This window comes from Nicotiana tomentosiformis, chromosome 9 (assembly GCF_000390325.3).
Source record: "Nicotiana tomentosiformis chromosome 9, ASM39032v3, whole genome shotgun sequence".
NCBI lineage: Eukaryota > Viridiplantae > Streptophyta > Magnoliopsida > Solanales > Solanaceae > Nicotiana > Nicotiana tomentosiformis.
The window spans coordinates 67,033,650-67,177,828 of record NC_090820.1 but is presented as its reverse complement, the minus strand read 5'-3'; the positions used below and the strand labels follow the sequence as shown (position 1 = coordinate 67,177,828).

Here is a 144,179-nt window from a genome sequence, read left to right as displayed (position 1 = left end):
CCCATGAGAAGAACTACCATGTTCATGATTTGGAGTTGGCTGCCATCGTTCATGCATTGAAGATTTTGAGGCATTATCTCTACGGTGTGTCTTGTGGGGTATTTATGGATCAACGGAGTCTCCAACACTTGTTTAAACAAAAGGATCTAAATTTGAGGCAGCGGAGATGGTTGGACCTACTAAAGGACTATGATATCACTATTTATATCATCTCGGTAAGGCCAAGGTGGTGGCCGATGCCTTGAGTAGAAAGGTGGTGAGTATGGGTAGTCTCGCATTCATTCCTGTTGGTGAGAGACCTTTTACAGTTGATGTTCAGGCCTTGGCCAACCAGTTAGTGAGGTTAGATGTCTCGGAGCCCAGTCGGGGTCTAGCTTTTGTGGTTTCTCGGTCTTTCTTATATGATAGCATCAGAGAGCGCCAGTATGATGATCCACATTTGCTTGTCCTTAAGGACACGGTGATGCCAGAGATGTTACTATTGGGAATTATGGGGGTGTTGGGAATGTAGGGTCGGATTTGTGTGCCTAATGTAGATGGTCTACATGAGTTGATTCTTGAGGAGGCCCACAGTTCGCGTATTCCATTCATACGCGTGCCGCAAAGATGTACCAGGACTTGAGGCAACATTATTGGTGGAGAAGATAGAAGAATGATATAGTGGGATTTGTAGCTCGGTGCCTTAACTATCAGCAGGTGAAGTATGAGCATCAGAGACCGGGTGGATTGCTTCAGAGGCAAGAGATTCCAGAGTGGAAATGGGAGCGGATTACCATGGATTTTGTAATTAGGCTCCCACGGACTTCGAGGAAGTTCGATGCTATTTGGGTGATTGTGGATCGGCTAACCAAGTCTGTGCACTTTATTCCAGTTGGGACTACTTATTCTTCAGAGCGGTTGGTAGAGAATTACATCTGCGAGATTGTTCGCCTTCACGGTGTGCCGGTTTCTATCATTTCAAATCGGGGCACGCAGTTTACATCATAGTGTTGGAGAGCCGTGCACCGAGATTTGGGTACCCAGGTTGAGTAGAGCACAGCATTTCACCCTCAAATGGATGGACAGTCCGAGCGCACTATACAAATAATGGAGGACAGGTTACGCGCTTGTGTCATATTTTTTAGGGTTCTTGGGATCAGTTTATGCTGCTCCCGGAGATTGCCTACAACAACAGCTACCAGTCGAGCATTCAGATGGCTCTGTATGAGGCTTTGTATAGGAGACGGCATAGATCTCTGGTAGGTTAGTTTGAGCAGAGTGAGTCTAGGCTATTGGGTACTGACTTGGTTTAGGATGCTTTGGACAATGTTAAATTGATTCAGGATCAGCTTTGCACAGCGCAGTCTAGACAGATGATTTATGCCGATAGGGAGGTTCGTGATGTTGCTTTCATGGTTTCACCCATGAAGGGTGTTATGAGGTTCGGGAAGAAGCGCAAGTTGAGCCCTCGATATATTGGGCCTTTTGAGACACTCCAGAGGATTGGAGAGGTGGCTTACAAGCTTGCCTTGCCATCTAGTTTGTCGAGTGTGCATCCAGTATTTCATGTTTCTATACTCCAGAAGTTTGTCGGCGATCCGTCTCATGTTTTGGATTTCAGCATGGTTAAGTTGGATGGTGATTTTACTTATGATGTGGATCCGGTGGTTATTTTGGATCGGCAGGTTCGGAAGTTGAGGTCAAAGGACATCGCTTCAGTGAATGTGCAGTGGAGAGGTCAGCCAGTTGAGGAGACTACATGGGAGACCGAGCGGGAGATGCGGAGTAGATATCCACACCTATTTGAGACTCCAGGTACATTTTTAGACCTTTTCAAGTACGAACATTTATTTTTGAGAGGTTGTAGCCCCATTCCCACATTTACTACTCATTTTGTACTTTATAACTATTATGTTACTTGACGGGGTAGTCAGTTCGGGTCCGGTGAGGTTTTGGAATGAATTGAGACACTTAGTCTCAAAGTTGGGAACTTAAGTTGAAATGGTTGACCGGATGTTGACTTATGTGTAAACAACTGCGGAATGGAGTTTTGATGGTTATGTTAGCTCTGTTGGGTGATATTGGACTTAGGAGCGTGTCCGGATTGTGATTTGGAGGTCCGTAGTGGAATTAGGCTTGAAATGGCAAAAGTTGGATTTTTGAAAGTTTGACCGGGAGTGGACTTTTTGATATTGGGGTCGGATTCCGATTTCCAGAAGTTGGAGTAGGTCCATAATGTCATTTGTGAATTATGTGCAAATTTTGGGGTCAATCGGACGTGATTTGATAGGTTTCGGTGTCGTTTGTAGAAGTTGGATTTCTTTAGTTTCATTAGGCTTGAATTGGGGTGTGATTCGTGTTTTTGATGTTGTTTGATGTGATTTGAGGGCTCGACTAAGTTCGTATGAGGTTTTAGGACTTTTTGGTATATTTGGTTGAGGTCCTGGGAGCTTCGAGTTGATTCTGGATGGTTAACGGATCAATAGTTGAAATTTAAAGGTTGCTGAAGCTGGAGGCTGCTGGTGTAACCGCACCTACAGAGCTTTGATCGCAGGTGTGAGCTCGCATGTGTGGGCTGGGTTATGTAGATACGAGTTTGGAGGGGTGTGTGCAGGTGGCCGCAAGTGCGAGGGATTTTCCACACCTGCATGACCGCAGATGCGGGAGGGGGACCGCAGAAGCGCAATTAGGCAGGGGAGCTGGGTTCCGAAGAAACGGCATGGAGGCTCGCAGAAGCGAGTCTATAGGAGTGAAGTGGGGGCCAAAGGAGCAGAAGAAGACGAAGATGCAGGTGAGTGGTTGCTTCTGCGACGCCATATAAGCGGTTAAGTTTCCGCAAAAGTGGAAGTGCTGGACAGAACATTTAAATACAAGGGTTCGCAATTTTTGCTTCATTTTAAACATTTTGAGCTCGGGTTTTGGCGATTCTTGAGAGGATTTTTGAAGGGATTCTTGAGGTAAGTTCCTTGTGCTCAATTTCAATCAATAATCTTGCTTCCCCATTGATTTTCCCACCTAGTTGGTGTGTATTTAAGGTGTAAATTGAGAGTTTGAGGCTAGGGATTTGGGGAGTTTGATTTGGGGATTTGGGTGACGATTGGTATCGGATTTGATAAATTTAGTATGGTTGGACTCATGGTTGAATGGGCTTTCGATTTTTGTGACTTTCATCGAATTTTGAGATGTGGGCCCGGGGGCCGGCTTTTGACTCGATTTTTGACTTTTGATTAATAACTTAGCATTTTCTTATGGAGTTTATTTCTTTAGCCCTTACTGATTATATCGAATTGTTTATGGCTAGATTCGAAGGCCGTTTCGCGAGGCAAGGGTGTGTTGGAGTAGATAGTTGCTCTGATTGAGGTAAGTAACAGTTCTAAATTTGGTTCTGAGGGTACGAAACCCCATATTTTGTGCCATGTGTTTGGTTTTGAGGTGACGCACATGCTAGCTGACGGGCGTGTGGGCGTGCACCATAGGAAATGTGACTTGGTCAATTCCATGGAACTGTGTAGTTGAATAATTTGTTGTTATCCATACATTTCCATGTATTAGAGAAATTGAAAGTGCAAATCATGTTAGAAATCATGTTTAGACCACGTGTTGACACTGTAGGGACCCACAAAGGTCGTGTACATGTTGAATTATCCGCAAAATTGTTGTTTTGTACTCAGTCACAGTTTTACTCGCATATCGCATCTCAGTCTCTATTGTTCATTATTGATGCATTATATAATTCATACTTGGGTTACTTATCATGATTTCTTAGAGCCGAGAGACTGGAGAGGTTGATGACTGAGTGAGGCCGAGGGCCTGATTGTGAGGATATTTATGGGATCGGGCTGCACGCCGCAACATGTTTCACTGATATATGCCATGATTGGCTTGTTATAGAGCTTGGGCTGAAGGAGCCGCTCCGGAGTCTGTACACACCCCCAGTGAGCGCAGGTACCTACTAAGTGTCGAGTGCCGAGTGCTGAGCGACTGAGAGGAATAACTGACTGTGAGGAATGAGTGATTGTGAGGCTAGAGTGAATGGGAGGACTGAGTGATTACTGCTCTATGAGGATGCATTTGACTTCACTATTGTTGCATTTCAGTTGTCATATATCACTGTCTTGAAATTTCTGAGAGATATTATCTTCTGTTTCAATTGAACTTGACACAAATTAACTGTTTTGGTCTTAATTGTCGAATTCGAAAGCATGCCTACCTTCCTAAGTTGAAATTATGTTATTGAAATATAACTATGAAGCTCATCACTACTTTCAGCTCTTTATTTAGTATTGTTACTTACTGAGTTGGTTGTACTCACTTTGTGTGCAGATCCAGGTATTTCCGGACATGGTGGGTGTTGATTCCATCGCACAGTTGATCTTTTGGAGACTCCAATGTAGTTGCCCGGCGTTTCACTGACCTTGTCTCCTTCCCTATCTTTCCACTTATTGTATTTAGTTTCAGACTATCATAGACAGTATTTTCCAGACTTGTGATGTATAGATACTCATGTACTCTGTGACACCCCGATAGTTGGGAACTTCCGCGTTGAGTTTTGGGTTTTTATCCTGTTTATGAGAACTTTTATTTTCTAAACTGCTTTAATTCATTTTCTGTTAAAAGTGTTGGAGATATTTTGTAATGTCGGCTTGCCTAGTACCATGCTAGGCGCCATCACGACAGGTTAGGATTTTGGGTCGTGACAATAAGTGAGCCCATCAATAAATATCCTTACTCTCTCCCTCCTAGTAGGGAGCAAGATAATGGCATGGCGAGCTAAGTCCACAAAACGAGTCTCATGCTTGGTAACAGTCATACTACCCTGCCGAAGACGCTCAAATTGCATGCGGTAATCCTCCCTCAGAGTGACCGGAATGAACTTCTCTAGAAATAGCTGCAAAATCTGATCCCAAGTAAGTGCAGGCGACCCAGCTAGTCTGGTAAACATATAATCTCTCCACCACCTCTTGGCGGAACCAGTCATCTAAAACATAGCAAATTCAACCTCGTTGGTCTCAATTATACCCATGTTCTACATCACCTCATGGCAGCGGTCTAGATAATCCTATGGGTCCTCAGAAGATGCACCACTAAAATGGACTGGAAAAAGCTTGGTAAACTTGTCCAACCTCAACAAAGCCTCAGAATACATAACGGGCCTATCACCGGCCTATGCCGCAACAACCGGCTGAATTACCCCAACTGGCGGGGCTGCTGGAGCCTTATACTGGAGATCCATCTGCTCTGGAGTGGGAGTAGTGGGAGTCTGTGCTCCTCCCCCAGCCCGTGAGATGGCTGGTGCCACCAGAAATGTACTGTTCTGGGTCACACCCTCCATAAGGCTCACCAAACGGACTTGAGCGTCCTGAAGCACTTGAGTGGCTATGAACCTCTTCGAGACCTGGGCCGATTCAACGGGTACCGTCTGAGCTGGAACCTCCTCCTCAAAATCTAACTAAGGCTCCACTGCGGGTGCTGCTTCTCGAGCTCTAAGTTGAGCTCTACCTCTGGCTTGGCCTCTGGCATGACCTCGGTCTCGACCTCGGCCCCTAGTCATAGCTGCTACTGGGGGCTCCGGCTCATGTCCGGCTATAGATGCAGTGCGTGTTCTCTCCATCTATGAGAGAACATGAATAGAAGGGTTCAATATCAATCATCACTGATAAAATAAAAATTGCACGACAGAGAATAATATAAGTGAAATTATTCCTAAACTCCATAGCATCTAGAAGATAAGTACAGACGTCTCCGTACCGATCTTTCAGACTCTACTAAGTTTGCTCATGACTCGTGAGACCTAGGTAACCTAGTGCTTTGATATCAACCTGTCACGACCCGGAATTCCCACCCTCGGGACCGTGATGGCGCCTAACATTTCACTTGCTGGCAAGCCAATGTTAGAATAATTTTTAGCCATTTTTAATAGTTCAAATTAAATAATAATATAGCACCAATATAACCAAAATAAATCTAAAATAGAATGAGTAAACCAAAAATAACAACGATGTCTAAATACCATCCTAAAACTGGTCTCACAAGTGCACGAGCGACTAGAATTATACAAATAATGGTCTGAATGAAAATAAAACTATCTGAAATGAAATAAATAGCTAGCATAAGGCGGAAGGGGACTTCAGGGTTGCAAACGCCATACAGCTGTACCTCAAGTCTCTGAACTGGCAATCTACTGACCGCTGCTAGGACCGACTCCAAAATCTGCACAAGAAGTGCAGAGTGTAATATGAATACAACCGACCCCATGTACTCTATAAGTGTCGAGCCTAACCTCGATGAAGTAGTGACGAGGCTATGACAGGACACCTACGCAAACAACCTATGCAAGTATATACATATACGAAGTAGTAACGAACATTGTGATTAACAATGTACAAATTGGGAGGGAACATGCGAAAGGGAAAAGATACGATAATTACGGCAGGAGAAATATCATGTAGCAGACAAATAAATCATCAACAATGAAGACAGGTAGTTGATAATATAAAAATATCACGGCACCACCCTTCGTTCTTTTACTCTAATCCTTACCATGAAATGATGTCATAAGTAACATAAAATGACACGGTATCACCCTTCGTGCTTTAACTTTCTTCCTTGCCACAATATAATGAATAAATGATATAAATGGCATGGCATCACCCTTCATGCTTTAACTCTCCTCCTCACTATATAATCAATAAATGATAATAAAAAAAATAGCTCGGCATCACCCTTCGTGCTTTTACACTCTTCCTTACCGTGGAGCAAGGATAATATAAATTCAGAAAAATAATTTAAACGCGGGAATTTGTATTTATCGACCTATATGATACCAGGGTACCAACCTCAACTTCAAAAATATTCAACAATTATTAAATGAGCAATAAATACAGAAAGAATGATCAAATAAGTAATAGCCTAACCTAAGCATAGATATCGTAATTAAATTGGCAATAAATCACAAAGAAACAAGTTCCACCCGCATGATTTAATTCAACTATAACGCATAAGTACTGTCATGGGCTGCTTTCCATCATCGACCCATGACCCCTTGGACGTGCCCCGTGGCGTCCCAGCAAGCCTCCCAACGCCTAGCGCCACGGTCGGCCCCGTGGTCTCGGCAGCGCCAAGTGACAAGCGAGCATGCGCCTCTGTCGCCCCACCGATAATCAATGCCAGCGCCCAGCGGCTGGCCAATGCCATCAGTGCCGTGCGCACCGACAATGCCGCGCGCACCAATCATCAGGTTGCCTTCAGCGCCACACACCCAGACTGTGCCCCGCGCGCAGACCCAATGCCAAGCATCAGCGCCCTGCCGCTGGCAGATCCAAATAGTGCCATCGGACTTGCTTCCATAGAAGACTAAGTCCTTTTCATTGTAATTATAGAGTAGTTTTACTTCATTCATTTTCAGTGTGCTTCTACAGCTTTCTTAGGTCAACTCATGTAACTTTGCTTTATTTTTTTTAAGCATTATTAAGGGGGACCAAAGCATTCAAACATTCAAGCATTCAAACAATTCTCTGTACTGGTGTCTCCCCCCCCCCACACCGCATAGCATCTTGTAATAGCTTTCATCATCATCATCAATACAATCATCAGCTTTCATCATCAGTTGCTCATTTTCAGCTGCTCAATTGAACACGACATTGGTTTTCCCGTACGGCACTGACAATCTAGTCTAGCGTACGGCGAGGACCTCAGTTGGCGCATAGCAACCGCACTGACATCGGTTGCTTAGCCTTACGTCGCCCTTCCAAAGAACATCAGGAAGGCGCCGCGTAACAGTTGGTATCAAAGCCTAGGCTCGACATCGGACGAGGGAACTCATTGGCATCATCATCACCATTTCTGACCATGGTGAATCATGGGGATCGGCTCACGACCCTAGAAGAGACGGTTGACGCATTACGTCCCATCGTGGATACGTTGCCTGATCTAAAAACCAGCCTAGTGCAAAGGTTGGACGACCTGGACCGCAGAATGCGGCAGGCCGAAAATGACATTGCAAACATCAGTCAAGACTCTGAGGAAGACCGGGAAACGGCTGCCGTCGAGGCAACCAACATTCATGGCAAATTCGAGGACCTCCAACAGGAGCGTGCCGAGGATTTAGCCCATCGGGAACTAGAGGCAGACAGACTGACAGTCATGCAGCAAACCATAGACAACTTGACAGGCCAGCTCAATGTTGTCAATGCTGCACTACAAAGCCTGCTCAAAGGGGGCGAAAATCACATCAGGGGTGCCATGAACATTGGCCCCATTCCACAAAAGCTCAAAATTCCGGAGCCCAAGCCATACAACGGAGCCCGGGACGCTAAAGAAGTGGAAAACTTCATCTTTGACATCGAACAATACTTCGATGTCGTTGGACATTTGGAAGAATCCAAAAAGGTAGCAACTGCTACCATGTATCTTCAAGGCGATGCAAAACTCTGGTGGCGACTCAAATACGAAGCCATCAGGGCCGGTGAAGATACCCTCCAGACATGGACAGAACTGAAGGCCGCCATACGCCTGCAGTTCTTCCCCGAAAATGTGGAATACAATGCACGGAGAAAGTTGCGTGAACTCCGCCACACCAGGTCGGTGCGGGACTACGTGCGTGAATTTTCCGCACTCATGCTAAACATACGGGATATGGGGGAAAAAGACAAACTGTTCGCATTCATAGAAGGTTTGAAACCTCATACTCGTATGGAACTGCAAAGACAACGGGTAGATACCCTACCCAAGGCCATTCAAGCTGCTGAGTGCCTTGGGGATTATCAATTGGAAACTCAGAAGGATAGGACCCAGCCGCCTGTCCGAGGGGGATACAACGGGAGCCAACCTAGCAATGGTGGCCCCAACAGAAACGGAGGAGATCGAGGTGCATCCAGATCCAAGACTCCTACCTCAAGCAGTAACACTACTGCATCAGTCAACAACCATCAGGGGAGGAATCCCCCATCAGAATGTCGTCATTGCGGCGGGGAACATTGGAACAATCAATGCCCCAACATACAAGTCAATGCTCAACAAACTGTTAACGATGACGAATCAGATGCCGACGACCCAAACGGCATCGATCAAGTAGGTGCCTTCAACGTATTTGTCGGCTCCATTCATGATACCTTGGCGGGAACCAGTACTGGCAACCCCAAGAAGAAGGCATTCCCAATCGACAAGAAAGGGAAAGGAAAGGCGGACGAGAGGCCTCCCATATCACAAAAGAGGACCTTAATGTTTGTTGACATGAAAGTAAACGGCAGACCTATTCGGGCATTGATAGACACGGGTGCTAGCCACAACTACCTGGCCTCAACTCAGGTGCAACGCCTCGGTCTAGCAGTGCAAAAATGCAAGGGTCGTGTCAAGGCTATCAACTCTCCATCTCAGCAAGTGAGTGGAATAGCCAAAGAAGCGCCAATCCAGCTTGGCCCATACAAGGGAATATTCGACCTACGCATAGCTATCATCGATGACTTCGAACTGATAGTAGGATTGGAATTCCTCAGGCAGACCAACACCATCCCAGTACCATATGCCAACATGCTCCTAATGATGGGAGACAAAGGGGCCAAACCCCACACCATACCATGCATATCCAAGAAGATGGCCACTGGAAACATCACGGCCATGCAGTTTAAGGAGGGAACCAACAGACCTGAACCCACAGTTCCGGCTGCCCTCAACATCATCAAACAGGCATCACATCATCGGGGCCCAACAGCTCATGGCGCCCCTCATTGTGTGTAGACTGGCCAAGCATTCCCAAAGGCCAAGTCGGATCACCCAGCAAAAGCGGGACTCTTGGAGCCTCTACCTGTCCCACAGAGACCTTGGGAAAGCATTTCCCTGAATTTCATCACAGGATTACCCAAGGTCGGAAATCATGCAACCATCATGGTGGTAGTAGACTTGTTTTCCAAGTATACTACCTTCATCGCAGCCCCACAGAACATGTCGGCAGAAGCAACAGCTCGACTCTTCTTCACCCATGTTGTCAAACATTGGGGTATGCCCAACAACATCATCAGTGACTGCGACCCACGCTTCACTAGCAAGTTTTGGACCCAACTCTTCAATTGTCTCGGATCCAAATTGAGTTACAACTCAAACCATCATCATCATCAGCAAACACATGATCAAACAGACCGGTTCAATGACATGCTGGAGGAATATCTCCGCCAATTTGCTACCGGGTCACAAACTCATTGGGTGAAGCTTCTGGATGCTGCTCAGCTGTGTTTCAATTCCCAAAAGTGCGCCCAAAAGTGCGCCCATACAAACAAAAGCGCTTTTGAAATTGTTACCGGACAGCAACCGCTTCTCCCACATAATGTGAATGCACCAACCATGCCATCATCTCATCGAGCTGCCAGTTTCTCCACAGAATGGGAACACACTTTGAAGATAGTGCGGAGCTATCTTATCAGGGCCCAAGACAGGGCAACGAGGCATGCCGAACAAAACCTTCACTTTGCCCAACATCAAGCAGGGGACAAAGTGATGGTAAGAACCCCGAGGCGGAACTTGTTTGCAAAGAGGACCCAAGATCCTCGCCTATTGCCAAACCTCATCGGGCCTTTCTCCATTGAAAGGCGCATCGGGAAATCCTCATACCAGCTGAACACACCAGCCTGGTGGAAAATCCATCCAGTCTTCCATGTCATCCGCCTCGAGCCAGTTCAGAAATGCATGGAAGATCATTCTGAAAGACATCTCACAGCACCGAGGGGAACAGACCTCCCAGCCGTCAAGAGCCTGACCAATCATCATCATCCTGCAGGTAAGGCTCTGAGGACGTCGCCAACTCAGGTGGGGGAGAATGTCATGGGCTGTTTCCATCATCGACCCATGACCCCTTGGACGCGCCCCGTGGCGTCCCGGCAAGCCTCCCAACGCCTAGCGCCATGGTCGGCCCCGTGGTCTCGGCAGCGCCAAGTGACAAGCGAGCATGCGCCTCTGTCGCCCCACCGATAATCAATGCCAGCGAACAGCGGCTGGCCAATGCCATCAGTGTCGCGTGCACCGACAATGCCGCGCGCACCAATCATCAGGTTGCCTTCAACGCCGCACACCCAGACTGTGCCCCGCGCGCAGACCCAATGCCAAGCACCAGCGCCCCGCCGCTGGCAGATCCAAATAGTGCCGCGCGCGCCCACAGCAATGCGCGCGCAGACCCTGCTGCTCCAGACAAAGTTGCTGCCATCAGACTTGCTTCCATAGAAGACTAAGTCCTTTTCATTGTAATTATAGAGTAGTTTTACTTCATTCATTTTCAGTGTGCTTCTACAGCTTTCTTAGGTCAACTCATGTAACTTTGGTTTATTTTTTTAAGCATTATTAAGGGGGACCAAAGCATTCAAACATTCAAGCATTCAAACAATTCTCTGTACTGGTGTCTCTCCCCCGACACCGCATAGCATCTTGTAATAGCTTTCATCATCATCATCAATACAATCATCAGCTTTCATCATCAGTTGCTCATTTTCCGCTGCTCAATTGAACACGACATTGGTTTTCCCGTACGGCACTGACAATCTAGTCTAGCGTACGGCGAGGACCTCAGTTGGCGCATAGCAACCACACTGACATCGGTTGCTTAGCCTTACGTCGCCCTTCCAAAGAACATCAGGAAGGCGCCGCGTAACAATACTCGTCACCTCACATATACGTTGTACTCACACATTTAATCGCGTAGAAAATAGACAAACAATTCTTATTCCCTCAAGTCAAGGTTAACCACGACACTTACCTTGCTTCGCAACTCAAGAAATCACTCGACCATGGCCTTTTCTTTCGAACAAGCCTCCAAACCAACCAAATCTAGAAATTTATTAGCCAACAATTCAAATTAAACTTTGGAAACTACTCACAATTTGAAAGAGGTTCAATTTAAATCATTTTCGAAAAATTCAACAAAAGTCAACCCTCCGGGCCCGCAAGTCGGAATCCGATAAAATTCACAGAACCCGAACATCCATTCTGATACGAATTCAACCATACCAAAATTAACAAATTCTGATATCGAATCGCCCTTCAACTCTTCATTTTACAATATTGAAAGATTTACAATTTTCCCGATTTCTACTAATTTAACGATGAAAATAATTATGGAATCATGAAACATAATCAAATCCGGGTTAGAATCACTTACCCCAATGCTTTTCTTGAAGAACCCTTCAAAAAATCTCCACTCTCGGACTAGTTTACAAAAAATGAAGAAAAGAAGATGAAATGCATTTTTAAGCTTCAGCAGTTTTCCAAGCAGAAACTACAGTGAAAATTGCACTAGTAGTCTTTAGAAAATCGATCATAACTTTCTCTACAAATATCTAAATGATGAATGGTTCAAATTTCTGGAAGCTAGACTAAAAGGGCTACAACTTTTATTTTTGGATCATTTCCAAATTCCTTATAGCTTAAAATATATACTCTTCCGAATTTAGACTAACAAGCCTGCAGATTCGAGGTTCTGCTGCCCAAAGTGCCGAATTGCTCAAACTTATTCAAAACTCGCTCAAGCCTCTCGAGACCTCAACCAAATATACACACAGTTCCCAAAACATGATACGAACTCGCTCGTGCGATCAAAATACCAAAATAACACCTAGAATTTAGAATTGATTGCCAAAATGCATGGATTTTCAGAGAAATTTCAAGAACTTCAAAATTTTCAACCAAGCATCTGAATCCTATCAAATCAACTCCTAAAGATGCCAAGTTTTGCAGACAAGTTTCAAATAGAAAAATAGACTTGTACAAACTTTCAAAACCAAATTCCAGGCACGTTAACCACAAAGTCAAATCTATGTCTACAACAACCCGATAGGTCATTTTGAGCTCTAGCATGTCGTTCAGCGGTTTGAGAACTTGGGTAGCTTCACTTCATATATTATGACTTGTACGCATATTCAAAATTGAATTTCAGGAAGTTCGGAGCTGATTCGGATGTAAAATTCTCAATTCGGAAGCTTTAAGTTGGAAGAGTTCATCAAGGTTTGAATTTTGAGTAAACGACCTCGGAATTGGGATTTAAAGGTTCCAATAGGTTTGTATGATGAATTTAGACATGGGAATGTGTTCGGGTTAAGTATCGGGTGGTCCGGAAGTATTTCGCCGCTTATTATGGAAAGTTAGTATTTTGAAAGTTTTAGAATTTCATAAGTTTGGTTTGAAGAGTATTTTGATGTTATCGATGTTTTCTTGAGGTTCTAAGCCTTGAAATAGGTTTGTATTATGATTTTTGACTTGTACGTAAAGTTTGGCGTCATTTCGGAATGTTTAAGTATGAATCAGACACGTTCGTCGAAGTTTGAATGTTTAAAAGTTGAGGGAAGGTTTCGAACGTCGATTCATAGTTTTGATGTTGTTTGGTGTGATATGAGGCCTTGATCAGGTTCATGTCATGTTTTAGGACTGGTTGGTGTAATTGGGCGGGGTCTCGGGGGCCTCGAGTGTGTTTCGGGATGGTTTCGCACCAAGTTTGAGTGATTTGCAACTACTGATTTCTGGTGTCCTTGGAATGTTTTGCGATCGCGAAGAGGGAGACGCGATCGCGAAAGGTAAGTGGGAGTAGATGGGATTTGCTCTTCACGTTTGCGGGCTAAGGAATGCGATCGCGTAATGTCCTGGACTAGACCATCGCGTTCGCGGATGAAGTTACGCATTCGCGAAGTGTTGAAGCAGGGGCTGATGGAATTGGTCTTTGCGAACGCGAAGTTGTCCCACGTTCACGATTGTTGGACTGGTCGTGCTTCGCAATCGCGAGTCTTCAGATGCGATCGCGTAGGGAATTTTTGGTGGCAAAGGTGGGCAGAATTGTTTTAAATCACGTAGGGCATTTTTGAAGCCTCGCGATCACGAAAGGCAACGCCTGGGCAGAATTGTTTTAAATCGGGATTTTTGCTCATTTCTCTCTTGGTTTGGGCGATTTTTGGAGAGATTCAAGGGGATATTTTCATCATCTATTGCAAGGTAAGTAATTCCCTCATATTGTTAGCTAACTACATGGATTCTACAATGATTTAAACATGGAAATTAGTAGAAATTGTGAGATTTTAAAAGAAACCTAGAAATTGGTATTTTTGAATTTTTGCCACGAAATTAGATATGGAATTAGGAATAAATTATATATTTGCGTTCGGTGTTATGGGTAAAGTTTATCTTCAATAATTTTTGAAATACGGATATGTAGGCCCGAGGGTTGACTTTGTTGACTTTTCGAGCGGAGTTAAGGATCCTTATAAATTGCTAAATTCTACTTATTGGAGTATATTTTGATTGAGTTGTACATTGTTTGACTAGTTTCGGATCGTTCGGCTTTGAATTGAGGAGTTAGAGAGGCATTGGAGCCATTTATGAAACTACAAAGCGAGGTAAGTCTCTTGTCCAACCTTGTGAGGGGGAAATTACCCCCTAGGTGATGTAATTGTTATATGCTACAAGTTGTGGGTGCTACGCACGCACGAGGTGACGAGACTCCGTACGTAGCTAAAGCATGTTTATGTCCGGGTAGACTTAGGACTTTATCATGTAATATTTGAATTATTTGAACTCATTCTGCTGACTTAATTAATTAAATTTATAATTGAAATTGATTTAGAAATACATATATATATTAGGCCGAGCCTTATCACCTTGAGTTGTTGGCAAGTTATTTGAGAAATGGTAGAGGGTATATTCACTTTATGCTCATGTACTATATTTTAAGCATGTGTCTCATAACTCGATAAGTTCCTTCCTTTCTTGTGGAGAGGGTCGAACGCCTCGGCAGTATTATAGATGCATCTATGGTTCGTGTCAGACGATCCTCGGCAGTGTACACATTATTCGGGATCGGATCGTATGACCTCGGCATAATTGTACGTTATATCGCTAGCAGTCTGAATATTCACGAGCTTTTCCTTCCACTGATGCCTGGCACTTTATATGGTATTCCTTATTCATTTGATACTGGCACTTGATACATTTGAGCTGTTGAGATAGAATACGAGACTGAGAAAAATGATATCTTTAAAAGAAATTTATGGAAGATTATATAACTTACAGTTTTACCCCATTATTGATGTTGTGCTTCATACCTGCTTATGATTTATCATATTGCTTTATTGGACCTCTAGTAAGTGTCGATGTCGATCCCTCGTCACTACTTCTCCGGGGTTAGGCTAGATACTTACTTGGTACGTGTTGATTTACGTACTCATGCTACACTTCTGCACTAAATGTGCAGGAACTGACAGGTTTATTTGGTGGTCATCTGGGCGCGTAGGCACAGCTGCCGAGGAGACTTTATGGTGAGCTGCAAATTCAAGGCCACGTATCGCAACTCACAGAGTCTCTATCGTACTATATAATTTAACCTGTCTTATTTACATTCCAGACATATATGGTATTATTATTGTACTCCTTAGTAAATGCGCATGCACTTGTGACACCGAATTTTGGGGATATTCTAGTTGATGCTTACAGATTCGCATATTATTATTACCTTTTATTTTTATGCAATACTAATTATGTATGTACCCGTGATTTTAAAGGTCTAAATTTCCTTACTTAATAAACTTTATGATTTTGAAAGTAATAAAATGAACAATTAATGTGATAGTTCACCGTTGGCTTGCCTAACGGTAACGTTGGGCACCATCACGGCCTATAGTGGATATTGGGTCGTGACAGGGTAAAACTTTAGAAATTCAACCTTTATAAAATCAAAACTTTTAATTTTTCAAAAAACTAACGAAAAACATGCCTACGCACCTCGGAATAACTTCAAATTTTGCACACAAGTCATAAATATTGTTATGAAGCTGCTCAAACTCTCAGAATCCAAATCGGGACCCGACATTAACAAAATCCAATTATGGCCAAATTTAAGAATTTTTTAAACCTTTAAATTATGGTTTTCGACAAATGGCGTTAAATCAAGCTAGGGACTTCCGAATTTGATTCCGGGCATACGCTCAAATCTCAAATCACGATACGGATTGATCGGAACCGTCAAAATACTGATCCGGGTCTGCTTATATAAAACGTTGACCGAAGACAACTCAAATGAGTTTGTAAGGCACGATTTCACATTGTCATCAATTTTCTCATAAAAACCATTCAGAAAAAGATACGAACTGCGCATGCAAATCAAGGAAGGCTGAATGGAGTTACAGAAATGAAGGTTAAAATTAAAGATGACCTATCGGGCCATCACATAATTACTACTCAACAGTTTTTCATAAAGGTTACTCATTTCGAGCATACTTCTCTAAGATCTTATTAATCTCGTGAGAAATTCTTAGTCTTCTATCATCATCAGATAGATGCTCTAAGTTTAAAGGGCTAATTCTAAATCCTTTAAACTTTTCATCAAATAATTTCTCAAGATCATTAAGACTTTTAAATTTAAAGCCTTTGATCTCGGAAGGAGGTTGAATACTAGAGGTAGCAATTTGTTCTTTACCTCTAGTATCTTTATTATCTAAATTTTGTACTTCAGAAATTAATTTATCAATCCTATCATGAATAGATATAATCTGTTTACCAAGAACACTCGTATAAATATTAGTATAATTTTGTTGCTTGAGCATAGCATTCACATGTTGAGCAGTAATTAAGCCAGTATCATTTTTAAATAATTTTGAAAAGGTTGTAAATTAAACTATTTTATCATTATTTCCCATTTGGAAAGATTTTTGTGTAGGAAAGACAGACTTAGTAATTTCACCACTACTAAGCTTATAATCTCTTTCTAATATGAAAATATAACCATCAACATGTTTAGACATAAACCATATTATGGAAAATATTTTCTATGGTTTATGTCTAAACATGTTGATGGTTATATGACCGCTAATATCATTATAAAAATTATTTTGAAAGAAAGTTATTAACTTATCATCAAAATTGTCAAAAAAATAATTTCTAAATAGTTCCCATCTTGATTTATTAAACTCTTCAGAAATCATTTTCCTTTCCGGAGATCCCGGACTAAAATTTATTTGGTCTTGATCCATTATAAACCTGTTGAAAAATCCATTTCATAAAACTCGTAATGATCTTGAGAAATTACTTGATGAAAAATTTAAAGGATTCAAAATTAGCCCTTTAAAGAGTAAATTACTCCAAAAAGATCTAAAAGATCAGGAAAAAATCCATGGTCAATAAATCATTGATAACATCAAGCACAAAATTGAAGCTTATAGCAATCAGGAATTGACAAATGTCGAAGTGATCTTCTATCTGATGATGATAGAAAACTAAGAATTTCTCACGAGATTAATAAGATCTCAGAGAAGTATGCTCGAAAACAGGTCCAAAGGATATACTATTATCCTACACCAACTCCGCAAGATGTACTTCTAGAGAATAAGAAGATTTTTATTCAAATAATTATAGTGGCAAAGAAATCTATGAATGGAACATAGATAGTCTCCAAATTGGAAGATTCTAATATCTTCCAAGAATTTATCCCACTGACATTTCTCAGCCTATGAGTAGTTTTATGGTCTCACTATTATCCGACCATCTAACCATGTGAAGAAAAGCCTCCCCCTTAGTAATCCCTAAGTGATCCTTATATAATAGATCCTAACATAAACTGACAAAATCAAAAAGTAAAATGGCCAGCAACATTATTAAAACATGGTCGATAAACTAAAAGTAATAAAACAAACAACTTTTAAAAAGTTGATTCCCTCTAAATTTTAATGGAATTTATACCTTTTGAGAATTATATTATGTTACGATACACTTCACCTTGGATAATCATTTATTTCTTTCTAGAAAAAATTTAGTTGGTTTTAAACATTACCCATTCAATTAAATTATTTGTATGACAACTAAGCTTAACAATGTAGAATCTTTTTTTTAGTTCTTGTATTTTCTGATTTGAATTCCAATAGGATGAAATTCATATAAGATAATTGAGAAAATACAATTTATTTTTTAAGACCATACCAAATATAGTATTTTGTGTGATATTTGAGTCAAGCCAATATATTATTCTATTTCGTCTAAGATACTAGAGCAAATGCATAACTCAAATATCAAACTTATGATAAGATATTAAAATACCTTTGTGTAACATAATTCTTTTTCTTTATTAAGTTGGCTAAATATTGTATAGGGTAAAAATATGTTATGCTAATTAATTGCATAAGAGAGTGACACGTGGAGCCAAAGGTAGAGGATAGCTAAAACTGAAGACAATTGTTCCATTTATTACCAGAAAGAATGACGCTCATAAAGATGCAATAAATGTCGTCCACCCAGTAGCATTTAATGGAAAATATTCTACAATATTTAATATACTGCCCGTTATAAAGAATTTGTCATCTATGTTCACCGTTACACATTCTTCAATGGCCCTCATAATTGACATTAAAGAAGGGCATGATCCTAGGACTGTGTTCCCTAGGTGCAGTTATAAATAGTGAGCTCTGTTATCATTGTAAAGGGACGAATTTTCTGTCTAACTTACGCTATAATCAATTCAAGGCTCTATACAATTTTATCTTCTTACTTTTTGATTTCATTACTATTGTGCCCGGAAACTTCGCCCCCGGAATTCTGTCTAACTTACGCTATAATCAATTCAAGGCTAAGTAGTGCATATTTTTTCAATTCTTTTATTATTTTAGGATCAAATTAATTCACTTGTCTAGAAACCACGCATAAATTTAACTGTACCATTTTACGGGTAACCAGTTTGGCGCCCACCGTGGGGCATAGACAGTCGTATAATTAAGTTGGTCATTGCCTCTTTTACTAATATATTTCGATTATTTGTTCTTAGGAAAAATCACAGAAAATGGCAGATAATGGTGTTAACAACACACACAATCTTGAGGCCCAAGGAGACCAGCTTCAGCACAAGGATTCAATCAGTGACACCCACAATGAAGGAAACGATGCTACGTCAATCCACGACAGGTGGTACCCACGACATGTTCGAAAGGCGACTCCCGATGATCCTGAAGATGAGCATTTTGTTTAAGCGGTAAGGGTCCTGCAGGAGCAACAAGAGGTCATTCTAGGCCATCTCACACGGGAGGATAAGGTTATGACATAAATAAAGTAGGCATTGTCGGGTGCTTCCAATAACGCAAATGGACGAGGTCCAGTTCCTCCTGGCGCTCCCACAAATCAAACAACACAGAGGGCCGACAACAACACCCCAGGGGTGAGATCGGCTTTGATGGAGCCGGGGGGAGTGGTTTTGGTTAGCAACGATGAGAGTGATCCCTTCAAAAGCGAGATCTTATGGTTTTTTAGGAAAGTGAATGCCCGCATGGACCAAATCCCGGGTGCACCACCGGTGCTGAAAGGGCCGGACTCAAAGAAGTATACTCAGTTGTCGTATAAACCAAGCGCGGCACCAGAATTGATCCTGAAGTAGTTTAAAATGCCCAACATGCCGAAATATGATGGGACTGTGAACCCTCAGAAGCATATAACCATTTATACAACGGCGGTGAAGGGGAACGATTTAACTCCCCGCGAGATTGAATATGTTTTGCTGAAGAAATTCGGAGAGACTCTCACAAGAGGAGCCTTGACGTGGTATTCACTATTACCGGAGCATTCCATAGATTCATTTGAGATGCTCGTGGATTCTTTTATTAAGTCCCATGCCGGGGCCAGAAAGCTGCAAGCCCGAAAGGCTTACATATTCAGAATTGCACAAGAAGAGTCTGAGTTGCTACGGGAATTCGTCACCCGATTCCAAAAGGAGAGGATGTTGCTCCCGGCTATTTCGGATGAATGGGCGGCTGAAGCATTCACCAAGGGTCTGAATCTGAGAAGTTCTGATGCTTCCAAAAAATTAAAGGAAAGCTTGCTTGAGTTCCAAGCGATGACTTGGGCAGATGCTCACAACCGGTACCAGTATAAAATAAGGATTGAAGATGATCAGATTGGCCTCCCGACATAGGCAAAAGGTCGGGAGAAGAATAAAGAAAAATCAAAAGACGATTTTGACACAGATAGATAGTCTTCGAGGGGCCAATTTTTACCCAACGAACGGGCCAAAGGATGCGACAGAGGTTTCCGATCGATAGACAGGTTCGTTACCAATAGAAGAACTGATCGTAGTCGGAACAACAGATCATTGAAGGAAAAAGAAGTGTCAGGTACACGGGATCCTTCTTATCCCAGGCTATCAGAATACAGCTTCAACGTAAGTGTAGTAGAGTTGGTATCGGCTACGAGAAACATTAAAGAAGCACAGTTGTCGAAGTCGATGAGGTCCGATCCCAGCCAGAGGGATCCCAATTTATGGTGCGAGTACCACGGGATGAATGGCTACCAGATTGGGACTGCCGACATCTGCGTGAAGAGGTGGTGACACTACTGAAAAATGGCCATCTTAGGGAATTCTTAAGTGATCGGGCCAAGAACAATTACGGTCGCAACCGTGATAATGCGGAGAACTCAAAAATAGGAGAAGACCCCATACACCTGACGATCAACATGATCTTCGGGGGGAACGAGATCAATGGGGTTACCTTCTTGGAAGCAAAAAAGACGAAGGTATCAGTAACCCATAGCAAGAGACTACAGGAAGTCGCTGAAGACGACATCACTTTCATGGAGGAAGACGCAGACAAACTGTTGCTACCGCACAACGACGCATTGGTAATTTCTTTAAATGTACTAGATTTTAAAATTATACGTGTTTTGGTAGATCCAGGAAGTTCGGCCAAAATCATACAATGGAGGGTATTGGAGCAAGCCAAACTTACTGGAAGCATCATTCCGGCCATAAAACTCCTCGTCGGGTTCAACCTCGCAAGCGTAACGACCCGAGGAGAGATCCTGCTGCCCACAAATGCCAAGGGGGTTATGAAGACAACCCTTTTCGAGGTTATGGACGATAATATGGGTTATAACATTATTCTGGGAAGACCGTGGTTACACGAGATGAGAGTCGTACCATCAACATATCATCAGTTACTGAAATTCCCAACTCTCGAAGGGATCAAACAGATAAAGGGCGACCAACCAGCGGTAAGGCAGATGAATGTGATTTCGGTCTCCAGTAGCAAAGGGAAGGAGCATGCTGCATAGCAATTACACGAACCGGTGCCTGCTCCCGGATCAAGTGAAGTTAACCAGGGGGAAGAAGCGTTGGAATATTATCATGTGCCAAGATACTTCCAGGTACCAGAAGAGACAGATGCAGCAAAGTCCACAGTGGAAGAGCTCAAGCAAATTGCATTGTTTGAAAAGTTCTTGGAGAGGAAATTTCACTTGGGGACAAGACTGCACCCCGAGCTCAAGTATGGCTTTATTAAATTTCTTAAGTATAATGTTAATTGTTTTGCGTGGTCGCATGCGGATATGACAGGCATCCCAACGGAAGTGGCCGTACACAAGCTAAGCTTGGATCCCAACATCCCTCCGGTAAGATAAAAGAAACGCCCTATTGCGGAGGCTAGGAATAAGTTCGTCAAAGAAGAGGTAACTCGCCTACTTGATATCGGTTTGATTCGAGAGGTAAAGTATCCAGATTGGCTAGCTAATGTAGTAATAGTTCCTAAGAAGTATAATATATTTCGCATGTGTGTAGATTATAAGGACTTGAATAAGGCATGCCCAAAAGACTCATTCACATTGATGCAACGGTCGGGCACGAGTTAATGAGTTTCCTCATTGCTTATTCCGGGTACAACCAAATTAAGATGAACTTGGAGGATCAGGAAAAGACTTTGTTAATTATAAATTTCGGCACATATTGCTATAGTGTGATGTCCTTTGGGCTAAAGAACGCCAGAGCCACTTATCAACGGCTCGTAAATGAGATGTTTGAAAAATATATAGGGAACACCATGGAAATTTATATAGACGATATTCTTGTTAAGTCTTTGAACGTAGGTGATCATCTTAAGCATTTGCAAGAAACTTTTGACATCCTAAGGAAGCATAACATGAAGCTTAACCTCGAGAAGTGTGCATTCGGGGTCAGCTCTGGCAAGTTCCTAGCATTTCTGGTATCACAAATGGGGATTGAGGTAAACCCCGAGAAGATCAAAGCCATCGAAGATATCCCAGACCAGCTATCAAGCATGAAAGAAGTTCAAAGACTCACAGGGAAATTAGCCGCGTTGAGCAGGTTTATTTCCCGGTTATCAGAGAAATGCCACGATTTCTCTACGCTGCTCAAAAAGAAAAACAACTTCGAATGGACCCAGGAATGCTAGCAGACTTTGAAAGATTTGAAAGGGTACTTGTCAAGCCCTTCGTTACTATCAAAACCGAAGGAAGGTGAAAAATAGTTAATCTACCTAGCAGTCTCGGAGGTAAAGGTAAGCACTGTTTTAGTCCGTGAGTACGAAGGTACGCAATCCCCTATTTATTACATTAGTAGATTTTTAACGGGAACAGAAACTTGCTACCTGCATTTGGAGAAGTTGGCCTTAGCTCTCGTAATCGTCGCTCGGAAGCTGAGGCCTTACTTCCAATATCACCTGATAGTTGTGGTGACCACCTTTCCCCTACGGAATATCCTTCACAAACACGAATTCATGGGTAGATTGGCCAAATGGTCCGTCAAAATGAGTTAATTCGACAAAGAATATAAACCTAGAACTGCGATTAAATCACAAGTTTTGGCCGACTTTGTGACCGATTTCAGTCCGGGATTGCTTCCTTTAGCAACCAAAGAAGCAGTGATGGTTTCAAAATAGACATCGGGGGTTTGGACCTTATTTACGGATAGAGCTTCCAGCGTAAAAGGGCCCGGCCTTGGTATAGTATTAACCATAGCTTCGGGAAAACCTTAAGGCAAGGCCATAAGAACGGTCCCTTTAACTAACAACAAAGGATAGTATGAAGCTTTGATTACAGGACTCGAACTATCCTAGGGATTAGATTCTGAGGTCATAGAAATCAAATGCGACTCCCAGTTGGTGGTAAATCAGGTCTACGGGATCTTCGAAACCAAAGAAGAGCGCACGCAACAATACGTAGTGAATGTCCAAGCTCTGCTAGCTCGATTCCGAGAGTGGTCGATTACTCATATCCTGAGGGAAGAAAATGTAGAAGCAGATACATTAGTTAACCTCGGTTCTTCAACGCAAATGAAGGGATCGAATTCCGGGATGGTAGTACAGCTCATGCACTCATTTCTGGACGTAGATAGCTACTATGAGGTAAATACGACTAACTTGGTCTAGGACAGGAGGAATGAGATCATCGATTATCTCGAGCACGGGAAATTACCTGAAGACTCCAAGGCGTCTCTAACACTGCGTGCCAAAGCAGCATGATAAAGCTTCAAAGGAGGCCAACTGTACAAGAAATCATTCCAAGGCCCGATGACCCGATGCTTGGGAGCATGCGAAGCTAATTATGTTATGCGAGAAGTCCACGAAGGGATATGTGGAAATCATTCAGGCGCAGATTCCTTGGTACTAAAACTGGTAAGGGCAGGATATTATTGGCCGCGAATGGAACAAGATGCCAAAGCTTTCATGCAAAAATGCGATAAATGCCAATGTTACGCCCCATTAGTACATCAACCAGCAGAGCCGTTACATTTAGTTCTATCTCCATGGCCGTTCATGAAGTGGGGAATGGATATCATCGGACGACTACCTCTGGCCCCTGGTAAGGTAAGATATTTTTTAATTTTAACCCAAGTCTGAAATCATCATAAAAACCTATTGGACCCTTCAGTTGTGTGTTGTAATCGTTCTGCTAAGATGTGTTGAGTGAAAGGGGTCCTAGATGATGAAGTGTTCATTCTATTAGTGGTTCAGGAGTTATGATGGAATTCTTGTACTCTCGCGTAGCGACATGATAGGTGCAGTGAGAAGCATGGGAATTGGAAGTTGAGGATCAAGGTTGCGGTTCGGCATTGATAAGAATGTCACGAGCTCGGAGGAGCGGGGGAGGATTTCAGATATTCAGAGTATGCTGGCATTATTTTCGGACATCCTGAGGATGGTCTATTTTTTGGTATGAATGTTGGGTATTGAAATGCGGATGCTTGGCTAGTATTATAGAAATAGCATGTTCGATGGCTATTAATGTTCAGATTTTACTACCTGGTGCGGAAGGTTGTGGGAGTAGATTCCACAGGAAAATTGTATAACTGTGACATATTGGTCACTGAATTGTTAAAGATTGAAACCAAGTATGGAAATTATGGTACTATCGCTAATGTGAGAGTTGTGCCTGGAAGGTGCTCTATTCCTTTGAATGTGTACTGTGGGAGTTTGTTTCGTATTGGACGGTTACTCGTGTGTGTCATGAATAGGGACATTGTGGATCCTTGAAAGGTTGTTGGCCCAGTATGGTATGATCAGAATTGGTTTGAGGTTCGTTGGTGGGTCTAATGTAAATGTGTGCTCTACATTAGGTCGGATGTGTTCATTTGTCATAGCATTACTTACGGAGGAGTCTTCGGGCATTGGATGTTATTCCCGTCATCCGTTATTCCATGTAATACTCTATTGTGCCAGGTGGGTTGTGAGATGGCTTGATTATTCACACATGTGTTGTGATCCCGTGTAGTTTTTGGTGTTATATGAGCAAGATGGCTCTCGAGATGCAGGTCACTTATTGCACCTTAGTTGTGCTTGGGTTTTGTAGTGTATGGCGCTATCTATCTCTCCAGGGATTGTGTTGCGCACTTGGCATGCTTGTGGTCGATTTTTGAGCATTTCGTGGGTATAAGCATTCAGGCTCGGCATATATTTCCTTATAGATTGTTATGTGTGGATCGGGTGGCACGCCGCCATGGGTATGTTGTTTGGATCGGGTTGCGAGCCGCAATGGTATCATGTGTGGATCGGGTTGCACGCCGCAACAGTGAGATGTTGAGTACAGTTCCTTATATCTATTCTTGTGCATTTTGTTTCTCATTCTCTGAGAAGGGTTCATAGCGTATGTTCGACCATTTTATTCGTTACGCAGGCTGGATAGTTCTTTTCTAGAGTTCGTTCTTCCTTATGTGTCATATTCAAGTTGTAGCTTACTGGCGCATTGATAGTGTCATATGAGATTTTGGTCATGTTTGAGATGGATCATTGCCGGAGCAGCTTGTACTGGGTGAGACGAGGTTATTGGATCTGAAATCGGTGCGATCGGGTTTATGTAAGGTATATTAAAAAGGGAATGTCACTACTCAGTTCAGAATGAGGTAACGGTTCTTGCCTAATGGAGAAACTCCGTGAGTTATTGATTTGACAGGTGATTATGAGTTCATGCGCATCTCTTTCATCGTTGCAGTATGGTGAGGGTTGAGACTGGGTTTATATGTGTTATGAGGTATACTGCATGTATCGGGTCAGTGAATTTGCAGTTGTTGCGCTTGGAGGAGGTGATTATGAGCAGACGGCTTATGCGGTGTATGGTGTGATTTCAGATTAGGTGTATGATCAGGTTTTGGTACAGTGTGTAGGGATTGATGCGGTGTTCGTATGTTAGAATCGGGTCTCGTGGAGAATTCTGGTTGTTGGAATTTGGTTCTAAGGCTTGTTAGCTATGGTTATACGGTGGATCTTCCGTCTGGCTCGAACTAATAAGCTCTCATGGGTTGTGGTGGCACAGGCAGGTGCACGAGGTGTTGAATAGTGAGGTGTTGATTCGAATGGAAAATTCTAATTTCGCAAGCTTTAAGTTGGAAGAAGTGACTAAGGTTTGACTTTTCAGTAAATGACCTCGGAATCGGGATTTGAAGGGTCCAATAGGTTTGTATGATAATTTCACACTTATCAACGGCTTATAAACAAAATGTTTGAAAAACAGATAGGGAACACCATGGAAGTTTATATAGATGATATGCTTGTTAAGTCTTTGAATGCAGGTGATCATCTTAAGCATTTACGAGAAACTTTTGACATCCTAAGGAAGCATAACATGAAGCTTAACCCCGAGAAGTACTCGTTCGGGGTCAGCTCCGGTAAGTTCCTAGAATTTCTGGTATCACAAAGGGGGATTGAGGTAAACCCTGATAAGATCAAAGCCATCAAAGACATCCCGAACCAGCTATCAAGCGTGAAAGAAGTTCAAAGGCTCACAGAGAAATTGGCCGAGTTGAGCATGTTTATTTCCCAGCCATCAGAGAAATGCCACTATTTCTTCGCGCTGCTCAAAAGGAAAAACAACTTCGAATGGACCCAGGAATGCTAGCACGCTTTGAGGGATTTGAAAGGGTACTTGTCAAGCCCTTTGTTACTATCAAAACCAAAAAAAGGTAAAACAATGTTAATCTACCTAGCAGTCTCGGAGGTAGCGGTAAGCGCTATTTTAGCCCGTGAGGACGAAGGTATGCATTCTCCTATTTATTACGTTAGTAGAATTTAACGGGAGTAGAAACTTGCTACCCACATTTGGAGAAGCTGGCCTTAGCTCTCGTAGTCGCCGCTCGAAAATTGAGGCCTTACTTCTAATGTCACCCGATAGTTGTGGTGACCACCTTTCCCCTGCAAAATATCCTTCACAAACCCGAACTCTCGGGTAGATTGGCCAAATGGGCCATCGAAATGAGTGAATTCGATAAAGAATATAAACCTAGGACTGTGATTAAGTCACAAGCTTTGGCTGACTTTGTGGCCGATTTCAGTCCGGGATTGCTTCCTTTAACGACCAAAGAAGCGGTGATGGTATCAAAATTGACATCGGGGGTTTGGAACCTATTTACGGATGGAGCATCTAACGTAAAAGGGTCCGAGCTTGGTATAGTATTAACCACGCCTTCGGGAGAAACCCTAAGGCAGACCATAAGAATGGTCCCTTTAACTAACAATGTAGCAGAGTATGAAGCTTTGATTACAGGACTCGAACTGGCCCGGAGATTATATTCTGAGGTCATAGAAATCAAATACGACTCCCATCTAGTGGTAAATCAGCTCTACGGGATCTTCAAAACCAAAGAAGAGCGCATGCAACAATTCATAGTGAAGGTCCAGGCTCTGCTAGCTCGATTCTGGGACTGGTCGATTACTCATAACCCGAGGGAAGAAAATGCATTAGCTAACCTCGGTTTATCAACGGAAATGAAGGGATCAGATTTCGGACGGTAGTACAGCCTATGCACTCGGTTCTGGATGTAGATAGCTACTATGACGTAAATACGACTAACTTGGTCTAGGACTTGAGGAATGAGATCATCGATTATCTCGAGCATGGGAAGTTTCTTGAAAACTCCAAGGCATCTCGGGCGCTGCGCACCAAAGCAGCACGATATAGCTTTAAATGAGGCCAACTGTACTGTCACGACCCAAACCGATGGGCCGCAATGGGCACCCGGTACCTTACTCAACCGAGTATTAACGTAACGTATCTTTTCGTATCATACTATCATAGATAACTGAAATGGAGAGGCTTCCGTGAGATAAGTAGAAAATAACATGAAATATTAACTTATGCATAAGACATACGGGCCTATAAGACCAAAATAACTACTCGTACACTGAACATAGGACGACAAGGCCATACAATCTTTTAAGTACATGACATCTATATGCAAGCCTCTAAGAGTACATAAATGTCATAAATGTTGGGACAGGGCCCCGCCATACTAATCAATACATGTCCTAATCATATTGACCAAATAAGCAACTTCGGAGCAAATAGAGCGCACCAACACCTTCCGCTGAGCTGATAGCCTATTTGGAGGGCTCTCATCCTGTCTATCGGGACCTGCGGTCATGAAACGCAGCATCCCCAGGAAAAAGGGACGTCAGTACAAATAGTGTACCAAGTATGTAAGGAATGAAAATCAGTAAACAATAGACATGAGAGAAACATGGAGTAAAAGACTCAACATGTATATCTGAATAGCTCTATGAATCATTTAATATTATAATATCATGCATATGCGTATAAACGGCATACCATGCATGGGTATATACGTTCATAATATCATCAAGCCTCTGAGAGCATCCCATCATATCATTTCGGCCACAGTGGGCAAATCATCAACGTATACCAGCTGATCAGGTAGTGGTGCGTATATAACGCCGTAACCTTTTTCCATATCCCATATACATATAATATACATATATATGCATATATAACGCCTTCTGGTCATGGGTTAATGTACACTTATAAATTAATGCAATGCATGAGAAGTACGTCAATAAAATTTCTCGGAACGTCATAAGACTATTATACCTCTGATTAATATCATGAAATAAACTTTATCAACTTACGTATTTTCTGAGACCCATGAACAGATGATAGAATAATAAGACATATGGGAATTCAAGAAAATAGGCATCTCTAATACTTCTATGAATAGAGTAATTTATGAAAGTTGTGCATTTGCTCATTTCGTTCGTGTCATATAGATCATGCCAAAAAGAAAGAAGGGATATCCTTAACATATCTGAGTCGATTCTCTTGACAATCCCCCTAACACACGTCAACTGCGACAACACGTACGGTGGATCGAAGTAGGGAAATATTCATATGATATTCTTGAGAAAGATTGCATTGGGCTCCCTTAGAATTGCAAATCCCGTTGCTATTACATTACGTAGTCTCGTATGAATTTTATGGCTTTCATCCGATAGCTTAGCAAACATAAGCACCTCACTTTCTTACTGATATGGGAAAATCCGTATGTTGGCTCTTAAGAGCATCTCACTTCATAAGAGCTTTTTGTAATCCATTGCATTCTAAATATATCATTTCCCTTTAATGACTTGGTGTCTTTATCAAAGAGAGTGGGGCCCACTTTAGGATGACTAATATTTGGCCTTAAGGCCCCTACATGCCACATATTTTATTGACTAAGAGTAATCTTGGGCTGCCACATTTTTTTGGGGGTTAAGTCCTCCAAAATCTTTGATTATCCAAAAATTTTAATTAATCTCCCACTAAAAATCATTAATTGCCCAATTATCCACATAATTTCCTAATTAATTAGGTAATATCCCATTATCCAATAATTAAGAATTATCTCAACTTACTTAAAATACTACTCACTTTTAACATACCTTGTACACCTTCCTATCATGGCCATGTGGTACCTTGTATGGTACTAGTCCACAAATACCAGGTATTTTAGCTCGGGCCGTATTTTATCCTACACCAACAACCTTCAACAAAACTCATTTTCTTTGATTCGTTTACCCTCTCACTTTCACGAATTTACTCATCACTTGTTTGAAATAGCATAATTCTTATAATCCCAAAACAAATCTCATTCCCGAACTTACGTCGATTAACTTACGATGAAACTTTAACATACAAAAATGCGGGATGTAACATCTCCTTTCCGAGCTTTCATCAATTTATTTATGGCGTACTTTCACGTATGAAAATATGCGGTGTAACATCATTAACCCCTTTGGAACATTCGTCCTCGAATGTTGACTAGTGCACTTATCATTATCATAACCTATAGCTCTTGCGAATACTTTAGTACTCTCCTTTCCATCTAGGCAGCTGTTCTGTGAATAAATGCAAAGGCCAGGGCATTCCCCCCTTTTGGCCTCTTTCTCACACCACGACTCGTGGTCGGAATCGTTCCAATCTTGTAATTGTTGCTATCTTTTATCATGCAGCTTGTACGACTCCAACTTTGTAAGTGCGCCTATGCGACTCTTCTCTCCTTTTTCCTCCAGCTTCTAGCCAATCCCTAGGCCTTATTTTGTGAACATATACAGAGCTTAATAAGATGTCCCTCCTGGGCATCTATAAGTACAATGAGGTTCTTCGCTCGGTACTTTGCTGAACTTACGAATATTGCTATATCTTGTTTCATAGATTCGTTTTTCCATCTGTATGACTTTACTGCACCAAGGTAGGTCATACTATACCGTAACTCTTACTTCGATTTATCATTACTGAGGTATGCTACCAAACTCCAGGTTACTCTCGTTGCTCATCCTATATGTATAAATCTAAGTCCTTATAATGCTTCCTCATTATTGTTCATCTTAAGAATGATGACCTAATTTCATCTCATACTTTGTGACTTTTGTTCATCCATTGTTGATTCACCTCAATATTGATCTACAATCTACCACTGGTAACTTGAAATCTCTTACGTAATCACTAGGGCTCACGTTGCATCGTGGAACATTTGAAGTGATTTTCCTGACCCACCTGGGGGAGATACGATACTATACTTCCATAATCGTATTTCATAGCATCCTAATGTGATTTACCTAACGTGGGTATTTTAATCATGTACAATTCATGAAATCATTACTCAATCAAGGCCCAAACATCATCCTTTATCTATCACAATTACACCCTTATTCTACTACCAGGCATCATTTTATCTCTTCTAAATGTTATTAGTCTTAGATTCCTTTGAGTTCATTCAGGCTACACTGAACTTTCTATAACTTAGAGAAACCATTAGCTCTCTTGTTTACATGTGCTTAATCCCGAGGACTTATCCATTCTCGTCACCTTCCCACTCGCCCTTTCTCATTCTTATTGCTGTCATAAAACCTTGTCGTTTTACTATACTTTAGCTTGCGACCTATATGTATCTATTTATACTATTCGAAACCTTCCTTCAACTTGCTTGCACCATAGATTTCCTTATGTCATTCTGGAACATCAAGCGAGACATCACATCGTCTCCAACTCTTCTTTATTCTTTTAACTAGACCTCTTGATACATAGAAACCATAGGCAGGAAAATATACCACTGACGATGCCGTTATCATTCCTGGATACTGAGTCTCAGCGTTTTTGTCCTTCTATCTAAAGTATGGACTATTCATAACCTTTTGCATTTGAGTATCTCGTACGTTGTTCACCTTTTACTTACTTACCTTAAAATCTCACCTCACATCTTCTATCTCTTTTATGATCTCCCTTCCACATAGGTATAATTCACATCTACAACTTGAAGCTCTATTATAACACTTGCACCTCTGGTGCATACACAATCCGGTGGGAGCTTCATACTGACTTCTTATGAGGCTGGTGCTCTTCTAATTGGCTTCATCAAAGAGTCGTTATATAATATAGTTGTTGTACTATCTCTCTTGTACCTCTGATATTAAGAGTGATTCTGCTATGTTCTCAATCATGATGTCTAAAATTTTCTGGGTCCAATAATCAGACTCTTGATTTGCTTTGTTGATGTAACTCTTTAGTTTCCTCTTCTATCTAATTAGCCTTTGTATAGGCTTAAGCTATATTCCAATCTGGGGCTCCTAGTATTAGTTATTACTTTAGTCTTTCATAGACGCTATGGAATATCCGTGATACCATCATCTAACAATTCAATCCCTTGTCTATGACCTGGACTCAATTCTTTCTTTTAACTTATACCAGAGTCTTCTACAGTTGTATGATTGTCAACACATATGCTGCATGGATAATACTCCAAAATCTAAAGTGCATTCATAACGTAACTCACTCTGGATCACTGATCGAATAATTCTTTTTGTTCCTTCTCAGCTTTCTTTAAATGTAAGTTATTACTTTTCCTCGTCTTTCTGCCTCCTTGTTGCATGCTAGAGTTTTTATGCAACTCATATGATCTCGAATATTACTTTTGGTTTTACTCCCCGTTCATTATCCACAATAGGGGTCACTTTCTTATAGAGTGCTTACAATGTTGTTGTCAGACTATTGTTACAAGACCATTTCCTCTTTCGGTCGTTGTGCTTAGGTTGAAGCCTTCTTCCTTATTTCCTCAGCTAGTTTTTTATTGTAGTACTTAGGGAGGATCCTCTGATTCTTGTAAAGCTGTGAGCTTATTACATTGTATACTCGACGGACCTTTTGATGTCCTCTCCTTGCCTATAATTATCCCTAGTTACTTACCTCCACGTCCTTGTGCTTGTAGGGTTGCTTCTGAACTTGATATTTGACTGTCTTCCCAGTGGCACTCTCTTTTATTTTCGTAACACTCATATGGTACCTTTAACTACCCCAACTCTTATCTGAATATTTCTCAAGTATTACAATATCATAACTGCGAGACTGAATTTACTATATCGGGTTTTACTGTGTTCATCTTGCATGATCTACTGATCTGTCTGTAACCTCCCGTCAAGCCATAACTAGGCTCTTCTTGAATCAACTACTAACTACTCGTTGGCCCATTCTCATATCAATATTCCGCGTAATCTATCTTGGGTTATTTCCTTTGTCTTAACTTACGTCTCGCACTGGCTCCTTATCTATCAATAACATCTCGGGCAGGGACCCTTACTTCCTTTCCTTGACATCGTGTTTGCATAATATTCTGGAATCGTAGCATATCTGTAGGCTTTGAATAAGTGCAATCTCATCCCTTTTTCATTTTTTAATCGCATTCTTCCCTTACCATTCCATAATTACTAGAACTACTTAATTCTGACTTAATACCACATCACTTCATATTCCCCCCTTTAGTGGAGTACTAAAAGTTGGAGCTACGACGACCTAACTATAGATGTTTTACCTCTTCATCTTTGGCTTCCTTTCATATCATCGATGACCCTTACTCGCCTTGCGATAATCCTTCTGTACCAAGGATAACAAAATTCCTTACTCGCGAGGGTGACACTTAGTATAACTGGCACATACAGTCCCTTAAGCTTTACTTTGCTCACATTGCTTGTTTTAGGAAAGAGTCTTCCTGAATTACCTTTAAAAGTTATTCTTTTGTCGTCCATTCTATTATCGCCAGAATGCAATCTGAAATTCTCATGATGCCGGCTATTATCAGATCACTCAGTCTCTAATTCATGTTTAGTTTATCTTGTTCACTAGCCCATACTGATTTCTATTACTCTGGGGTCTAATATTTCCTTTTGGTAATCGTGTTGGAGTCACAAACTTATTTCTCGAAATGAGGATATGACTTTATGGCCTATACTCTTTTGTTGTCTCAAGTCCTGTCACCTCTCATCTTCCTTCATTTGACTATAGACTCTGTAATACTGTTAAATTTTATTTTGATCTACCGTTGTCATCCATGTCTCACATCTTACTCATATTGTTTCATTATCTCTCTTCTTATTTCCTTGCTAATATTTATGTCTATCACTTTGTTCTGAAAACTTCAACAAAATATGCTTTCGCTTTTAGCTCCCCTTGCTCCATCTAGTGGCTCTTCGGATTGCTTAACATTCTCGCTCTACTAGGGATGGAAGCCACTCTAAGGTAATATTTATCCCTTCCAAGATTTCAGTGCCTATCTTTTAAATTTTATGAACATGCTAGTATTCACATCTAATTGTAATATTCTAGAGTGCACCATTTGGGTGTCTCACAAGGAGAACTATAACCATGTTTGCTATCTTTCGAAAATGTCAGCTAACGCTAACAATCCATAGACTATTTTGGGTTACTCTAACCCCAGCTAGATCCTGATATCATGTCCTTCTCTTAAACTATATATGTTAGCCCCCATAGGGCATAAATGAGATGGGTGTGGCCTATTGTACATACCTCTGTTATTGTTGAAGGTAACTCAAAAGGCTTATATTCCTCAGCCTGAATTGTAAATACTAATAATCTTTATTAATTGGGCGTCTCGTACCCTTCTTCACCTTGCTTCTTTTACTCATTGAAACTTGTATCTATCTTCTGAATCTCTCATTGTTTTTTACCATATGGGTGAATAGATATTCTTGCCTTAAGGCTTCTTATCAAGAAGCTTACACGTCTTAGTACCCACATGTTCTAAAGGAGACCTTAAATACGCATCATAAGCATGATGTAAAATCGAGTTCCTCTTACTCAATTCTTCCATAGCCAAATTCAATCCCTTACCAAACATCTTTCTAAATGTAGGCATCGTCGTATTATGAATAAGATAGAGTTTAGGAAATTGAGTTCTTACAACTGGGCTCTCCGACACGATCTAGAGTAAGAAGAAAGAGTGACAGTCCTAAATGCCTTGTAGCCTCCTGCTTATAAGTGTGGTACACGACACACCAATAAACAAGACTCTACTAGATACAGCTTGTAGACTCCCTAGGATAGAACTGCTCTGATACCACTTTTGTCACGACCCAAACCGATGGGCCGCGACGGGCACCCGGTACCTTACTCAACTGAGTACCAACATAATGTATATTTTCGTATCATACTATCATAGATAATTGAGCCGGAGAGGCTGCCGTGAGATAAGTAGAATATAACATGAAATATCAACTTATGCATAAGACATATGGGCCTATAAGACCAAAATAACCACTCGTACACTGAACATAGGCCGACAAGACCATACAATCTTTTACGTACATGATATCTGTCTGCAAGCCCCTAAGAGTACATAAATGTTATAAAGGTAGGGACAGGGCCCCGCCATACTAATCAATACATGCCATAATCATAATGACCAAATAAGCAACTTCGGAGCAAATGGAGTGCACCAAAACCTTCTGCTGAACTGATAGCCTACTTGGAGGGCTCTCATCCTGTCTATCGGGACCTACGGGCATGAAACGCAGCGTATAAATAGTGTACCAAGTATGTAAGGAATGAAAATCAGTAAACAATAGACATGAGAGAAACATGAAGTAAAAGACTCAACATATATATCTGAATAGCTCTGTGAATCATTTAATATTATAATGTCATGCATATACGTATAAACGTCATACCATGCATGGGTATTGTTACGCGGCGCCTTCCTGAAGTTCCTTGGAAGGGCGACGTAAGGCTAGGCAACCGATGTCAGTACGGTTGCTGTCCGCCAACTGAGGTCCCCTCCGTACGCTAGACTAGATTGTCAGTGCCGTATGGGAAAACCAATGTCATGAGCAATTGAAAGAGAGCAGAAAAGAGAATTGAGAATGAAAGAAAGCTTGATTGCATTGAATGAAAGCTATTACAGAAAACAAGACGGTGTCGGGGGAGAGACACCAGTACAGAGAATTGTTTGCTTGCTTGAAAGTTTTGATTGCTTGGTCCCCCTTAATAATGCTTAAAAAAAATAAACCAAAGTTACATGACTAGACCTATGAAAGCTGGAAAATCACACTTAAAGAAAATACAGCAAAACTACTCTATATTTACAATGAAAAGGACTTAGTCTTCTACAAAGCAGCAGCAAGTCCGTTGGCAGCAACTTTGTCTTTAGCATCAGGGTCTGCGCGCGCGGCATTGTCTGCGCGCGCGGCGCTGTTGGCTTCTGCCTGTGGCTGGGCACTGGCGATGGCTATCGGTGGGGCGACAGAGGCACATGCGCGCTTGTCACTTGGAGCTGCCGAGACCACGGGGCCGACCGTGGCGACGGGCGTTGGGAGGCTGGCCAGGACGCCACGGGGCGCATCCAAGGGATCATGGGGCATGGTTGGAAAGCCGCCCATGACATTCTCCCCCACCTGAGTTGGCGACGTCCTCGGCGCCTTCCTTGCAAGGTAATCATCAATCAGGCTCTTGTAGGCTTTGAGGTTTGTTCCCCTCTCCCAAGTATTCTCCTCTGCATCACATCCCTGCCATTTTACCAAGAACTCCTGGTGATCTTTTCTTGAGGCGTGAATCACTCGATCATCAAGAATAGCTTCAGCACGCCTTTTCCCGGTTGAATTGGGGCCTCGAATACTTGGTATTGTGAGTTGGCTTCGTGAAGGATCCTCCATATCTTCCCGAAAAGGTTTCAGGAGACTGACATGGAAAACAGGATGGATTTTCCACCAAGCTGGGGTATCCACCCGGTATGCAACTTTCCCAATGCGCCTTTCAATGGACAAGGGTCCAATATATTTTTGCAATAGGCGAGGGTCATGGACCCCTGCAAACAAGTACCGCTTTGGGATTTTGACCATCACTTTGTCTCCCACCTGATATTCCACAAAGCGGCGATTCTGATCAGCATGCCTCTTCATCCGCTTTTGGGCTTTGACAAGATAGCTCCGCACTATCTCCAAATTTTGCTTCCATTCTTTAGAGAAGCTAGCAGCCCGAGGAGATTTTGACATGTTTGGTGCATTCACTGTGTGTGGGAGTAGCGGTTGCTGTCCGGTAACAATCTCAAAAGCGCTTTTGTTGGTACTTGAGCTCTTTTGTGAATTGAAACACAGTTGAGCAGCATCCATAAGCTTCACCCAATTCTTCTGAGATCCGGTCACAAAGTGCCGGAGATATTCCTCTAGCATGCCATTGAATCGCTCCGTCTGGCCATCAGATTGCGGATGAAAACTTGAGCTGTGACTCAATTTTGACCCGAGGCACTTAAAGAGTTGGGTCCAAAAATTGCTAGTGAAGCGTGAATCGCGATCACTAACAATGTCTTTAGGTAAGCCCCAATATTTGACGACATGAGAGAAGAATAGTCGAGCTGTATCTTCTGCTGATATATATTGTGGGGCTGCTATAAAGGTAGCATACTTGGAAAACCGATCCACCACAACCAAGATAGTTGTGAGATCTCCGACCTTGGGCAATCCGGTGATGAAATCCAGGGAAACGCTTTCCCAAGGTCTTTTTGGTACAGCTAGTGGTTCCAAGAGCCCTGCCTGCGTCAAGCGGTCTGACTTATCTTTCTGGCATACTAGACAAGTCTTCACATATTGAGCGACGTCATCGACCATTTGAGGCCAATAATATGCACGGCGAAGTAATGCCATGGTGCGTTCCTCGCCGGGATGACCGGCCCACAAAGTATCATGGCATTCTGCAAGAAGAGTCCGTCGCAGATCTCCTCCTTTAGGGACATAAAGTCGGTTCCCTTTCACCTTCAGGAACCCATCTTCGGTGTAGAACTGGCGAGTCTTGCCCTGTCCTACCAAATCAACCAAATACTGTGCAGCAGGATCCTTGATGAGTAGATCCTGTATCTGGTCTTTGATGGTGGTGGTTACTTCGCTTCCCTTTAGGGCGGCGAGTACACATATCGATGCTAGATCGGATCTCCGACTGAGTGCATCAGCAACATGATTGGTCTTTCCACTTCGGTACTCCAGGTTGAAGTGAAATTCTGCTAGGAGTTCCTGCCACCTAGCCTGTCGTCCATTCAACTTTGGCTGGGTCATGAAATGGCTAACGGTTGTGTTGTCTGTCTTGACCACGAATGGGGTTCCCAGTAGATAATGCCTCCAAAGGCGTAAGCAATGAACGACAGCCAATAACTCTTTCTCATGGGCGGCATAGCGCCGCTCTGCATCCTTCAGTTTCCGGCTCTCGTACGCTACGGGATGCCCTTCTTGTAGCAATACTCCACCAAGTGCATAGTCGGAGGCATCCGTTTCCACTTCGAATGGCTTGGCCAAGTCAGGGAGGGCCAAGACTGGGCTACTAGACATAGCCATCTTCAATGCGTCAAAGGCCTCTGCCCTCTTGGGCCCCCAATCCCACGGGGTGGCCTTCTTGAGAAGTTCTGTCAGCGGCACTGCAATGAGAGAGTAACCTTTCACAAACCGCCGATAGAAATTGCATAGGCCAAGGAACGACCTCAAGGCATGTATATCCTTAGGAGGCGGCCATTCTGTAATGGCATGAATCTTCTGCTGGTCCATCTTGATCCTTCCTTCCTCGATGACATGTCCGAGGAAGTCAATTTGTTTCTGAGCAAAGGAGCACTTGGATAGCTTCGCATATAATTCGTGCTCCCGCAATCGGGCTAGGACCTTCCGCAAATGTTCCAGATGTTCTTCTAGTGTCTGGCTATATACCACAATGTCATCCAAATAAACCACGACAAATTCATCAATGTATTCCCGAAAGACTTGGTTCATCAGGGTGCAAAATGTGGCTGGCGCGTTAGTCAAGCCAAAGGGCATCACCAGGAAGTCGTACGACCCATATCTTGTCACACAGGTCGTCTTGTGCTCATCGCCATCTGCAATCCGAACTTGCCAATAACCTGTCCTCAGGTCTATCTTGGTGAATACCGTCGCACCACCCAGTCTATCAAACAAGTCTGCCATTAGCGGAATAGGGTACTTGTTTTTCACGGTGATTTTGTTTAGAGCCCGGTAATCCACGCAGAGTCGTAAACTACCATCATGTTTCTTTTGGAATAGCACAGGGGACCCGTATGGGGACTTGGAGGGTACAATGATCCCTGTGTCTAGCATTTCCGTCAATTGTCTCCGAAGCTCGGTGAGTTCGGGTTGTGACATTCTGTATGGCGCCCGGGCAGGTGGCTTCGCACCCGGCACCAACTCAATCTCATGGTCCACAGTTCGCCTAGGCGGAAGACGCTTTGGCATGTCTTGTGGCATGATGTCTTCAAATTCCAGAAGTAACTCCTTCACGGGTGCAGGAATGGGACCCGAGGAGCGTTCTATTTCTTCCATGCAGAGGGTAGCCAGGAACGTGGGTTCATGTCTCTTTACCCCTTCTTCAACTGCAAGGCCGAGATGTTCTCGGCTGCCATCTTCATGGGAATGCACGGAATAATGCAGGGCTTGGCCCCATTTGCTCCCATCATCAGCAGCATGTCCGCATATGGTGCGGGCATGGTGTTGGTCTGTCTCAGGAATTCCAACCCCACTATTAGCTCAAAGTCATCTATGATCACTACGCGCAGGTTGAACTTTCCTTCATAAGGGCCAAGCTTCACTGGTACTTCTTTGGCTATTCCACCCACTGGTTGAGGTGGTGAGTTGATAGCCTTTACACGACCTTTGCCCTTTCCTACAACTAGTCCAAGACGCTCCACCTGAGTCGAGGCTAAGTAGTTGTGAGTGGCACCCGTGTCTATCATTGCTCGAATGGGCTTGCCATTTACCTTCATGTCAACGAACATTAAGGTCCTCTCTTGATGAGGAGGAGTCCTCAAATTCGCCTTCTTATTTCCTTTCCTGGCAATTGGACAGGGGTCTTTCTTCTTGCGGATACCGGCACTGGTTCCCGCTAAGGGCTCAGAAATGGAGCCAACAATTGCATTGAATGCACCTACTGGCTCAGTCTGGTCCGCATCATCGTCGTCGTCATCCGTCCCATCCTCAAAAGATTGATGGGCGTTCATCTGTGCCTGTGGACATTCATTATTCCAATGTGGTCCGCCGCAATGACGACATCCTGAGGGGGGCTTCCTCCCCCGATCATTGTTGTTAGATGCAGCACTAGTACTGCCGGAAGAGGGAGTCTTGGATTTGGGTGCACTCCGGTCTCCTCCACTTCTGCTAGGGCCACTAGTGTTTGGTTGGCCCCCTTTGTATCCTCCTCGGACAGGCTGTTGAGGCCTATCCTTCCGGGCTTCCACTTGGTAATCCCCAAGGCACTCTGCTGCTTGGATTGCCTTAGGCAACGTGTCTACCCTTTGTCTCTGCAACTCCATCCGGGCATAAGGTTTCAACCCTTCCAGGAAGGTGAAGAGTTTGTCTTTGTCCCCCATGTCACGGATGTTCAGCATGAGCGCGGAGAATTCCCGCACGTAATCTCGCACTGATTTGGTCTGGCGGAGCTCCCGCAACTTTCTCCTGGCATTGTACTCAACATTTTCGGGGAAGAACTGTAGGCGTATGGCTGCCTTCAGTTCCGCCCATGTCTCGAGGGCATCTTCGCCAGCCTTGATGGCTTCATACTTCACCCGCCACCAGAGTTTGGCATCACCCTGAAGATACATGGCAGCAGTTGCTACCTTCTTAGCTTCTTCTAGGCCTCCCACGGCATCGAAGTATTGCTCGATGTCGAAAATGAAATTTTCCACTTCTTTGGCATTCCGAGCTCCACTGTATGGCTTTGGCTCAGGAATTTTTAGCTTTTGTGCCATAGGGGCGAGGTTCACACCACCCCCAAACTGGTTTCCGCCTCCTCGAAGTAGGCCTTGTAAAGCAGCATTGACAACATTGAGCTGGCCTGTCAAGTTGTCTATGGTTTGTTGCATGGCAGTCACCCTGTCTGCCTCTTGTTCCCTGTTGGCTAAATCCTCGGCACGCTCCTGCTGGAGGACCTCAAATTTACCAAAAATTTCAGCTGCCTCTGTGGCTGCTGTTTGTCGGTCTCCTTCAGAGTCGCGACTGATGTTTTCTATGTCAACTTCGGCCTGGATGAGTCTGCGGTCCAGGTCGTCCAACCTTTGCACTAGGCTGGTCTTTAGATCGGCCACCGTTTCCACGATGGGCCGTAATGAGTCAACCGTTCCCTCAAGGGTCGCGATGCGATCCCCGTAATTCACCATGGTCAGAAATGGTGGTAATTGTAACGTAATCCCTCGTCCGATGTCGAGCCTAGGCTCTGATACCAACTGTTACGCGGCGCCTTCCTGAAGTTCCTTGGAAGGGCGACGTAAGGCTAGGCAACCGATGTCAGTACGGTTGCTGTCCGCCAACTGAGGTCCCCTCCGTACGCTAGACTAGATTGTCAGTGCCGTACGGGAAAACCAATGTCATGAGCAATTGAAAGAGAGCAGAAAAGAGAATTGAGAATGAAAGAAAGCTTGATTGCATTGAATGAAAGCTATTACAGAAAACAAGACGGTGTCGGGGGGAGAGACACCAGTACAGAGAATTGTTTGCTTGCTTGAAAGTTTTGATTGCTTGGTCCCCCTTAATAATGCTTAAAAAAAATAAACCAAAGTTACATGACTAGACCTATGAAAGCTGGAAAATCACACTTAAAGAAAATACAGCAAAACTACTCTATATTTACAATGAAAAGGACTTAGTCTTCTACAAAGCAGCAACAAGTCCATTGGCAGCAACTTTGTCTTTAGCATCAGGGTCTGCGCGCGCGGCATTGTCTGCGCGCGCGGCGCTGTTGGCTTCTGCCTGTGGCTGGGCACTGGCGATGGCTATCGGTGGGGCGACAGAGGCACATGCGCGCTTGTCACTTGGAGCTGCCGAGACCACGGGGCCGACCGTGGCGACGGGCGTTGGGAGGCTGGCCAGGACGCCACGGGGCGCGTCCAAGGGGTCATGGGGCATGGTTGGAAAGCCGCCCATGACAGTATATGCGTTCATAACATCATCAAGCCTCTGAGGGCATCCCATCATATCATTTCGGCCACTGTGGGCAAATCATCAACGTATACCAGTTGATCAGGTGGTGGTGCGTATATAATGCCGTAACCTTTTTCTATATCCCATATACATATAATATACATATATATGAGTATATAACGCCGTCTGGTCATGGGTCAATGTACATGTATAAATGAATGCAATGCATGAGAAGTACGTCAATAAAATCTCTCGGAACGTCATAAGACCATTATACCTCTGATTAATATCATGAAACAAACTTTATCAACTTACGTATTTTCTGAGACCCATGAACAGATGATAGAATAATAAGACATATGGGAATTCAAGAATATAGGCATCTCTAATACTTCTATGAATAGAGTAATTTATGGAAGTTGTACATTTGCTCGTTTTGTTTGTGTCGTGTAGATCAACCAAAAAGAAAGAAGGGATAGCATTAACATACCTGAGCCGATTCTCTTGACAATCCCCCTAACACACGCCAACTGCGACAACACGTAACGGCAGATCGAAGTAGGAAAAAATTCGTATGATATTCTTGAGAAAGATTGCATTGGTCCCTCTTAGAATTGCAAATCCCATTGCTATTACATTACGTAGTCTCGTATGAATTTTGTGGCTTTCATCTGATAGCTTAGCAAACATAAGCACCTCACTTTCTTACTTATATGGGAAAATTCGTATGTTGGCTCTTAAGAGCATCTCACTTCATAAGAGCTTTTTGTAATCCATTGCATTCTAAATATATCATTTCCCTTTAATGACTTGGTGTCTTTATCAAAGAGAGTGGGGCCCACATTAAGATGACTAATTTTTGGCCTTAAGGCCCCTACATGCCACATATTTTATTGACTAAGAGTAATCTTGGGTTGCCACGTTTTGGGGGGGATAGGTCCTCCAAAATCTTTGATTATCCACAAATTTTAATTAATCTCCCACTAAAAATTATTAATTACTCAATTATCCACATAATTCTCTAATTAATTAGGTACTATTCCATTACCCAATAATTAAGAATTATCTCAACTTACTTAAAATACTACTCACTTTTAACATACCTTGTACACCTTGCTATCATGGCCATGTGGTACCTTGTATGGTACTAGTCCATAAATATCGGGTATTTTAGCTAGGGCTGTATTTTATCCCACACCAATAACCTTCAACGAAACTCATTTTCTTTGATTTTTTTACCCTATCACTTTCACGAATTTACTCATCACTTGTTTGAAATAGCATAATGCTTGTAATCCCAAAAACAATCTTATTCCCGAACTTACGTCGATTAACTTACGACGAAACTTTAACGTACAAAAATGCGGGATGTAACATCTCCTTTCCGAGCTTTCATCAATTTATTTATGGCGTACTTTCATGTATGAAAATATATGGTGTAACATGTACAGGAAATCTTTCCAGGGCCTGCTGGCCCGATGCTTGGGAGAATGCGAAGCTAATTATGTTATGTGAGAAGTCCACGAAGGGATATGTGGAAATCATTTGGGCACAGATTCCTTGGTACTAAAACTGGTAAGGGAAAGATATTATTGGCCGCGAATAGAACAAGACACAAAAGCTTTTGTGCAAAAATGCGACAAATGCCAATGCTACGCCCCATTGGTACATCAACCGACAGAGCCGTTACATTCAGTTCTATCTCCATGGACATTCATGAAGTAGGGAATGGATATCATCGGATCACTGCCTCCAGCCCCTGGTAAGGTAATATTTCTTTTAATTCTAACTGACTATTTTTCTAAGTGGATTGAAGCAGGTCCTTATCAGAAGATCGGCGAACGTGAAGTGGTGAATTTCTTGTGAGAGAACATAATTTGCAGATTTGGAATATCAAAAGAGATAGCATGTGATAACGAGCCACAATTTATAGGCGCAAAGATCACAAAATTCCTTGAAGAATTGAAAATCAAAAGAATCACATCTTCGACCTATCATCCGAGCTCAAATGGTCAAACAGAATCAACGAACAAAGAGATTATACAAAATCTCAAAGAAGAGGTTGGAAGCGACTAAATGAAGATGGCATGAGGAACTGCCTGGAGTGTTATGGGCGTACCGAACAACGACCAAATCAAGCACAGGAGAAACTCCTTTCTCCCTTGTGTACAGAGCAGAAGCCATAATCCCGATGGAAGTAGGAGAGCCTACCTTGATATATTTCCAGGCAAGTGAAGAGACAAACAGCGAAGCGATGCTAATAGGCTTGAAGCCACTCGATAAGTGCAGGGACTTGGTGTAATGACCCAATCGATCATTTTGATCTCTAGCACGTCGTTCAACAGTTTGAGGCCTTGAGTAGATTCACTTCATGTATTATGACTTGTACGCATGGTCGGAGTTGAATTTCGGGAAGTTCAGAGTTGATTTGATAGAAAATTCTAATTTCGGAAACTTTAAGTTGGAAGAAGTGACTAAGATTTGACATTTGAGTAAACGACCCCGAAATTATAATTTGAAGGGTCTAATAGGTTCGTATGATGATTTCGGCCTTAGGCGTGTGTTCAGGTTGAGTATCGGGTGGTCCGGGAGCATTTCAGCGCTTAATTTGAAATGTTGGCATTTTGAAGGTTTTAGGATTTTATAAGTTTGGTTTGAAGTGGATTTTGATGTAATCAACGTCCGTTAGAGGTTTCGACCCTTGGAATAGGTTTGTATTGTAATTTATGACCTGTACGTAAAGTTTGGAATTATTCTGGGATGTTTAAGTGTAATTCGGCCGCGTTCGGCGAAGTTTGAAGGTTGGAAAGTTGAAAGAAAGGTTTTGGCCATTGATTCGTAATTTTGATGTTGTTTCACATGATTTGAGGCTTCGACTAAGTCTGTATCATGTTTTGGGATATGTTGGCACATTTGGATGGGGTCCCGGGTTTGGATCGGGTTTGATAACGGGTTGGGATTCGGATTTGAGGAGATGATGTTGCTGCTGAAGACTGGTGTAATCGCACTTGTGGAAGGAGTGACCGCAGGTGCGTAGGGGTCATCGTAGGTGCGATTTTTGTGGAAGAGGTCTGGGGGCGAAGGTGCGAGGGAAATTACGCACCTACGAAGTCACAGATGTAGAGAAGAGATCGCAGAAGCGGAGGTTGGCCAAGAAGGCCTGGGCTGCAGGAGCGGAGTTGATCACGCAAGTGTGTGAACGCAGAAGCACGTATGGTCTGCATAAGCGGAAGCACAGATACTCTGCTTGGGGCAAAGAAGCGATGGCTGCTGACTTGAGCTGGAGCCGCACCTGTGATGGATTTTCTGCAGGTGCGGAGCCGCAGAAGCGGCTAGTTGACTGCAGGTGCGAAGGTCACTGGGCAGTGGGGTGCTTTTAATTCGAAGACTTAGCCCATTTCACTCACATTTTCATTTGGTTGGGCGATTGTTAGAGCTCTTAGAGGGAAGATTTTCATCATCCATGTCAAGGTAAGTAATTCCCGCATATTGTTAGTTAAATACATGGTTTACATATGGATTTAAACATGGAAATTAGTAGAAATTTGGGATTTTGGTAGAAACCCTAGAATTTGGTATTTTTGAATTTTTACCACGAAATTGGACATGGAATTTGGGATAAATCATATATTTGAGTTCGTAACTTTACGGGTAATGTGAATCTTCAAGAATTTTTGGAATCCGGCCATGTGGGTCCGAGGGTTTGAATTTGTTAACTTTTCGAGCGGAGTTGAGAATCATTATAAATTGTTAAATTGTATGCATTGGAGTACATTTTGATGGAGTTGTTCATTATTTGACTAGTTTCGGAACGTTTGGCTTTGAGTTGAGGTGTTAGAGAGGCGTTGGAGCCGGTTATGGAACTTCGGAGCGAGGTAAGTCTCCCTCTTGTCTAACCTTGTGAGGGGGAAACTACCCCCTAGGCGATGTAATTGTTATATGCTACTAGTTATCGGAGCTACGTACACACGAGGTGACGAGAGTCCGTACGTAGCTAAAGCATGTTTATGTCCGGGTAGACTTAGGACTTTATCATGTAATAATTGAATTATTTGAACTCATCCTTCTAGCTTAATTAATTGAAATTATTATTGAACTGATTTAGAAATATATGTATATATATTAGGCCAAGCCTTATCACCTTGAGTTGTTGGAAAGTTATTTTAGAAACGGTAAAGCTTATACTCACTTTGTGTTCATATACTGTATCGTAAGCACATGTCTCGTAATTCGATAATTCCTTTCCTTTCATGTGGAGTGGGCCGAACGCCTTGGCAGGATTATGTACCGCACTCTTATGGGCACTGGTCGTTTGCCTCGGCAATATAATATATGCATCTATGGTTCGTGTCGTTCGACCCTCGGCAGTGCACACATTATTATGGGATCGGTCGTTCGCCGCGGCAGCATCATATTTCTTATAGGATCGGTCCATATGACCTCGGCATAATCGTGTGTTATATCGCTAGTAGTCCGAATACTCACGAGATTTTTCTTCCACTGATGCCTTGCACTTTATATGGTATTTCTTATTCATTTGATATTGGCACTTGGCATTTTCCGAGCTACTGTGATAGGATACGAGATTGAGAAGTTTATATCGTTAAAGAAATTTTGAAAGATTATGCTGGTTATCGTTTTATACCACTATTACTGTTGTGCTTCATATCTGTTTAGGATTTAGCATACTGCATTTTTGGACCTCTAGTAAGTGTCGATGTCGACCCCTCGTCACTACTTCTCCGGGGTTAGACTAGATACTTACTGGTTACGCGTTGATTTACGTACTCATGCTACACTTCTGCACTAAATGTGCAGAATCAGACATGTTCATTTGGTGGTCATCCGGGCGCGTAGGCACAGCTGCTGGGGAGACTTTATGGTGAGATACATTCAAGGCTACGTATCGCAGCCCATAGAGTCTCCATCGTACTATTTACTTTATCCTATCTTATTTATATTCCGGACAGATGTTGTATTATTATTGCACTTCTTAGTAAATGCTCATGCACTTGTGACACCGGGTTTGGGGATATTCTAGGATTTGTTTATGGTCTGCTTAACATCGATACACTTTTACTTGTTTAATATTTAAATTATATTGACCTACGACTTTAACGCATTTATGTCTCCACCTAACAAGTTTCATGATTTAAAAAAAATGAATAACTAAGTTGTTAGTTCATCGTTGGCTTGCCTAACAGCGACGTTGGGCGCCATCACGACCTATAGTTGGTTTTGAGTTGTGACACTTGGCATATATAAGAATGGCAGCCTAAAAGCAGAGAATGGAAAGATATTATAGTCGAAGAGCCAACCTCCGTTATTTCAAAGTGGGAGACTTGGTTCTAAGGAAAGTAACTCAAAACACCCGGGAACTCAACGTAGGGAAGCTAGGTCCAACCTGGGAATGCCTTTACCGAATTTCAGCTGTCACCGGGAAAGGTTCATACGAGTTGGAGAATCAGGATGGAGAAAAGTTGCCTAGCAACTGGAATGTGGCACAGCTCAAGAGATATTATTGCTGACAAACATCACATGTACTGAAAGTATGTGTTGTACTCGTTTTCCCTTAGTCCATTTTTTCCCAATTGGGTTTTTCTGGCAAGGTTTTTAACGAGGCAACAACGGAAAGCATACTACGAAGAAGGTTTCAACAGCAGCAATAAGACATTTAATAACAAGGCACACAAGCGAAGAACCACTTCGGAGCGGTTAGATAATCTTTGGCTCGATAGCAAAATTTCCACCGGGAAATTGGGTTTGCTATCTAGCAAAGGTTACCTGACTGTTCACAAGTGCAAACTACTAGAGGATTGTTAGATAGTCTTTGGCTCGATAGCATAAATTCCTAAGGGGGAGCGAAGTTTGTTACCGAACTGAAGATTATCTAGCAATTCATTAGTGGGAACCTCGAAGGTGCAAAACTTCCAGTGTTCCAATTCTCATTCTTCGCATTCGAACACTAGGGGGAATGATATGAGGATACGACAATAATGACTGCCACGTCGACCGGAATACGAAAACTAGAAATATAGTTATGTCATCGAGACCGAGGACTATGCAGCCAACCCTGTAGAAATAAGTTGTATAAGTTAGCCATAAGAAATGGCAATTTCTTTTTAGCATAACAAATGCTTATGTACTTCTTGAAAATGGAAGGAATAAAGTAAAGTCCTTTTATTTATATCTTGTTTCTTGTTTGAACGATGAATTGATTTTATCATTTGAAAGTTAAACAAGTACTTCAAATGCTAGTGCTTTAATGAACAGGAGATGTCCTTTTCAAGAGCACCGTAAACATAAGAGGGTCCTATCTTATAAAAACCCTCATGATAATGGGTTGATTTCGGAAGAACTTATGCCCAAAATCTAAATGCTTTTGAGAGGAAATACACCCAAGGCCTTACATAATTAGACGCAAATAGTAAAACTTGCGCAAAACACTTAAGCAAGAAAGAATGCAAAGATTAAAACTTGCATAAATGTTCAGACAAAAGAACGCAGAAAGACTCATGTAATATTTGAAGCAAAAAATGTTTTTATTCACAATAAATGTGCCAAAAATGGCACAGGTACAAAAGTTGGGAAGAGAAAGGAAAAGCTAAATTGTTGCATCTCCGGAACCCGGAGGAAGAGAAGTGTATGTGCCCCCAAGGGAAGTGGGTAGACCCGCCGATGGCTCAACATCATGGCCCTTATCAGTTTGGCCTTCAACATCTCCACCTTCCAATTCCTCTTCAGTTCCCAAAGTTTGGGAACCGGAACCAGAAGAACTGAAAGCATCAGGACCTGCCGGGAGACCTCTCTTTTAGCATCCAACTCTAGCTCACGTGCTTTAGCAATTTCGACATCAAAGTCAATGATACCCGCTTTAGCCTCTTCCAAGGTTTTTCTCCTCATGCTGTACATAACATAAGTTTTCTCAATAATGAGGGAAGCCGCTCGGTGCTTGAGTTCTTCTTTGAGTTGGTTAACCTCGGTAGAAAGGTTTTCCCGGGCAGATCTAATGGACTTGAGGCTAACGTCAAGTTCACAGACAGTATAGCTAAAAGTTCTATTATGCTCAATGGTCTTTTTATACTTCTCCTCCAATTGGGCACATTTCACCCTCGCAATAGCAAGCTCTTCAGTTTTGGAGTTCAAGGCTACCTCTAAGTTGGTCAATCTCTTAGTGGAGGCAGCCTCACAATCTGATGCAGCAAGAATGGCACTATCGACTTCAGCCCATTTGGCCTTGGCCTCTTCAAATTGAACCCTTAGGGGGGGCAATCTCCTGACTAAGAGTTTCCACTTCTTGCTCGCTTTGCTGAAAATGAGTCTCCAACACAATGGCCTCAGCAGCTTTGGCTTCCAATTCTAAGAGGCGAGCAGCAATTTAGTCCCGCTTGACCAAAAGTTAATCACGTTCGGAGGTAAGTTCTTCTTTTTCCTATATCAACCTTTGCAGGCCCTCAGAAGCAAGGAAATTGGCCCGCAAAATAAGGAAGGCAAACTCAGGATATTTATTCAGTCAAAAATAGGAGAAATGATAAAAGAAATGAAGAATGTACCTCCGTGGCATTGTGCATGGCGTTGTTCAACAAGCACTCTCCTGAGAGAGTATGTATATTTTCCCTATCTTTTTCTGAAGCCAAAGGCTTCAGATAGTTAGCAAGTTCCATCAGCCGGGATAGCAAGTTGCATTCGGTGGAGACCGAGAGAGTAACGCTCCTCCTTCTTTGTGGATCTTCTGAGGGGGCAGCATAATTTTGCCCCAAATTCCCATGAACTGGAGACTGGGAGAGAGGAACATCCTCTTCTCGGACAGATGCGGCCGATGGAGATGATGTAGCAGTTGTTGGTGGAAGAATTGGTGAAGATGGAGATGAAGTTGATGGTGTTGAAGGGTGAGAAGCAACTGCAGCAAACGCAGTGCTGGTTGTTGGTTGCTCATCAACCGGAGATGGTAGGAACTCGGTACTCAGTCCCACAGTATTGGGCGCAGTGATTGGGATCCAGAATTGGGAGTTGGCATTTTCTACCATTTCATACTCCTCTCAGAGCGTCGAGACATCGTCCTCGGTTGGTGTAACTAACTCAACAGATTGAGCAGTTTATTTAGTTGAGGAAGGTCGTCGTCTTCTATGTAGAGAAGCTCCCTCCTCGCTAGCTTCTCCATCATCGTCAATCATCACGGTATCTATGGTCGGACCAGGCGGAGGGCTCGTCGCCACGACCTCCGGAGACGACTCAGGGCACCATTTTTCGCCTTCTTTTTCTTTCCCCCGGCGGCGGAGGAATGCCTTCTTTTTGGTTGCTTGTTCTCCGGCTGGGGACTCCGAGAAGAAGCACTTGCAATAGAAGCAAGCCCGGAGATGCCTGTCTGTGAAAAAGCTTCCTGCATCAACCTCGCCGCATCAGCATGATCAGTTAAAATGTCCTCCTCGGGGATGACAACTGAACCCTGGATAGACCTATATTCAACAGGAGAGAAGAATCAAACAACATTTTCATAAGAAAAGGAAAGGACAAGATGAGTTCGACTTACCATGATTTTTAGCCTTCCACCCATATTTCAGGGACAACTCTTTCCACGAGCGGGTCTTGGGCGTAATAACGTCCAAAATTTTCTAACCCATTGGTTCAAGTCCTCAACCCTAGGGGGAATCCATTGAGTCGTTAAGGCAGGTAAAGGAAGAAAAGTTAATAATGATGAGGAAAAGATCTTTAACAAGACTAGAATTATCATCATCAATGCTGGATAGCAGTCCAGGATGATGTCACTAATGGCAACTGAAACAAACTGTTCTATCCTCCCACGATCGTTATCGTCATCCATGTTGGATAGCAGTGCATGGTGGCCTCTCTTGGAGAAGTTAATCATCCCCCCATGGAAAATCTTGGGGAATAAACGTTCATCACGTGGGCTAGGGATGGCTCCTCCCACGTTTCTTAGCACAGGCGCCAAAGGCAAGCAATTGTCCTCCACACAGAGGGACTCACCCGGGCCAAACATACTTCGTAGCTGTCACGCCCCAACTTGGGGAGGCGTGGCTGGCACCCGGTGGCGTACTGGCCTGAGCGAACAACTCTGTAACTTATTTTTTTTATTCTTCTAACTATCATGGTCCAACATGGCCACAACTTGTAATGTATAACTATATAAGTGGGCAAGCGTTGTATCAATAAACCATCATTCTTAAAACATGAATATATATATATGGGCCGTCAAGGCCTCTAACATACTGTACAAAATGAACCTCTGTCTACAAAGCCTCTAAGATTACGACATCAAATGGGACAGGGTACCAGCCTACCCATAAGTTTGTAGCAAAACTTTGACACAATGACTTATAGACTCGGCTGCACTCCGAATGAGGTTGAGTCTTACCAATACTTTGCTGAATGCTGACCTCATCTACTATGAGGGCTTGTCAAACTGATTATCTATACCTGCAGGAATGAATGCAGCATCACCAACAAAAGGAAGTCAGTACGAATAATATACTGAGTATGTAAGGCAGAACTGAAATATAACAATAAGTCAACATTAATTAAAGACATATAAGAATCAACCTGAATCTTTGAAGTTCCACCATATATACATACTTATTATACTTATATATATAATGCTTCTCTTTGAGACTCTAATCCATATCGTATGATGCATGATTGTCCAATTGATTAGTGGCAACTACCGGACCGGTCATAGCACGGTGGTAAATACATGACTGCCCGACCGATCGTAGCCTAATGGTAAATGTGTAACTGTCTAATCGGTCATAGCTCGGTGGTAAATGCATGACTGCCCGACCGGCCATAGCCCGGTAGTAAATGAATATGCATGTCTTCCCAACCGACCGTAGCACGGTGGTAAATAAATATGCATGACTGCCCAACCGGCCGTAGAGACTTATGAACGTATTTAAACATACTTGAATATAACTTTGCAGAAATAAATAACATAGACATCCTTAACTGCTAAGAGTAGAACCATTTATGGAATAACATTATATTTACGTATCGTTACTTGGATCATGCCAAAAGAAAAGAAGTGATAGCCTTAACATACCTGAACTAATTCTTTTAGAATTTGCAATTCATGCTTTACAGAATCAACAACCAACGTTATCTATATTTGGTATGGAATTATTTTTCTTTCTGAAGGACTCACGATCTTTACATAAGAGATTCAATTGGATTTGTAAGGAACACATGAATTCACATTTGCAGAAACATGAAGCAAACTTGATGGCATGTAACATCTTACTAATTTGTAGGAAACCCTTTAGTGGGTGTGGCCCACTTAATGGGTGACTAAGCCACTCTAATTCCTCAAAATATGCCACCTATGCAAGACTTAAGAGTCACTTAAATGTGATAGGGGGTGCTGCCATGTTAGGGTTCTTTAACTTATCCAAAGATAAAAGATTGTTTCTTCATAAATAGAAGTCACAGTTATATCTCCTCCAAAGATGGAAATATATGATTGCTCATATACTTTTGTTGTTGCTATTCATTAAGCTTAAGGGTATCTCTATTATACTTGTTGTATATATCCTTAGTGTTCTGCCTAGAAAGGCACTTAAATAAAGGATCCCCAACTAATATTTCTTGGTGGATCGTGGGGTCCACCCAACTTATAACTTCCATGCTTAGCAAGCATTCTTATCCCAAAATGTGACACAACCGTATCATTTACCCATATTAGTCACACTTTACATTTATTTTCATGGTTCCACGTGGACAAAACAATTCATACACTTATCCACTTAAATCAATAATTAATCCATTACCAACATAATTAATAATTATCTCAAATTGCTTAAAATACTACTCATTTTTAACATACTTTATACATCTTACTATCATGGTCATGTGGTACCTTGTAAAATCAATACATACACAATTATTTCATTAAAACATCCATGTAAAAATACATATATTTTTTCAACTTCTAATTTTCCTAATCTCATATAAAGAGTATAAATTTTCGTACGTTTAATTCTAAAAATGGTAAAAGATAACCTTCTTTTCTTGTGAGAAAAGAATTTCTATCTTTACAATAAAGAAAATCTCATAAACCTTCTCATATTATGTGCATAATTTAAAGCATGTTCGAAAGTAGTAATATTAATAACTATATAAAATCATATTTTTCAAACTTTTTTTGAAAACATATTCCACGCAAAATACCATATCTAATGCATATAACGGTATTAAGGTTGTTAAACTTACGAGGTCTTACAATAACATAGTCACAAATCCTCTATAATCTCATAAATGGCCTTAATCCCTTCAAGCTAATATGGATTACTATGACTCATCCTAATATTAAAGTACATGATGTAACATCCTTCCCCCCTTTAGAAACATTCGTCCTCGAATGTTAACTCTTAGAGATTTACAAAATATTTGCTAGGGTCTCCTCTGTAAACTAATCTAAAACCCAACCTCTATCTGAAGTCTGGACTATTCACAACCTTTTGTACTTGAGTATCTCATATCTTCTTCACCTTTACCTTACTTGCCTTTCAATATTGCAACGTATCTTCTGTCGCTTTCATAACCTCCCTTCCACACAGGTAGAAATTAAATCTATGCCTTAAAGCTCTATTGTGATAGCAACTCTGGTGCATACAAAATTCGGTGGAAGCTTTATACTAAATTCTTACGACTTAGCTCTATGGAACGATCTGGAAACAAAAGAAGGGTAACATTTTCTAAATGCCCTAAAGCCTCTCAATTATAAATGTGGCACGCAACACACCCATAAGTGAGACTCTACTAGAAACGGCTTTGTAGACTCCCTAAGACACGACCCGCTCTAATACTACTTTGTCACGCCCCAACCTGGGGAGGCGTGGCTGGCACCCGATGCAGTACTGGCCGGCGAACCACTCTGTAACTCTTTTTTTTTATTCTTCTAACTATCATGGGAGAACATTTCCACAAACTTATAATGTATAACTATATAAGTGGGCAAGCGTTGTATCAATAAACCATCGTTCTTAAAACATGAATACATATGGGTCGTCAAGGCCTCTGACATACTGTACAAAATGAACCTCTGTCTATAAAGCCTCTAAGATTATTCGACATCAAACGGGACAGGGTACATGCCTACCTATAAGTCTGTAGCAAAACTCTGACACGATGACTTATAGACTCGGTTGCACTCCAAATGAGGTAGTCTTACCGATACTTCGCTGAATGCTGACCTTGTCCACTATGAGGGCTTGTCAAACTGATTATCTATACTTGTAGGCATGAATTCAACGTCCCCAACAAAAGGACGTCAGTACGAATAATGTGCTGAGTATGTAAGGCAGAACTGAAATATAACAATAAGTCAACATTAATTAAAGACATATAAGAATCAACCTGAATCTCTGAAGTACCACCGTATATGCATACTTATTATACTTATATATATAATGCTTCTCTTTGAGACTCTTATCCATATTGTATGATGCATGACTGACCAACTGATCAGTGGTAACTGCCCGACCAGCCGTAGCGCGGTGGTAAATGCATGATTGCCCGATCGACCGTAGCCCGGTGGTAAATGTGTAATTGTCCAACTGGCCATAGCTCGGTGATAAATGCATGACTGCCCGACCGGTCTTAGCTCGGTGGTAAATGAATATGCATGTCTGCCCAACCGTACATAGTACGGTGGTAAATGAATATGCATAAAAGCCCAACCGGTCGTAGCATGGTGGTAAATGAATGAAGATGCACGTATCACTATATTATAAACATTAACATCTTTATCATATACCTCAATAGAGACTTATGAATGTATTTAGACATAGTTCAATATAACTTTGCAGGAATAAATAATATAGACATCCTTAACTGCTAAGAGTAGAACCATTTATGGAATAACATTATGTTTACGTATCGTTACTTGGATCATGCCAAAAGAAAAGAAGTGATAGCCTTAACATACCTGAACCGATTCTTTTAGAATTTGCAATTCACGCTTTACAGAATCAACAACCAACGTTATCTATATTTGGTATGGAATTATTTTGCTTTCCGAAGGACTCACGATCTTTACATAAGAGATTCAATTAGATTTGTAAGGCACACATGAATTCACATTTGCAGAAACGTGAAGCAAACTTGATGGTATGTAACATCTTACTAATTTGTAGGAAAGCCTTTAGTGAGTGTGGCCCACTTAGTGGATGACTAAGCCACCCTAATTCCTCAAAATATGCCATATATGCAAGACTTAAGAGTCACTTAAATGTGATAGGGGGTGTTGCTAATCTCATATAAAGAGTATAAATTTTCGTACGTTTAATTCTAAAAATGGTAAAAGATAACCTTCTTTTCTTGTGAGAAAAGAATTTCTATCTTTACAATAAAGAAAATCTCATAAACTTTCTCATATTATGTGCATAATTTAAAGCATGTTCGAAAGTAGTAATATTAATAACTATATAAAATCATATTTTTCAAACTTTTTTTGAAAAAATATTCCACTCAAAATACCATATCTAATGTATATAACAGTATTAAGGTTGTTAAACTTACGAGGTCTTACAATAACATAGTCACAAATCCTCTATAATCTCATAAATGGCCTTAATCCCTTCAAGCTAATATGGATTACTATGACTCATCCTAATATTAAAGTACATGATGTAACATCCTTCCCCCCTTTAGAAACATTCGTCCTCGAATGTTAACTCTTAGAGAGTTACCAAATATTTGCTAGGGTCTCCTCTGTAAACTAATCTAAAACCCAACCTCTATCTGAAGTCTGGACTATTCACAACCTTTTGCACTTGAGTATATCGTATCTTCTTCACCTTTACCTTACTTGCCTTTCAATATTGCAATGTATATTCTGTCGCTTTCATAACCTCCCTTCCACACAGGTAGAAATTACATCTACGCCTTAAAGCTCTATTGTGATAGCAACTCTTGTGCATACAAAATTCGGTGGAAGCTTTATACTGAATTCTTACGACTTAGCTCTATGGCACGATCTGGAAACAAAAGAAGGGTAACATTTTCTAAATGCCCTAAAGCCTCTCAATTATAAATGTGGCACGCAACCCAACTATAAGTGAGACTCTACTAGATACGGCTTTGTAGACTCCCTAAGACACGACCCGCTCTAATACTACTTTGTCACGCCCCAACCTGGGGAGGCGAGGCTGGCACCCGATGTCGTACTGGCCAGCGAACCACTCTGTAACTCATTTTTTTTATTCTTCTAACTATCATGGGCGAACATTGCCACAAACTTGTAATGTATAACTATATAAGTGGGCAAGCGTTGTATCAATAAACCATCATTCTTAAAACATGAATACATATGGGCCGTCAAGGCCTCTGACATACTGTACAAAATGAACCTCAGTCTATAAAGCCTCTAAGATTATTCGACATCAAATGGGACATGGTACCGGCCTACCTATAAGTCTGTAGTAAAACTCTGACACGATGACTTATAGACTCAGTTGCACTCCGAATGAGGTAGAGTCTTATCGATACTTCGCTGAATGCTGACCTCGTTCACTATGAGGGCTTATCAAACTGATTATCTATACTTGCAGGCATGAATTCAACGTCCCCAACAAAAGGACGTCAGTACGAATAATGTGCTGAGTATGTAAGGCAGAACTGGAATATAACAATAAGTTAACATTAATTAAAGACATATAAGAATCAACCTGAATCTCTGAAGTGCCACCGTATATGCATACTTATTATACTTATATATATAATTCTTCTCTTTGAGACTCTTATCCATATCGTTTGATGCATGACTGACCAACTGATCAGTGGTAACTGCCCGACCGGCCGTAGCGCGGTGGTAAATGCATGATTGCCCGATCGATCGTAGCCCAGTGGTAAATGTGTAATTGTCCAACTGGCCGTATCTCGGTGGTAAATGCATGACTGCCCGACCAGTCTTAGCCCGGTGGTAAATAAATATGCATGTCTGCCCAACCGGACGTAGTACGGTGGTAAATGAATATGCATAAAAGCCCAGCCGGTCGTAGCATAGTGGTAAATGAATGAAGATACATGTATCACTATATTATAAACATTAACATCTTTATCATATACATCAATAGAGACTTATGAACGTATTTAGACATACTTGAATATAACTTTGCAGGAATAAATAACATAGGCATCCTTAACTGCTAAGAGTAGAACCATTTATGGAATAACATTATATTTACGTATCATTACTTGGATCATGCCAAAAGAAAATAAGTGATAGCCTTAACATACCTGAACCGATTCTTTTAGAATTTGTAATTCACGCTTTACAGAATCAACAACCAACGTTATCTATATTTGGTATGGAATTATTTTGCTTTCCGAAGGACTCACGATCTTTACATAAGAGATTCAATTAGATTTGTAAGGCACTCATGAATTCACATTTGCAGAAACGTGAAGCAAACTTGATGGCATGTAACATCGTACTAATTTGTATGAAAGCCTTTAGTGAGTGTGGCCCACTTAGTGAATGACTAAGCCACCCTAATTCCTCAAAATATGCCATATATGCAAGACTTAAGAGTCACTTAAATGTGATAAGGGGGTGCTGCCACGTTGGGGTTCTTTAACTTATCTAAAGATAAAAGATTGCTTCTTCAGAAATAGAAGTCACGTTATATCTCCTCCAAAGATGGAAATATATGATTGCTCATATACTTTTGTTGTTGCTATTCATTGAGCTTAAGGGTATCTCTATTATACTTGCTGTATATATCCTTAGTGTTTTGCCTAGAAAGCCACTTAAGTAAAGGATCCCCAACAAAAATTTCTTGGTGGATCGCGGGGTTCACCCAACTTATAACTTCCATGCTTAGCAAGCATTCCTATCCCAAAATGAGACACAACTGTATCATTCACACATATTAGTCATACTTTAATTTTGTTTTCATGGTCTCACGTGGACAAAACAATTCATACACTTATCCACTTAAATAAATAATTAACCCATTACCAACATAATTAAGAATTATCTCAAATTACTTAAAATACTACTCACTGTTAACATATTTTATACACCTTACCATCATGGTCATGTGGTACCTTGTAAAATCAATACATACACTATTATTTTATTAAAACATCCATGTAAAAATACATATATTTTTTCAACTTCTAATTTTCCTAATCCCATATAAAGAGTACACATTTTCGTACGCTTAATTCTAAAAATGGTAAAAGATAACCTTCTTTTCTTGTGAGAAAATAATTTCTATCTTTACAAGAAAGAAAATCTCATAAACTTTCTCATATTGTGTGTATAATTTAAAGCATGTTCTAAAGTAGTAATATTAATAACTATATAAAATCATATTTTTTTAAAAACTATTCCACTCAAAATACCATATCAAATGTATATAACGGTATTAAGGTTGTTAAATTTACAGGGTCTCACAATAACATAGTCACAAACCCTCTATAGTCTCATGAATGGCCTTAATCCCTTCAACCTCATATGGATTACTACGACTCATCCTAATATTAAAGTACGGGATGTAACAGTAGCGGAGGCAAAACTCCGCAATAACAGAGTCAAGCTCTCCGCTCAGAGAAAATATCCCCGAAGTGAAGGGATACGTATAGAAGTATGTAAAACCCTTCTTGGGTAAGGTTACCCACTCACTAGGTCAGGAGCAATAATGTCTAAATCCTGGCAACGACAATATTCCTTCAAAGCAGTAATGCAGGAAGGACGGATGGAAGGAGGATATCTACTAACAGCCCATGTACGGGGGCAAACAGAAGGAAATTTCTCTTCGAAGTCTTTAGTTGTGACAAAACTTCTAGGGATGATGGTGCTCATTGTAGGAGGAGCGGCTTCGTCGACTTTATTTTTGTTCTTCGAAGAACTAGTGTTTTTTGAAGAAGAAGCCATTATATGTTATAGAAGAAGGAAAAGCTTTTCTTGTATAATGAGAGTTAAAGAAAGGTTGAAGAACAAAGTACAAATTGAATGAAGAGAGTTTGAGAGAATTTGGAGAATTATGTGGTGTGAATAAAGAAGATTGATGCGTATAAGTAAAGATTTAGGCGGCTAAATTCGTGGCCATAATTACCTCGATAGCCGACAAAATTTATGTTAAATCGTGGGATGACGCGTGTTCGGGGCATTAAATGCGGAGAGACGTGCGTCTAATCAACCGTCAGAAGCTTTTCAGAGGGGGTCAGAGAAATTTCCGCCAAAAAGAATATTTCTACCAACTTTTCGGTAACACAAAGTTATGTTACCAGAAAACAGGACTATTTGTATAGGGTAAAAATATGTTATGCTAAGTAATTGCATAAGAGAGTGACACGTGGAGCCGAAGGCAGAGGATAGCTAAAACTGAAGACAATTGTTCCATTTGTTACCGGAAAGAATGACACTCATAAAGATGCAGTAAATGACGACTACCCGGTAGTATTTAATGGGGAATATTCTACAGAATTTAATACACTGCCCGTTACAAAGAATTTGTCATTTATGCTCACCGTTACACATTCTTCAATGGCCCTCATAATTGATATTAAAGAAGGGCATGATCATAGGACCTTGTTCCCTAGGTGCAGCTATAAATAGTGAGCTCTATTATCATTGTAAAGGGACGAGTTTTCTGTCTAACTTACGTTATAATCAATTCAAGGCTCTATACAATTTTATCTTCTTACTTCTTGATTTTATTACTGTTGTGCCCGGAAGCTTCGCTCTCGGAATTAATGTTTCTACCATTCCATCCGCATTTCAAGGCTAATTAGTACATATTTCTTCAATTCTTTTATTATTTTAGGATCGAATTAATTCACTTGTCTATAAACCACAGATAAATTCAACTGTACCATTTTACGGCAAACAAATATGACCAATATTCTATTTTTAAGAACTTATATATTTTTAAAATTGAGTGCTATAACTCAATCACATAGTTTGATAATATTTGTATAATTTTAAAAAATTTATAGCGCATATAAAACTAGTATTTCTGAAATACATAAACAAAATTAATGGAGAGGAGAAAGAAATAAGAAGACAATAAATCTATATTATATTAAAAGCACGAAGGCCTTTAGCGAAATTGCGTTCGCCTTTTTTACCCTTTTAAAATATAGTTCACACTAGACAAAAAAGTCATTTAATTATTTTCCTAAAATTGAGTTGTTTAAAATCAAATAAAATTATGGCTATTAAATCTTTTCTTATTTGAATAATATAGGAAATCCTAATATTTAGAAACTTAAAATTATTGAGTAAAGTTATACTTATAAAAATACTTTCCTTAACAATAATTTTGCGAAGTAAACTATGTTAAAAGTTGAACTTTTAAGTTAATTATTTAAAACACATAATATTAACCATGTTAGAAGTTATATTAGGTAGGAAACTCTTTGCATTATACGAAACTTCTTAGATCAACTAATATTGTTATTTGTGATTTTTTATACGTGAGTATTTGTTTATGAAGAATTAACACAAATAGTCGTTCACCTAATCTCTTCAATTAAAAATATCCCGCAGGTATATAATATATGTATAATTTATATATAATAATATGTGCATAACTATATATAATAAATGTATAATTTATGTATCGGCTAGAAAAAGTAAATAATGAATTTGGATGGCTATTTGTGTAATAATACCTTTCTTTATTATAAAGTGAAATGATATTTTAGTCATTACTTAGATAAGTTTAAAGTTCTCATCAACTATTTTATTGGAATTTTTTTATTAGATGTGTCTAATATCAAATTATTTGGTATAATGTTGGTTCATAATTAATAATTTTAGGCTTCATTTTTGTAGGAGTTGTAGGACCAACCTTCACTTTCAAATTTCTAAAAGACCAAAATTATCGATTTCTTTATTTTTATTGTTTGACAAATCTTTGAATATTTGCGATAAAAGTATGTCACACAAAATAATTTAACTAAATATAGTTTTTCAAAAAAACATGTTCAAACAAAATGCGATAGTTTTGAATTCAGAATTAGATTACTTAAACAACAATAATTTTTTTAAGATACTTCAAAGATGTTCTTGCTGAAACTAAAAGGGAAGCATGATTACTTGTGAAGTTGAGCGGATAAAATTATATAAGTGAAACTTAGTTTAAGTTGAATATAAGGAATGATGATTGAGGACTTATATATGGCAAAATTTTATAATTTACTGAGTTACCTATATAGGATCAATGTTCATTAATGTCAGAAGCTTAAATAATTATTTTATGAGTCAATCATGTTTTTTAATAAAATATTTATGAAAAAATTTAAAAATTTATCCATCGAGATATGTACACGCGCGACGCGTGCACTTTAGAATTAGGAGTCTCTTCTACCTATAAAATAATAATAATTTCACAGATTTATTATCATGTCTTTGCTATAATACTATGCAAGTTCTAAGTCTTCTTTATCCACGGTGTCTTGATATATCTATATTAGACTAGGTCTGACATTATATCTTACTACTTATAAAACTTAAGTGCATATTTATTTTTAATAATTGCATTGATATCAACATCATATATAGAGTTATTGTTCATGAGGATTGTTATAGTTTTAGAACTTCCGAGACACGTCGGACATTTGCATTTAAATAACTGAAGGAATTGAAATTTAAAGTCCACGCAAATTTCTTTTTTCTCTAGTTTAGTGGGTTTTTTCATCAAAATAATTGCAAAGACGAAAAAAAGGAAGAAACAAAAATTACAAAGAGAAAAAGGAAAGGAAAGACTAATTAAAAATGGAAAGTTTCATAACGATATCAAGCATTGGAATTTACTTTCAAACACTTTGTACTTAGGAGTTCTTTTTGTTAATAAAATTTTGAGAGAGTAAATAAATATATTAGGTAAAAAAGCACTTTGAACTAATTTTAGTTTTATGATTCTTTATTCTCCAGTTTATGGGGTTTTCCACAGAAAAAAATTACAGGGGGTCATAACTATACAAGCTTAAAAATCATTAAAAATTCACACTAGAAAAGTTTCTAATATTTTGTATTCTTTTTAGGTTTAGAAGTCCTTTTTGTTAATAAATTTGTATTCATTGTTTGACTTCTTATAATTAGCTAATGAAATTCATCGTATACTTGTATGGTTACAATTGGAATAGATAACTTTTAATTAACAAAAATACTTCATTATATTCTTATATGATGTCATAAGAAAAGCATTAAACCTCCTTCTAAGGTTTTTAAAAATGTATTCCAATTTTCGAAATTGGCATTCGATATGAGAAATATTTTAAACCACACATGTCCTTATTTTTTAAAATCTTAATATCAATTTGTATAAGATGAATTTAATAAAAAATACGGGTTAAGACTTCTGAATTGAAAAACCTAGAATATTAGGACAAAGGAGTACTAACTGAAAGAGAAAGAGATAGACTGAGATCCAAACATCGCCTAAGAGGAATCAGAGGAATACCCCTTCTTTATAAAAGGTTTGAAACCCTTCCTTGAATGAAGAAAGAATTCTTTATATACACAACTAGATGAATAGCCGCATTGAATAAAGGAAGTAAGAGGAAGGAAGCATCTCTTTTCCTTTAAGGTACATAATTATTATTATTTTATAAATTAGATGCAATTTAACTAATTAGTGATTGCACGATCTTCCGGTCCCTTGATGGACCTTGAACTATATCTAATACAAATGTGATATTTATTTTAGTATCAAGTGATATTTATCAATAATTTATTCTTCTTGTATTTAATTTTTATTAATAGACGCAAGGAGGTAGGAGAATTGCAATAAGAAACTCATCTTTTATATCACCCCTTTCCAAATAGTAGTATCCTTCATTTTGAATATCCTGGGGAAGAAGTGTTGTTGAAGCGAAGGCTTTGTGAAAACCAAAACCCTCTCCGCTAGAAGACTCGCGGACCTACTCACTGTTTCCGGCGATTACCCTATCACGGTACGCCCAAATTTCAGTATCTCTATGTTCTGCTTACACACACTCTCTCATCTCGATATCCGTTTGTTTGTTTGATTCAGATGCATCAGAATAGTGGAGCCGCCGATTTGGCTCAGCTTCAAGCCACCATGCAAGCAATCGAATTCGCTTGCACTTCTATTCAGGTCATTTTGTCAACTAGTTTTGTCATATCTGAAATCAATTCAACTGCTAAACCATTTTTGCCATGTTCCGTTGCAATCAAGATGTATAGGTGCTGTAACTGTTGTTGGTTTGGTATGTACTGCTTTTAGCAGCCATGTTTTCTCGAGTAACTTCTCTTTACCAAACCAAATGATCTAAAACACAACCTATGCGGTGAAATTAAGTGATGGCAAGTTCTAAGTGAGTGCTAAACATTTTGGTTTATGCCTTCTTTAGTTGAGAATTGTGAAATTAAGTTAGTCTAGTCGTATTTTTCTGAAGAATTTATTCTTGTGGTATTGGATGTTGTATAATTCTAAAGGCCTTATAAAATTGAAATAGGTCCCCTTTCCATTCTTTTCCCTTTTGCTGCTGATGGGTTCCAGAGACGAGCTTCAGTGCCACACAATTTACTTGATGATTGTTCTCCATGATTTATTAATCCTCATAACCATATCCATACTACAAATTCTACAATCAAATCACAAATGTGGACATCTGGACTATGTTTGAGCATCGGCAAGTATTTGACCTTAATGAATTACAAGTTGAAAAAATTGATTTCATACTATCCATTGATGTAGCTTGCAAAGTTCATATTGCTGTTTCCTAATTATATTTTATAAGCTGGTATTCTTTATTGGAAAGTAAAGATGTGTAGTAAGTGGCGGAGTTAGCAGTTGAACTCTCTCATAAGAAGCTTCTTAATGAGCTGGTTTTTGTTACTTCTTACTCTATTTCTGCTTCAGTTTTTCTAGGTTCGCTAGCACATTTCAACTTTTTTGCTACTGCGTGCTGTTAACTCTTTCCCAACCATTCTTCACGTGTTAGTGACTATTAGGAATTTTTTCATTTTTCTAGTAAGAAAGAGCATTGAGCTTATTCTCTATTATCTTGCATAAAGAAATGCGTTTCCTCCTTCCTTTAACATATATTCTTGTTCACGTTAATACCTTTAAGGACCTTAAAAATGAAGTGACACTCAACAGAAAAATTTCTTTACTCTCTTACTCATCATGAGTTGTTGAGCTTTTGTTCTGAAAAGTTTCCAGGGCAATTATGTAATTAATACTCTTTCTCCCAGTTTAGATGGCAGTCTTTCCATTTTCTGGGCGTCCAACACTGTTCTATTAATGATATATATATATACTTTCACCACTTTCAAGAATACAGATTCAATTGACTATTCAGGTTTTAAACTGCAATATTGATTTGATATTTTCTTTATTTATTAGCTTTCAACTTTACTTAATAGTTTCTTCCACTACCATTAATTTGATGGATAAGTCAAGCTAATACCTTAAAGTAGTCAAGCAACAATTTGTAAAGTAGGACGAATGGGATAACTCTTTTTGTCCCCTTATTTAATCGTAGTGGTTTTTATTCCATATACTACATTACAGGTTTCCCTTTACATATGCACAAAAAAGCCTTTAGCTTTCCATTGGAAGTGTTAATTATTAGGAATATTTAAGCGTGGACGATATAGGGAGTTTGGTTCCTCAAAATATTATAGACCTGTAGAGGTTATCTAGCTCATGACAATTAACTAGAAAACTTGACTGGGCTAACGATTTTCCTTTGGATACATGCTTTTTACATTTTTTCTGTAACTTCTTTTAGTGCCATTTCTCTTGGATTGTAAGTTCTAAAGAACTTGTAGAACTCTCTTTTGTTTTAGCAGATGCATATGAATCCAGCAGCAGCTGAGGGAACCATTTTGTCACTAAGCCAGTCTCCTCGGCCATATCAGGCATGCAAATATATTCTGGGTAGGTCTTTATAATCACCCTCTTCATAGCTGTCTAAAAGTTTCAAAGTTCAGGCTCACTCTATCAACATTGCATTGCTTCAAGAAACAAGAAAAGGCAAGCATATGAAATGAAAATCATTTTTCTAGAGGAATAAAAAATGGCGATAATATCCTTTCTTTTAGAGTCGTGTTGTTGGATGAGGATGCTTGCTCTCGTTGTGTCTATCAGAAATAAATTTGCTAAATTAGATGAGCTTTCACTTTTATAGAGTTGGCTAGATGATTTCATAAGGTTAGTTACGTCTTAGTTGTAGTGTGGTTGAGTGACTTGTTTACTAGTTAATGGCTTGTTAATGATAATAGGGATGTCAAAAAATATTGTCATTTAAATGCATCTTGATGGGATGAGCAACAAACTTTTTGACTTAGTGAGTACAGTAAGTTTCCATAACTAACGATAGTATTAATGTCACATAGCGCTTCTTTGTCTAATGTGGAAACATGACGTGAGGCAAAACAACAGTGCTTTTGTTCCCTCCTAACAAGCCGTTGTGTTGCAATCACATGCAATGCTTTAAAGCCGCAAGGAAATTGTGAAATACGAATTCATTTCACTAAGAAATGAATGTTGATTGATTGAGTAAAATAGTACAATGTAAAAGTAGACATGTGGTGTAGGGGGATTGCCCTTGCAAAAGATTCTCTTTGCTTGATGACTTTGACTACTCATATGTCTTAGACAAAAAACCAAAGCTATAGTAGTAGACTAAAAGAATGTTACAAATACACAATAGGAAAATGAAGATATATACAACGAAAATGGCCCTAAGACCTATGCAAGTACTCCGAGTAACTTGTACGGGCAAGATAGAATTTCATTTGGTTAATTTGATCTAGGCGGCTCTTGGTAGGGCTGCGCCCTTACTATGGGCATCTAGACTACATCTGGCATTGGCTGCGGCCTACGCTGTTTGCGTGTGGGCATTATGGGCTCTGCCTGCGCACGACTGGTGGGCTGATGTTAGCACAAGGCACTAAGAGACTTCAGAAGACACGCCATGGGATGAGACCAACAGGTAATTGGGCACTGGTGGAAAGTAGTCCATGACATAAATCTTGACATCCAAGAAGGGAATGCGGAAGGAGAACATTAGGATATTTTTTATCCCGACAATGATTTGTTAAATATGTACAGTCCTCCATTCACACCGTATGTTCCTTTTCTTTTATTTACCAGTATACGATGGTCTAAATGTTCAAAAATTTCAAAAATACCCCTTGCTCTTGTCTATTTTTATATTACTGTTTTGCTGTTGTAGGATCTGCAACTCCTCTAACCACACACGCTACTATACAATCTATTTTTCTTTCTTAAAGAAAGAAAGATTTCTAGATACATGATTTTCAGAAGTTGATTAGAAACTGCCTCGATAGCTAAAAATGCTGGTACCGAGTTCTTCTATTTATCGATTAATCTGCTTTTATTTACCAGAAAATTCTCAGTTGGCAAATGCAAGGTTTCAGGCTGCTGGAGCAATTCGAGATGCAGCTTTAAGAGAATGGGTATCCCTTGAGATTGATGACAAGAGGGGGTTGATAAGGTATGCTGTTGTTTAAATGAATCGAGCATTGTAGCTGCTTTGGCTCTATATAAGTTCCATTTTTCTATTATTTTGAGATGTGTACAAATGAGAAACAATTTGAAATATTATCTCCTTAAATACAGAACTCTCGTGCTGATGAGCTTAGGCTTTCTGTTATTTCTATAGACCTTTCTCATCAATGGTGTCTGCATCTGTACAATATAAAACTTACCCCATCCTTTTAAAGAATTGTTTTTTCCTCCCCCCAACCCCCAACCAAAAAAAAAAAGGGAAAGGAAAAGGAAAGCAAAAGGATTCGACACATCCTTCTTTTCTGGCGGTGTTCTCAAATTTAGTCATTTACTGCAGCTTTTGCTTCCACTCTGCTATACAATATGCTAGTTCACCTGAGGGCTATGTTCAAGCAAAAGTTGCATCTGTAGCTGCCCAGTTGATAAAAAGGGGCTGGTAAGTGGCTCTATATTGGAAGTTTGCTGTCATGCACATCATAATTCACGCGTTATATATTTGCCCTGCTAATGCTAGCAGTTATGTGATCACAAAAGTAGCTCTTTTATGCGCTTGAACTTGCTCAATTCTGTATACACATATCCAACGGAGGGAATCTCTGTAAACTGGAGATTGTGCAAGATAAGTTAAAATTTACAAGGAAACCATGATTTCATATGAAGCTTTCATATTTAAGCGTGTAAAGGATATTTCTATTTCTTGAAAATGAATGAGTTTATTTTATGGCATCTTTGATCTTTTAATTTTAAGGTGCGCTTGAGTGCTATTATCATTTCCTTTGGTTAGTATTCATGTGCTTAGCCAACACAGATATTATCTTTGATATGTGCAGTTCCTCAATTTGGATTTTGTGTACATGATATCATAAATTTCCAAGCAATAGGGATTTAAAAGCTGTTCATGACTGGTGCTTGTGTCTCTGTGTAGGATAGAATTCAGTGCTGCTCAGAAGGAGACATTTTTCCTTCAGGTCTGTCTTTCAAGTTCATAATTTTGGCATTGTATGAATATCTCTTTCTTGTTTATACCCTGTTCCAGGTACATGCTTTTCTTAGATTATCCATCACTATTGTCTGAATACTTATTTCTTCGATAATATATTAACACATGGATTGTTATTGTTTCCTTTAACTGAGAAGTCTAGATGGTTTCATGATTTGGGTATCATAAGTGATGTGCTTTCACGAAGTGAAATAACTAGACGGGACAGACTTATCATAGCACTCAAATTCCACCTAAACTCAGAAACTTGTCCTCCACTTGAAATATAAATTGACTCTACTACAATCACCCACAAGGTATCGTAAAAGTGCTCTCTTATACCTCATCATAAAATGTGATTATGAAGCAATCCCTTGTTTCCACCACAGATTTCTTCTCAACTTGAGATGACAAGTGGTTAAGTTGTCAGTTGTGTGTTGATACTGTCATGTTATATGAACTGTCTCAGGGACACAGTACAAAAGCAGCTCATGAGCTGGTTGGACCAACTTGAGCTGCCTGACAACTCTCAGAAAGCTTGACTGATCTCAGACCTCCCTTGCCTTTTAGACAGGAGGGGCTGGAATTTTTCGTGGATCCTAACTCTTGGTGATTCTTTTATTGCAATAACTGGACCTCCCTCCCATGGACATGGTGTGAGGAAATGTCCATCATAATTAGCATTTCCTCTGAAATTTTGCAAATGAGAAAATGCTCCATCATCCTGACTTGGGTTTGATGTCCTCTGGAGTGTCTAGACATATGGGTTTAAGCTCCAATGATCAGCAAACATTCCAGCAGCATAGGCCTTCTTGCTTTTAAAAGATACCAGAGAGAGCCTTATGCCTTGGGTTGCAGCTGAGGCATACATGGGCAATAGGGCCTTAAGGGTCATTTTTGACAGTTATGATTTTTGACATTTATGTGCAAGAAAACGAAAATCTCAGATTTATTTTGGGGGCACATAGAGCTCTCTTGAAATGGATTAAATAAAAGATACCTAAAAAAGGTTAAAATCTGGCTCTACCTTATCCAAATGAGCATAATGCCAGTTCTATAGAACGGTTATTAATCTAAAAATATTAGCATGTGAAAGTGAGTGTTGGACCTCTAAGGTCAAATACTCTTCAAGAGGAATGTTGTAGAAATGCATAGATGTACTTTCATACAAGAAAATACAATTTTGGAATCGATGTGAATTTAGGTAAAAAGTAAAAACAGAACATGATGGAATCAAAGGATTCCTACAGGCAAAACTAGCTAGCTGGATTAAGGCTTAGCTTTTAGTACACTTACATATGCTATGATACTTGCCAAGAGTCTTTTTATTCTGATTAGGGGCTTGTATGTCTATGTTGAGATAAGTGTGATACTCAGAGACCATTAGAGAACTCGTGTGTTGTCTTGAAAGACAAATTAATAATTATTGGAATGTAATAGGAGTTAATAGATAGGATTGAGTACAAATGATTCATATATCAGAATCCTAATAGTTTGAAATTGAGGCGTAGTTACTAGTTAATTGATCAATTGATATTGCATATATCATCATGTCATCGGCAGCCCAGTTATGAAAAATTGGGCTATTGGATATTTAATTAACGTTTTTAGCATGTACTTTTTTTTAAAATTTTAACAGTCCTATTTAAATTCGAAGCCAATTTATTGAAGTCTTTTCATAGTTGAGTATTAATTTAATGAGAAGCTTCAGCTTAGCTACCTGTGCCTGTCCTTTCTCTCTATGCTTGGGGAAGCTTTTGTTTCTTTAATTTCCTTTATGTAGTTTTATGATAACTAATTATTTAATTCTTCCTTAAATATTGGAATTTTTACCCTCCATTATGGTAAGCCTCAAGCACTGCCGTTTTCTCTCAAAACACATTCAGGCGCAAAAAGGTACCAGTGTTGCAGAGCGACTCAAAATGCCAGCATATTTGATAGAGCATGACTCGTTTTACATATGCAAAATCAAGATGAAATGTCAGAGTTACTTGGGTCGTCACAGCTGTGGAATAAGAAAGGTTTAGGGTTTCTTTCCAGCCTAGAGTCTCATTGGAGCACTCATGTTGGGAAAATGGATCTTGGACCTAACTCCACCATAAATCTAGCTCATGAGCTGAGTATTTTAGGGACCATATAAGAAACTACACCGCAATACCCTCAACTATTATGAGGCTTACAATTAGAAATACAAGCTTTAAAAATGGTAAGTCACCTAATCAGAAGACAGAAGACATTTGTTAGTCTCGGAAGGTAAAACATAGAATGCTAAGAGGCAGTTGATAGTGTTACATTTTCAAATAGAGGCTAGATGAGAATAACGTGATCCACTGTGCCATAAAAGTTCCAGCCACTAATTCCTAAGTATAAAAGCCACTTAACAGGGGAACAAGAAACTGCCAGCTGGCCACTGTTTCCCCCTTTCACACAGTCCCATGAAACAGAAGTTTCCTCTTAAGTCGTTTCTCTTTTAGTGAAAATTATGTAAACCATCAAAGATGGAAGCTTTCTCTAAAGATTATTTGTGTGTCATATCAGCATCAAAGTTCTCAATTTTTCCAGAAGTACATTAAGAAATATCTCCCAGAATGAGGCCTATAGCCTTATGCCATGAAGAGTATAGGATAGCCCCTCTTCCCCATTATTCTTGCACTCTTAGATATTTAGACTACTTTTAGTCACAGCTGTGTCTTTTGATGATACAGTAGATGCGACAGTAGAACAAGTGATAAAATTTTATTAAGTTGAATGTGCTAAATTTCTTTCTGCATTTTTGCAACAGTGACATACTCGATTATTATTTTTGAGAAGGATTAAAATGGCACACTCGATTACGGTTATCCTTTTTCAATGCATGCGATCTTTATTCTTGTGTTATGACAGGTGAGACAGGCGGTAGTTGGCAGCCATGGTCTTGATGTGCAGTTCATTGGATTGAACTTTCTGGAATCCTTGGTACATCACACACAATATCTTGTAACTTTAACATGAAAGCCATTACCAACTGTTTTACATTTCCCGTCTTTCATGTGGGTAAAATCGAATCAGTATTTAGTCATAATATTTTCAGTTGAAATTTGTTCTGCGTCTTTTTCAGGTATCTGAATTCTCACCTTCTACTTCAACTGCTATGGCCCTTCCCAGTGAGTTTCATGAGCAGTGCCGAGTCTCTTTTGAGTTAGAATATCTAAAGGTTAGTCAGTTGCCATTGGCGCTGATATTTTTTCCTGACTTGGATACAGCTTCCATCAGGCCCCTCAGTTCAGTTTGCAGTTTCTTATTTTTCACTAAATTAATATGGTTCACTTGGGTTCTTTTTTCCCCTTTTTGGTGTATTTCCAATGTGCAGATGTTTTACTGCTGGGCACAAGATGCTGCTGTTAGTGTTTCCAATAAAATAATTGAATCTGATTCTGCAATTCCCGAAGTTAAAGTTTGTACAGCAGCATTGCGTCTGATGCTTCAGATCCTCAACTGGGACTTCAAATATGATGCAAACATGCCAGACAATGCAAAACGAGCCATTGATGTTTTCTCTGGTGGAGTAAGGGATGATGTAAGCTCTTCTAAGAGGACCGAATGTAACCTAGTGCAGGTAATAAACTAGTGATGCACCCGTGATCTCTTTTTTTAATCGGAAAAGGGTCAAAATTACCCTTATCTTTTGGTAAATAGTTTAAAATTACCCTCCGTCCACCTATAGGTCCAAAAATACCCCCACCGTGTTATTTCTATGGCAACTTGTTTCCCTTTAGCTTGTCTAGATGATCCTTCCCCTTGCTTATGCTTTTTGGGAGCGAGAGTAGTGGTGGAGGACTTCCCTACTCCCTTGCCCTTGTTTGCATTATCACGAGCCATAACAACCTACAACACAAATAAGCATGAATGTGAGAAAAAATCAAGAAATCCGCCTAAGGTTATCGTGAGAGTTATAGATGACCTCACACTTAAAACCGAATGTTCAATGTACTAGACTCACAATTGTGATTTAAAAATACTAGACTCACAATTTTGATTTAAAACGCACAAGTGTTGCACCACAAGTCAATGGGTACTCAAGACTTCCCCATGCTGCACAATTATAACTCACGAACTATGCCACACAAAACAAATGGTTGATAATGGAGAAGTGATTTAGCCTTAATGCAAGTAAGTGGCACATGATCTGTAACCTCTACAACCAGTACACACATTAGCTAATTATACAAAGTGCTACAACATAATATAAGATACATGGTGTGGGCGACATGTGCACATTAAAACCAAGCTTCTAATTATGTAAAATCACCTCTACACACCCCACACTTAGCCCGATATCACATACAACTACACTCGGTTACTCAGACTTCACCAGTGCACAAAGTACTCATTCAAACATTTTATTAAACACATTGTGGGCATGAAGTGTGTGCAACTTAGTTTAGCAATGGTGGAACATGGTGGCCCTCCCAAATTTCAATGAAGTAGAGGGAATTCTAGTTTACTACTCCGTATACAATACAAAAATCAAGTGTTGTCAACCAATTTCATTCTCATTAGGCCCACCCACCATAGAAAAGAGTTTAAAAGAAGCACTAATGGAAACTTGGGAGGCGGAATGGGTTACTTACTTACTAAATAAGAAAAATAGTGGAGAAAAGGGAACATACCTGCTAAAAATACCCCTCGATTTAACGGCATGCAGGCCATAATTTTAATGTGTTGGCAGCGTTTTATTGGGCCATGTTACTCCTGGTTTTAGTCCATACGTATGGGTATCATAAACCTGGCGCTTTTTCTAACCCGCCCCATTTATTTTATAACCCGGTTGAAAAAAAAGGATGCCACCTTCTTCTTCCACCGCAACAATCGACAATCGACACCGACGACATTGGTAAAATAGGTAAATCAAAACAAGTATTTTCCCGCTTCTTTGCACTAAAATGAAATGATGAAGACCCTTTAACTTCAGCTTCGACTCCCCCTTGTACCTTACCTCCCAAAATTGCTGCTACCGTCACCTTTTCACCTGCAAAATGCCTTAGAACTTGCCAACTCACTTATCCTCAGAACAAACTTTCTTCTTCGTATGATGACTATCCCCAAAATCCAAACCTGCTTCTCTCTCGCTCTATCTTTCTCTCTCCCTCCCTCCTTTCTCTTTCTCATCTCTCGCCCTCCTTACACATTGTTTTGCCTTTTCTGCAATTTCTACTCTATCATCGGCGGTGACCATTGCCTCGTCTAGCCACCTTTCTTTTTGTCCACCAGAAAATGGCAAATGCTAAGAGTCTACTTTGGTTAACTGCAGATTTACGGGATCTCTTCGATTAAATTCTCTCTTATGAATGGGAAAGATATATAAGATGGTGAATGGAGTTTTAACCTAAGTTACTCGGACTCGGCAATTTGGGCACAGTACCCGTGTCGACACGACACTGACATGGGTAAGGGTGTGGGATCTGTGTCGGATCCGGTCAGACGAGATCGGGTGTGTTGACCAAACTTTTAAGGAAAATTTTGAGAATTGATTTCCCTAAATAAAGGCAAGTGGTACAAATCTCTTTATATTTGTTATTGTACTATCCCATGAAAAGTGGCGTACTGAACTTTCTTGTCAGAAAGGTGGGGTAGTGAGCTTTCTTGTCAAAAAGGTGGGGTAGTGAACTTTCTTGTCAAAAAAGTGGGGTAGTGAACTTTCTTGTCTAAAAAGTGAGGTTGTGAACTTTCTTGTCAAAAAAGTGGGGTACAAAGTGAACTTTCTTAACAACAAAATACATCCTTCCTATCTTTTCTCTACCTACTTTCCCTCCAAAAGGCCAAGAAAATGGACAAAGAAGCCATTCTCTGTCTCTCTTGCTTCATCTCGACTTTCTGTGATCAAAGCCAAAAAAAATTCAATTTTTTTTCTTCATCCAATTTATAGCTATATTTTTAGATTTTAATTTATTTTTTGCCGAATTCCCGTACCCGTACGATCCGTATCCTCGAATCCTAAAATTTAGATCATGAAGGATCCGACCTTTGATCCGTACCCTTGTCGGATACCCGTACCCGAGTCTGAGTAACTTAGGTTTTAACAAAGGAGCGAGTAAATGGACTGTGCAAGGGGGCGACAAAAATGGAGGAGTGATGGAGGAGATGGTAAAAAAAGGTGTGATCGATGGGGTAAAGGTTATTTTTAACCCGGATAATAAAAGAATTGGGGTGCGTTCGGATAATGAGGCGGGTATTATACCCATATATATTGTCTGACCCAAAGAGCCACATGGCACAATAAAACACTGCCAACATATTAAAATTGTGGCCCACATCTGCTGCCATTAAATCGAGGGGTATTTTTAGCAATAGAAATAACGGTGTGTGTGTGTGGGTGTGGGGGTGTGGGGGTGGGGGGTGTTTTTGGACCAATAGGTGAACAGAGGGTAATCTTAGGCCATTTACCAAGCGATAGGGGTAATTTTGACCCTTTTTGTTTTTTATTTAACGAAATAGAAAGTAACAAATAATAATTTATTTTATTTTTTGTTTCCGATAGCCGAGGGTCTATTGAAAATAACCTTTCTACCTTAACAAGGTAGGGGTAAGGTGTGCGTAAACACAACCCTCCCCAGACCCACTTGTGGGATTACGCTGGGTTTGTTGTTGTTTCCACAAGCTACAAGTTTGTTGATGTTGTATTTGAGAGTGACCAAACTCTTTCAGTAGCGTAAAAACAAAAGGACAATAGGCAAAGGAAAAAAAACGTGTACTGTGATGTAGGTAGTCAAGGGGTAGCCTGGTTAACTTGGATCCCTCCAAACCTTCACTTGTAAACCTTTGATCTTATACCTTGTTTGATTCTCAGCCTGCAAGAAGCTTCTATCCAGCACCTTCTATCTGCCAAGCAAAAGTTCCATTGAAATTAGTGTCTTTACTCTGTCCTTGTTACATGAGAGGCTTCCATTGAAAATAACAGATGTACTTGGTCCTAGTTACATGGGAGGCTTAGTACGACTACATGCCACAATTGAGAAGATGTTATAAATCTATGAATTTTGTATAGGAAGAAGTTAGAACGATGGAACTCACTTATTTGTTTCCTTGTTATCTTTTGTAAGAGTCTTGTGGCAGAGATGTTCAAAACTTTGAATTTTTGTGGAAACATTTTTAGCTCCCTCTTTGTTTGGTTAGTCTAGCCATAAATGATGCGGAAACCCAAGATCAAGTCTTGAAACCCCCAAAAGGAGTATAATGAGTTCAAGAACACAAGAACAAGAATAAGAATCAAGAACTAGACCAATGAGGCAATAAAGGGTAGGAATTGTACACAAATCGAAGTACATGAAACTTGGACCCTTCCCTAAACAAGAAAACATTGATTAGATCATGGGTTTGGAAAGAAACGAATAACTGGTTAGTCACAAAGAATGGAGATTAAACCCTAAGTTTAGAATTAAGGATTCAAAACAATTAACTTTATCTAACTGTTAACAAATACAACAAGGAAAAAATGAATTTGGTTGGAACTTTGCAAGTTCCAAGAACTCGAGAAAATAGTCCTCTTAAAGAGAATAGCAATTTGAACGCTATTTACACCTAAGTAAGTGTATTTATACTAGAAAATGAACTCCAAGGTCTTTCCGAATCAGCCTTTGGTAACTGAGAAATCCGCGAGGGCCTATGATACACGGTCCGAAATTCAGTGGATAAATACGTAAAACTAGCATGGGCTGGCCAGTGTTCGGACTGGCACCTAGTCTCTAAGACTAGGTAAGCCTAACAAATTTGCAGAATAACATAATAATAAATTGAACTCCAATCTAAACACATGAAATAAATATAAAACTGCAAATCAATAATTACAACTCCCAAAACCCGGTGGAAATAAGTCACAAGCTTCTAAGAGCAAATACTAAGTGTCTCTATACATCAGAGTCTAAAGAGAATAAGGAAAACAACATAGTAAGGATTGAAGGGGACTTCGAGGTCTGCAGACGCTGGCAGATCTACCTTGAAGTCTCCACGTGCGGTCCAACTCACTGGTATCTGGTCTGGTGGGAAGAGCCTGGATCTGCACAAAAAGATGTGCAGAGTGTAGTATGAGTACGCCACAACGGTACCCAGTAAGTGCCAAGCCTAACCTCGGTAGAGTAGTGACGAGGTCAGTTCAGGGCCCTACTGGTTTAAAAGAAAAGTAAGGCAAAAGATATAATAATATTTTGAAATGACTGCGAATTTAAAACGAGAAGTTTCAGAAATTAGCAGCTCAACAATTAGAGGTAACAACAGGGGCACTCCCGAGATATCGCCTCGTAGTCCCAAATGTAAATATACACGGCAGGGGGATCTCCCAAGGTACCGCCTCGTAGTCCCAAAGTAAATATGCAGTACAGGGGGATCTCCCGAGTAAATGCCTCGTAGTCCCAAAGTAAATATGCTGTATAGGGGAATCTCCCGAGTGAACGCCTCGTAGTCCCAAAGTAAATATGCAGTACAAGGGAATCTCCCGAGTAAACGCCTCGTGGTCCCAAAGTAAATATGCAGCAGATAACCGAAGGAACAACGAATTTACAGCAAGAGATCTTACAGTTAAAGATTTAATTCAAATCAAGGGAAGCAGGTAATTCAACTAAGCATGTTGTACAAATTGCAAGTAAGAGTTAAGACACGTAGACATGCGATACTAGGCTAAACTTGATCACTACATATGCTAAGGAGACTCAATTAAGGAATTTAAAAGAAAACAACTCAGCAAGAACCGAAATTTCCACAATTAGCCCGTGTACGCACTCGTCACTTCGCGTACACGGCGCTCATATATCACAAAGTGTTACCACAATACCAAATCCTAAGGGGATTTCCCTCACATAAAGTTGTCACTTACCTCAAACTCACTCAATCAGTCGATAAGGATGTCTTTCCCTCGATTTTTCGACTCTGAATGACCCAAATCTAGCCAAAAGCAATTACATATCATGAATACAACTACAAGAAACTAATTTAAATACTGAAATTACGACTTAAGCAAAGAATCGAAAAATCGCCCCAAAAAGTCGACTCGAGCCCATGTTTCGGAATCGGGTAAAAATCGCAAAACCCATTCAATATCGAGTTCACCCATACCAAGATTACCAAAATCCGACACCAAGTCGCCACTTAAATCCTCAAATTAAACTCTCCAAATCCCTAGCCTCAACCTCCCACATTCCACCTTAAACACACACAATCTAGGTGCGAAAATCAATGGGGAAACAAGGTTATTGATAAAAAATAAGCACAAGAGACTTACCTCAAGAAATCACTCGAAAATGCTCTCAAAAATCGCTCTAGACCGAGGTTGCAAAGTTCAAAATGAGAGAAATCACGAAACCCTTCGGTTTTAAGCATTGTCGGCCAATTCCACCGCACCTGCGGAATCGCTTTTGCGCTAAATTCCTCCGCTTCTGCGGAAATCACTTAAGACCCTCAAGGCCCGCACCTACGCTCCAGGTTCCGCACCTGCGGATGCGTTTCTGCAGCCCGAGATACGCTTATGCGGAAACGGCTCCTGGCACAGATTCCGCTTATGCGGTCCAAATCCCGCTTCTGCAGGTGCGCATCTGCGCAACCATGTCCGTTTTTGCGGACATGCCTTCCCACACTTGGTCCGCTTCCGCAGAAGCGACTCCGCTTCTGCGGCCTTCACACCGCACCTGCGACCACTGGCCATCCTCCTCGCCTCCGCATCTGCGACTCCCAACTCGCATATGCGAGACCGCACCTGCGGCCAACCCACTGCAGGTGTGATGACACCAGAACCAACCCAACACCAGAAATCTTGTAAGTCCAAAAATGATCAGTTAACCTTCCGAAACTCACCCGACGCCCCGAGATCTCAACCAAACATACCAACAAGTCCTCAAATATCATACGGACTTAGTTGAGCCTTTAAATCACATCTAACAACGCTAAAAACACGAATTGCACATCGATTCAAGCCTAATGAACTTTAAGACTTCAAACTTCTACATCCGACGCCGAAACCTATCAAATCAAGTCCGATTGACCTCAAATTTTGCACACAAGTCATAATTGACATTACAGACCTATTCCAACTTCCGGAATCGGAATCCGACCCCGATATAAAAAATTCCACTCTCGATCAAACTTCCCAAAAATCATCTCATTTCCAACTTTCGCCAATTGACGCTAAAATGACCTACAGACCTTCGATTCAACATCCGAACACGCTCCTAAGACCAAAATCACTCTACGGAGTTATAGGAACCGTCAAAACTCCATTTCGGAGTCGTCTTCACACAATTCAACCTACGATCAATTCGTACGACTTAAACTTCCAATTTTGGGACTGTGTCCCATTTCACTACGAAACCAAAAACAAATCCTCCCGGCAAGTCACGTAACCACAAAAATGAAATAGAGGGAGCAATAAATAGGGGTTCGGGGCTAATTCTCTCAAAACGACCGGCTGGCTCGTTACACATAAACAATCAGGCATAATATGTGTTTGAAACTTTTACAAGTGAATCTCCAGCATATCATGCTGGTGTAGAAAACTCTGCAATTGTGAAATTCCAGCACAATATGTTGGAGTTTAGAACTTTATAAGTGAAAATTTCACTATATTATACTGGATCCGAGTTTAAGAGAATTTTAAAAGAAATGCCAAAAATATTCCATTAAAAGCCCCCATCTGGTGTTAGTTAAAATAGGTCTTTGAAAGGCCAAGGTATCATTTGCAAGACTATAAGTTTATTACTGGAAATAATTTTGGTGCAACACTCGATGTCGAAGGTGTTAAAAGTTGCGTCTGACTTCGCCGGTGATGGTAGTGGCGATGATTGCTGATGAAGTTATCAAATTCATTATATGAAAAAGTTTATCTTTTAGTGGAGCAGCCTGACGAAATTATAATCGAAACATCGGGTAATGATTAAATTCTTTGTAAATGGATAGAATAAGATCTTAACCCAGAAGTGTAAGATATTGCATCTTCACTAAATATTCATGCTGGACTCAAAAATAACATTAAATGGAGTGAAGTTAAGTTGTGTTGCTGGAGATATTTTCTCTCAGATCTGTGTGTAATCGGAGTCCAGTACAAGTACTCCTCTCATCTTCACCATTTTCTCTTCATTCTTTGTTCAACTCCAGGATATTGTTCCGGAGTTTTAAGTAGTATCAGTTGAACTCCAGGACAATATCACAGAGTTTTACTTGTAGAAATTATTAATTTCTAGTATGATATCTTGGAGTTTCAGACTTCTATAAGTGAAACTCCAGGATAATATCATGGAGTTTGAAAAAATGAAAAAGATGAGTCCACATCTCTGGGCTATTTTTGTTCAGATTTTATTTTTGTATTAAAAACGGCTATTTTTCAATACATTTGGATCAATGACTATTTATCAAATACAGGTAAAAAAAATAGTTATTTGTGAATTTCCCACCTTAAATACCATGTCTAACCCATAATTAAGCTAATAAAGACCTCAAAAATATTTAATAAAGACTATATAACATGTGACAAGCATGTGCATGTATCACTTATTATGATAAGTTCATAGGGTTTAACTAATATAACTTGACTCAATTTAACTCAAGTCAGCAAGTGTTGGACATTTCTTGTGCACAAGCCTAAAGCAAATTGACCAATCGTAAGTCGTCTTCCAAAAGGAACTTTTTGACCTCTCCATTCATGGATTCTTATATAATTATAACAAAGAAATTTTTGGCTTCTTGATCTTCTTGGCTCTAGCTTCTAACTTTTGCCATAGAAGCAGAGCCACTCACGAATAGCCACACCCTTGTCATCATCGACTTCTACTGTTCTACACACCTAGAACGCACTTTAAAACCTAGAAAAACAATTCAATCCAAAGAAAATGAGCACTTTTTAAGATTCACATACAACTTTTCTACTTTGAGTGATTCCAAAAACATTTCTCAAATGTATCAAGTGCTGATCTTATGATTGGCTATACACAATTATATCATTGAACTAAACTAACACAAACTTGCTAATGAAAGCACGTAAAACATGGTTCATGAGCCACACCAAGGGTGTGACCTAGTGGTGAATGAAGTGAGTACAAACATTGAAGACTTGAGTTCACATTCCGATAGAGACAAAAAATAATAGGTTATTTCTTCCCATTTGCTAAATCCTTGATAGGGTGAGGTTGAGTTATCCTATACCTGTGCTATTGGGAGATGGTGAGTATTTGGTGGAATAGTCGAAGTGTGCAACAAGTTTGCTTGGATACTACCGTTATTAAAAAAAATGGTACATAAGCTTCAGAGAGTTGCTTGTGGCGTTGGTATACTCGAAGAGCATGTCCATCTTCACATAAAAGACCAACTTTAATCCTAAAGGCGGTCTTCCATTCATCTCTATTTCTCATCAGGATTTTTCGGTATCCACTTTCCAAGACAATTTTGATAAAGAATTTTGACCTACTTAACTCATCTAACAAATCATCGAGTGGGGGATAAGTCGTCGATATTTTACCGCTATCTTGTTGACCGCATGACAATCAACACACATCCGTCATGATCCATTCCTTCTTGGGGCTAGTCTCATTGAATCAACAGATTTTCTCATACTTTCACGAACATGGCCATTCTTCCTTCCTAACATGAATCACACTAGATATTAAGTTTCCTTATAAAGATCAAAGAATCAGTTAGCAATATGAAGCTAATTAATTTGAATCTCAAGGGATATTTAGTATTTTTGATAGAGATCAAGGAAAAAAAAACAATAATATAAAATCGCAACGACAAGAGCAATTCAAGATTAAACCAAACTTTTTTTTCTTCTTTCTCGATGCTTCCTAGATTTCCCCCCCACGTTTTTGGCCTTTTCTTTAATCAAAAGGTGATACGGGAAGAACACACCAACCTTGCTCTGATACCAATAATGCTGAAACCTAAGGTCAAGTCTTGAAACCCCAAAATCAAGTAGAGTCGGTTCAAGAACACACGAATAAGGAAACAATTAAGGGTAGGAGTTGAACACACATCCAAGTATTTGAAACTTATTTGACCCTTTCCCAAATAAATAAAACACATTAAATCTAATGTTTGGAAAGAACGAAACAAGATGATAGCATTTTAGACCTCCAAGATGTTTGATAGAAACTTTAGTTTTACTCGTAGAATTAGGCCGACAAAGGTAAAGGATGCCATGAAAAATATGAAGATTCGAAAAGCTTGTGGCCCAGATAGTATCCTTATAGAGGTTTGGAAGTGTCTTGGAGAGGTTGGAGTAGTATAGCTCACCGAGTTATTTAATGCTATACTAGGAAGTGGTAGGATGCTTGAAGAGTGGAGGAAGAGCATCCTGATTCCAATCTATAAGAACATAGGATATATTCAAAGTTGTGCGAACTATCGTGGCATTAAACTCACGAATCATAGATCTACAGTTGAGGCTATATTCTTGCTAAGAAGTTTGGTCGAAATTTATCGCGAAAGGACGAAAGATCTACATATGATGTTCATTGACCTAGAGAAAGCATATGATAGAGTAACACAGAAGGTGGGTGATGGAGAAGAAAGGAATTCATATCAAATATATAAATGTCTATAAAAGTCCTATGTGATAAAAATGTGTCACAGAGACTTGTAAGTTCTATAGATCGGTTGTTAGACCAGCTATGCTGTACGGAGCAGAGTGTTGGCCAATTAAGAATTCACATGCTCAGAACATTAATGTAGCGAAAATGAGGATGCGTAGATGGATGTGTGGGCATATTAGGAGAGATAAGATCAGGAACGAAGATATACGGGGCAAGGTGGAAGTTGCCTCAGTGGTGGACAAAATGTGGGAAGCAAGGCTGCGATGGTTCGGGCTTGTGAAAAGAGGAGCACAAATGCTCCAGTGAGGAGGTGGGAGAGGTTGACAGTGATAGACCGAAGGAGTGGTAAAGGTAGACCGAGGAAGAATTGGAGAGGTGATTAGGCATGACATAACCCATCTTCAGCTCACCAAGGACATGACTCTATATAGGAAAGCATGGAGACTGGGGATTAGGGTAGAGGCTTAGTAGGTAGTCGAGCGTTTATTAGCAGTATCATTATTTGCTCCATCTTGTGCAGGAGAACTTGGTTATAGTTTAGAGCACCTTATTTGCCCCATCTTTTGCTTTTCAGTATCATTCTTATTATCCTATTATTGTTTTATTCTTTAAATTTGTTACTGTTGTTTTTTTTATTTGTGTATCTTTACTACTTTTGCTGGCAATACTTTTCCTTTTCTTTTTCTCCATTACTCTTTACTCGTATTTTTTTTTATAACCAGTTTTGGAAACGCTTTTCTTGAGCAGAGGGTCTATCGAAAGTTGCCTTTCTACCTCTCACAAGGTAGGGGTAAGGTCTGCGTACACCCCATCCTCCCTAGACCATACTCGTGGGATTTCACTGGGTTTATTGTTGTTGTATATAATTGTCATAAAAGACATGTATGAAGGAGTTGACACTAGCGTGATAACTCCTTCCTCCCAAGACCATGCTTGTGAGATTTCATTGGGTTTATTGTTGTATATATTTGTCATAAAAGACATGTATGAAGGAGTTGTCACTAGCGTGATAATAGTAGTAGGAGATGCAGAGGAATTTCTCGTAATCGTGGGTTTACACCTCGATTCTGCATTCAACCCCTACTTATTTACCCTAGTTATAAATGAGCTAACTAACGCACTACAAATAAGGTCCACTGGGGTATGCTATTTGCTAATGATATTGTGCTAATTAACGAAACTAGTGAGGGTGTCAACCAAAAGCTTGAGAGTTAGGGTTTTAGGATAAGCACTGCAAGTTTAGTTAGCATGAGAAGAGCATGGTTGAAATATCAAAGCTTAGTTATGTTTATATAGTAGTGTTGCAGAAATGCAGATGCTTGGATGGATGTACGGTGACCCGAGATTAGATAAGATTAATATGAGAATGCACTGGAGAAAAATCTATTTTATAACAATGATACAATGAGCCCAATATATAATATATATTATATTCCTATAACATATGAGACTAGGCCTGGCAAGTGGGCCGGTCCAGGCCCGGGACCGGCCCAGGACCGCGGGCCAAACGGGCCAAACGGTTAAACGGGCCAGGACCGTTTGGTCCGGTTTTAGTGGGCCTGGTCCGGTCTCGTGGGCCGGTCCTCTGATTTGGCCCGCTAGGCCCGGGACCGCTTGGCCCGCCAGGGCCCGGGACCGGACCGGGACCGGCCCGGTGCCCTTAGCGGGCCTAGCGGGCCCAACGGCTATTTTTTTTTTAAATTTTTTTTTTTTTTTTTTAAAACGTTTGACTGTAAAAAAATAGCCGTTGGGCTGTAAAAAATAGCCGTTGGCTATTTATGAAATAGCCATTTAACCCCTCAACTTTGTTTTAATCCCAAACTTTTTATAATTACACTTTTTCCATGTAAATTAATATGTAACTTGTATTTTGGCACATCTTGATTAGTTTCTTTTTGTTCTCAATGGTGGTATTAGCACCTTGTTGTGCTCATTCCATAGGGGGGAGGAAGACTAAGAAAGATATTGCCATGATTTTTAATGCTATAATAAAAATATAATGCATTGATTTGAATATCTCTATACTACATATACATCTTAAAATATACTATATATACATAGTATACTAGATATAATATACATATAGTATAGTATACATATAGTATACATAGTATACTAGATATATATAGTAGATATACATGTATATATAGTATATCTTAAGATGTATATATAGTATATCTTAGTATATATATGTATACTATATATAAGCTATATTCGATTTATATACTATATATACATCTTAAGATATACTATATATACTATACTATATATATATCTTAAGATATACTATATATACATCTTAAGATATACTATATATACATAGTATACTAGATATATATAGTAGATATACTATACTATATATACATATTAAGATATACTATATATACTATACTATATATACATATTAAGATATACTATATATACTATACTATATATACATCTTAAGATATACTATATATACATCTTAAGATATACTATATATACATCTTAAGATATACTATATATATATATATATAGTATACTAGACATATATAGTAGATATACTATACTATATATACATCTTAAGATATACTATATATACTATACTACATATACATCTTAAGATATACTAAGTATACTAGATATACTAGATATATATAGTAGATATACATGTATATATAGTATATTTTAAGATGTATATATAGTATATAAATCGAATGTAGCTTATATACTAAGTATACTAAGATATACTATATATATATCTTAAGATATACTAAGTATACTAGATATATACAGTAGATATATACATCTTAAGATATACTATATATACTATACTATATATACATCTTAAGATATACTATATATACATAGTATACTAGATATACTAGATATATATAATAGATATACATGTATATATAGTATATCTTAAGCTATACATATAGTGTAATATAGTATAGTATATATATATATATATATATAAGCTTATATTTATACTATACTATAGTCTATACTATAGTCTATACTATATATACATCTCATAAGATATATAAACTATATTCGATATACTATATATACATCTTAAGATATACTATATATACTATACTATATATACATATTAAGATATACTATATATACTATACTACATATACATCTTAAGATATACTATATATACATAGTATACTAGATATATATAGTAGATATACATGTATATAAAGTATATCTTAAACTATACATATAGTATAGTATACATATATATATATATATATATATATATATATATATATATATATAAGCTTATATTTATACTATACTATAGTCTATACTATATATACATCTCATAAGATATATAAACTATATTCGATATACTATATATACATCTTAAGATATACTATATATACTATACTATATATATACATATTAAGATCTACTATACTATATATACATATTAAGATATACTATATATACATCTTAAAATATACTATATATACATAGTATACTAGATATACTAGATATACTAGATATATATATAATAGATATACATGTATATATAGTATAATATAGTATAGTATACACACATATATATATAAGCTTATATTTATACTATACTATATATACATCTCATAAGATATATAAACTATATTCGATATAATATATATACATATTAAGATATATATATATATATACTATACTATATATACATCTTAAGATATACTATATATACTATACTACATATACATCTTAAGATATACTATATATACATAGTCTACTAGATATATATAGTAGATATATATTAAGATATACTATATATACATCTTACTATATATATATATATATATATATATATATCTTAAGATGTATATATATATATATTAAGATCTACTATACTATACTATATATATATAGTATATCTTAAGATGTATACTATGTGTATATATATATATTAAGATGTATATATAGTATATAAATCGAATATAGCTTATATATCTTTATTACTATTTTTTTCTCTAACTTCTATAAAAAAAAAATTAAAAATAAAAAGTTTCTGTTGGGCCCGTTTAGGCCCGGAACCGGACCGGGACCGGCCCACTAAACCCAGGCCCGTTAGTTCATGGTCCCGGTCCCGGGCCGGTTACAGCAATAAACCCGCGAGGCCCAGGACCGTTTAGGACCGGACCGTATAGGACCGGCCCACTTAGAACCGGCCCACGTAGGACCGGGCCCGCGAAGCCCACTTAGGACCGGGCCCGGCCCAGTTGCCACCCCTATATGAGACTAGGACATATTCTACTCCTACTACATATGGGACTAGGATTATTTACATATAACTATCTAACACTCCCCCTCAAGCCGGTGCATTTAAATCATATGTACCGAGCTTGTTACATATGTAACGAATACGAGGACCAGTGAGGGACTTGGTGAAAATATCTGCAAGCTGATCATTCGACTTCACCATGAGTCATGCCAAACTCTTGGATAACTTTGTTGAACTTACCATACCAGACTCAAGGAGACTGCTCTACACCATAAAGTGACCGGCGTAAGCAACATACAAGGCCCCTGAGCAACAAAACCAGGTGGTTGATGATAAACAGAGGTCGACGGAAAAGTCACCGGAGAAATTTGAAAATAGTGAGACTAAGTCGAATTTCACACTACAAAATATGTTCTAAAACACCACCAGAAAACATTAACTTTTTCGGAAATTACTGTTCACGCCGGAAAAAATAAAACTTGTCAGAATTTGATGTAACTTATATGGGTAGGCTCGGAATCACTGGACAAGTAATTATCCTAAAGAAGTTTTGTCATAAAGTGCTTGGAATGGCTCACACGCGCCGGAAAAGTTACTATACGCCGGAAAATTCCAAAATTCCCGGAATCTGTAGGAAATTATATTGGTGTACTCGGAATCACCGGACGAAACAACTGTCCTAAACAATTTTTTGAAAATTTTGGTTGGAAAGTGCTCTACGCCAGTGTTGTCAAAGGCGCGCTTAAGCGCACAAGTGAGGCTCCAAATCAGTTCGCCGCTTAGCCACACCTCAAGCGAAGCCCAAATAGTGAAGCGCTTAAGCGCAGTTTCGGCAAAAGCGCAAGGCTCTTGAAGTGTGGGCTTTTTCCAAGATTTTATAAACATTTGAAAATTGGTAACTTTTTAAGAATAGAGAATCAGAATTCTAATTTAAAATGGAAACGAAATCAAAACCCAACCTAAAAAGATTAGAAATAGGAAGAGGAAACTCAGAATCTTAAAGAAAAAGGAAGAGAAATCAGAAATCAAAACCCAATCCCCGAATAAAAGGAAACACCAATGTCTTATAAATAGAAATGGAATCCACTAGAAAAAGACGCAAGAACTGAGAAGAATCTATATTCAAGTTTTACTGGTACGTTGCTTCTTCTCTTCTTCTTTCTGCTTCTTTCTTCTTCTTCCTCCTACTCTGTTTTTTCCTTTTCTTTTGGCAAATCAGAAAATCTTAGCTAAATTCAAAAACTTTGCTTGAAATATTTGTGCTCTATGTTTTTGTCTCTGTTTAAGAGATGAAGTACTCTTTATCTGAAGCATGTAATATTTTATTATTCTTTAAAGGGAAAAGGGCCAAATGTACCCCCTCTACTTTGGTATATTGTTCATATCTACCCTCCGTTATACTATGGGGCCATATTTACTCTTACCGTTAGTCAAACTAATTAAAAATATCCCCCACCTAACGGAAAGCCACCAGATTAATAAAATAATCATTTTTAAAAAAAAATTCATTAACCCAAACCCGTTAAACCCATTATTTAAAAATACGAAACCTAGATTTCTGAGACGTCTGGTGGAAGTAGGATTAGTAAGAACTTATGTTTTTGGTTATTAGTTGTTCATGGTGGCATTAGGATGTCATGTTATCACATTCGGTTATTTTTTGTGTGGTTATAATATGGCATCCCTTTGTCTAATGTAATACACACTTGACAGTTAGTTTGTATGTTGGTAACAACTGATATATACTTTAATAATACTTGTGTTTGGTTAATACATTAAGTTAGTGTACTTAGGTTGTTAAGTTGCTTTCCAACTTGTTGGTATACTTTCTTTTATTCTTGATGAATTCCTCGGACTGTAGCTTGATATTAAATTGAATCTCCTCTAATTATTTTCTAATTTTTGTTCATTATAAGTTAAGTTGTTACTAAGAATTATGAGTATCCCATCCCATATCTTGGAATCTAACTTTGGTTCTTAAGGGGTGATTTGGCGATAACTACTTGTTGCCCAAATGCTTAAAGTAGAATAAGAAAATTATGGCGCGTGAATACTCATCAATAAAGGCTCACTGTTGGAGGAAGAAATACTTCGGTAGCTGCCTTGAGACTTCAGAACTGCCAACCTAATAAGATGCTATAAACATTCAAGTCATGGTGGAAAGAAAATCATGATGAATACTTGGTACAGTTCGACATGGTGGAAAAAAACAAAGAGAGAAGCTAGAAGAAAAAAAAGAAATTGGAAAAGGTAGAATATAATAAACATACAATAAGGATATTAAAAGAATTGGGACTCAATGTATAAATGAATATATGGTTGTCGGTATTTTTATGTCTTTCACTTCTTGAGTTCAACAAGTGACTACGAAGGAGATGACTAATATGTAAGGAAGAAGTGCAGTAAATAAAAGGGATTTAACGAGTTATTAATGGGTTTTTAAAAAAAAAGGTATTTTTTTAATTTGGTGGCTTTCCGTTAGGTGGAGAGCATTTTAAAAAAGTTTGGCTAACGGTAAGGGTAGATATGTCCCGATAGTATAACGGAGGGAAGATGTGAACAATATACCAAAGTAGAGGAGTATATTTGACCCTTTCCCTTCTTTAAATAGATCAGTTTTGTTTTAATAATATTGGCAAAGGTTTTGTAATGATCACATGGCCCACTTGTGCTTTTGTCATAATTGAATAATGTAGTGTATATGTCATCTTCTCTTTAAAATATTCAACTTAATGACTTAGTACGAGGCAACATTGGAAAAATAAAAAGTTGTCAGGGAGTAATAAGTATACTTGACTACTTGCATGACTATCTACTTTACTGCTTATTATCTTGAGTTACATTAAAGTTTCTTTTCCTTTTGCTTTAGGGATATACGAATAGTACATTAAAGAAAATTTTAAGGCAACATACATATTTAAAACAAAAATACAAAGTATAAATTATAGATTACAATTTACAGAATTATAGATTGAAACAACTGTTTACTATTTACATAGAAAATATAATTAGCATATTTCCAAAGCTGATTATGCTATAACAATTAACTTAACTTTATATCTTTGATTTATATTAGAAACAAAATGGCAGAGGATTTATCCCGTGGTAATCGAAAGGATCTCGGTTGGAAATATAATCACTTGATTGATCCCAATGATACCACGAGAATTACTTGTAATTTTTGCGGGAAAACAACTACAGGTAGAATAAATCGGGCAAAACAACATCTAGTTGGGAATTTCAGAAATACAACAAAGTGTACCAAATGTCCTCATGAAGTTCGAGAAGAATTGAAAGCTTACATGGAGGAAAAGAAAGTAAGGAAAGATATTTATGCTAGAGAGTATCCTGAACATATGAGTTTGATTATCAGGATGTTGGTGAAGAGGATGAAATTCAGGAAATCATTCCTAAAAGAAAAGGTGGTGGGGGAAGCCTTCCTGGTGGCCTTAATAAGAAATTAGCTAAGGGTAAAGGAAAAGGCCCTATGGATGTATATTTGCAAAGTCAAGGGCAACTTAGGTACACTGGTATCAAAGATTCATATGACAAAGAAGCAAGAGCAATGGCTATTCAAAAAGTTGCTCGTTTCTTATACGATGCTGGCATACCATTCAATGTTGCTCGTTTGAAAAGCTTTAAGGAGGCAGTTGATGCTATTGAAAGGTATGGACTAAATTTGAAGCCTCCAAGTTATCATGAATTAAGGGTTCCATTACTAAATAAGGAGGTAGAGTTGACATAGAGAAGAATGGGTAAAGCATGGATGTTCCATTATGGCAGATGGATGGACAGATAGGAAGCAAAGAACATTAATAAACTTTTTGGTGAATTCTCCATGTGGTACAGTGTTTATGGAGTCCATTGATGCATCTTCATTTGTCAAAACTAGAGAGAAACTATGTGAGCTACTTGATAGATATGTGGAGCGTGTTGGAGAGCAAAACATAGTTCAAGTTGTAAGTGATAATGGCAATAACTTTATATTGGCGGGTAAAGTATTTACTTTAAGAATGCTCAAGTTTTGATCTCTCATAGATTATAGTATATAATACATTTAAGTATTTTCTTTTTATTTTAGACCAACTCCTACAAACAAAGAGAAAACACATATACTGGACGCCTTGTGCAGCTCATTGTATAGATCTTATTCTAGAAGACATAGGCAAGCTTCCAACTATTACGAGAACCCTCAAAAAAGCAATTGCAGTTGTTGGTTTCATCTATGGTCATACAAGAGTCATTAATATGATGAGAGACTTCACAAAAAAAAAGAAAATTGGTGAAATGTGGAATTACTCGATTTGCTATGAGTTTTCTAACTTTGCAGAGGTTGTATAATCAAAAGACTAACTTGCGAACCATGATTACATCTGAGCGTTGGTTGAATAGTAAATGGTCAAAAAAATCACAGGGAAAAGTTACAACTCATACTATATTGATGCCTGCATTTTGGAATCAAGTTGTTTATATACCGAAGATAATGGGACCTCTTTTTAAAGTCTTACAATTAGTCGACAATGAGAAATAGCCTGTTATGGGATATATTTATGAAGTTATGGATAGAGCTAAAGAAGCCATCGCAAAATCATTTGAGGGGAAGTCTACGAAGTACAAAGATGTTTTAGAGATCATTGATCAAAGATGGGAATGCCAATTGCATCAACCGTTACATGCCGCTGGACATTATTTGAATCTCGAGTATTTCTATCAAAATCCAGCTATTGAGAATTGTAGAGTAGTAACGAATGGACTATATTGGTTCCAAATATTGAAGTTCAAGATACAATCGAGTTACCATTAAATACAAGAGCTGAGGGACAATTTGGACTTCCCATGGCAAAAAGATCAAGAGCAACGAGATCTCCAGGTATATGAAAATTCAATGTTTACAATTAATACTTCAAGGCTTCACGCTCAATATTTACTTACCACTAAGTTATATCTTTTTCACCTGAATGGTGGAATCTATATGGAAATTCAGCCCCTCATCTCCAAAAATTAGCCATTAGAATCTTGAGCTTAGCCGCTAGTTCAGCTGGTTGCAAGCGTAATTGGAGTGTGTTTGAACATGTGAGTTCTTATTAGACATTAGTTACATATAACTATTTGTTATTTTATTTTATTTTATTTGGTTAATTAATACAAACTTACAATGTTACTAACAATGAGATAAATTAATTCATGTGCAGATCCATAGCAAGAAGAGGAATAGATTAGAGCATAAAAGATTAAATGATATAGTGTATGTCAAGTATAATCGTGCTCTAAGAACTCGCTTTGACTTGCGGAATATCATTGATCCAATCTCATTAGATCATATTGATTATTGTAATGAGTGGTTGGTTGGAAAAATGGGGGTAAATTTTGAAGCAGAAAATGAATTGATGTTTGGGGGAGATGTGGCTAGAGCATCAGGAAGTGAAGATGCACAAACATACTCATACTCATACTCAATGAGACAAAGGAGACCATCAAAAACTTTGGCAACCGGTGCTTCAAGCTCTCAAGTTCGGCGTATTAATATAGATATAGATGATGATGTTGATTATGAGGAATCAAAGGAAGAAGATATTGAAGGCTATAATTCTAGTGATACCAGTGAGAGTAATCCTATTGAAGAAGAAGATGACAATTTAGATGCATATGATAATGCTAGTGATTAGAATTTAGAAGTAGAATAGTTGGTTTTGTTTAGTTGATAGTTTATCATATTTTTCACCATAATTATGCTACATTGATAAAAATAATATTACATTGCTCTAATTTTGAATATATTTGTCACTTATGTTATTATTACGTGATCTGTAAATATATTTTACACTATTTGTTATATTGCGCTTTTTTGCACTAAAGCCCGCGCTTTGAGTGCGCTTTGCGCTTTAAGCCCCAACGGCCCTTGTTGCTTTTTTGTGCTTTTCGCCTTTGACAACACTGCTCTACGCGCCGGTTCATGCGTCAAATGCACTCGCCGAAACCCTAGTTTCGGTGGCGTGTGGAGGCGCGTCAGCGACTTTGTGCCACAGCGATTGACTGGGGTTTTGTTGTTTGACTTTTCCGAACAAGATGGTAGTGGCTGTTTTCACACAACACTTATCGATGAAGGGCAAGGGCAACCCGGTGCACTAAGCGCCCGCTATGCGCGGGGTCCGGGGAAGAGATAACACAAATCAATCTTGAGTCGTCAAACGGATAGACGCACAGTGACTGACTTTTCTGTTTCGATGCGACTAGGATTTCTGTAGTTTGGTCGCACAAGGGTTTTGGATCTGATGGTGGTACTGGTATATGCACAGTACCACTGTAGCAGTGATGTACCCCAGGAAAAAGACGAAGTTGTCGGAAAATTGCACGGCGACGAGATCTTTCTTCGCGGATGTCGCTGGAGTGACGCACATCAATATTTTTCTCATTGAAGCTCTGATAGCATGTGAGAATGCATTGGAGAAAAATCTATTTTATTAACAATGATACAATGAGCCCAATACATATGGGACTATATTCTATTCCTAATACATATGGGACTAGGACATATTCTACTCCTACTACATATGGGACTAGGATTATTTACACGTAACTATCTAACAATTAAAAATGACCACATTAGCCAGAAGGAGCAAGTAACATACATTGAAGATAAAATGAAAGAAGGTCGCTTAAGATGGTTTGGTCATATCCAGCGTTGACCTACAGATGTATCGATTAGTAAGTGTGAAACTATGGTCAGGGAAGGTGTTAAGAGGGTTCGGGGTAAATCTAAAATCGCATGGAAGAAAGTTGTCTCTAAAGACCTACAAATCCTCGGAATCATGCAGACTTAGTTAAAGATAAAGCACGATGAAAGAGAAAGATCCATATAGCTGATACCTACCGGTTGGGAATAGGTTTAGACTTGATAGAAAACTTCTATTATTATCATTATTAAATTATTACTATTTTATATATTTATATATATAATCGTACTTTTTTTATTTTTATTTTTAGTTTCATTTTTATTTTATATTGGTAATGATGATGATATGAGTTGAGCTTAAAACAGGGTTCATATCTCATACCCCGACTTGTTTGGGACTGAGGCTTAGCTGTTATTATTGTTTGGAAAGAACGAACTTAAATCTATCACAAACACAAAGATTAAACCCAAAGTTTGGAATCAAGGAATAATAAAAACAAACAAAAAACTTAACCTATCAAATAGCAAGCATGACAAGGAAACACACCTTGATGAATTCAGCTGCAAGTTCTAAGAAGAATTCCAGGAAAATAGTCATTCCTTATAGAGAATAGCAATCTATTGCTAATGATGATAAGCTAAAAGTTTTTTTTCTTTTCCTCACATAAGGAAGAGTAATTGTGCTAGAAAAGTAATTCTTAACGCCGTCCCATATTAGCCCACCCGCCCAGGCCCATTATTAAGCTAATAATAAAGACCTAAAGATCCACTTGTAAAGACTAATTAATTAACACGTGGCAAGCATATCTCACTATTATTATAAGTTCCTAACTTCCTATGATTTTAACTAATAGAATGTATCCCGATTCAGCTCAGATCAGCAAGTGATGGGCGTGTTATGCTGACAAGACAAAGCGATTGACCAATCTTGAATCTTCTTACACATCTCCTTCCTTGAAGCCCATATCTAGTCCAAGGAATTTCTTGACCAATGCATTCATGGCCTTTTGGATCTTCTTGGCTCTAGCTCTTGTAATTGGCCCACTTGGCACATGGATCTCTTTGCTTGCAACTTGATCTAGCTGGCTCATGTCAATCAAATAGTGGGGTTGTGGATGTACAGGCGATGGAAAGATTCTTTGCAGAGGGCTTAGCTGGCTGAGCTATTGTGTCTTTGGTTAGGAGTGCAATGTGTTGCGAGATCAGTCTGCTTTAACACCATATGTGGGATGGAGGAGTTAGCCTATATATGCTGCAAATCCATTGAGCTACCTCATGATAACTGCTAGACTGATCTTCACCACCACTGGAGAGCTCTATGTACTTAATTGTTTTGTTTTCCTCTAGGATACCAGGTTTTCTTCTTCATAGTGATAAAATTTTCATTCTTTTAAAGTACGTACAAATTCTATTTTCCTGTCAGTTTACTGGTGCTTGCTTGAACTATTAAAGAAATGGAATATGTTGTGATGTAGTTTCTTTTGTTGTAACAGTTAATAATTTTTTGCTCATACATTGTGCATTTACTATTGTTGGATTGTTTCTACTAGAGATTCTAGCTACTAATCTTTTTAGCAATTTATGTTTCTTGTCTTCATTGTTTATAGCCTGGATCCTCTTGGCGGGGTATACTTGTGTCAAGTGGTCACATTGGGTGGCTTTTGAGTTTTTATGGGGCACTGAGGCAGAAGTTTTCATGTGAAGAATATTGGCTTGATTGTCCTCTTGCAGTCTTTGCGCGAAAGCTTATAGTGCAATTCTGCTTCTTGTCCGGGACAATATTTCCATCTGGTACTCATACTAGTTCACCATCAAGTTTGTGGTTACTTTTTTTTTTTTTTGGCTACATTATTCCCGACTCCTGTGATAGATGTGGTACATCTCTTATTGAAGTTGAGGATATTTGCTCTTCATGATTGTCAAACTCATGTTCATTAATGAGAATCGAGAATAATCATATCGATAGTTTGAGAAATTAAGACAAGAAAGGAATAATCGAGTGAAAACTTAGCTTGATTATTCCCTCAAGATGTCGGATTTAAATAGTGAATGTACAAGATCTAAATTAGGAAAGAATCAATCTAATTAATTCGAACTAATTCTAGTTGATATACTATATCATGTACAATCTTCTTAACATCCCCCTCAAGCTAGCGCATACAAGTCGTACATATCAATCTTTTAACAAATGTAACTAAACGAGGACCAATAAGGAACTTGATAAAAATATCCATAAGTTGATCATTGGAATTCACGAACATCGTAACAATGTCTTCGGAGAATATCCTTTCTCAGAGAATATCGTATTCGGTACAATATGAAGAGCTACTTGATTATCGCACACAAGTTTCATCTCACTAATATTTCCAATTCCAATTCCGTGAGCAACTGTTTGATCCACACAAGCTCGCAAGTTGCCATAATCATTGCTCGATATTCTACTTTGGCACTAGATCGAGTAACCACATTTTGTTTCTTATTCTTCCAAGACATCAAATTACCTCCTACCAAAACACAGTATCCAGGCGTAAACTGTCTATTAGAAGGTGATCCTTCCCAATAAATGTCTATGTATCCAACGATCTGCTAATGGCTTCGATCCCCAAAAAGTAGTCCTTTGAGTAGGGCTTTGATCCTCAAAAAGTAGTTCTTTTGACTGGGGGTAATTTTATATAACGAAGAATATCGTCCCCATGATTATTACATGTCAACAACAACAACAATATACCCGGTATTATCCCTCACCATGGGGTCCGGGGAGGGTAGTGTGTACGCAGACCTTACCCCTTCCTTGTGAAAGTACCCATGACTATTACATGGAGTCTATAAACTGGATTACAACACTAAGTAATACAATGTCAGATTGAGTCATTGTGGGGTAGTTCAACTTATTGACTAGTTGCCTATATCTTGCAGGGTCATTAAGGGACTCCTCCCCCTGTCCTGACATAAGCTTAGCATTAGATTCACATTTGAGCCATTAGGTCTAAACCTATTTGTGAGAAGTAGCACGCGAAATATTATTAATGATACTTAGAATTACATTGAGCGCTACTTATATAAAGACATTACATAACACTAATACTTATTGTCCAATGTGGGACACTAGTATATTACTATATACACTACTATCTAACACTCCCTCCTTGAGCCGGTGCATATAAATCATATGTACCGAGCTTGTTACAAATATAATTAATACGAGGATCCGTGATGGACTTGGTGGAAATATCTGCAAGCTGATCATTTGACTTCACGAACTTTGTAAGAACATCTCGTGAGAGTATCTTCTCTCTAACGAAGTGACAGTCAACCTCAATGTGTTTAGTCCTCTAATGGAACACCAGATTTGATGTGATATAAAGGGCAACTTAATTATCACACATAAGTTTCATCTAACTAATCTCTCCAAACTTCAGTAGCAACTGTTTGATCCAAAACAGCTAACACGTTGCCATAGCCATTGCTCGATATTCTGCTTCTGCACTAGAGCTAGCAATCACATTCTGTTTCTTGCTCTTCCAAGATGACCAAGTTACCTCCTACTAAAACAAAATATCCAGACGTAAAATGTCTATCAGAAGGTGATCCTGCCTAATCGGCATCTGTGTATCCAACAATCTGCTCATGTCCTCGATCCTCGAATATCAGTCCTTTGCTTGGGCTGATTTTATATATCGAAGAATTTGGACAATTGACTCACAACGCTCAAAAGAAAGGAAATGTCAGGTCTAATCACTCTGACGTAATCAACTTACCAATCATCCACCTATATCTTGCAGGATCGCTTAGAGGCTCTCCTTGTCCTGGTAGAAGTTTAGCATTCGGATCTATATGAGTGTCAATGGGTCTACAACCCGTCTTTCCCTTCTCCTCACGAATGTCTAAGGCATACTTTTGCTGTGAAATAACAATACCCGAGTTAGTCTGAGCAACCTCAATACCTAGAAAATATTTCAGTTTCCCTAGATCCTTATTCTGGAAGTGCTGAAAGAGATTGCTTTAATATTGATACCATTCTGATAATTGCCGGTAATAACAATATCTTCAACATAAACCACCAAATAAATATACCGATTTGGAGCAGAATACCTATAAAACACAAAGTGATCAGCTTCACTATGAGTCATGCCAAACTCCTGAATAACTGTGCTGAACTTACCAAACGAGGTTGAGAAAACTATTTCAGACCATAGAGTGACTAGCGCAACCAACATACGAGGCCACTAGACTCCTCTTGAGCAACAAAACCAGGTGGTTGCTCCATATAAACTTCATCCTCAAGGTCACTATGAAGAAAAAACATTCTTAATGTCCAACTGGAGGCCAATGGCACATTCATAGTAAAAGACGGATATATGCTATTTTAGCCACGCGAGAGAAAATGTCATTGTAATCAAGCCCAAATATCTGAGTATAGCAACGAGAGGACATTAAGCCGATCAATCTGGCCATTCAGACCAACTCTGACTGCATAAAACAATGACAATCAACTGTAGATTTACTTGGAGGAAGAGGAACAAGCTCCCAAGTACCACTTGCATATAACGCAGATATCTCGTGAATCATAGCCTGTTGCCATCCTAGATGAGATTGTGCTTCACCGGTAGACTTCGGGATGGAAACAAAAGACAAAAATGATACAAAAGTGTATTGGGGTGATGACAGGTGGGGATAACTTAAACCGACATAATGGGGATTAGGATTAAGTGTGGATTGTATATCTTTTTGAAGTGCAATTGATGGACTAGGAGGAGACAAAAGAATAGTAGGTGCAATGTCCGGTCCGCAGTACCTTTCCGAAGTGCAATCAGTGAATCAGCTGGGCCTGATGCTGGATGCGGACGATGACCATAAGTCAAGAGTGGTGTTCATGTGGTAGGGGATGTAGGATGTGCAATATTAGACTCCTCAAAAGCCGACATAGGTAAGACTTTTGTGGCTGGGGATGTAGGAAGAGCAATTGTAGATTCCTCAAACGTCGGTATAGGTAAGACCTTAGATGCATCAAGATGGTCAGAAGAGGTAAAGTAAGACTGGGTCTCAAAAAATGTGACATCGGCTGACTTAAGATACCTACGAAGATATCAGGTGAGAAACAACGATATTTCTTTTGAATATGAAAATAACCAAGGAAGACACACTTGAGAGCAGGAGGAGCTAACTTATCTTTTTGAGAGACTAAGTTATGAACGAAACATGTACTCTCAAAAACACGAGGGGGAATAGAGTATACGGGTGATTTAGGAAAAGTTACTAAATGTGGAATCTGATTCTGGATGAAAGATGAAGGTATCCTATCAATCAAATAACAAGCTGTGAGAATTGCATCGCCCAAAAAATGCAGCGGAACATGGGACTCATTGGGACTGAATGAGAAGTGTTCGAGTAGTCTCAATTAGGTGTTTATTCTTTCTTTCTGATACTCCATGTTGCTGAGGAGTATACAAATAAGATGCTTGATGAATAATTCCTTGAGAAGTCATAAACTGCTCAAACTAAGAGGAACACGTAAGGCATTATCTCTATGAAAGTGCGGATAGAAACACCAAACTGATTTTTTTATTTCAGCACAAAAACTCTGGAATATTAGAAAACATCTCAGAACGATATTTCATAAAGAAAAGCCAAGTACATCTTGATAATCATCAATGAGACTAACAAAATAAAGATATCCCAAGATTGAACTCACTCTACTAGAATCCTATATATCAGAATGAACTAAAGAAAAACTAGACTCTACATGACTCTCAGTGTTACTAGTAAAATGGCTCGGGTATGTTTCCTAAGCTGACACGATCACAATATAATGTAGACAAACTAGGCACCATCTTCTGAAGCTTGGATAAACTCATATGTCCCAAATATCTGTGAATGAAGTCCGGAGAATCTATAACTAGACATGTTGTGGAGGAATTAGGAGAGTTAAGGTAGTAAAGGCCTTGTGATTCATGCCCTATGCCAATCGTCTGTCCCGTACTGCAGGCCTGCATAGCTAAAGAATCATAAAGAAATAGTATACCACAATTGAGGGCACGAGTTAAACGACTAACAAATGCAAGACTTAAAGGACAACCAAGGACATAAAGAACAAACTCAAGAGTGATACAGGTAAAGGGGGGTTAGCTTGTCCAACTCTTTTTGCTAATGTTTGGAACCCATTGGCTAAAGTAATATAGGGAAGAGACCGTGAATAACAAAATTTGACAAAAGAGATTTATTACCAGAAATATGATCATAAGCACCTGAGTCCATGAGCCATGGTCCAAGAGTATTAGACTATGAAACATAAGCAAAAGAAGTACCAGCGACAGAGAGACTACTTGTAGAGATGTCTGCTTACTTTCTCGATACTGAAAGAACTCATTATATTCCTCTTCGGATAAAGAAAACCCTTGATTACCTGCAACATCGGTTTGAGCAACATGAGCATTTCTGGGTGGCAGACCATGCAAAGAGTAGCATATTTCACGAGTGTGTCCAAGCTTATTACAATGACTACACCTGGGTCGAGATCTTTTAAACTGACCTCTTCCTCGTCGATTCTCTATCTGAGATGTTCGATTTTCTATTTTCTGTGATGCGAGAACAAATGAGTCAACTGTTTATGATGAGATCATTGGGTGGTGCAACAAGGTGAAGTAATTGAGAGAATAATTCATCGACGGTAGGAATGGTAGGGCTAGCCAAAATCTTGTCACGAGTTGAATCTAAGGTCAGTAGGAAGTCCAGCAAGTGTAAGAACTATAAACATCTTTAGTCGTTGCTACTGTTGTTTTTCAAAACTAGCATACTGGCATCAACTTCTCAAATTCCTCCATGACTGGCTGTACCTGTCCCAAATAAGTAGACATATCCAATTTTTGTTTCTTTAAGTTTGTCATCCGAGATGTCACATCATAAAAACGAGATATGTCATTAGTTTATAAAGTGCGAGCCTTTACTAAACTAAATAACATATCTGGGATGGACGAAACAAGGGCTTCAACTTGGAATCAATAGATCGCCACAGAATACTACACAATTGAGCATCAACCTTCTCCCAATGTTCTTTGGCCTTTTCATCTCCATCACTAGCCTTTTTGGATAAGTGATCTTGTGCTTGACCTTTACACCACAACTCAACCGAGGAAGCCCCAGCTAAATAGTTTGAACTTCTCATTGAGGGTTCCAAAGCAAGCATCAAACTTGAATTTTCAGACCCCGTGTTTTTAGACTAAAAAATTAAATACCAAAGACATTGTTGGATTGAAGAGAGTTCTGCCAAAAAATTCCTCAAGAAGTGGTTAAGAACCCTAGTATATCTGGGAACCTACGCCTTACCACAGCGTTATTCTACCACTGAGTTTAAAGGGTCTTTTTTATTTAATTCTGGAATTATCCACTATGTGGATAAAATATCTATATGTACATATATTATAGAAATAAGTATATATGCATAAGTACGTGCAATACATATATTAGATTATTATATTAGATTGGTATTAGTTAGTGATCCCGACTTGGTGAGTCTGATGAATTGTTGGCACCAGTCTTACATTTTGTCTCTGTGGACCTAGGAGAAAAGGGGCTCGGCGGGAAGAGGAGTGTATCATGAGAGAAGTAACGAGGTCAGCCTCATTTAAATATACAACATGGATTCTGACAATGTAGTTGGACTCTCACAGTAAAATTTGACTGAAACTGGCCTGAAATTTGACTGAAATTGGCTGGAAAGCTGAGTGGTATGCCGAAAATTGAGTCTATTCATTCTTCTGGTCGCCAAAAATCTCGTCGAAATCTGGGCGGAAAACATAGCGAGTGGATCAGACGCGCTCGCCGGATCGCAAGTTCTATCGGCGCGTGAAGGCAAAAAGTTTTCTAGGGTTTTCTTGCCGGAGCTTCCCCAACCTTGTGGTGGTATCAGTTTTCACAGAAAACCCACAGAAGAAGAAGTGACGCAAACAGCCTGAAATAGTCAACGAAAGAAGGCGTAGTGATTATCCTGAACTCGTCCGTTACTTCACAACGAAGATTTCTCTCCGCTCTCATACCATATGAGAAATAACGAGAGAAATATTGTTAATGATACTAAAAGTTACACTAAGCGCTATTTATATATAGCCATTACATAATACTAATACCTATTCTCCAATGTGAGACACTTGTATATTAACATATATGCTACTATCTAATATGGTTATTCCAGTTTGAGCATACTGCCATTGTGAAATAACAATACCTGACTTAGATTGCGCGACCTCAATATCCAGAAGAAACTTCCAACTTCCATCTGGCTAGATCCTTAGTCTGGAAATACTAAAAGAGATGCTACTTCAATTTGGTGATACCTTTTAAATGCACAGGTTTGGAGCAGAATGCTGATAGACGCAGAACGATCAACATCACTACGAGTCATCTTAAACTACCAGTCACATCTCAAACTCCTGAATAACCGTGTTGAACTTACCAAACTAGTCTCAAGGAGAATGTTTCAGACCATAGAGTGAACGATGGAATCGACAAACAAGACCACTATACTCCTCCTGAGCAACAAATCCAGGTGGTTGATCCATATAAACTTCATCCTCGAGATCTCCATAGAGAAAAGCATTCTTAATGTCCTTTTGATAAAGAGGCCAACGGCGAACAACAACCATGGATAGAAATTAGTGGACATATGCTATTTAACCATGGAAGAGGAAGTATCACTATAACCTTTGGCAACAAGGTAGACCTAAGTCAATCAATCTGTCCATCCGGACCAACTTTGACCTTGTGTTATCAAAGACGCGCTTAACAAAGCGAGGATCAAAACATGTTGACCGTTTCACCTCGCTTAGCGGGCGCTTCAGTGTTGTCATCAAGGCTCTAAGGCATACTTTTCCTTGCCAATGAGCGTAGTACTGAAGAGGCGACGCTAAACATTGGTATTTCACTTTATCGTAAATTTTCTTCAATTTCTTTGTACATATATTTGATATTCATGCTTATAGATATTAGTCTTGGACTACACATACATATTTGTAGTTTTTCTCCATTTGCGTCTTTCTTCATTAAATCTCACGCTTTATTTGCGCTTTGCGCTTAAAGCCCCAACAAACCTTAAGAGGTTTTTTGCACTTTTCTCCTTTGATAACACTGATTTGACCGCATAAATCCACCACCAACCAGCGGTAGATTTAGCTTGAAAACTTGTAACTTTATGCTTCTTTCTGTTCGATAGATAAAGCTCAACTTTATATAAGTTTTGCTTTGATAATCTCATAGCAAAAGTTGGAAACTTGTAATAATTTGCTGGAAGCTTTTTGAAACCCCAATCAAATTCTTTTCTTGTGTTAAAAAGACAAAACTCTCAAAGGTTTTGGTAAAAAGGTTAGAACTTTTAATCATGCTTATAGCTTTCTATCTCTTACTCCACCTCATATACTTATCACGAGGAAGGTAGTACCTCACTAAGTAATCAATCATGACCCTTTTCTTCTCTTTTGCTCCTCTTACTGTACTCTGATTTTGACTTCTGGAAGAGCGTGAGAACTTGCTATACGAACTTATGTAAGAAAATAATTCATCTTGCTGCTCTTACATTAACAGTAAGTTGCAGCTCTGTCCTGATTGTTACTTCAGTCCTTTTCTCATATATGCTAACTTTTCAAGTATTTTTTGTGGGATCATTGGGTGCTCACTGAGTATACCTCTTTACATGGATGCAGATGATGGGAATTCTCAAAAGCAGCATCTTCTGCATCTCTTATCTGGAATTATACCATGGATAGATCCCCCTGGTTCCGTTTCAAAATCAATGGAGAATGGAAAAAGTGAAAGGTTAGTATTAGCACCATGCCCGCCTATTGTCTATTAATGTGTAAGATGATGCCTGACCTATTTTTCAATTTGTCCAGTGAATTGCTTGACGGATGCCGAGCGCTACTATACATGGCTACTGTAACCACCCTGCTAGTATTTGATGAACTGCTGAAGTCTATAAGGTCATTTATATATCATTGTTACCATTAAGCCTCATGCTTTATTTTTGCAGTTTAGTGGTTAACCATCAGCTTTTCTCTGGTGAGAATATTTGATTATGTCAATCACATTTACTATACTTTAATGCTCAGGCCGTATGGCACTCTTAGTTTGTTGTCCGCGCTGATGTGTGAAGTCATTAAAGACCTTATGGTAAACCACACTGAAGAGGAGACGTGGAGCTGGGTTGCACGTGATATCTTGTTGGACACTTGGACTACACTTCTAATGGTATTTCTTTACACATCTTTCACTGATGTTACTGGAAGAATTATGGGCTTATGATGTTATTCAAGGTTAAGCACTGAAGTTATGTGCAGCATAGATTGGGTGCTTCGTCTCGCTTATTTAACGTTTCAGTGCTAGTACCAAAACACTAGAGTGTGTGTGCCCATGCGATCAGGGGCTCCCTCTTGAAGAGAGTGGCACTAAACATTAAATGTTGCTCGTGAAGCGGTATTTTAATCCATAAGATGTATAGATGAATATGTTAGTGATTAGACATAAAAATTTTAAATTAAGTATAAGAAACTAATTGCTAAAAGTAAAAGTTAGAGCTGCATCTTTACATTTTAATAAAAATTTAAAATGGTGTTAAAATTTGAATCACATAATTCAGTTCATTGCAGTTTTTCCAATTATGTTGTCCATATAGTTGGTGTTTGTTTTGCTGATGTGTTTTCATATGTTACACATGTACCATTCCCCCCCCCCCCCCCGGTCCCCCAATCTTTTAGTTAATACCTTCCTTTACCAAAGCTTGTGTAACACTATAAGCCCCAACAGACATGCCACTTTTCTAGGCTTTCTAAATTTCTCTGATAGACTTATCCTAGTACACCTATTTGTTATAGTGGAAGAGGAACATTATGCTGTGGCAAACAAGGACCTAAGAAGTCTGCATGGGGGCAATATATTTAAAGTATTTTTGAGCAGAGTTCTTTCTATTGGAGTCTGGCAATCAATATTGCTGTTTGAACTATCTAAAGGTTTGGAGAATTAGTTTCTTTGCTCCCAAATACCAATTTTCCAAGAACACCATTTGATCTTGGAGTGGCTGTCCGATTTCTTATTTTTGTTTTTTTCCAAACTCATGCTTTAGGAGCATTTTCTTGTTGGTCTTCTTTAAAGTAGCTGAAATGAGGGTGCTGAGAAGGACGTGCGGGCTACCAAGTTAGATAAGATTAGGAATGAAGTTATTCGAAAAAAGCTAGGAGTGACCCTTGTGGAGGATAAGATGCGGGAGGCGAGGTTGAGATGTTTCGGGCAACTGAAGAGGAGAAGCACATATGCCCCAGTTAGGAGGTGTGAGAGGTTGACATTGGTGGGTATGAGGAGGGGTAGAGGTAGGCCAAAGAAGTATTGGGGAGAGGTGATTAGGAAGGACATGCCGCAACTAGAGCTTACCGAGGACGTGGCTCTTGATAGGAGGGTGTGGAGGTCGAGAATTAGGGTGGAAGGTTCGTAGGCAGTCGAGCGTTTCCCTTTTTCTTTCTCAGATAGGTAACATTAGTGTTAGCATGGTATCTCTCTATTTTTGGGCTGCTGGTACTACCTACTGTTTGATTGTATTCTTTCGCTTCGGTTTTCTTAATATCTTCTTGTTCTTGTTACCACCTGTTGCCTCTTTAGTCAAGGGAACTTCTTCACCCTCCCAGGGTAGGGGTAAGGTTTGCGTACACACTACCCTCCCTAGACCCCACTTGTGGGAACTCACTGGATTTATTGTTGTTGTCGTTATTGTTGTATGCTTTAGGAGCATTTTCCATTTTCAGTACATGTCATGATGGAGAAGGATAAAGTTCTTTTATGCTGTCCCCATTGTTTGTGTTGAGTTATATTGTTGTTCCACATGGGTTGTGTAAAGACTTCAAAAGGGTTTTATGAAGGTAGTGGTCACCTCACCCATTGCCTTAAGGTTCGGATTGAACGCCAAGATTCTTTCGCGATTGAATTGCTAGGACAATTGCTTTTTGTTTCCCTTCTCAGCTAGAGGAACTTACATTGACACAGGAGCTAGTACTGCCACGCATGTATGAAAACTTTAATGATACAAAAATGCGCAAGCCATGCTGAAGTCAACAGTGTTGTGCTTCTTGTAGATTTACAATACAAAAGAGAAAGGAAAAAAAGGAAAAAGAATTAACAAGAGAGGGATAGTCTAGTGGTAAGGGCCCTCCACCTCCAACCATGGGGATTGGGGTTTCAGTCACTAAGGTAACAAAGAGGGAAAAAACATGTTAGGCTCCTGCATAAGGTCCTTTTTTTGCAGAAATAAGGTTGCCATATTAAAATAAAAGGAAAAGTAAATTCCTGAGTCTTTAGAACATTTCAACAAGCACCTGATAAAGAAAAAGCCAAGAAAGTGAAGTATTGACTTGTAAATTAACAATTCATAAATCCAATCCCATTGTGGATTGCATTTCATTTTGACAGTTACTGAAGTGGTTTAGTCTCTCTCTCTCTCTCTGTGTTTCTCCTTATTATTATTATTATTGTTATTATTTTTTTAATAAATATTTTGGAAGGGGTTGGAAGGAAAAGGGCTGTTTTAGCAGTTTTAGGTGTACAGAGATCTGGTTGTGTGCGGGTTTTACCTTCACAATTGATTTAGTTTCCTTGAGTTGCTGAATTTGATGAATCTGAAACCTTTAAAGGTATTGCTTCAGGCTTCACAGTGCCTGAGCCTGTTTTAGAATTTCTTTGCCACAGGATGCAAGTATGTTGGTGGTGCACTCTCTCTCTCTCTCTCTCACTGATTTCTCAGAGACTTTCTTATTTCCGGAGTATATAATTGTCTTTCTTTTTTAAAAAAGCCTCACTGTTTTCTAAACTTTAGAAGATTAAAAGTTTATAGTACTAATTATCGCATAGGACAATCATGGCCTAGTATGGTTATGTTGATGAAATTTCGTAGTCAATATGTAAAATGCAACTTTTCAGATGGAGAGCATGATATATACGTACATGCACTAGACATGCACATACAAATATATGCATGTATATAATGTACGTACAAGTGTATATGTGTGTGTGTATGTGTGTGTGCATGTGGTGCATATATACACACACATGCACACGTATAGTCTTTCACATATCCGGACTCTTATGTTTATGTATATTATGTACAACATTTTCAGCCTTTGGATGGTTCTATTAGTCATGCGTTTATTCCTTCAGAAGGGATTAGTGCTGCATCTCATCTCTTTGCCCTGATAGTAGAGTCTGAGTTAAGAGGTAATTCTAGATCTAATACGAATATAAATTTTTGATTTAAAGTTTTTCTTGTCTTGGTCATTCTGTAACATGATCTCTTGTGTAGCTGCTTCTGCATCAGCTTTCAGTGATGAGAATGAGGCTGATTATCTTCAGGCTTCTATTGCTGGTAGTTAAATATACTTTATTCATTAATTTATTTAAGACTCTTTCTTCTTTTCCTCTTTCTTGATGTCTATTTTGATGTTTCAGTTATGTCTTCTTACTTTGTTATCCTTCGTCGTTGTAGTTATTTCCTTTTTTCTTTTCTTCCATTTATAGCACTTATTTCTTGTTCTGTCTTATTGTTGTTTCTAGCCATGGATGAAAGATTAAGTTCGTATGCACTTATTGCTCGAGCAGCTATTAATGTTACCGTTCCCTTACTGACAAGACTCTTCTCTGAGAAATTGGCCCGTCTACATCAGGTACTGTCACCTTAAACCTTTTTTTTAGCCTGGGAGCTGTAAGGTCACTCAGGCTGTACATTCGCATAGCAACTTATTCCCTTTCAGAATCTATCTTTCAACTTATTACCTTTTTATATTTCTGAGAATCATCTAGTTCTCAGTATTTTAGTTATTAATTCAAATATTTGAGTTCCTAACAGAAAATTGGTATTTTTGAAATATCGTTACATGTGAAATTCAATTGACCTGCTGCCTTTTTCTATTTTTGGGAAGTGATATTATCATCTAGGAGTTTAATTGTTGTTCCACTAATATTGTCTAGAATTTCTGATCTCCAAGCTCCTCCCTTGGTGATCGCTACTCCTTTTCCCTTTTTCTGGGGTTTGGTGTTGTCTTTTCTCTTCTTCTTTACCTTCCTATGAAGTCCCTTTTTTTCATGTTAGAAGAGTCAATCTTGTTAAATCAAATGCATGTCCAGTAATCATAGCTTGCTTCCATTTACGATCTGCAAAAGCTTCCCCCCAATTTTGGGGAATAGACACAGAAGAAATAGACAAGGCAAAGGCTCTATAGGAGGGAGACAAAGAATTATAGGAGACAAAATTAGATAAAGGGTGTTTGGTGGTGCAAGATCTGACTCCTTTTCTGTGAGCAATAGGTTCATCTAACTCATTAGGAAATGTAGATAACTCACAAGTAGAAGAAGGTTCAGCTTCGGTAGATTTCATGATGGCTTCTTCTGCTCTATTTTTCCTTTGAGTAAGTTTTCAAATCAGGCCTATCCAAATGCCCAATAGTCTCCCCCTGAATTCTTTCTCCAATTTCACTTTCCCCCTGTGACAATGTCATCAAGAGGTCCAGTAATAGAATTAGGTAGAATCACCTCTTCCTCCTTACTGCTCTCCCTTTGAAGAGGTGATGAGGTAATACTGAAATAGGGCTCAGATTCTCGAAAGGTAACATCCACGCTAACAAAAGATCTTCTAGAGGGAAGATGATAACATTTGTAACCTTTCTTTGTCGAAGAATACCCAATGAAAACACACTTTATAGTTCTAGGATCAAGTTTCCCAGAATTTCTAGTGTGGACAAAGCAAACACACCTAGACACCTTTGGAGGAACAACATATTCATTCTTACCCTTTAAAGTTTCCAGAGGACTTTGAAAATTGAGGGATTTAAGTGGCATTCTGTTGATAAGATAGGCAACCGCTAGAATAGCATCCCCCAGTAAGATTTTGGTAGTTGCATGATGAACATAAGAGATCTTGCTACTTCTAACAGATGCCTATTTTTTCTTTCAGCGACCCTATTTTGTGCACTAGTGTAAGGACAACTAGTCTGATGGACTATCCCATTGGACTCTAAATAAGCACCAAATCTTTTATCCATGTATTCACTGCCATTGTCAATTCTCAAGATTTTTATTTTGGCATCAAACTGAGCACAAATCATCTTATGAAATGACTGAAAACAAGAAAAAACTTCACTTTTGTCTTTTAACAAATATACCCAAGTCATTCTAGTGCAGCGATCAATGAAAGTAACAAACCATCGACTACCAGATAAAGAAACAGTTTGGGTAGGGCCCAATACATTAGAATGAATAGTCATAAACGGAGTTGTGCTTCTATCATCACTCACATGATAAGAGTTTCTAGTATGCTTGGCATATTCACACGCATCACAGAACAAAGATTCAAATCGAGTCCTTGAAAATAAATCGGGATATTAACTTCTTCAAAACAAAGAATGATGAGTGTCCTAACCGTCTATGCCGCTGTATTATTTCTTGGTTGACATCCTTACTTTCCCCAAAAAAAGGCTTGATCAGAGTTTTGGATCCCATCTAATATATACAAGTCATCACGCAATCTACCACTGTCAATCTTTTTCCCTGTTTGAAGATCCTGAAAAATACAATGATCGGGAAAGAACTCGATTTTACAGTTTAGAGCTTTGGTGATGGCACTAACAGATAAAAGATTGACAGGGAACTCAGGGACATGGAGCACTGATGATAGTTTAATATTAGGAGCACAAATGACAGAACATGTTCTAGAGATACTTGTTAAAGAACCATTGCCTATTTTAACATTATCTCCTTTGGGACACGGAGAATAATTTTGAATGCCTTTAGAAGAGCCTGTCATGTGTCTATTTGCACCAGAATCGACAATCCAAGAATTAAGGTGAGCAGCAAAGGCAGTACCTGATTGCATATGATTGGATATGGCAACATTAGCGGAGTCAAGTTTGGCTAGGAGGCGACGAACAGTGTTTTAAAATGCGTTTTCGGGGTGAGCCCTGGGGCGAGGCGCACCAAAAATGCCCCGAGGCGATGGTGTGGGGCGAAAGTCTCAAGAGGCGTACGCCCAGCAATTCGGGGCGTACGCCTGGGCGTTTGAAGCGCGTTTTTGTAGTGAGGCGTAAGCCCCAGAGACTTTTTCAAATCAAAACAAAATTTGTTGAATAAGTCCTTCATATAATACCCAAATTCTCAAAAGTCAGCTTGTAATTACTCAAAAGTTTTAAAAAGGAACTGAAATATATTAAATTTAAAAGTCAAAGGCATTTTTTATTGATTGAAGCCCTAATTTATGGTCTTTCCCAATTCTTTATCTTGTCCGCTAGTCTGCTAATACCTCCCAAAAGCAATGAATATTCAATTCTTTTTTACAAATACAAAGAGAACTCCATTCTCCTTCATAGCATCAAGTTCAAAGTTTAAATTGCAGGTTAGTCATCCTTTTTGTTCCTCCATGCAGAAAACTTTATTCTTTTTGACTCAAGTTACTTGTGCATGTAAGTAGCGTATAATAGATTATTTTGACTAGTTTTTTGTGGGGATGGAGCACATCTATATATATATTTTTTACATATTTATAGTTTTCTTCAATTTTTATGCAATTTTACCCGTTTTTAAAATATTTACTGTAATTATATTATTTTATAAAATATTAAAAATTAATACCCATGGGGCTTACGCCTCGTTGAGGCATATGTAAAACGCCTTGCCTTACGCCCACGCCTTTTAAAACACGCCGACGGAGAAGCTGAATTTCATCCGTAGACATGATTTCTCCAGAAACCGTCTCCTTGAATGTCTCCATATTTTAGCCCAATCAGAAGGAAATCAGAAGGAGTTTGTATTGTGGACGACCAACAAGAGAGAGAAAACTCATCCTCTTTGATAAAAATGGAACCCTAATGCTGCGAGGGAGATAACTCACCTCAAAAAGGCAGGGAATATTGTGGGTTATGCCAAGAAGAACACCTGAAGTTTTAACATGTTAGAACAGAGAAGGCAACCTATTCAATAATAAAGAGAGATGGGATATGCCAAGAAGAATACTGAAATTTTAACATGTTGGAACAGAGAAGGCAACCTATCCAGTAATAAAGAGAGATGGAAGATTGTCCCATCTTGCATCTGGTGGACAATCTGGGAAGAAAGAAATCAAAGATGCTTTGAAGATAGATACACTAACATTCAAAAGATGAAAATGAAATGTTTAGTTCTTTTTTACTTTTGGTGTAAAGGAGAATATTTAGAAGATCATGAATCTATTTTTGGTGTTTTAGAATCCTTATGAGAAGACAAATGATTAGGAGTATTTTTTCTTATTAGGCTTCCTTGTAATTATGGGTGACTTCACAGCTTTTGTGTAGTCTTATTTATATATAAATATATTACCTTTTCAAAAAAAAAAAAGGCAGCAATGGCTCTGATACCATGTAGATTTTGAGAAGAAGAAAAGGCTTCTTGTATTTCTGTGTATGCTTACATCTCATGAGCAAGAGAATTTATACAAAGCTCCTAATGCTAATTATGGAAATAAAATAAATCTATACAATCAATAAAACTATTAAATAAAATCATAATAAAATCAGATCTCCTATATATAATCAAATCTCCTGAAATCATGATGGTTAATCAACACTCCTATATCAAGTCTCCTTGAATCATGCTAATCAACAACTTGTCGGCAATATTTCCACAATTTATTGAGCACCTAATCAGCAATTTTCCCATTTCTTTCTGTAATCACTTGTTTTTCTACCATAGCTATCTTGAAATCCCTTCACTTGCAGTCTTACACTTCTGCTGATTATATGTACACGTGTATATGTTGCTGAGGCATAAGCAACATTCTCCCACCTCAAGGGTGGCCGTTGAGGTGGAACAGAGACTGAGTTACTGCCGCTTTTTACTTCTCTTTCATTACTTCAAACGTCCTCGTCTCTTTCTGTGGTGATTTATGTATGCCTCTAAGCCATAAGGCTAAGGTGATCTATTCTTCTAAACGGAGGTGGATTTCTCATTCTTAATCTCTTCTTAGCAGTGTGTGACAATGCTAATCTATAACATTATGTTCATATTCAGCAGTCAACAATGGATTACAAGTTGACTGGTCTTTTCGGCTTTCTTTCTAACATTCTTCTTGCCATGTGTAGGGCAGAGGCTTTAGTGATCCAACTCAAACTTTGGAAGAGCTCTACTCACTTTTGTTAATAACCGGGCATGTTCTAGCTGATGAAGTACAGGGTGAAACACCTTTGGTAATGAAAATCCTTTTTTATGCTGGTCATCTTTTTTCCGAGAGATTTTTCTGCCGGACAATGTTGTTTCTGGAAATCCTTTTGAGCCAGCATTACCAATTGCATTAGTGAAATACAGGATTAATAATTTACGTGCTTTATCATTCTTGTTCTCAATGTCATTGTGTGATCAGAAGTTTCTTAGATAGCTCTTAGTAGCTGTTTTTCTTGCTTCGATGTGTATTAGTGTGATAGCTTGTCTAAACTATTAGCTTGAATATAATGGACAATAATTTACCTTTGAAACCATTTGATGATTTTAAGATCTGGTCCTAGGCTTTAGAGTTTGGGATGGGCAGCAGAGGCTGATGCAGGATAAGACAAATAAAGGAATGGGATCATTGATTTGTTGTGCATTTAGTGGTTTATTTCTCTCTTTTTCGCTGCTCTATTGTACCCAGTCTGCGCAAGCCTGCATTATTGGTTTCTCTTGAGTTTTCTGGGCTGTCAACACAATCGTTGTAATACATTATTTTATTCTCTTCTGTGATTCCATTTCCTATGGTTCTATAAATTAGGTGAAGTTTTTTTTATTTCTTGTCAGGTGCCTGATGCTATACAAACCCAATTTATGGATGTTACGGAGACTGACGAGCATCCAGTTGTCATACTTTGTGGGTAATTTTCCTACTTCCTTTCCGTTGAGAATTGTTCAAAAAGTAGGATATGTAACCCTACTCTTATCACTATTGACATGTAGTCAATAGTATGACCTAGCTCCAACATTATAGATGTATCACTTCAATTTGTCTGATGGTGTCAATCCCTTTCCATGGTCCTGTATGACAACAAAATCATGAAAAGAAAATAACAGAACAGTTTAAAGTACGATTCAAATGGCTGAGTGATATAAGATTAAATGGAGAATCAAATTTAAGGTTAAAGAAGGAAGTGAGGTGACTTGACCAATCCTAGTTTTCATGGTCTGTGGACCAAAACCAAACTTCTGACAGTGTTTTATCCAACAATCAAATGGGGGGGGGGGTGAATTATAGTGTCTTGTAACATATTAGTGTGACCTGAAAGAGCTGATCTTTCATTACAAAATAACATTCTTATCCATTGAGCAGTAGTACTGTTTAGTCTTTATAGTCCAATAACAAGTACCACTGGATAGAACAATGTCAGCAAGCAAAAACCTCCATCTACAATCTAATTAGATGTGTGCTAGCCATACTGCGGATTGATTTTTTTCTCCGATAGTGAATAATATAAATGGTATTCAGAGATGTGTTATTAGAATGCTAATATAGGACATGAATGAAATTGGTCTTGTAATATTTAATTGAATGTCGAATATAGGCCTGGCAAGTGGGCCGGTCCAGGCCCGGGACCGGCCCAGGACCGCGGGCCAAACGGTTAAACGGGCCAGGACCGTTTGGTCCGGTTTTAGCGGGCCTGGTCCGGTCTCGTGGGTCGGTCCTATGATTTGGCCCGTCAGGTCCGGGACCGGTTGGCCCGCCAGAGCCCGGGACCGGACCGGGACCTGCCCGGTCCCTTTAACGGGCCTAGCGGGCCCAACGGCTAATTTTTTTTTTAATTTTTTTTTTTTTTAAAACGTTGGACTAAATATACATCTTAAGATATACATGTATATATAGTATATCTTAAGATGTATATATAGTATAGTATATATACTATATCTTAAGATGTATATGTAGTATAGTATATATACTATACTATATATACATCTTAAGATATACTATATATACTATACTATATACATCTTAAGATATACTATATATACTAAGATATACTATATATACATCTTAAGATATACTATATATACTATACTACATATACATCTTAAGATATACTAAGTATACTAGATATATATACTAGATATACATGTATATATAGTATATCTTAAGATGTATATATAATATATAAATCGAATATAGCTTATATATAGTATATATATATATATATATATATATACATATATATAAGCTTATACATATACTATACTATAGTCTATACTAGATATACTAAGATATACTAAGATATACATCTTAAGATATACTATATATACTATACTATATATACATCTTAAGATATACTATATATACATAGTATACTAGATATACTAGATATATATAATAGATATACATGTATATATAGTATATCTTAAGCTATACATATAGTATAATATAGTATAGTATATATATATATATATATATATATATATAAGCTTATATTTATACTATACTATAGTCTATACTATATATACATCTCATAAGATATATAAACTATATTCGATATACTATATATACATCTTAAGATATACTATATATACTATACTATATATACATATTAAGATCTACTATACTATATATACATATTAAGATATACTATATATACTATAGTACATATACATCTTAAGATATACTATATATACATAGTATACTAGATATATATAGTAGATATACATGTATATAAAGTATATCTTAAACTATACTATAGTATAGTATAAATATAAGCTTATATATATATATATATATATAAGCTTATATTTATACTATACTATAGTATATACTATATATACATCTAATAAGATATATAAACTATATTCGATATACTATATATACATCTTAAGATATACTATATATACTATACTATATATACATTTTAAGATATAATATATATACTATACTACATATACATCTTAAAATATACTATATATACATAGTATACTAGATATATATAGTAGATATATATTAAGATATACTATATATACATCTTACTATATATATATATATATAGCTTATATATCTTAAGATGTATATATAGTATATTTTAAGATGTATACTATGTATATATATATATATTTTAAGATGTATATATAGTATATAAATCGAATATAGCTTATATATCTTTATTACTATTTTTTTCTCTAACTTCTATAAAAAAAAATTAAAAATAGAAAGTTTCTGTTGGGCCCGTTTAGGCCCGGAATCCAGGCCCGTTAGTTCATGGTCCCGGTCCGGTTCCAGCAATAAGCCCATGAGGCCCAGGACCGTTTAGGACCGGACCGTATAGGACCGTCCACTTAGAACCGGGCCCGCGAAGCCCACTTAGGACCGGGCCCGGCCCACTTGCCACCCCTAGTCGAATATCAATGTAAAATACCAAAATCAGAGTATTGTATCGTTTTCTTTTGTGTATCATTTTTCTCTTACTTTAACCGTCCTATTTGGCCTCTTTCTTGCCTTCTGTCATTTGGAACAAAAGTATTCTCCAACACCAGAGTAAGATAGTTTTTGGTTCATACTTCAGTAAGCATTAACTACTCGATACCTCTTACAGAATAAGAGGGCTAGTAAAGTGATTCCTCCTAACTGGTTTTTGATTTATGAGGCAAATCGTCTTATTCTCATTTCCTGCATCTATAACTGGGGAGCACTGGTGGTAATTTCTTGGCATCAAGATGAATCTTCTGTTATTACATCATATTTTAAGTGAATTCTAGTACTCCGTATTTGTCTTGCAGCTTTAATATTAATAAGTGGGGCAAAGCTCTGTAAAAGTGTAATGCTAGTAGCTTTTTGTTGAATTTCATCAGAATTTAGAAATCTCAATTGCAGCATATGGATCCAAATGATTGAGCAGGAAATTTTACAGTTCGTCTTTACTTACTGAGTTTATCATCAGCACACAATGGGGACGCGGTTTTCCAATTTTCTACCTTCTCTTTATTTTTAAGATTGTCGTATTTTTGTATTTAACTTCCCACCCTTGTTTTCTTTGGGCTGGTGCAGATCAATCATAAAATTTGCTGAGCAGAGTTTAAATCCAGAGATGAGAGCATCGTTCTTTAGTCCAAGGCTAATGGAGGTAGTTTGTCAACATTTCTGCTATATTAAGATCTTCAAAATTAATAGTTATGCCTTGGGAGTGTTTGATCATGAAACCCATTTTCTTGGGGGTTGGGGGAGCTCTCTTGGGGGCTGCTGCCAGCATCAGCACCGACATAAATATCCCACCCAGCTTTTGATCAAAACATTTTGTTTTATTTTAAATTATGATAGACTTAAGGACATAACAGTCAATGTGGTACGAGGGGAGTAAATCTTTACTAAATATCTGTTCCGAATCCTAGATGCTACACCAGATACCTTGCATACACGTTCAACTTTTGTTGATTTCTCTGCACAAGTTCTGTCAGTATTTAGCTCTCTAACTCTGCAGTATGCGCTGTCTGTAAAGTGGACTAGGAAATATCAGCTTAGATTCCTTCTGATGAGGTTCATATGTTAAAAGCTGTTTAGCTATGCTTTTCCAAGTATGATTATTCCTGATCTGTTCTTCTGATCTTCCAATACAGTGGCCCCTTGCAGGGGATATTTCCTTTTAATACTCACATTTCAGTTATCAAAATTTTAATATAATTCAGTAGTTATATAGTCCTCCATTGGTACTTGCTTATAGTTTTCATGTTATTCTCGGTGTTAACTCATATGCTCATTCTGTCCAGGCAGTTGTGTGGTTCCTTGCAAGATGGTCAGCAACTTATCTGATGCCACCTGATGAAAGTAAGGAGAATGCATCTTCAGATAATCACAAGGCAAAACATCATCAAAAAGTATTGCTTAATTTTTGTGGAGAGGACAATCAGGGGAAAGCTGTGCTTGACCTTATTATTCGCATTTTGATGGTAGCACTCATTTCATATCCTGGAGAGAGGGATTTGCAGGTATGCAGGCATAATTCAATAACCCCCATCATCCAAAATGTCCACATGTTCGCTTTGGCCAGTCCCCAAACAGTGCGCTTTCTTGAAAAGGAATATACAATATGTTATCATTCTAAATATCAAACAAAACATTCACTTTAGCACTGGTATTTTGTTATTTTCATACTAGTGCAGTGCGTTGTTCTTTTGGATGTCCCATTATTTCAGATATTTGTGCTCACTATATGATAGAAGCAGGTAAACAACTTGGTAGGAAGCTTCATTGGATTCATTCCCCGCAAGTGTCTGACTTGGCTTTTCTCCAGCTCATAATGTAGAAAATATGAATTTTTTTCCTTAATTTGGAAGTCTTTATGAACTCATGGAAAATAAATTGGATATAAAACTTTCTGCCTCATGGAAAATAAATTTGATATTAAACTTTCTTTTCTTATTTAAGATACATCAGCTTCACTGCTGTGTGCCAGAATCTAACGCAAGTCCAGGTTTTCGCATATTTTATCGGTATTAAGCCTTTTGCATATTTTGTTGGAGTTGTAGATCTTCCCGGGCACAACCTGCTACCTCAACGAAGTGTTAGGGTCTAGACACGAGAGTATAAGGGCAGATTATCGGCATCGTGTAGAATTAAAAAAGAACGTAGAAAATATGGAATGAAGGTTTTTGAATGTTCAGCCTGATCATTCCCTCAAGCTATTGGGGGTTTAAATAATTTGTAGACATTTTAAAATAAGAAGTGATACATATTTACAAGATTGAATATCCTATTGATTCTCTTAATTGATTTTAATTGATGTACATAATACTTCTTAATGTATGCCCTTAATTATAGAATATATACTCCTTGTGGCTTGCTGCAGATGTAAACCTTGAAATGATGTTGTGATTATATCTTCCAACTGGTCCGTGTGTATTAATATTTTTAAACTGTTTTTGAAAAGTATTACTCCTTCCGTTTCAATTTATATGACACACTTTTCTTATTAGCCCGTTCCAAAAAGAATGACACATTTTTATATTTGGTAACAATTTAACTTTAAACTTTCCATTTTATCTATTTTACCCTTAATGAGAAGCTTTTATAGCCACACTAATATTATGGCCCCACAAAGCTTTTACTCTTTATGGTTTAAAGGCTACAAGTTTCAAAGGTCTTTTTTTTTTCCTCTTAAACTCCATGCCGAGTCAAAGTGTGTCATATAAATTGAAACAAAGGGAATATTTGATTTTGTTTATTTTTCAAAAAGCAAAACAAACAATTCTTATTTGTTTTCAAACACAAAACTACTCATTTTGTGCCCGGAGGATGAACGATGTTGAGGTACGAGGATTAATTTGTCTAATTTTTTTAAATTAATTTTGTTATATTTGAAGAACAATTGACATATGCAAAAACTACATTAAAATTACTGCATATTGAAATTTTTAAAATTATTTTAGAAGTTCATAATAAGAAAAAAATGTTTGATTTCCCAAAAAAGTAATAGTATTATAAGATGGGACAGAGGGGCTGCTATCTTTTAAACGGGCACTCTTTATATTCCAATAGGGTCTCTTTCAAATGTATGCCTTTTTTTTAATATATAAAAACTGGAGTTATAGCTAGAAAATATAAAAGCAAGACTAATGGGAGATAAAAAATATGGGTCCTAGGCCTAGCAGTTCTGAACAGTATATGTGAATTGTTAAGTTATCTTATGTAGATGTTCCCATTCATTTTCTAATATTTTAACAACGGCTGTCCCTACTGTCCAAATTGTGTCGAATATGTCATGTAGGCTAGAAGAATTTTAAGGCTTTCAATGCTTAAAAAGAACAAGAAAAATTGGAAATCAATTTGAATTAGAGGAAAAACAGATGGCAAGCAATAAATACCAAATACCATGCACGAATTCCTAAGGTGCTCATGTGAGAGGTATTGAGTAGTACAAGACACTTTGTGTCAGTAATGAGTTAGGATTACCTTGAATTAAAAATATGAAAGAGGAGGTGAAAAATTACATCAAGAAAAGAAAGGCTTGAAGTTGACTTGTTAGCTCAGCCAATCGTTGCAATGTGTACATGACCAATATGTCAATATCACCTTTGTCCAAAGCTTCGAAGGAAAAGCTAACAACTGAAATCATCCTTAACTTTGACAAATCATCACTAAATTTGCAGACTTCGTTACTGGAGTGATTGCACCATTCTCGTTTAATATTATTTCAATTTGAAGTCATTCATCTTTTGGGTGACTATTTTATAATGCGATGTAAGGTTTTTTCTATCCAAGTTATTGCAAATAGGTCTGAAAACAACCTATTTTGAGATAATTTCGAGTTTATCATCAATCAATAAAATCATGAATAGGTTTGCTTCTCTTGGAAGTTGTGATCCAAGAACATCTTATTTTCATGGAATTCATGATCTGGTCAAAACAGCTTTTGGACTATAAAGTGGTAATTTCCTAATGTTTTATTATCCAAGAAGTTCCTTATTCTTCCTTTTATATACTACTTATTATCCAAATTATTTCTTCTCTCTCTGCAATCACGTCAAACTAAAATTTCAATATCTTAAATTTGGTGAATTTCTTAATTTTACATCAAGTGTAATTCAAAGCCAAGTAATTTTACAAACAATCAAGTATCTCATTCAAAATGTTGATGAGGTGTTTTAGAATTAATATATGGCAATTGTCTGTGAATTTGGGTATCGCTGCTCTAATATTAGAGCATCCCGTCTCAAACAGTAATAAGACTTTGTTAGTATGATAAAAAATTTCAGCACATCAGTGTTATCTAAGGTACTTGCTACTATGATTGAACTTTTCTGGTGTTGTTTTGGGTGATCTGTTATTTTCTTGCTGTTTATTGAGGATGTTCATTGCAGCAGCTCTGATATACTTCTTTTCATTCTTATAGGCACTAACTTGCCATGAGTTGCTTCATGGACTTGTTAGGCGGAAGAATGTTTGCGCTCACCTTCTTGAATTGGTGAGTCCTAAGACGAGTAGTATTGCTTCCATTTTTTAACCCTTGATGGGGGGGCTCTGTTTCTCGTAGGGTTTAATTTTGCATGAAGGGTTCTGAATAAAACTGCATGGCAATTGGCATCTTCCGCAAACCAATTATGTTTTCTCTTGTTATTGCTTATGTTTCTGGCAGTCAATTGTGAAATTGGGATTTTAGTTCTTAGTCCTATCTCTGTAGTTATTTATTATTGTTTAATCCTATCTCATCTGCAATAAATGGAGATGTTGATTAAGATAAAGGGTATTGATGTTGTTATTATGTATATTAGGTAGAATCAATTAGGGATATACTGTTTATATGTAATTATGTAGCCTTAATTTCTTTCCTAGTTTAGAATAGGTACATGTACGGTTTAAACACCCAATAGCTTAGGAGGAGAAGGAAGCAATACATTTTCTCATTCTTTCTCCTGTGTTTGTTTCATTTCTTTATATAGTATTAGAGCCAGACTCATCCCAATTCTTGGTTTACTCGATGTTGGGCTCCCATATTGTTGTTCACGCTTCAAATGTCCAGTCCTAGGTGTGCAGTGGTGTTAGAAGTCCCACATCAGTTGTGGAATGAGAAATTGGTCTCCTTATATAATCTTGGACAATACTCATCTCATGAGCTAGCTTTCGGGGTTGAGTCGGTGTTGAGTTAAGTCCAAGGTCCATTTGTTAACAGATATTCTGTATGATAATTTGTTGCACTCGAAATATTTAAATGGTTAGAGAGTGAATTTATGATCGGCTTAATTTCATTATACTGGAACAGTAAATTCACCTTGGATTTGTATTCAAGACTAAAGATTGGAATGTTTGTTTTATCCCAGTTTGATTATTTGTCCTGTAGGAGTCTTGGCGTGAGCTGGCAAATGCTTTTGCAAATGAAAGAACTCTATTCTCGCTAAATGCTGCTCACCAGGTATCAAACCCATGCTTATGATTTTGTTTTGTGAAAATAAAAAGAAGCTTATTGACATGATTGACAATGTACAAGAAGTTCTCCCTACATAGGAGTCTTAGGATACTTATAATATGGAAGGTGATATTCCCTATATGAATAAGTTAAACATTCTATAATTGAATGCAGAATATCCTAAGATATTCTATAGAACATTCTATATGATTTTTGAAATTTAAATACAGTGAATCTTGACGTGTATGAATCTAGATACGTATTCTCTTAATATTCTAACTTGCCCCTTTTTAAAAAGCGGGGAGTTTGATTGTTTTGAAAACATGGAAAGTTTCACACCTAAATCTCGCTGGAATATTTCACAATCATCAAAAAGAAAATCTGTGCTAGAATTCTCTCCTCTGGAAAGTTGCTGGTAACAGCACAAAAAAAGAAAGTGGTTCTTGCGCTACATAGCGAAAGAAATCTATTCTCAATTGTAAATCTCTAGACTTTTATCAGCATAACTTGTATTAGCAGAACAATGACTGAGGATGTCGGTCTCATAAAAAGTAGTAAAGCCCCTTGCCGAAGAGATGAACGGTGCGTAATCTTAGAGAGAGGAGTGGCACCTTGAACAGTTGGTCTGGAGCTAAAAACACCGGTTCTAGGAGAGAGGATCGTCGTTGAGCGCCCAAAGGAAGAACAAAAGAAGAAATATTAGCCCAGGGGTGGCATACATTTGCTGATATCACCTCGCAGTAGCGGAAACTATTTGAGTCTCTACCATGATCGTAGAGACTCTGATACCATGTGAAAATGTACAAGAAGCTCATTGACTTGATTAACAACAATGTGCAAGAGGTGTTCCCTATGTAGGAGTCTTAGGCACTACATTTGTGCATCATTCTTCTTGCTTCGTTTTTTATTTTTTGGCAGGGACAATATGTTCGGAAAAGTAAGCTGCTTACTTTAGCTTTTGCTATCTTTTTACATTGGAAGAGAAAGAAGGCCTTAAAGCCTTCTCCATTCTATGGAGCTTGGATTGAGGAGGGCTTTCTCTCTTCTATACTCTTTTTGTGTTGTTTTTCCTCTCAATACCATGGGGGCAGGCATCTTATGTTTCTGTAGGTTCTCATAGCTTCATGTACCAATATGCCATTACACCAGACATGGGTTCGCTTTAAATTGCTATTTCCAGCCAATTTAAACTGTTCTTTTTGTCTCATTACAGCGTTCACTTGCTCAAACCCTTGTTCTTTCAGCTTCTGGCATGAAAATTCCAGAGGCCTCTAGCCAGTAAGTATATATCTAGAGGTTTGTTCTTTTTTTTCTTTTCCATTTTTGTTTCTCTTAACTTGTTGAATTTATAAATATCGGATGGCTTGTCATTACAATTGTTCTTAGGTATGTGAGAAATCTGACAAACCATATGACAGCTTATCTGGTGGAACTCTCGAGCCGCAGTGATCTAAAACATGTAGCTGAACAGCCAGACATTATTTTATTTGTAAGAATAGTCCGGAAAATAATAATTTCTTTTAGACAATTATTTTCTTAGTAAATCTCTGATAATGTATAGGTCAGTTGCTTGTTAGAGCGGCTTCGCGGTGCTGCTAGTGCAACAGAACCTCGATCGCAGAGAGCTATTTATGAGATGGGTTATTCAGTACTTAATCCACTCTTGACATTTATGGAAGTTTACAAGCACGAGGTATAAACTCTATGAGATAGTAACTGTTGATTTCAAACAGATGCTTTGGAAGCTTGGTTTTGAGCTAAAGCTGTTCATGTTGTCATTATACCAAGAAAGTTATGTGGTTGATATGGTTGCTTGAGTTGCCATGTTGCTAAACCTAATCAAGATATCCAGTGCTGCTTGATTGTCATCCTAAAATTGTATCCCCTTGGAATCGAGATAAAACCTTGAACAGTGCCTGTTATCATTTTACTGTTCAATATGCTCTTCAGCTGCTGATCCTTGGCAGCACATTGAAATCTTGTGTGGATTAAATGTTACATGTGGTCTTTCTTATACTTATCCAGCACCAACCTATATTTTGATTGGTATTCATCAATTTCAGACTTTCTGATGCTGGCAACTGCCAAGGCTAAAAACCAGAGAACGACACTTCAATTTCAGAAATGCTTGAAAATCAAATTTGCAGTTGGTTTGTAGGGTAAAAAAAGATGCCAAAGTCATTAGGACCACTATACTATATATTAATAATTCGGAGTTTATGGCCAAAGAAAGCTTATTTTTCCAATAAAGGTGAAAAAAGGGTTTGATATTTCACTCAACTTCTCGTTCTACCTAGGTGCTGGTTTTCGGTCCAATTAAGTGTTCCAACTTTAGTTGATGCTCGATGATGATTGGCCTAACATGTCAAAGATTTTAATCAATCACCACGCCATTCTTTGTATGAATTCTGATGCAATAAAATAAGCCTGTCTAATCTTCCAGTTTTCTTTAGTCCACAGTTGTGTATCTATTACTCAGATTTGTGGTTGATTGGGTGGATGGGCAAATCATTTACCTAGAAGATCGTGAAACGGCTACTGTTGTTGAATTCTGTATGCGCCTACTTCAGCTTTACTCTTCCCACAATATAGGCAAGGTAATTTTATCATTGCCTCTTTCTACGATTTAAACATGTTACCCGGTTCTTCTAGCAGAAGTTGGAAGAGATATTTACCTGTAATAAGTAGTATAATTATTTCATAACCATGATTGTTACAATGTTACACCTCCAACATAAAGCCTAAAGTTTGTCACCAGACCAGAAACAAATGTTCTTTATTAATTAGGGTTTGGCTGCTTAAGTAAATCTAACTACAAATTCTTTTGCAAAGCTTACCATTCTAGTGAGTCTAACCAATCATCAGCTAAGTTGCTCGGGTCCTCCAAAAATGCCGCCGGGTGTGTGCCGACCCTCCAAAAATAAAGCATATTTCGACGGATCGTAACATGTGTGCGGAGGCGTTTTTGGTGGATTAGAAAAATATAGATCATATATATTATTCATCTGGTTTAGTGCTGAAGTTATTGCCTAAAGGAATTCCTTTTTTCTGATATATTTTTAGTTTGCTCTTTACTTTAATGTTAGTGTCTTTAGTATATCCTGTAGTAATTGGAACTAGATTCTTGGGCACACGCCAGAGTCTGAATATTGGAAATTATGTTAAAAGCGTCTGAAAAATAGATGTAAATTGGAGAAAAAACAAGAATATAACATACTGAGAATAGAAAGTGGAACAGTGGAATTAAAAGAGATAACTGCACATCTGATATATTTCACCTGTCAACCTCTATTTTCTTACAAGTCTTTTATGGGGAGGAAGATTTTGAGAATTGTTACAAAATTGACTCATACTAAACCACCTTGTTGTCCTCAATTGGTAGAGTTGTTGGATGAAAACACAAAACTTCCTCACCTTTATTTAAAAATAACAATGTAGGATTATTTTTGTGACATAAGCTATTTACAATTGCAATTTCTTGAAGGGGAGCCTTGGTGTAACTGGTAAAGTTGCTGCCATATGACCAGGAGGTTGCGGGTTCGAGCCGTGGAAACAGCCTCTTGCAGAAACGCAAGGTAAGGCTGCGTACAATAGACCCTTGTGGTCCGGCCCTTCTCTGGACCCCGCGCATAGCGGGAGCTTAGTACACCGGGCTGCCCTTTAATCTCTTGTTATTCTATTCACAAGTTTCTGTTTTTATAAGCATAGTCAACTCAAACATAATACACATAAGCTGTGCGCTATTTGTAGATGTTGTTCAGTAATTTGTTGTTTTTTCACTTTGGTATACTTTTAGTTTCAGAATTAAGATTAATTGTGATTATTACACACTGCTATCTTTTATGAATTCTAATTTCTCACCCTTATTTTATGAGTTCTAATATCTCGATTGTTTTAAAGGCTATTATGGTACCTCACTGCTGGCATCAAGGTGGCATGGCATGTACCTCATAGCCTATAACTCTATCTTGAAGAGGGGACATTAAACAATAACACCGAGTGATATGTTAGTTGTTAACATAACAGCATCAATGAATTTATTACGATTAATAATATGGAAGTATTGAATATGAAAACTAGTGAGTAAAGCTGAAGTAGAAGCTCAAAGCATTTTTGCATCTGAATAATCAGGATTATGAAAATGTTTTCTTAACTTAATTGACACGATATTTTTCTCATATAGTTCACCTTAGTGTAGGATTTTGAATTCCTTAGACCATATAATTGTTTGTTTTTATATTTATTTTTCTTGCATTGGTTATACATTTTTTTATTTGTGCCTTTCTCCAATAAAGTTCGCTCTTTTCCCTTGTAGCAACAATAAACCTTGGCGCTTTTCTGCGTCCTTCAATTTTGACACATAGAGGAAAGATCTTTTGAAACTTTTTAAATGAGACACCCAAGAAGCCGTTTTAGTCCCTACTTCTCCGTTTCTCCTCTCTACCTTGCCCTCTCAGGTCGCTCACTACACAGCTTCTTCCTTGTTTTTTAGGAGTCTTCCTTTGTAGTTTGTTTTAAAATTTGCTTATTTCTTAAAAAGCTAAAAGAAGAGTTATTAGTGCAGTTTCTTATCCATATGCAGTTTACACATATTACAACAACAACAACAACAACTAACTAAGCAAAATTATACGGAAGTTTGTTTTTAAGAACTGGCAAAGCTATGCTCCCGCTTTTTCTGATAACAACAACAACAATAAACCTAGTGAATTCCCACAAGTGGGGTTTGGGGAGGGTAAGATGTACGCAGCCTTACCCCTACCCTGGAAGGGCAGAAAGGTTATTTCCGATAAACCCTCGGCTAAAAAAGATGAAAAGAAGTAAAGTAGTAACAACAACAAGATAAAAAGAGAAGACCGAAGCCAAGATAACAAGTAACACTAGGTAGTACTAGAAATATAAGCCTGCTTTTTCTGATAAGTTCAAAAGAAATAAGGACAAATCTTGATCTTTGATGGCCATGTTTTCTTCTTTCTTATGTTCTACTTGTCTTTGACTTATCTCCATCTGGTGCCCCTTCGTTCATAATAGGTGAATAAAACGACAAAATAAGTACTTGATTATTAAGTGGAAATAATGTAAGGTAATACACTTTTACTTGTATCCCCAACCCCAGCCTAAATGTGCATATTTGTGCAGATAGATACGTTGTAGTTAAGTGCTCATGGTTATTTATTCCCCCTATTTTCCTTCTTTTTGTGATAAAACTAAGCAAAAAAAAACAATTAATATGCAAAAATATTCTACTTTCATTAACAAGCTTTACATTATATTGACATCAGAAATGCAATTATATTGCCACAATCCCTATGTTTAATTATCCTAAAGAAGATTGGCTCAAAATCTTTAATCAGATACACTTGCTTTTTGTGACTAAGTTTCTTCAGTCATCCTTAATATGCTCCCAGGCACGTGTTACGAGGCAACTCTTAAAGTCCCTTCTGGACTTTAGGATAGTTCCGGCGAACGTTCATCGGAGGGGAGTTTGCCTTTCTTTCTTTCTCAGTTACAAGCTACAACCTTTTTATATATCTCGTCCTTTTGTTTTTACATGGAGCATAAGATTTATTTCAGGTCAGGGGGGAAATATTTTGACATTCAAGCTTACAATGAAGGTGCTGAAAGTTGGTTTGAATGGGTGGAAAGTAATAAGTATGTCAAACGAAAGATGATGTTAAGCAGGAAACTATCTCTGTGGGTCTGTCAAATTCTCAAAGAAGCCTCAATGTGTAGGGGAAGGATCTTCAAAACATGGAAGAGTAGGGACCATATCACAGACATTTATGACTCTCTTAAATATAATAAATTTGGCAGATTTATATGCTTAATTTCAGTACAGGGTCACAGAATAGCAGTTATTGTTCTACCAGAGAATGTTCCATATGCAGAGTGGTACGAAAATGCTAGGAATATTGAGAATCTCATTAATAGTACTCCATCGGCCACAAAGGTTCCTTACGGGAGGAATTTACAGAAACTAACTGGAGAAGAATCATACAAAGAGGCACTAGATAAGAGCAAATGGAGAACAGATGAAGAGTGTCTCCAATCAGCGACTTCTTCAAACAATCTGATCAGAATAACTGGTGGCAAATCTTCAGATGAATCTGAAATGCTGCAAAGATGCTTGGTGGGTAGTTTTGCTGGTCAGGCTGAGCCTCCGACAAGAAATGATGTTCGTAGATGGGCCGCTCAAACCTGGAAGGTTGCTCATGGTTTCAACGTATATGACATGAATGGAGTTCAATTCCTTTTTGAATTCCCCTCAAGGAAATTGGCGGAACACGTTCTGGTGGGTCGCTGGCAAAGGCAAAACAGTAAACTCAGGCTGGAGTGGTGGAGTCCACCGGCCGGGTGCTTTCCAACCACTAAAAAATTTGACTGGACTTGGATTAGAGTCTTGGGCCTTCCTCTACAACTATGGAACAAGAAGGTAATGAAAATAATCGGCGATAAATGCGGGGGGTGGTTGGAAACGGAGGAGGAGACTGATCTTAGAAACCATTTGAGATGGGCCCGGTTAAAGGTTAAAGGACCACCGGAATTAATTCCTGCTAAGGTTGAGATCGAATACGAAGGCTTGATTTTTACAATCCCGGTATGGAGTGAAACTCCGGTGTTCTTCCGGCAATCGGAGGAAGTGGTTAGTCTATACAGGGTAGGGGTGATTAGTAGGGTAGATGAGAAGGACAGTGATGGGATAGAAGTTGATGAGGGAACAGTCGAGGCTGACACATCTTATAATCCAGCGGTTATAAGGGGTAGTGGTTCTCTAGGGGTAGTCAATGGTGTTAAGGGTGTTTTTAAACATGTTGGGCCGGGGTGGGCAAAAGGAAAAGGGATGGGGCTTTGTAAGTTTGTGGAGAATGGGCCCAATTCTGTTGCTATCCCAGGAGTGGGTTTTCATAGGGAGCCTCACTCCAAGGGTGACAGAGGGGTGGTGAGCCAACTAAGTGAATCACATGAGAGGCATGTGGGAGTGAAGGATTTTGTTGGGCCAACTGAAGATGGGCCTAATGAGAATCAAATCAAGGAAGGAGAAAAGGGCTATTTTAAGCCCAATCCAATCATCACAAATCAAGACAACCCTAAATCTTTAAACTTAAATGCTGTGGGAGGAAGTCTCGAAAGTTTTCTTGCACAAATAAAAACTCTGGTGGCAGAAATAATCCCTGGAGAACAACAGACAATGGAGGATCGCAATCAACTCAGGAACAAACTCCTCTCTCAAACAATCTGCAAACCAGATCCTCAACACAACACCATCCACAGAGGGAGAGGAACATGAAGGACCAGTTGGGAAGAACCTAGACTCTCAGCTTCCTCTTGTTAATTTCATACAAAGTGACCTAGAGGATGAAGACGCACAGACAGTCTTTGTAGACTGTCTCTCTGAAGGCGAAGGCGTTACTGATGAATCAGACATGCAATTGGTTCAACACCAACAAATTGATATAGTAGAACCGAGGTGCACCCACATACCTGTGATTTAGATGTTCCTGCATGGATCAAAAGAAACATTGGAAAGATGAGCAAAACATACGGTGTGAGCTTTGAAGGATGCGAATGGGAAGCTATGACTCTATTCTTGAAGATAGACGGTAGGAAAAAGGAGATGAAAGCAATGATGCAAACAAAAAACAAAAGTACAGTGGTTTCACCAAAATTAGGAGTAGTTTATAAGAGGAAGAATCTGAAGGTTGGAGTGAAGTACAAAGATGGAATCCCAAGGAACAGAGGGAGGCAACTACTCATTAAAAGTTGATGAAGATACACATAATTTTCTGGAATGTAAATGGTCTTAATTGGGGGGGGGGGGGAGTTGATAATATCAGCTTTCAAAGAGTGGAGGGCAAACATTTACTGTCTGCAAGAAACGTAGATTGAGGGGGATTGTGATGGTATTGCGTATTGCGGAACAACTGGGTAGCGGTAGGTGGATTGATCATATAAAGCTAGAAGCTAAAGGGACAAGGGGAGGCATCTTAATTATGTGGGATAAGAGAGAATGGAAGGGAAGGAAGTTGATAAAATCAGCTTTCAAAGAGTGGAGGGCAAACATTTACTGTCTGCAAGAAACGAAGATTGAGGGGGATTGTGATGGTATTGCGGAACAACTGGTAGCGGTAGGTGGATTGATCATATAAAGCTAGAAGCTAAAGGGACAAGGGGAGGCATCTTAATTATGTGGGATAAAAGAGAATGGAAGGGGGAACTAGTTGAAAAGGGTAGATATTCTATCACTTGTAACTTTAGCTCTGTGTTAGATAGTTTCTTATGGGCTTTGACTGGGGTGTATGCTCCATGCAAAGTGGAAAGAAAAGATCTTTGGTTAGAGTTGGGTACTATGAAAGGATTATGTAATAGAAATGAGGTGGTATGTGGTGATTTCAACACCACCAGATTTGCAAATGAAAGGAAAAATAGGAACTCATATAGTAGAGCAATGGCAGATTTTTCAGAAACTGTGGAAGAACTGGAATTGATTGATCCCCCACTTCTGGGGGGGCCAATTCACCTGGAGCCATGTCACCTGAATGTGCTTCTAGAATAGATAGATTTCTCTTCTCTATGGAGTGGGATGGGGAATTTAGTTTTAACAGACAGAGCCTTCTCCCAAAAGTAATATCTGATCATGCACCAATCTCTTTGAAATGTGGGGAATGGGAACTTAACAAATCTTATTTTAAATTTGAAAATTGGTGGTTAGATGTTGAAGAGTTTCCCTCAAAAGTGCAGACTTGGTGGAATTCCTTTGTGATTGTTGGTAGGCTAGATTTTGTGCTAGCTACCAAATTAAAGCTCCTCAAAACTAAGCTAAAAGAGTGGAATAAGGAGTATGGCAGTCTAGAGAATAGGAAGAAGATTCTCAGTAACATCTCAATCTTTGATCAGATTCAAGAAAGCAGAAGGCTCACTGAAGGAGAATTATTGGAAAAGGCTGGCCTTATGTTAGAAATTCAGGAGTTAGCCAAACATGAAGAGACAACATGAAAGCAAAGGTCCGGAACCTTATGGCTGAAACAAGGGGATAAGAATACGAAGTTCTTCCACAAAATGGCTAATGCACATAGGAGATATAATCACATTGATAAGCTGGGGGTGCAAGGGCAGACTACCACAAACTCTGAAGAAATCAAGAAGGAAATCATAGACTTCTATCAGAAGTTGTATGCTGAACCTGAAATATGGAGGCCAAATTACAAAATTGCTAGGAGGAACTTTTTAACAGAGGAGGAAAGTATATGGTTACGAAGAGAGTTTGAAGAACAGGCAGTGGTGGAATGCCTCAAGTCCTGTGCTTCAGACAAAGCACCAGGACTTGATGGCTTCACCGTGGGTTTTTTCCAGAAATGCTGGCCAACAGTCGAGGAAGATGTCATGTTGACCCCGAAGAATTTTCACTCTAATGAATACTTTGAGAAGAGTTTAAATGCATCCTATGTGGCTCTTATCCCAAAGAAGAATGAGGCTAGAGAACTTAAAGATTTTAGGCCAATTAGCTTGAATGGAAGTGTTTACAAGATTATAACCAAAGTCTTAATTGAGAGGCTGAAGACTGTAATTAACAAGCTCATTGGAGGTCATCAAATGGCCTTCATGAAAGGAAGACAAATCATGGATGCTTCTATTATTGCTAATGAGGTGGTTGAGACTCAAAAGCAAAGTTTTAGGTGTTCTATGCAAGCTGGATATAGAGAAGGCCTACGACCATGTCAACTGGAAGTTCCTTATGAGACTAATGTCTGATATGGGCTTCAGAACTAAATGGATTAACTGGATCCGTTTCTGTCTTAGCACTGTAAAATTCTCTATCTTGATCAATGGCTCACCCCAAGGTTTTTTCTCTTCACAAAGGAGGTTAAGGCAAGGGGATCCTTTATCCCCCTTTTTGTTTCTGATGGCAATGGAAGGGCTGAATCAAATGATCAACATTGCAAAGTCAAATGGCTGGATCAAGGGGTTCAAGGTGTCTAACCGAGAAAATTGCAGCCTAGAGATTTCACATCTCCTATATGCAGATGACTCTATCATTTTCATGGGAACTCAACCAGAAGAGATGCTTCATCTCAGACTGATATTAACAACCTTTGAAGCTGTTGTAGGCTTACATGTTTACTGGGGAAAGAGTAAGCTATATCAGGTAAATGAAGTTCCAAACATACAGAATTTGGCTAATATCCTGGAATGTGGAATAGAGAACCTACCTACTAAATATCTAGGCCCTCCTTTGGGCTCCAAAAACAAGTCGCAAGAAATCTGGCAAGGGGTGATTGAAAGAAGTGAAAAACGACTTTCAAGATGGAAGAGTCAATACTTGTCACTTGGAGGCACGGTGACTCTGGTGAATAGTGTCTTAGATGCACTACCTTCCTATGTGATGTCCTTATTCCCAATACCAACTAAGATGAGGAAAAAGATTGATTCCCTAAGAAGAAATTTCATTTGGGAAGGAAATAGTGAGAAAAAGACTATTCACTTAGTCAAATGGGATACTCTTTTGTGTTCTAAGCAGGCAAGTGGTTTAGGTATCAGAAACCTAAAGGCGCAAAACAACAGTCTACTTGCAAAATGGTTATAAAGGTATAATTTGGAGGAAACAACTTTATGGAGAAGGGTGATACAAGAGAAGTATGGCCATGGAGGACCCTGGTGCACCAAACCAGTATCATCCCCACATGGAGTTGGTGTATGGAAAACAATTAGGGGACAATGGAGGTTCATTGCTGATCACTCTAGTATCAAGGTTGAAAATGGAAGAAGAGTTCTCTTTTGGTGTGACACATGGTTTGGGCACACTCCTCTGAAAGATCAGTTTCCAGACTTATAGCTGCGAATCCAAGAATTTTAGCAGAAGCAAAATCCACACATGAGTGGAACATTGTATTCAGAAGGAACTTAAATGACTGGGAGTTGCAAAGTGTGGCAGATTTTTGGGAGACCTTAGAAGCCTTCCAAGGTCTCACGGAAGCGGAAGATGCTTTAATGTGGAAGGGTCACAAATAAGGATCCTTTTCAGTGAAATCTGCTTATCATTTCATCAACAATACTCCTAACCATACTAAAGGAGCCATGGAAACAAATTTGGAGGTTCAGGGCGCCCACAAAAGTCTTATGCTTCACATGGTTAGTAGCAAGGGAAGCTGTTCTAACTCGGAATAATCTTATTAGGAGAGGAATCCAGCTACATGCTAGGTGTAGTCTATGTGGCAAAGATGGGGAGTCAGTTTCCCATCTCTTTATACACTGTCCAGTCACTACTCAACTTTGGCATTACTATCTTAATTTGGCTGAAATCTCCTGGACAATGCCCAATAACACTGCATCTCTTCTAAGTAGCTGGAACAATGGAGAGGCAAATATTAAACAGAAGAAATGGTGGAAAGTAGTTCCTGCTTGCATCTGGTGGGTCATATGGAAGGAAAGGAATGCCAGAGTTTTTGAAGATAGGCCTAGCTCTTACCAGAAAATTAAACTTAACCGTTTTTTGTTATTTCATTTTTGGTGCAAAGAGAGCTATAGGGAGGATGTACATTCTTTACTAGATTTGCTAGAAGAAATGTAATCGAACAGAATAGGCTACGCAGTCTCGGATCTTTTGGGGTCTGATTGTGGCTCACACAATCTCTTGTAAATATTTTACTCATTTATAAAACTTGTTACCATTATAAAAATAAAATAAAAAAAATCGGGTTTAAAATATGCGACCAAGATTCAGAAATTAGTCTGACCTCGAGGATAAACATAGATTCAGTTCCTGAATTATTAGAATCACTTAATTTGTCCGATGGTCCATGAATATTCCATTGACGAACTCCATCGTCTCCACCCTGTAGGAATTACGAGATCATCCAGTGGAACACATTAGCTTTCGCTCCACTTTGGCATCCAGTGGTCATGGACCAATTGGTCAATAAGTGGAACACATTAGCTGTTTGCTCTCAGGTTGGGCAGTTTGGAAGCTGGTCTTTACGATTTCACAAACAAATAAAAGCTTTCCCTGTTTATTTTATTTTTCCAACCTAACTGCGCACCCTTCACAGCTCCCTCCACCTGTTCCCTTTTCCCAGCCCTGCTGTTGCATTTCCCAAACCATCAGTGCCATGGTCACCCCTTTGGCACCCCATCCCGGTATGTCAATCATCACGCCATCTTAGTGAAGCAGCAACAGAGTACAACATCCCTTTGTATAAATAACAATGTGTTTGCAATTATTTTCTGTTTTATGGAAAATGAGAACATGTTGTCCTGAATGATCCAATGTGCCTTCAGATATCTCTGAGCATTTCAAGCAGCTTACGGAGTGAAGCTGATACCGAACGATACAAGGATCTACGTGCTCTACTCCAATTACTTGCTAGTCTATGTTCGAAAGATCTGGTGTTTTCTACGCTCCTTTATCTTATCATGGTTATTTTTCATCTTTTTCTTTGGTGTATATTCCACGTGTAAGGTGACCTGGATATAACTTTTATTTGCAGGTTGACTTCTCATCAGAACCTATTGAGGCTCATGGGACAAATATATGTCAGGTGGTTTTCATGCAGTTTCTTCTGTTACTTTTTATTTTTCCTCCCAAGGTACACTGTCAACCTCATGATGCTATATAACAATCTCAAAGAAATTCCATTGCAGGTGGTATATATGGGTCTTCACATAGTTACCCCTCTGATAAGTTTGGACCTGCTCAAGTACCCCAAGCTTTGTCTTGATGTAGGCTTTTCCCTTTTTTTCCTGCATTGATATTAACCGTATATAAACTGTTGTAAAATCAATAATTGATTTCATCCGTGTAGTACTTCTCACTGCTATCACATATGCTGGAGGTGTACCCTGAAATGGTTACACAGCTAAACAGAGAAGCTTTTGTTCATATCATTGCGAGTCTTGATTTTGGTCTGTGTCAGGTAACATTCCCACACAATAAGATGTCCATGGTACATGGTTTTAGATACTGTTTCATGCTGGGAAGTGCTTGAGAGAGTCTAGGCATCATTTCAAGTTTAAGTTGGTCTAATTGTCCACCATGCTAGTTAAATGATTACAAGAAATAGTTCCATAGTTGTGTTATGCCTAATGTTACTACTAGAGCTAGAAGCGAAGATCACTGTTTTCTGTTGTTTATATTACAGGATGCAGAAGTCATTGATTTGTGTCTAAGAGCTGTAAAAGGACTTGCTTCTTTCCACTATAAGCAGAAATGTGCTGGAAAAGTGGGGCTAGGTCACCATGCTTCAGGTTACAAGGATCATACAGGAAACTTTCAGGAAGGGATTCTGAGCCAATTTCTTCGATCATTACTACAGTTTCTCCTCTTTCAGGATTACAGGTGAATTGGACAAAAAACATAAACATAGCCAGAAGGATTTAATGATTGCAGGATTAATATATAGTAATCGATAGTTAATGTATCTGATGTCATTGCCCACTAGTATTTCATTCAAAGATTTTTCTGACGTTACAATGCCCTTGTATTTTGTTCTCTCTTTATTTATTTATTTATATATTTCAGCACTGATCTGGTTGGCTCAGCTGCAGATGCTCTTCTTCCATTAATCCTTTCTGAACAAAGTCTATACCAGGTATAATCCACATTTTTTATAGCAGTATACAAATAAATTCTTTTTTTATTAAAATGATTTTTTGTAGAAATTTTATTACTCAAAGTGATACCCTTATAAAACAAGTTCACATTTCGTGCAGAAGTTGGGAAGTGAACTAATAAAGAGCCAGTCTGACCCAGCTTTCAGAACAAGGTTGACAAATGCACTGCAATCACTCACAAACTCTAACAATCTCTCTTCCACACTTGATCGGCCAAATTACCAGAAGTTCAGAAAGAATCTGCATAACTTTCTTACTGAAGTTCGTGGATTCCTCCGGAAAATATAATGTGTTAGTTTTGTAAATCTGCTTTGTGGAGATGGCCTTCATTTCCAGGGCCATCCTGTTAGGTGTTCTCCTGTGTGGGATTTCCTTTACCCTAGTGTATGTTATCCCAAGTCGAAAGGAGTATCTCAACATTTCTGAAGGGATTTCAATCATTTCTAAGAGTATATATCCTCTGTATCCATCATTTGACTGAAAGAGTTTCTAGTGTACGCGTCCTTTTTTCGGTCAATCATTTCTAAGAGTGTATATCCTCTTTATCCATCATTTGACTGAGTGTTTCTAGTGTACGCGTCCTTTTTTCGGTGTACCTTACCCTACATTGAAAGGAAGATTTCAATATATCTTTTTAAAGAATCATTTAAGTGTATATATGCTCTGCATCCACTATTTGATTGGACCTGGTGTAGGTGTACGTTTCCTTATATTCGGTGATACACCTTATACCACTTGGAAGGAGGATTTCAATAGTCGGTTTATATACATTTCTGAGCGTGTTCTGTTCCCTTTATTTGGCTGAGAAGACTTCTTATAAATTTGACTGGGAAGACTTCTTATAGGTGACTCCATGCCCAGGGTTCAAACCCGACCTTTGGTTAAGGATGGAGTTTTTACCACTTTACTATAACCCACGTAGCTAAAATTTCAATTACCATGGCAGCAGCTTATGATGAAATTCAGATAAATATTCTGGCTCCTGCCAATATTTTGAAGTCATTTGATGCTCTGGTACCATTTAAACATTTTGATTGGTATTTATTGGTTAAACGTGTGGTACACTCTTGAAATATATATCATAGGCAGATTGTAGTAAGGAGTTAGTCATTGATCTTTGTAATTAGCTGCTAGCTAGTTAGAGATTAGAAGTTAGTTACATTGTCTTGAAATACATGGTTTAGTTAGAATGAAAAGATCTTTTTCTCTCTCTACTTTTTTTCTCCAACTTCTCTCGAACCTCTTTTTCTCTCCGAGATTCCTAAGTCATCAATGGCTGCCACCGTGTTCACTTTAACATGGTAGCAAAGCTAGGCTCACAACAATCTAAGAAAACCAATAGGAAGTTCGAATATCTTCTCACTTCTCAATTTCTCTTGATCCATTTCTTTGATTTTTTTTCAATTTTCTTGGTTGTTAGAATTCCAATTGCCTTGATTGTTTTGAGGTCGCCATTGTTGTTGGCTTGGGCCTTAGAAATTGTTTCGTTGCCTTGAAGGTTGTTCGTATATTGCACCTCCTCTTCTTGCAAATGGTGATTGATACTCCTAAAAATAGAGTTAGAATTTCACATGCAAGCTTGCAACAACTTGATTGCAGTGGTCCCCTTTGTGTACATCCCTTCGATACATCAGGTATCGTGCTTGTGCCGCAATTGTTGAATGTAACTGAAAATTACTCGGAATTGACGGAACTTGTATTAGAAAGAATTACACAATTGACACTCTTTTTGGTTGCATCGATGGGAATTATGTAATGCGGTAGTACAATCGTGGATTTTGAGTTTAGTTGCACAGGAGCTTAAAAAAGGAATTGTACACATTGAATGCACAAAAGGTATCAGAAGCGTTTTAGGAACGTTTTGATCAGGTAAATGCAGCAAAGGTAATGGATAGGGAGATTAGCTGTTTGACATGAGATGATTTGTAGGATGAATTTGAATTAATCATACCATTTCCTGTAAGTGATGATGTGAAAACCAAGTTGTTTCGTGAATTTCTGCATCAATAAAAGTTGATGAAATTTTTGATGTGCTGAAATGATACATATACACCTCAAAGGAGTCAAAATTTAATAACGAATTCAATACCTACATTTGATCAAGTTTATTCAATAATCATTCAGGATGAAAGCCAAATAATTTAATAAATAGAGATGACAGAAATCGAGTTCTGGGAAGTGCATCTGTGGAAGGTGGAAGCAGTGCCATAATTACAGCTAATACTTCTAACATAAGACCTAAGAGAAATGCAAACTTGTATTGTGACTCTCGCCGCATGAATGGACATCAGAGGGAGTCATGCTACAAATTTGTTGGATGCCCTCTAGGGTTCAAATTCAATAATAAAATTAGAGGAGAATATGTTAATCAGGCAGTGGCAGTGCACAATGTGAATGTGAATTATTAATAGGGACGAGGTGCAGTATGGTAAAATTAGAAATGCAATAGCTCAAACAGTTGCTGTTGATTCTGGAGTCACAAATCACATGGCTTCATCCTTGAATCAATTGTCCTGTCCAACACTTATATCTGACCTTAAACCTAATTCTGTCCAGCTGCCTAATGGAGATAATACCAATATCACACGCAGATGATCTTATTCTATTTCCTCTTTACAAACTCTACATAATGTTGTACTATATGTTCCTCCGTTTCAATATAGTCTTCTTTCTGTTTCTAAATATACTAGAGAATTAAATTGATCAGTTACTTTCTACCCCGATTTCCATTTATTTTAGGACCTTTTAGTCGTACGGTGAAGGGAATTGGTAGACTCAAGAGTGGCTTATACATCCTTAGTCCTCCTACACCAATTGATGTAACCCTAATCTTGATTATGCTCCTGATATACCTTCTGATATTCCCTGTGTTTCATCCCCTATGTCTCCTAATTCACTTCCTACATATCACTCTTCCTGATTCTGTCCCTCTTAGAAGATTAAGCAGATGTACTGAACCTTCAATCTGGTTAACAAATTATATTCACCCTCTTTTACGTTCCACAACCAACTCCTCTTCTTATCCTTTTCAACATTTTGTGTCCTATTCTCACATGCCTACACACTTTTAGTCCTTTCTTGCTTTCTTTTCTTCTGATATTTAACCTTTTAATTTTTCACAAGATGAGTTAAGACAATGCAGCTAGAGATTCAGGCTCTAGATGACAACCATACTTGGGAGGTAGTAGTTCTACTTGCTAGCAAGGTCCCCATAGACTGCAAATAGATATATAAGATCAAGTATAATGCAGATGGTTCAGTAGAAACTAGACTACTTAGTAACGAATATACACAACAAGAAGGTCTAGACTTCCATGATACTTTCTCACATGTAGCAAATCTTACTAGTGTTAGAGCTATTGCGGCTACTACAACCCTTAAGATTTGTGCATTTTTCAAATCAATGTGCACAATGTATTCCTAAATGAGGACCTTGATAAGAAGATATATATGAAAATGCCTCAGGGATTTAGTACCCGGGGGAAGAACAAAGTATGTAGGCTACCCAAATCTTTGTATGGTTTAAAACAAGCATCTAGATAGTGAAACTTATAACTGACTCGAGCCCTTCCAAAATTTGGTTTCCATCAAAGCAAGAATTATTATTCCATGTTTACTAAAATTGTCAATGACAAGTTTGTACTGGTGCTTGTGTATGTAGATAATTTACTTGTGACAGGTAATGACTTGGAGGAGATTCAACCAGCCAAAGCAGCTTTGCATTAGAATTTCAAACTAAAAGACTTAGGTGAACTAAGATATTTCATTGGAATAGAGTTTTCTAGGTCCAGTGAAAGGATATTGATCACATCCAACTATGCCTTATAAAAAGGTTTAAGCGGTCACCGCAAATATAATTCGATTGAAGAGTGCAGAGTTGAATCCCACAGAAAACTAACATATTTGCTACAACTTTCACTATTGCCAAGAATTCAAGTGAAACAACATTCTGAATTATCAAATAGTGTTGTTGAGTGTTTAAATTAAAATGTTGCAAATACTATTATGCAATAAAAATTATCAACCAATTAGGAAATAGAAATCCAAGAATAAGGAGGCCTAGAGTTATGATTTTTCCAATTGTTGGATTCCTTCTCGCTATGTTAACTATAATTTTAACAATTTATTCTTTACGGATCGTGGGCACTCAACTTGTCGCAATTATCTCTCGATCAATTACGATTGTTTATTAGATGTATTCTCTCGAGCTACTCTAGCTAGTAATTTCTCACAGCTCATTATGATCACATCAAAGCTTCGTTATTTCTAAACCTGCTTTGAACCTACAATATTGATCTCTCATATGCATCATAGTGACGTTGTTCAAAACAACCAAAATATGCATTTTTTCTGAAGCAACACATAATACATAGGCACCACCCTTCAATTAACTAATATAAACACGTAGTTGAACAAGTAGAGAAATTCAAAGGCTCAATTAATCAAAATGTATCAAACATTCATCCTACGGAAGGTTCAGTCAAAAATCCTAGATGAAAAAAATTAGCTACTCATAGTCATGCTAACAATTATATCTATGTTTGAAAGCATAAAACTACAAACACTAGAAGAAGGGAAGAAAAACTCTATGATTTTGTGCTCCCTAAAGTGCTACATCAGCGTTTTTTTCTTCAAGAAAGGTCCAACCTTGGTCAAAACGAGTTTAGGGACATTTATATGGGTAGGAAAAGTCCCGGATGATATTAACCAAGTCCAAGCAAAAAAGAAAAAAATTCTCGTCGGACAAAGTCGGCAGGTGCGACGCACCTGTTTTGGCGCATGGACTCGACTGTGGTTTGAGGTGCCTCGCGCCACTTCTCGTGCGTACGTTAATCGCGGTTTGAGGTGACTCGCTGCTGATCTCTTCTTCCACTTCTGACTTCTTCATTTTGGTGCAAATTGGTGCAATTTCCATCCAATCTGCTTCCAAGTGCTCCTACACACATAAACAACACAATTAAGCTCCAAACTCATAATAATCATCAATATTATACTAAAATTTGAGGAGAATAACTTCATAATACATGTAGTTCTAGCCGAATATCACCACCTCACACTTAATATTTGCTCGCCCTTGAATCAACCAACATCTACACTAACACAAATTCACCTCATGGAGTCACAAAGTTCAAAGACACACTATACATATAACCATGGTTGATAACAACAATTAAGCTTTACCATATGCATTCTCTACACACTTCCCCAACCTTTGTCACGACCCGAAATTTCACCAAAGGCCGTGATGGAGCCTAACCCGCTCGCTATGCAAGCCAATACTTAACAACATCAATAAAGTCCAATTATTAAGCAATTAACTGATTTAAGATAATAAAACAAGCGAAATAAGTTATAACTTCCAATATCAGATATGGATGAATCTCAGACAGGGTCTACATGACCACAACTATCTCACAACTCTATCCAAAAATCTGAGTGTCACAACTAGTCACAAGCATCTAATAAGAGTACAAGAATCTCAATTTGAATATAAAAGTTTGTCCGGAAATGGCAAATACAATGACATACGTAAAGAGTAGGGAAAGGAGGATTTCATGTGCTGCGGATCGAATCAAGTAAACAGCTCACCACGAAGTCTCCTGATAACACTCCTACTCCGCTGGGTATATGCTACCAAAGCTAGCCTCAGAACCTGCACAAAATATACAAAAGTGTAGAATGAGTATAAGAAACATGGTACCTTGTAAGTATAAAGTCTAGCCTCGAAAATGTAGTGGAAATAGGTCAATAGTAGGACCTACTATCAGCTTAATAATCATAAGAGTCATGAACAATACATGAAATAAAACATGATATCATCAGTAAAGTCTACTCAAAACAACGCAATAACGCTGATATGTAAACATGCTTTTCAAATAGGAGATAGCACACAAAATCAGGTATCTCAAATCTTTCACAATAGGATATGAGGCAACAACAGTTAATGATCATAAGAGACGCTGCATGAGTCTAAGCTACCAATTCAAGCTCACATTCCAATACTAATTCTCTGCAGGAATCCATATAACCGACACATATCGAGTGTCCAAATCAATACCAAATCTGAATATCTTACGCTCACAGGGCCCAAGGTAGCTTGGGTAATCACTTGATTCCGAAGGGACGGTACCAAATTCAAGCGTTGTTGCGGCGTGCAACCCGATCAATAAATATATAGTATAACGTTGGTGTGCAACTCGATCCACAAATATATAGTATAACATTGCGGCGTGCAACCCGATAATATTCCTGTGGTGGCGTGCCACCCGATCCACACATGTACCCATGGCAGCATGTCACCCGATCCACACATACCTGTGGCGCTGTACCACCCGATCCACAACAATCACATCAATATTCAATATCCGCTCATAATATCCGTGGTCCCAAGACTCTATCTTTTCACAATATTCAACTCTCCAACTATTAGATGTATGCATATGAGGCCACATAATCAAAGATAGCAAATCATAATAATAGAAAGGCAAATAAAAGCATTAAGAAAATAAGCCATTTAACCATGAAGTCATGATTTAACAAGACAAATATATGACTACGGCTCGACAAAGAAGCTCAAGGTGGCAAAGTAATCATTTATGCCCAAATCACAAGTCATAACCCTATGCATGCTTCTAAGCTACAATTACAAGTCATCATCTAGTCATAGAATCAGTAAAACATAAATGAGAATTTTGCATAGTCAAAGCAAGGCATAATCTTACACCGAACATTTATTGGATATGACTAACCTAGCTACACATATACGCTCATCACCTCGCATATACGTGGCTCCTAAATCGAGCAACATGTATCAAATAGATCACGTATAGGGAGAATTCCCTCTTACAAGGATAGACAAGAGATTTACCTCCTCTTGGTAGTCTCAGACCTTCACAATAGCCTTCCCTTTCAAATCAACATCCAAACGAGTTGAATCTAGGCAAATACAACTCAATAATGCCAAACAAAGCCATATGAATCATTTCCAAACAATAAATCTTCAATCTTTATCAAATACCCAAAAGTAAACAAAAGTTAACCCGACCCACATAGTCAAAACCTGAGTCAAGGGATAGATTCTGACTACCCATAATCTCACAAGTCCAAATATGTAGTTAGATTCCAAAACCGTGTCCAAATCGACTCCCAATTCCCCAATTTACGCTCGCCAAAATTATAGTCAAAACCCCCAAATATTTCTTTCAAATCTCATAATCTATGTGTAATAATCCATGTGGAAACAAGATATAACATCAAAATTAAGTAGAAATCACTTACCCTCTTGCCTTGTGTGAAAATACTCTCCAAAAATTACCTCTCTCCAAGTCTAGGGTTTTAAATATGGGAGAATGGGGTAAAATCCCAAAATATAACACTTAAATGTTCTGCCCAGCAATAAAGCACAAAAAGTCACTGCCTCAAATAACCTTTGCGAATGCGACTTCACCCTCGCGAACGCAATGCACAGTCGCCCCAGGCCTATGCGAATGCGAGCCCCCTCCCGTAATCGAGAAGGCCAAGCACCTTCATATTCCCAACCTTTCTCACTGCTACGCAAACACAACCACCAAGGCATGAACGTGAAAGCCAATCTGCCACACCAATCGTGAATGTGACCCCACTATCGCGTACGCAAAGAACGATCTTCCCCACACTTCAAAATACACTATGCGATCATGATTCTCCCTCCGCGATTGCGTTGAAGAATCTGACACCAGCAAAAATCTACAATTTCAACAATGCTCCGGGTCATCCGAAACTCACTCGAGCCATTCGGGACCCCGTCCAGTCATACCAACAAGTCCATAATACGACGCCGATCTATCCAAAGTCTCCAAAAACATAATACATCATCACATCTACAAATCGAAGGTCGAGCCACAAATTGAACTTCTATTAAGTTCAAGAACTTCCAAATCTCAAACCAAGAGTCACGATTCAAGCCTAACCAATTCGGATTATATCCGAACTTTGCACACAAGTCCCAAATGACAAATTGAACCTATTCCAAGTCCCGGAATCGCAATCCAACTGTGATTCCAATATCATCAAAGTTAACTCCTGGTCAAACCTACGAGCTCTCTAAACCTTCAAATTGCCAACTTTCGGCAAATAGAGCCAAAACATCCTAGGAACCTCCAAATCCAAATCCAAACATACACTTAAGTCCAAAATTATCATACAAACTTATAGGAAGCATCAAATTACCAATCTGAGGTCGTTTACACAAAAGTCAAACCTTGGTAAACTCTTATAACATAAGCTTCCAATAATGGAACTAAGCGTCCAATTCACTCCAAAACCTTTCCGAAACCAAATCAACCATCCCGCAAGTCACAAAACAATCATCAAACGTACGGGAAATATCAAATTGGGGAACGAGGCTCAAATACATAAAATGACGGGCTGGGTCGTTACGTTCTCCCCTTTTTAAACAAATATTCGTCCTAGAACGAGTTTAGAATTATACCTATAATGCCAAAAAGGTTGAGGATATATGCTCCGCATATCATGCTCGGTCTCTCAAGTCGCCTCCTTGACTGGTTGACCTCTCCAATATACCTTCACTGATGCAATCTTCTTAGACTTGAGCTTCCGGACCTGCCTATCCAAACTAGCCACCGGCTCCTCCTCATAAGCCAGATTAGCATCCAACTTCACTATACTGAAGTCCTAAACATGTGACTTCTCTTCATGATACTTCCGAAGCATAGAAACATGGAACACCGGATGAACTCCTGAAAGACTAGGAGGCAAATCAAGTCTATAAGCAATCTCGCCGACTCTCTCCAACACCTCAAAAGGGACAACAAACCTCGGGCTCAACTTGACCTTATTCCCAAACCTCATTACACACTTCATAGGCAAAACTCTAAGAAGAAAATTCCCGCCCTCCATGAAAGCCACATCATGAACCTTCCGATCAGCATAACTCTTCTGCCTGGACTGGGCTGTGGGAAGCCTCTCTTAAATCAACTTCACCTTCTCTAAAGCATCACAAACCAAGTCTGTTCCCAATAACCTAGCCTCACCGGGGTCGAACCAACCAACTTGAGAACGACACTGCCTCCCATATAAGGCTTTATATGGAGCCATTAGGATACTAGACTAGTAGTTGTTATTGTAGGAAAACTCTGCTAATGGTAGAAACATGTCCCACTTACCTCCGAAATCAATACTACATGCCCTAAGTATATCCTCAAATATGAATGGTATACTCGGACTGCCCATCCATCTAAGGGTAAAATGCAATACTCAACTCTACCTGTGTGCCCCACTCACGCTGAAAAGCCCTTCAAAAGTGTGAGGTAAACTGAGTGCCCTGATCCGAGATGATAAACACAGGCACACCATGCAGGTGGACAATCTCTCTGATGTATATCCTAGCTAACTGCTCCGAAGTGTAGGAAGTCATGACCGGAATAAAATGTGCCGACTTGGTTAACCGATCAACAATGACCCAAATGACACCAACTTTCTCAAATTCCGCGACGATCCTACCACAAAGTCCATAGTAATGCGCTCCCACTTTCACTCCGGTATATCAATGTTCTGAAGCAAACCACCCAATTTTTTATGCTTATACTTTGTCTCGTTGGCAATTCAAACACCTAGAAAAATGCCCAACAATGTCCTTCTTCATCCTCCTACACCAATAATGCTTCTTCAAGTCATGATACATCTTTGTAGCACCCTGATGAATAGAATACCATGAACTATGAGCCTTTTCAAGAATCAACTCCCTCAAGCCATCGACATTAGGAACACAAACTCGATCCTGAAGTCACAATACACCATCATCAACAATAGTCACCTCCTTAGAATCACCGTGCTGCACCGTGTCCCTAAGGACAAGCAAGTAAGGATCATCATACTGACGAGCCTTGATGCGCTAAAACAAGGATGACCGTGAAACAATACAAGCAAGGACTCTGCTTTGCTCCAAAATATCCAGTGTCACTAATCTATTGGTCAATGCCTGAACATACATAGCTAAAGGACTCGCCACAACTAGAATGTATGCTAAAATCCCCATGCTCTCTGCCATCCTACTCAAGGCATCTTCTACCAAATTAGCCTTCCCCAGATGATAGAGAATAGTGATATCATAATCCTTCAGTAGATCCAACCACCTATGCTGCCTCAAGTTCAAATCTTTCTATTTAAACAGAAGCTGAAGATTCCGATGATATGTATAAACCTCACAAAACATGCCATATAAGTAATTCCTCCAAATTTTGAGCGCGTGTACAATAGCTGCTAGCTCCAAATCATGCACCAAATAGTTCTTCCCATGGGTCTGCAACTGACGCGAAACATAGAAAAACTCCTTACCGTCCTACATCAACACACACCTAAGATCAATACGCGAAGCATCACAATAGACCATGTACCACCCCGATCTTGAAGGCAATACCAAAACTAGGGTTGTAGTCAAAGCAATTTTGAGCTTCTGAAAGTGCTCCTCACACTCGTCAGACCATTTGAATGGAGCACCCTTCTGAGTTAATTTAGTCAATGGAGCTGCAATAGATGAGAACCTTTCCACAAAATGATGATAATAACCAGCCAAACTTAGCAAACTCTGGATCTCTATAGCAGTAGAAGTTTGGGCCAATTTTGAACTGCCTCAATCTTCTTCGGATCCACCTTGAACCCTCACTAGACACTACGTGGCCCAAGAATTCCACTAAGTCCAACCAAAACTCACACTTGGAGAATTTAGCATAACTTCTTCTCCCTCAAAATCTGAAGCACAATCCTCAAATCCTGCTCGTGTTCCTCAGCACTAGGGGAATAGACCAATATATCATCAATGAACACAATGACAAAAGAATCCAAATAAGGCTAAAACACACTGTTCATTAGATGTATGAAAGCTACTTCGGCATTAGTCAAACCAAAAGACATCACCAAAAACTCATAATTTTCATAACAAGTTCGGAGAGCCGTCTTAGGAATGTCGGAAGCCTTGATCATCAACTTGTGATATCCCGATCTCATGTCAATCTTTGAGAAAACCCTCACACCCTGAAGCTGATCAAATTAATCATCAATGTGTGGAATGGATACTTATCGTTGATGGTATCCTTATTTAATTTCCTGTAATAAATACACATTTGCAAAGAACCATAATTCTTCTTAACAAACAACACTGACGCACTCCAAGGTGAAACACTAGGCCTGATGAACCCTTTATTACACAACTCCAGACCTATTCCTTTAATTCCTTCAACTCAGCTGACGCCATAGGATACAGTGGAATAGATATGGGCTGATGCCTGACACCAAATCAATACCAAAATCAATGTTCCTATCTGGTGTAGGAGGCTACTCCGGAGTTTGAGTGATAGGTGTCTGAACTCCCCATCCATCCTGAGATGTGGCCGGAGCCACTAGAACTACTTCAGCCTGAGTCAAAGCATCAATAAAATTGACCATCTTGGCCATGTCCTCCTAGAATACCAGGACAGCAACAAAGCCCTATGGGTGTTGTATGAGAGTCGGGGCCTCAATCATATCATCAACAAACTGATCTACTGGCGGATCCACTGATATTGTCTGAACTCGCTCATGGGATCTAGCAGGTTCTCTGTCTCTAGCCGCCACTGTGCGACCCCTGGTGGGTGCTCTGTCTCAACCCTAACCCTACCCCTCGTGGCTGCATCTAAAGGTATTGCCTCTCCATCATCGGCTATTGCTGAAGCACGTGTTTTGTCTTAGACATTAACATCTTTGTATTGATCTACATAGCTTCTCGCAGATAGATATTAACATCTTTGTATTGATCTACATGATTCTACTAGGCCTTCTTGTGACTTGTGAGACCCTTAAAACCTAGGGCTCTGATATCAACCTGTCACGAACCGAAATCCCACAAAAGGCTATGATGGAGCCTAACCCACTCGCTAGGCACCCCAACACTTAACAACATCAATAAAGTACAATTATTAAGGGAAATAAGTCATAACTTCCAATATCATATATGCATGAATCTCAGACGCGGTCTACATGACCACAACTATATCATAACTCTATCCCAAAACTCGGGTGTCACAACTAGTCACAAACATTTAAGATGAGTACAAGAATCTCAATCTGAATACAAAGTATGTCCAGAAATGGAAAATACAAAGAAAAATGTAAAGAGTAGGGGAGGGAGCACTCCATGTGCTACAGATCGAATCAAGTAAGAATCTAACCACAAAGTCTCTTGATAGCACTCCTACTCCTTTGGGTGTATTCCACCAAAGATAGCCTTAGAACCTGCACAAAATTTACAAAAGTATAGTATGAGTATGAGAAACACGGTACCCAATAAGTATCAAGTCTAGCTTCGGAGAAGTAGTGGTGAGATGTCAATAATCGGACCTACTATCAATTCAATAATCATAAGAGTCATGAACAATACTTGAAATAAAGCACGATATCATCAGTCAAGTCTACTCAAGACAACACAATAGCGCCCATATGTAGCCATGCTCTTCAAATAAGAGATACACAATATCAGGTATCTCAAATCTTTCACAGTAGGATATAAGGCAACAACAATCTATGATCATAAGAGACATTGCATGAGTCTATGCTACCAATGCAAGCTCACATTCCAATGCCGATTCTCTGCATGGATCCATACAACTAACATAGATCGAGTGTCCAAATCAATATCAATCTGAATATCTTGCACTCACAAGGCCCAAGGTAACATGGGTAATCACCTGACTCTGAAGGGACGATACCAAATCCAAGCGTCATTATGGCGTGCAACATGATCCACAAATATATAGTATAACTTTGTGGCGTGCAATCCAATCCATAAATATTCCCGTGGCGGTGTGACACCCGATCCAACATATACCTGTGGTGGTTTGTCACCCGATCCACACACATACCTGTGGCGGCATGCCACCCGATCTACAACAATCTCATCAATATTCAATATCCGCTCATAATATTTGTGGTGCCAAAACTCTATCTTTTCAAAATATTCAGCTCTCCAACTCATAGATAATATGCATATGAGGCCGCATATTCAAAGGCATCGAATCATAATAATAGAAAGGCTGATAAAAGCATAAATGGGTA

The 144,179-nt window shown here is 38.8% G+C and overlaps 2 protein-coding genes across 19 annotated transcripts; both read left to right on the top strand.

Annotated features, from left to right (window-relative positions):
* The first annotated feature begins 19,366 nt into the window (after window positions 1-19,366).
* LOC138898917 (uncharacterized) lies at window positions 19,367-19,885 on the top strand. Its single transcript, XM_070185026.1, has one exon. It carries the CDS (start codon window positions 19,367-19,369, stop codon window positions 19,883-19,885), a length of 519 nt encoding a protein of 172 aa, XP_070041127.1.
* A 41,358-nt stretch (window positions 19,886-61,243) lies between these two features.
* On the top strand, window positions 61,244-131,750 carry LOC104121379 (uncharacterized). Of its 18 annotated transcripts, XM_009633357.4 has the most exons (34): window positions 61,244-61,261; window positions 61,504-61,628; window positions 61,709-61,792; window positions 63,496-63,583; window positions 65,057-65,165; window positions 65,517-65,615; window positions 66,105-66,147; window positions 69,042-69,113; window positions 69,256-69,351; window positions 69,508-69,753; window positions 92,217-92,400; window positions 100,302-100,413; window positions 100,491-100,577; window positions 100,707-100,845; window positions 103,755-103,851; window positions 103,937-103,999; window positions 104,188-104,297; window positions 108,738-108,842; window positions 109,426-109,499; window positions 112,640-112,715; window positions 113,356-113,574; window positions 116,478-116,549; window positions 117,423-117,494; window positions 118,702-118,766; window positions 118,875-118,977; window positions 119,050-119,181; window positions 119,942-120,085; window positions 129,762-129,869; window positions 129,971-130,021; window positions 130,125-130,202; window positions 130,286-130,396; window positions 130,622-130,818; window positions 131,002-131,071; window positions 131,193-131,750. In XM_009633357.4, exons 3-34 carry the CDS (start codon window positions 61,709-61,711, stop codon window positions 131,379-131,381), a joined length of 3,495 nt encoding a protein of 1,164 aa, XP_009631652.1. In that variant the 5' UTR covers window positions 61,244-61,261; window positions 61,504-61,628; the 3' UTR covers window positions 131,382-131,750. The 18 variants fall into 18 exon arrangements, 10 of the variants coding, with proteins under 10 accessions (XP_009631652.1, XP_018622126.1, XP_018622125.1 ...); XM_033652871.2 differs by lacking the exon at window positions 61,244-61,261 and having other exon boundaries at window positions 61,447-61,628; window positions 131,028-131,071; window positions 131,193-131,311; XM_018766603.3 differs by lacking the exon at window positions 61,244-61,261 and having other exon boundaries at window positions 61,449-61,628.
* The last annotated feature ends 12,429 nt before the right edge of the window (window positions 131,751-144,179 follow it).

Bases quoted from the DNA above. Each gene is read 5' to 3' on its own strand.
- LOC104121379 (XM_009633357.4), top strand. From the start codon at position 61,709: ATGCATCAGAATAGTGGAGCCGCCGATTTGGCTCAGCTTCAAGCCACC. The intron at 117,495-118,701 runs GTATCAAACCCA...GTCTCATTACAG, and splicing joins CGCTAAATGCTGCTCACCAG to CGTTCACTTGCTCAAACCCT. The intron at 130,203-130,285 runs GTAGGCTTTTCC...TCATCCGTGTAG, and splicing joins ACCCCAAGCTTTGTCTTGAT to TACTTCTCACTGCTATCACA.
- LOC138898917 (XM_070185026.1), top strand. From the start codon at position 19,367: ATGCCGAAATATGATGGGACTGTGAACCCTCAGAAGCATATAACCATT.